Here is a 144,179-nt window from a genome sequence, read left to right on the forward strand (position 1 = left end):
CATCGCCTGACAACCAGCATTAGTGTGTTTACGTCCCTGTAACTTAGCGGTTCGGCAAAAGAGTATGACAGAATAAGTACTAGGCTTACAAAGAATAAGTTCTGGGGTCGATTTCTTCAACTAAACTCTTTAAGGTGGTGCTCCAGTATGGCAGTATGGCTTTAAGGTGGTGCTCCAGCGGATGTTAACTTAACATCTGCTAGGCAGCTGTATGTATGTATGTATGTACGTATGTATGTATGTATTATGTATGTATGTATGAATGCATGCATTTGTGTATGTATATATTTATGTATGTATGTGTATGTATGTATGTATGTATATATATGTATGTATGTATCTATGTATCAATGTATACCCCTTTGTTTTTGAAACAAGCAAAAGAATAAAAGAGTATGTATATATATATATATATATATATATATATATATATATATATATACAATTCACAGGCAAAAAACACAGCCACTAACAATTCAACAATTCAACAATGAGGTTCAATAATTAGGTTCACTATTACGGGAGACATTCAACAACTAATTAACAATGCGACTCACGTCTAACAGGGATCACAAATGATTAAACCAACAAAAAAAAAACTGTGTTAACTCCTTTCTTTATTTGAGCACTCAGGCTTATACACAGAGGGGGACAGCTCAAGGACAGACAGAACAACACAGTGGCTATATAAAACACAGAACGAATGAATGAAGGGTGAATTATAATAATGGAGGTGAAATGGCTGCATGCTCCCCAGTCGCAAGCAGTACTTTTATATCATTTTTCTTTTTTCTTTTCTTCCCCTTTTTGTATCAGTTTTATAGTCATTAAAATTCCAAACATTTACTTTTTTTTTCACCATTTTATGTGAGGTATTAGGTCCTCATAATCTATCACTGGCGGCAACTCATCGAACGCCATGCGCACTCCTGCTGGATCTATCTTATTTCCAAACAATACTCTCAGTCTTGCACTCTCATTTTGTTAATTATAATTGCCTTGGTGTTCTCTGGATAATATTCCGTTGTTAGCTTCACTCTTACTACCGACTTCATTTTGGTTATTCGTTTTGATCTCCGTGGTTTTCGAATATGTCACCATATACCATTTCTTTTTGGTTCTTTTTTGTTACTTGTTCCTGCATTTCCCCTTGATTTTCTACGTTGACTTCACTTGTTGATGTTCGATCTCCTGCTGTGTCCCTTCCTGTTTATTTTCCTTCCTTTTCTTTCGTGGACTATTTGGCGTTGAGTCCACGTTTTCCTTCCTTTTCTTTTTCCTATTTACCACTGTATATTCCTCCTCCACCTTCTCTAGACACTTCTCACTCACTGAGGTCGCGATTTCGGCATTTTGCTCCACCTCGTCACCCTGTTGCTGTTTCTGTTCACTTTTCTCGTCATTCTAGGGACAACTTACTCTCATGTGTCCCCTTCTCACACTGGTAACAGGTTGGATGTATTCCCTCCGCCTCTGCTCTTAATCTCACTTTCTCCGGCAGTATCACCTCCTCCTCTATTTTGTGCAAGTCCTGCCAACTGACCTGGACCGCCACCTCGAGGCATTATCCCCATCAGTTTACCTCTTTCGTTCTTGTTTCTTTTAAAACTTTCGCCTCCTCCTCCATATTATACATAATGGCTGTCACCAGCCACGTTTCCTCAATCTCCAGGAGTACTCTGCCAATGCTTACCCTAGCCACTCGTTTGCCACAGTAAATCAGCAGAAATACCGACTCTGGTGTCCTTAGCGCCACTGTGGAGTGCTTTATCACGTCTTGTTCGATCGCGAATCTTCCCTCCACTGTGCCGTATATTTTCCCTCTGGCATAGAATGTTTTGAAGCTTTTTAACTCCTTTAAACACTCCTCTATGAATTCCATCTTAGCTATTTCAATTCTTTTCGTTGCCGTGGACAGCGTTCTATATACTACTGTCCACTTCTTCAGACTACTGTCAGATCTTGTGGTGCGGTTGAACTCAAACTGGTTCACTCCTTTTCGATCAGTCTGTTAAACTCATTTAGCTTCTTTCTCTCCATCTTCACCTCTCAAAGCTCTAATATGTCTGTAGTTAAACTTCTTCCAGTGGCTGAAGCATAGCTGCCAGCTGGGACTGGTTCGTTTTCCATCCTTTCTGTTTTTCACTACTTCACCCATTATTTGGGAATAAAACAATTATAAATTCACAGACAAAAAAAACAGCAACTAACAGTTCAATAATTCCACAATGAGGTTCAACAATTAGGTTCACCCTTACGGGAGCCCTTCAACAGTTAGTTATCAATGTGACTCACGTCTAACAGGGATCAAAAATGATGAAACAGAACATGAAAAAGTGCTGTGAACTCAGAAAAAAAACGGTGTTAACTCCTTTCTTTATTAAGCACTCAGGCTTATATAAAGAGAGGACAGCACAAAGATAGACATAACACCACAGTGGAGACGAAAATCACAGAACGAACGAATGAAGGGTGAATTATAATAATGGAGGAGAAATGGCTGCATGCTCCCCACTATCAAGCAGTACCACTTTAAATATTTTAGTTAAACGATTTTACATCATTTATCTTTTTTCTCTTTTTCCCCTTTTTGTATCAGTTTTACAGTCCTTAAAATTCCAAACATTTACTTACTTTTTTTTCACCATTATATGTAAGGTATTAGGTCCTCATAATCTATCACTGGGGGCAAGTCATCGAACTCCACGCGCTCTCCTGCTGGGTCTATCTTATCTCCAAACAATTCTCTCAATCATGCACATCTCTCCTTGTTAATTACAAATGCTTTGGTGCTCTCTGGATAATATTCCGTTTTAAGCTTCACTCTTATAACCGACTTCATTTTGGTTATTCTCTTTTCAATATCCGTGTTTTTCGAATATGTCACCATATGCTCTTTCTTTTCTTTTTTTTTGTTACTTGTTCCTGCGTTTCCACTTAATTTCCCACATTCGCTCTCCTTGTTGACGTTTTTGGAATCTCCTGCAATGTCCTTTTCCTGTTTAGTTTCCTTCCTTTTCTTTAATGGACTCTTTGGCGGTGAGTCCACGTTCTCCTTCCTTTTCTTTTTCCTATTTAGTACAGTGTATTCCTTCTACACCTTCTCCGGACACTTCTCACTCACTGAGGTCGCCAATTCGGCATTTTGCCCCTACTCTTCACCCTGTTGCTACTATTCCTGTTCACCTTTCTCGTCATTCATGGAACAAATTTTTCTCCTGTGTCTCCTTACTTCCCCCTGGTAACAGGTTGGCGGTCTTGCCTCCACCACTGCTCTTAATCTCACTTCCTCCGGCAGTATCACCTCCTCCGCTATATTGTGTAAGTCTTGTAAACTGGCTTGGATTGCCACCTCGAGACCGTATCCCCAGCAGTTTACCTCTTTCGTTCTCGTTACTTTTAAAACTTTCGTTTCCTCCTCAATATTATACAGAATGGCTGCCACCAGTCACACCTCCTCAATCTCCTGGGTACTCTGCCAATGCTTACCCTGGCCACTCATTTGCCACAGTAAGTCGGCAGAAGTACTGACTCTGCTGTCCTTAGCGCCGCAGTGAATTACTTTATCGCTTCTTGTTCGCTAGCGAATCTTACCTCCACTGTGCCGTGTCTTTTCCCTCTGGTATAGAATGTTGTGTGGCTTTTCGCATCCTTCAAACACTCTTCTATGACTTCCACTGTACCTTTTTCTATGTTTTTCGTTGTCGTGGACAGAAATCTATATAACACTCTCCGCTTCGTTACGCACGCTGTCAAATTTTCCGGTGCTGTCACTTGAGACTGGTTCCATCCTTCTCGATAAGTCTCTTGAACTCCTTTAACTTCTTTTGCTCCATTTTCACCTCTCGAACCTTAACGATTAAACAATTTAACAATGAGGTTCAACAATTAGGCTCACCCTTATGGGGGACATTCAACAAATAATTACCAATGTGACTCATGTCTAACAGGGATCAACAATGATGAAACGAAACAGAAAAAAACGCTGTGAACTCGTACACAGAAGGGGACAGCACAAGGACAGATAGAACACCACAGTGGAGACGAAAAATACAGAACGAACGAATGAAGGGTGAATTATAATAATGGAGGTGAAATGGCTGCATGCTCCCCAGTCGCAAGCAGGACCATTTTAAATGTTTTAGCTGAACCCTTTTATATCATTTTTCGTTTTTCTTTTCTTCCCCTTTTTGTATCAGTTTTATAGTCATTAAAATTCCAAACATTTACTTTTTTTTTCACCATTTTATGTAAGGTATTAGGTCCTCATAATCTATCACTGGCGGCAAGTCATCGAACGCCACGCGCACTCCTGCTGGATCTATCTTATTTCCAAACAATACTCTCAGTCTTGCACTTTCATTTTGTTAATTATAATTGACTTGGTGTTCTCTGGATAATATTCCGTTGTTAGCTTAACTCTCATTACCGATTTCATTTTGATTATTGTCTTTTCAATTTCCGTGGTTTTTGAATATGTCAACATATGCCATTTCTTTTTGGTTCGTTTTTTGTTATTTGTTCCTGCATTTCCCCTTGATTTTCTACGTTGGCTTCCCTTGTTGATGTTGTTCAAATATCCTGCTGTGTCTCTTCCTGATTTTCCCTCCTTTTTTTAGTGGACTATTTGGCGTTGAGTCCACGTTTTTCTTCCTTTCTTTTTTCATATTTACCACCGTATATTCCTCCTCCACCTTCTCTGGACACTTCTCACTCACTGGGGTCACCACTCCGGCATTTTGCTCCTGCTCGTCACCTTGTTGCTACTGTTCCTTTCTCATCATTCTGGGGACAACTTGCTTTCATGTGTCCCCTTCTCCACACTGGTAACAGGTTGGATGTCTTCCCTCCACCTCTGCTCTTAATCTCACTTCCTCCTGCAGTATCACCTCCTCCTCTATCTTGTGCAAGTCCTGCAAACTGACCTGGACCGCCACCTCGAGGCATTATCCCCATCAGTTTACCTCTTTTGTTCTTGTTACTTTTAAAACTTTCGCTTCCTCCGCCATATTATATATAATGGCTGCCACCAGCCACGTCTTCTCAATCTCCGGGGATACTCTACGAATGCTTACCCTGGCCACTCGTTTGCCACAGTAAATCGGCAGAAGTACCGACTTTGGCGCTCTTATCGCCGCTGTGGTGTGATTTGTCATGTCTTGTTCGCTCGTGAACCCTACCTCCACTGTGCCGTACTTTTTTCCCTCTGGTATAGAATGCTGTGAGGCTTTTTACCTCCTTTAAACACTCCTCTATGACTTCCACCGTAGCTATTTCAATTCTTTTCGTTGCCGTGGACAGCGTTCTATATACTACTGTCGGCTTAGTCACACTAGCTGTCAGATCTTGTGGCGGGGTCGACCTCAAACTGGTTCCATCGTTTTTGATCAGTCTGTTAAACACCTTCAGCTTCTTTTTCTCTATCTTCACGTCTCGAACCTGTAACACGTCTGCAGTTAAACCTCTTCCATTGGCTGAAGCATAGCTACCGACTGGAACTGGTTCGCTTTCCATCCTTACTTTTCTTATTACTTTACCCATAAATGGGGAAGAAAACAGTTATAAAATCACAGCAAAAACAGTATGTAACAATTGAACAATTCGACAATGAGTTTAAGCAATTAGGTTCACTCTTATAGAAGACCTTCAACAAATAATCAACAATGCCACTCACGTCCAACAGGGATAAGAAATGATGAAACAGAACAAGAAAAAACGCTGTGAACTCAGAAAAAACGGTGTTAACTGCCAGAGTTCATACAGTTTCTTTATTTTATTGGAATGTGTAAGCCAATTTTCAGTTACGTAGGGGTGGTCAGGATCCTTCCACAACAAACACAAAAATAATTTCCTTTTTCAGACTATTGTTACTTTTTCTGTCTCTATTTTTTTCTTTACATTTCTCACTTCTTTAACAAAGGAATCTCATAGCCATACCCTTGCACACACATATCTTCTACCACATACCTCCATGTTCCTTATGTCTTCCTTTTCACTTCATACTCATGACTGCTGCCACTTCCTCACTTCCATTTTTTACTTGAATACAACACAATTACAACCAGCACATCAACCACCCACAAACAAATTACTCCATGCCACTTCATTTCCACACTTGCACACATACAGACACCTCACTACAAACAACATACACCTTCCCTATGGCTAGCTCAATACACCAACTCACCCCTATATGCATATACATACACTCATCCCTCCTCCCTTATTAACTACCCTCATAGAACCACATTCCCATCTTGCTCTTAACCCCCTCACCAGTTTCCCCAACCACTTTTTCTCATTCACTTTCTTCCTATATATTTTTTCTGATGAAGGACAAGAATCTGAAATCTCAAGACGTTTTCTATCCTTTTAAGTACTAAACTAATTGCCATCATAATCTTTCCTTAGTGGCAATGTAGCTTTCAGTCAATGCTGTAAAACACTTGCAATAATCTCTAAAGTGAAAATTTTAACTTTCCTGGTCAACCAAGTGGTTCTTAGTATAATATCAGTTTTAGGCTGAGCATCAAGGCTAAATTTTATATTAAGAGAATTAATTTTCTTATTAAATAATGCAATATCTTATTGTTACCACTTATTTGCAATATTTTATTAAAGTTTGTAATTAAAGTTTCATTTTAAATTACATGCAACTAAAGCAAGAAAGCTTTGTACTTCAACTCAATAAATTTCATAAATTATTTGTTTCATTGCCTGTTGATTTGCAACTCATCCAAATTGTTAATTAATGGTTGTTGATCAAACTGAGGCAAAGCAGTAATTTTTCAATTAAAACACATAAACTATGATTTAATAATTAAAATATGACTAGTAGAAATATATTGGGTTGGCAACTAAGTTCCCACCGTTTTTTTAAATTTTAATTTTTTAAAAGGTTTAATAAAAAAAATAACAACTAATTAAATAATAATGTATTCACCCTTGTTGTTTACAACTTCTTCCCAACGTTCAACAAGATTTTCAATATCTCGTTGGTAGAAATCACCCGATTTCGACTCGAAAAATTGATCCAACCAAGCTCTCAATTCTGCAATAGTAATGAACGAAACTTCATGCATAGCCTCTGAAAGAGATCGAAAGAGGTGGAAATTTGTTGATGCCAAATCAGGAGAGTATGGCAGGTGTGGCAGCACTTCCCAGCCATGCGTTTGAATGGCTTCCTTGGTCATATTGGCGATATGAGGGCGGGCATTGTCATGCAGCAGAAGAACTCCATGCTATCGATTAGGTCTTTTCTCTTGAATAGCCGTGTTGAGTTGTTCCATCTGTTGAACATAGAGTTCCACATTGACCGTTTGGTTCCATTCAAGCAATTTGTAATGGATAATCCCTTCCCAGTCCCATCATACACACATCATTTTACGCGGATGAAGATCTTGTTTCATGTGCGGTGTCGCTTGTTTACTGGGGCGGTGTCGCTTGTTTACTGGGGCTAAGCCATTCCTTACACTGCTTCATATTGATGTATGGGCACCATTTTTCATCACCAGTTACGATTCAGTAAAGAAATGGTTGCTTGTGTCCACAAGTTGAGTGGTGACAAGCAAGCAAACCAGCGGAGATTGTGGCTCATTGATTTTTGTTGTTGTCACTTAAAGCATGCGGAACCCATGCTCCATACTTGTGAACCTTTCCCATCGAGTGAAGATGCTTCTCTATAGCAGTATGGGAGCATTCCCTTTTCTCTGTCAGTTCCCTTGTTGTTTGTCAAGAATTTTCGTGCAAAAGTTGGTTTCATTGCTCTTCATCAAACTCAACTGGACAGCCAGAACTAGGTGTGTCTTTGAGGTCAAAATTTCCATTTCTGAACTTGGCATACCAATCACGAGCGGTTCTTTCAGCTATGGTACCCTCTCCATACACAGCACAAATGTCACGAGCAGCTTTTGCAGTCTTAGAACCTTGATTAAAAAGCAAAAAGAAGGAGGTGTCGAAAATGCTCATTTTTCTTAACTTGACATTCCATTTTAATGATCTGAAAATAAACAAAAATTAATTAAAATTAACTAGAAAAAGAAAAAAATAGATTCCAAAATGATTCCAAAATAGAATTCTCGAAAAAATTAGATTCCAAAATTTAAAAACACAATAAATTCCAAAATTTAAAAAAACGGCAGGAACTTAGTTGCCAATCCAATATATTTATTTTCATAATATACAACAGAAATGATAAGGAATAAATTAATAAATGCTAATAATACTTATTTGTAGATGTTTTAAAAGTATATTTTTTTGCTTTCACATTTTCACAGTAGAATTGATATTGGATACTTTTGGATAACTTTTGAATATTCGTTTATCCTGTTAGATTTATAATTTTTTAAGGATAAAATATTAAATCACTATAATTATTTATATATAATAAAAATCAGGATTAACACCAACAACACAAATCCCCAAACCCAGTAAAGCCCCAAGAATTTGTATTTTGCATAACTTGTTTTACTTTTTGTGTAGTGTCACGGCCAATGTTTTGTGCATTTTAAAATGAAAATACATAATTACCTATTACATCAATATTAACAATGCATCCTCACATGTAGTTGGAAAATATGAACAGGATAAGTGAAACTTCAAAGGTTCAGAGCTCTTTTTATCCAACATTCAAATCAAAATCCCATTGAAATAGTAAGTGGGTTTGTAGGATTTGGAGATTTTTATGAGATATTTTTCCCAAACGCCTTCTAAAAATGCTTTTACTAGAACAACCAAATAGTAAAAGTGAAAGCTATTATTTTGGCTTGTATTCAATTCTGGAAGGCATTCTTGTATTGCTTACCATATTCAATCATGGTATCCACAGAAAGCTAGGGTAAAAACATAGGAAAGGAGAAAGGCTTATGATGGAAACAGTAGAGTACATAAGAACTTTCAACTAGCACAGCATAAATTGCAGAAGAGTGTAGAAAGTGATATTAAGATTGATGTGATGTCTTAATAAGGAATCATAAGTAAGAATGAGAAATGGTGAAATATATTTAAAAGAAAATTCAACAACTTTTTTTTAAGCAAAGAAGACTTTCTGAAACTCAACCCAGCAAATTTGCAACATCCATTTGGAAATTCTTGGGTATCATGTAACTACTGGCCCATTACAATCCCATCATGATAATGTTCACCATCTATTATTTAGCCAATGATGCCCATGAATTTGCTGTTCAATAATATTCTTTAATTTCTGTTGATTTTTGAAATAGAACACTTAATGGAGATTCACAAGCATTTTGGGATGTCTATTAAAGATTGTTGTGAACTTAATAATAATGATGCTGCCAACATGTCTGGCAAATACAATAGTACCCAATCAAATGTGCAGTTATTCTCCATGAGCCAGTCATTCTCTAAACTTCCATGGAATAGATTCTATAGTGTGTTGCAGAGTCAGTTACAGCTTTTGAGTAAGTGCAAACAGTTTACATTTTGTTTTTTTCCAAACCCCAGCATTAGCCTATTCTTCAACAGGAGCATGTAAGTGAATCCATCAACACTTTATCAGATACTTGCAGGACTGACTGACTGTCAAGCATGAAATTATCTGCTAGTATCATGTTGGAATATGATGTAGAGGTTTGATTAAATGGATGTTGAATAATTAGTTAGGCTGATTTTGGCTGCCAAGTCCACTTGAAGATTTCAAGGAAATCATTTATTTATACATAACCATTACAATGATTATTACATTATTTATACATAACCATTATTACATTATAATAGTTATTTGCCAGGGGTTGTATAGCTTTGATCATCAGTAGTAAATTGTGTATATATGTTGGCTAAGAATCTTTATGTGTGGCAGAAGGTGAGAATTGAGAATGCCCTGTGTTAGTGCTTGGAGAAGTGAGAATATTGTACTCAATGTAGATAAAGTAATGCTTTTTAACCTAAGGTCGAGTAGCTGACCAAGAATCCTGTTTGCCTGTTTTCTCCAGGACATCTCAACCTTTTATCTTGTCCCTCTGCCCACAACAGCTTGGCATTAATCTTAATCTATAGCATGGCCGTAAATTTTGATAGGAAACCCTGGAAAATTTCATCAATTGTATGATTGCAGCTGAAATACTAATGATCAAAATCCAGGGCATCTCACCTGATATTCTGTGGTCTATTTTTCATGACTAAGCTGATGCAGATTCAAATATAAGCTCTGCTACAATGACTTGCAATAAAACACTTCTTTCTCTGAAACTCACACTAAAAGTCTTTAACAAAGTCAGTGACATAATTATATACATGTCATCCTTCAGCAAAAATTAGATCATCCAGAAATGAGATGCAACAGTGAGTGTATCTGCTGTTTTAGGTGGGATGGAAGGTTTGAGGGGGTACCCAAAAGAAAGCAGAATTTTGCAATATTATTTTATTCACTTACTTTTACATGTTTACATTTTTATTGCCTTCAAAGTACTCTCCATTTGAAGCAATGCATTGGTCCAGATGAATTTTCCACTCCTGGAACTCTTGCAAAGTGATGCCTTCAAATGCCTCCATCATTTTTTTTTCTTCACCTCTTCCACATTTGCAAAACGTTTTCCTTTAAGGACTTTTTTCATTCAGAGGAACAAAAAACAAGTCACAGGGAACGGAATTTGGTGAATAGGGAGGGTGGTAAGTGAGGTTGTGTCATTTTTGGTCAAAAACTGTCTCACACTCAAGGTAGTGTGTGCAGACACATTGTCATGATGAAACCACCACTCTCCTCTTTACAACAGACCAGGGTGTTTTCATCTCACTGCATCTCACAAATGCTTCAACCAGGAGGAACAAATTCTGTATGGACAATTCCATTTGCATCAATGAAATAAATCAGCATTGTCTTCACATTGGACTTCACTCAACACACTTTTGAAGGGCTTCTATTGACTTGATTGCTGTTTCATTTCCAGGTCGTAGCTGTAGCACCAGCTTTCATCAGCAGTGATGACCTTCAAAAAAAGGTCTGGATCAACTTCCAAATGTTCTTTCAGTTCATGACATGCATTTAATCATGACTGCTTTGATCTTCCATGAGCACAAATTTTACTGCAACTCTTTCCATTAGCAATTCCTTACTTAAAATTTGTTGGCAGGAGCTCCAGGACACACCAGTCATATCAACAAGTTCATCAATTATTCAGCGATAATCTTCTAAGATCAGTTCATGATGTTTTCATTCATTTGGGAGGGCAATGGTTAATGGAGGCTGGTCTTCAAACAAAAAGTGACCATTCCTAGTGTGAAAACCACTCATAAACTTGTGTTTTGCTCATGGCAGTTTCCTTGTAAGCTGTTTGAAGCATGACAACTGTTTTGGCTACCAATTTCCCCAGCAGAAAGCAGAACTTCACAGAAACATATTGTTCCTCCATTTCAGCCATCGCAAAAATCAACAAAGAGGGGAGAAGCACTGCAAAACAATGATGCACCATGTGGCAGTATGACTTTATTTGACAATACTGATCAGGAAACTGATGCATGATAGTCACATCAAGAGGCTTCTAGCAGCAGAAGTTTTAACTGCAACTGGCCTGCTCTACAGAGAATGTTTCCAGTTACTTTTGGGTACCCTCTCAAATATATATATAAACACACATAAACACATATATATTAAAATTTACACACACAAACATCTGTCTATCTCTCAACCTAACTATCCATCTTTATAATTTCACACAGGTTACCTGAACCAAAAGGTTTTCTAGTCGTAACTAGACATCATGAGAGAGTTGATTAATATATGCCATTCTGAGTCATCTCATATGAGAATTCCCTTGGCTCAGAATCCACAAAAGGAGCTCACTCACCAATTCAGCTTTGCTTCAATAGCAGTGGCCAGCATATCTTACCCTCCACTCTCAAATGATTGATGATATGTTGGAGACATTTTCATAAAGCTCTTCTTTTGCTGGATGTGGTTTCCATGATTTTGTGAGAACAGCATGCAACATATGTGCATAGATCCCATTAAGCTTGCTTTTTATCTTTTTTGTCAGAGTCCTCACTGATGAACTGTAAAGAACTTATTCTGCTATGGCTCTGAAGAATTCCTTTTCAAGTAGTCAGGCAGTGTATACTTCCAAATCATTCTTAATTTGCTCAGTGCACTTCATGATTTTGCTATGCAGATTGATACATCTTTTTCAGTGGATGAGATCACTTCCAGATAAATAAAATATTCAACTTTCTTCTACTCAACATTTGATCTGGTCACTCAGCTTAAAGCAATGCTTTACCAGTGAATGAGGGGGGTTCAAATTTAGAGTCACCCTTGAACAATCTTGGAAGATCTATACAGAATATGGTCACAAGTTTTATTTGAGGTGACCCTGAATGCTGAGTAAAAGAAAATTGAACTTCCATCTCCCAGAGAAGAACATCTAAGAAAATCTTTGTGATAGCTCTGTTGAACCTGAATCTAATTCAAATGAAACACCTTAATTGCCATTGATTCTGTGATTGCTGGAACATCAATGTTGTTTGATGTTTCAAGCACAGTACATTGTTCTATGTTCTGTAGCATGACAGAAACAGATCTTCAAAGCATGACAGAAAAGAATCTCTATCTTGTATATTTAAAATTATTGGACAAATACCCAGATGATCTCCCAGAATCCATCCAAGAGGAAGTAAGGGATCTTATATTATCACCATCATCATTAAACATCCATTTTCCATCCTGTCATGGATTGGATAGTTCTACAAGAAATGGAAAGTCAGAAAACTGCACAAATCCCTGCTGTCTGGTTTGGCAGGGTTTCTACAACTAGATGCCCCTCCTAATGCCAACCACTTTACAGAGCATACTGGCACCCACAGCTTTTTACATGGCACCGGCAGCAGTGAGGTCACCAAGTAACTTATAAGACAAGACTCCCTCAACTGAAGGAGGAAAGGTAGTATTGAATGACAGAAAAAGGAGTCTTGCATTAGAGAGAAAATGTAGCTGCCTCAGGTCAAGAGAGAGGGGAGAGGGGAGGGTGAGAGAGAGAAGATAGTGTTGACAGTGAACAGGCTGGGGATTGGAGAGGGTGAGTGGGTGAATTCACAAGATTGCTAAAGAAGAGTCGCAGTTGAAGTAATGAGTTGGCACAGGTAGAGGGAGAGGATATTGGGAGGATGTGTTGTGGGGAAAAGATTCAACAGGGACATATTATGCTGGTAGGTACATGAAGAAGAGTGGGAGGAATGCAGCAACTGATGAGCATGAGTAGTGGGAAGGGAGGGAGCATTGGGAAGATGAGTTGCAAAGAAGGTTTGTGTGAAAGGGGGGGGGGGCATGGACATAAAGGACATGCCTTTATGGCCTCAATTTTACTTAGCTGCGTGGATCTTCTCCAGCACAGTAAATCACCAATTGCCTGAGTCCTTTGTCATCTCATCTGAGTTTTAACATCTGAAGATCATTCCTCACCACTTTTTTCTACGACTTCCTTGAGCTTTCTCTTCAAGAGGTACCCTCTCCATTCATATATTGGCACTTCTTATGCAGCTGTCCTCATCTACCTGCATACATCACCATACCAGCACAGTCTTCTTTCTTAATGTCTCTTACACCCAGTTCTTCTCTTAAACACATTTTATCATACCTGCACACTGACATTACACTTCCAGCAGAGCATACTGGAAACATTTCTTTCAAGCCTTCACATGTCTTCTACAGGCACAGCTCATGTTTCACTGCCATGCAGCACAGCTGTCCAAACACAGGCATCATACAATGTGCTTTTCACTCTGAGAGAGAGGCCTTTGTTACCAACAAAGGTAGTAGCTCTCTTAACTTTGCCTAGTCAGTTCTTATTCTAGTAACTATGCTTTCAGAGCATCCTCTTCCACTGCTAATTTAGTCACCTAGGTAATGGATGAAATGTACTACATCTAAGGATCTCTCAGACATTTGAGGAAGTCTACTTCCTGTACATTCTAAGTGTTTATTGAACCTACACACTTACCACACACAAAAACCACTCTATCTGTGAGCTTTCCTGTGATTCCACTGCATCTCTTATGTGTCTATAGCTTGCACTGGGTACACCATATGAAATTCTACCTACACCTTTTCTACATGTTGAGCAGGGCCATTTCCATAAAGGGATTAGTTATTTTTCTGCTTTCCAGCTTACTAATAATTTAATCTTCGCTAAATCAACTCTAAGGCCCTTTGGTTCCAGTCCTTGCTACCTGAAATTTCTTCACTGATTCTAGTAGAGATTCACCTATAACAAAGTCATCAGCATAGAGGAGCTCCCAAGGGCAACCAGTCTTAAATTCTTCTGTTAAGGCCTAGAGAACTATGATAAACAGGAGGGAGCTATACTCATTGCTATACTCATTGCCAATTTCTACCTTACTGACAGTATCCCAGTACGCTGCTTCAATGGTTTTCACCAGCCACTCACCTATCCCTAGCTTCTGCAGCAACCACAAGATGAAGGACTGAGGAACCATGTCAAAGGTTTTCTCCATATCAAAAAATGTCAAATACAGTTGTACGGGACTGTGTGATGTGAAATGACAAGAATGGGTCTTTTGTACTACATCACACAGCCCTTACAATAAAGAGAAACAAAATGGTACAAATAAGTGCCAGAGGGAAAAGTGACTCAACTGCATAGAATGGTTAAGAGAACATTCATTGATGTAGTAACATGTGTGTCCATGTGTGCATCATGTATACAGAATAATAGACAGGCCATCATGAGAACAAAGTGTATGTGTGTGTAGGCATAGATGTATGCACGTGTGTTAAGTACATTTAAGGATGGCACTAAGAAGACAGTGACAGAGTCTATAACCATCGAAGTGAGAAGTAAGCTCATAGGCACAAAAAAGATAATATCAGTTCATAGTCAGTCATGCACAATAGTTGAAATACTCTATCCAGAAGTCGCAGCCATGATGCTGAGTCAGTTACAGGTACATGTCATACGTGACGTCATGACTATGATGCTACTGCCTGGGTCACTTGATACAGGAGTTCATGCAGGTTGTATATTCACTGTTGATTCGTAGTGAAATAATTCAGACAGTGAACTGAGCTGTGTATATAGAGAGATGATGTTGACGACATTTGATGGTGGCGATGAAAGAGGTTGCCGTAATGCTGTTGCACGAAGTTGGTAAGTCTCAACGTAGCTGCTGTGGTAGTGGTGGTGTCATTTGGTGCTGTCGCCCTAAATGCCTGTGTCTTTGTGGTCAGTGGCTAGACCTAAAAAGGTCTGGAATCAAAGACCTCAGAATGAGGAAAAGCTGAGTTTTTATAAGGAACTGTAGATTCAAACAGGGTAGTAAACAGGCTGTCCTATGTAATCCTTTTTAAAGCCTCCGATTGGTTATACACGGCAAGTTGGTGTAATCAAGTAAAAGACAAATTGCGCCAATACCAACCAGAGTAGTGGATACAACAGGATACAAATAGTGGCCAAAGGCTAGTTGTTCCCTGCTACGTTCAAATGCACGTATATACAATAAATGGGAGAGAGGAATTTCACCTGAGTCTATGCTTCACAGTGGTTTCTTTTTTGCAGTGTATCAATATTTTCATAATTTTTTATAACTTATATTGCTTTCTCATACATATTCCAAAATGTTTCCTCGTGTTGCTGTTCAATGTTTTCCATTCATAATATACTGCAAACCATAAGTTACCATAAACCAATATACTGCAAACCTTAAACTGCTACTCCAATTTACTTCCCTGAAATAAGTTTTCGACAGAAGAGGTATACATTTGTATATTTGTGTTGTCAGTCAAGATCTTACATTTGCAACGAATTAGAGACCGTTGCGTTTATTGCATAAATACAAATAGCAATCTTACATAATTAACAGAAAAGAACAGAACTACATTATGTGTTCTTTTTTAAACACATTTGTGTGATTCGAGGGCGATTTGGTTACTATTTCTGGCAGGTCTTTCGGACTCCTTTATTGTCTCGTGTAACATATTTGTTTACTGTTGTTTATTAACTGCAGCTTAACAACAATAGGCAAAATTCGTTCGCTCGTTATTCTTGTAAAGCATTTATCATGCATCACCATAACATATGATTAGTTAATGAGAGGAACGATCTTTAACGGTTGCAAGTTTTCAGCCAGATATTTTCATTGTAAGATAAGCTAGTTGCTGAGTCATGACATACATCATCAGAGATGATATGAGGTGAGTCGATTGGGACTGTGAAAGAGCACATAAAGAAAGAATCGCCGCCTGTTAGCTTGGATGCATTGACTGCCACTGCCTGCCTGGACGTTGATAACTGCAAGCAGCCGGAAGAGGAGAAGTGTGAGTAAAAGTGGAAGGAAAAACAGTGTTTACAAGATATGTATATATTAAACACAAACATTGTACGTTTATTTCAAGACAATTCTTTTTTCATTTTCTTTTGTCGTTGTCATTCTCTTTCTCACTAGAATGAAAGAAAGATAAATAGATGAGGCGAGGAAGAAAAACAGGAATTCATAAGATATACACGGGAGGGAGTAGCGAGTGAGAGAGGGGGAGAGAGAGAGAGAGTGAAAAGAGAATAGAGCCGAAATATATTATTAGTTTAGTGAAATTGTTAACACGCGCACATTCATATATATTTATATATTAAAATATGCATATACGCTGAATTATAAACGAGAAAAATATTTTAATTAATGAGCGAGAACGTAGGAGGTGGGAAAAAATAAACAAATGCAACTCTTACCCATACAGAAAAAAATAATATATATGCATAAGACATTGCGCTAGAGAGTGAAAGTAAAATAATAGGGAAAAAAATCCGAGGGAAAGACGAACAGACAGAACCGTTGGAAAGAAAATATAGAAATTACAATCTCCGCGGGAAAGCTGGCCGAGGCAAAAAGCAAAAGGTAATTATAAAATAATCAATCGAAAGAGTGAAAATACAATGGATAGTAATTGTGTGTTCGTTGCATTTAGATTTGGAGTTAAACGACTTCAAATAAGAAAGGTTGATTTGTGTATTTAATTTCTTAGTACATTATCCATTGTAACTAAACTACCTTCTTTGTTATTACCGCCATCTCCTTGCCATAGTAGTCGTTGTCATAATTACATTTAGTGCGAACTAGAATTTAATGATTTAGACGAAACCACTGTAACTTCCGTTCATTTTCAAGTCTGGTGAGAGGCTGAGCCTTTCGGTCTTCTGCGTCTACCACCATCGTGTCTCTTTCTTTTTAACGTTTCTTAACACTTGTTTTATAAGGTAATATAATGATCGTGCTCCATTTCTTTATTATAAATGCGAATGTGTCTACTGTGCAAGCATTGATAGGGTTAAGAAGTTCGTTTCCTAAAGACGTTTTCGGGTTCAATCTCACCGCGTAGCACCGTGGGCAAGTGTTTTCTACTATAACTCCTGGCCGACCAAAGCCCTATGAGATATGGTTGACGGAATCCCATCGAATATACATGCATACACATATGCAAACATATATAGACGTGTGTGCACTAGCGTACATAGGGTCTGTGCCACCGGGGGCGGCCCTTCCGTTTGCCGCCCCCGGATCCCACAAAAAATCACACATTGCCTACTGCAGACCCAAAAGTGCTTCCCCTTTAAAAGCACCACCCCCATAAGCAACGCTAGTGTATATACACAAAAACACACACACACACACACATATATATGTATATATATATAATTAAATATATGTATATAACACACATATATGTATATAACACTTATATATATATATATATATATATATATATATATATGTATATATATATATATATGTATGTATATAACGTATATAATACGTATATATGTATATAACACATATATGTATAACGAATATATACTGTATATATATGTGTGTATATATATATATATATATATATATATCATCATCATTATCATCGTTTAACGTCCGCTTTCCATGCTAGCATGGGTTGGACGATTTGACTGAGGACTGGTGAACCAGATGGCTACACCAGGCTCCAATCTGATTTGGCAGTGTTTCTACAGCTGGATGCCCTTCCTAACGCCAACCACTCCGAGAGTGTAGTGGATGCTTTTACGTGCCACCGGCACAAAGGCCAGTCAGGCGGTACTGGCAACGGCCACACTCAAAATGGTATATTTTACGTGCCACCTGCACAGGAGTCAGTCCAGCGGCACTGGCAACGATCTCACTCAAATGTCTTTACACGTGCCAACGGCACAAGTGACAGGAAGGCTACACTGGGCTCAGGTGCCATCACGATTTTGCTTTCGCTTGTCCCAACAGGTCTTCGCAAGCCGAGTTTCGTGTCCAATGAAGGAGACAACGTTGGCATGGGTGCCAGTCGTCAAATTTAGTTCGATTTTGATTTCACTTGCCTCAACAGGTCTTCGCAAGCAGAGTTTAGTGTCCAATGAAGGAAAGGTATGCATAAGTGGGCTGGCTACACCCCTGGCAGAGGCCTTGGATTTAGGTCTCACTGGCTTGCCGAGTCTTCTTACGCACAGCATAATTCCAAAGGTCTCGGTCAGAAGTCATCACCTCGGTGAGGCCCAATGTTCGAAGGTCATGCCTCACCACCTCATCCCAGGTCTTCCTGGGCCTACCTCTTCCACAGGTTCCCTCAACTGCTAGGGTGTGGCACTTTTTCACACAGCTATCCTCATCTATTCTTGCCACGTCCATACCAGCGCAATCGTCTCTCTTGCACAACTGATGCTTCTTATGTTCAACTTTTCTCTCAAGATACTTACACTCTGTCGGGTATGCACACTGACATTACTCATCCATCAGAGCATACTGGCTTCATTCCTTGCGAGCCTACGCATGTCCTCAGCAGTCACGGCCCATGTTTGACTGCCATGTAGCATCGCTGTTCGTACACATGCGTCATACAGTCTGACTTTTACTCTGAGCGAGAGGCCCTTTGTCGCCAGCAGAGGTAAGAGCTCTCTGAACTTTGCCCAGGCTATTCTTATTCTAGCAGCTACACTTTCAGCGCACCCACCCCCACTACTAACTTGGTCACCCAGATAGTGGAAGCTATCAACTACCTCTAGTTTTTCTCCCTGGAATGAGACAGAAGTTGTTTTCTGCATATTTACAGTGTTTATTGCACCTGAACATCTGTCACATACAAAAACTAACTTCCTAGTTAACCTGCCTTTGATATTGCTGCACCTCTTATGTGTCCATAGAGTTTCTACCTACACCTTTTCTACAGATCGAGCAGGGCCATCTACCTGAAGGGGTTTGTGTTTTGTCTACCCTCCTACTTATTAGGACTTTGGTTTTAGCTAGGTTGACTCTAAGGCCCTTCGATTCTAGTCCCTGCTTCCACACCTGAAACTTTTCCTCTAGTTCTGATAGTGACTCATCAATTAGTGCAAGGTCATCAGCATAGAGGAGCTCCCAGGGGCATCTTGTCTTGAATTCCTCTGTTATAACCTGGAGGACTATGATAAATAGGAGGGGGCTGAGGACAGAACCTTGGTGGACCCCTACCTCTACCCGGAATTCATCACTGTACTCATTGCCAACCCTCACCTTACTGACAGCGTATCTGTACATGGCTCACGCAGCTCTCACTAACCATTCTTCTATCCCTAGTTTCCTCATTGACCACCAGATAAGGGATCGAGGGACCCTGTCAAAGGCTTTCTCCATGTCAACGAAAGCCAGGTACAGAGGCTAGGTATTTCTCCTGCAGCTGTGTTACCAGAAATACAGCATCAGTGGTTCGTTTCCCTGGCACGAACCCAAACTGCATCTCATCTAAACTGACCCGCTCCCTAATTAGTTGGGCTATGACCCTCTCCGTGACTTTCATTACCTGATCTAACAGCTTGATACCTCTGTAATTATTTGTATCTAAAGCGTCACCTTTACCTTTGTAGCAGTTGACTATGGTGCTGCTACACCAGTCATTGGGTATGACTCCTTCGTGTATCACCTGGTTAGCAATACGGGTGACTAGGCTATAGCCGACACTGCCAGATATTTTGAGCATCTCTGCAGTGATTCCTGATGGGCCGGGGGCTTTCCCTGTCTTCATACTCTTAATTGCTTTATCTACCATGGTACTGTCAACTCGGATAGCTGGTCCCTCTGTTGGGTTGACATTCAGCAGACTCTCTTTCTCCCATTCATTCTCTTTATTGAGCAATCATATATATATATATACACATATAATCAAAATAATTGAGATTCAGTTGAATTAGGTACTTAAGTTGAAGCACTAAGTCTGACCGGTATTATCCGCACAGCTCGAAGTAAGGTGAAAAAAATCAAAATAAGCAACAGTATATCAAGAAGTGATGCAGTACAACCGTTTCAAGTGGTTCCATTTAATTGAACAATGCAATCATTACATCAATTTAAATGCAGAGCTATCATCAGCTGCACAAATAAATAGAATTTTAATCAGTTGGACACATTAATATAATTTTTCTCAAACACTTTAACAGAGCAAGAAGATGGAAGAAAGCCATGTTTTCAGTATTGTAGCTAAGAATAGACTACACTTCCAAGAAAGGAATGAAACCCACTGGGGTCATAGCTTGTAAAGGATTGTGGTTTGTTTCTAATTTATTTGTCTTTTTATCAACTACTAAATCTAAGACTAGAGTACTGTGTCTATTTGGAATGAAGGGCAAGAGTGAGTTGACAGCTCATGGCTAGGTATGTTCATAAATATTGTCAAGATATTAAGAGTAGTAAATTGGGTATAGAGTAACTCTGAACACCTCTAACTGCCCTCACTACGCCCATACCTACTACCTCCTCTTTTTGGGTTACCTTTATCTCTTCCTTACCTCAAATTTTAATACCCTGTCTCTTTAAATGTAGGTTATATATATTTCTTATTATTTGCTATAAATTCTTATTATTTTGTTTTCTTACTTGCATATCCTTACCTATTAACTTCTTATCCCTTATAAGTTGTTACTGTTCTTAAATTGAGATTTTTCAGCTACTTTGGTCAATGCGAGATGGTTATACTATATAAACGTATAAATATTTGTATATGTGTATATATGCATACATGTGCATAAGCTGACAAAGTTTGGTTTATGGTCCTTGATTGTAATTAAGGCTTCTTTCTTTGCAAGTGTCTCTACCCTATCCTCTATACCTACTTTAACCACTATATCCTTGGCCTCATAGATAATGCTCTCATAAGCTTGAGGGGGCTGCCCTCCTGTATATTTGTGCAATGTTATTAAGTAGCTGTGTATATGTATCGTCACATACTCTATATAGATTTTTAGTCTTATTAGGGAATAGAAGGGTCCTGTCAGAAGGTCTAAGTCTATAGATGTCTGCTCTAAATTGTTATCTTTCTTGTTTGTAAATAGATACATTTTAGCAACTTAAGTCTATGCGAGATGGTTATACTATATCCATATAAATATTTGTGTATGTGTGCACATAGATAAATATGTGTATCTGTACACATCTTTATTTTTTCTGATTCTTGGCTTATAATTAATATATAGATAGCATGTTTATCTTTTCAGTATTTCATAAGTAAATGCCCTGAGCAGTCTTTATAGAAACCACCTAATAAGTAAATAATTAAGTACATGAATGAATATTAAACTGACTCTATGTAATCTTTCCTTTTTAATGTTTATAATTGATATATACACACATTTTACCTATTTTGGTTATGATATCATTTTTGAAAATCTTAAATTCTGTTTTTATACAACATAACAATATTATTTATATACAATCATCCATAGTACCCCATGATAAAATTTCCTCTGTATTAGCATCATAGGTTTTATTAGCATCTTGCCCCTTTAACTGGTAATTAACATCATGATTTAGGGTCTTCCCCTATCCAGCCTCCTTTTATAGACAGTTGCTTTATACCCAGTTTACTACTCCTAATGTCTTGACAATATCTATGACCATACCTAGCCATGAGCTGACAAAGTTTGGTTTATGGTCCTTGATTGTAATTAAGGCTTCTTTCTTTGCAAGTGTCTCTACCCTGTCCTCTATACCTACTTTAACCACTATATCCTTGGCCTCATAGATAATGCTCTCATAAGCTTGAGGGGGCTGCCCTCCTGTATATTTGTGCAATGTTATTAAGTAGCTGTGCATATGTATCGTCACATACTCTATATAGATTTTTAGTCTTATTAGGGAATAGAAGGGTCCTGTCAGAAGGTCTAAGTCTATAGATGTCTGCTCTAAACTTACATTGGAAAGCATTTGAGGACTTATGGAATTTCAGGTGGGGTATAAAGTTCAAAAGGTTATTCTCAAAGGCCTCCAGTTCCTTAAACCTAGATGAGAACTTTCTGGATTTCAGCCCAAAGTGTTCAGTCTCCATAGATGGTTTTGGCTGGCTGAAGAAAAAGGCCTTCCATCTCATTCACCTAACCAAGTTGATCATCTTTTCCAGCAGCAGCCATGTATAGAGTTCATTCAATGGAGTTGGGATATTCTTTGTTGAATATCCTAGGTCATACAATTCCATGGTAACAGATGTATAATATCTGTGGTGTGTCTTTGGTGGCTATGTAGAGCACACCGTCAGGAAACAGCTATATGGTGCAAAATGCAGACAACCTATTGCAGTATACTCTGTAGTGTGTGGGAATGTGTATGTGTAAGCCGTATGAGAGTCCATAAGTCAGGAAAAAATGCACTCGTGTATCTATAGGCAGAGTAGGTATATTTGAAGTGTACAGTATTATATAAATAAATGAAAAGTTTCTTTATTCCTTTGGAACACAAAATCTCAAAAGGGGAATCGTTGTACAAGAGTACAACAACCCCCGGTGAGAATGGACTGGACCACTACATATAAATAGTAGTGGTCTGAGTAAGTGAGGTAGTTTGTGCTAGTTTCACAATTGGAGTTCAACATTCACAGTTCAAGTTAGCATGGTGGATGGCTGATTCTTAAAAGATTGTTGCTATGTTACATGTGATTAATGCCGTTTGTTTTGATTATTTTGTTATTACACTGTTGCAGTGTATTTGTTTATTCATAAGGATATAATACAGGTACAGTAAATACTAGAAATATACAAAAGAGACTCCATCAAATGCCAGGGGGATATTTAGAAGTAGTTGATAGCTTTCATTATCTAGGTGACCAAGTCAGCAGTGGAAGTAGCTGCTAGAATAAGAATAGGTTTTGCAAAGTTCAGAGAGCTTCTACCTTTGTTGCGAATGAAGGCCCTCTCCCTCAGAGTGAAAAACAGATTGTATGATGCCTGTGTGTGGGCAACCATGCTACACTGAAACAGGGCTCTGATAGCAGAGGACATGCAAAGGTTTGAAAGAAATGAATCTAGTATGCTCCACTGGATGTGCACTGTCAGTGTGCATGTACGACTGAGTGTTAATGTCTTGAGAGAAAAATTGGGCATAAGTGGCATTAGATGCATTGTGCATTGGAATGGTCATATGATGCATATGGATGAGGACAGCTGTGTAAAGATGTGCCAATCTCTAACTGTGGGGGAAAACCTGTGGAAGAGGTAGATCTGGAAGACATAGGATGAGGTGGTGAAACATGATCTTCAAACATGGGGTCTCATGGGGGTGATGACAAGTGGTTATGACCTTTGGTGATTTGCTGTGCTTGAAAAGACTTGTCAAGCCAAGTGAAATCATAGTTATGGCCAGTGCCAGTGACATGTAAAAGGACCTGTGCCAGTGATACATAAAAAGTGTTTGCAATGCTCTTGGAGTGGTTGGTGTTAGGAAAGGCATCCAGCCTTAGATACCAAGCCAAATTCAGACTTGATCTTGGTGCAGCTCTCCAGCTTATCAGTTCCAGTCAAGCCATCTAACCCATGCCAGCATGGAAAGCAGACATTAAATGAGGATGATGATGATGTCAAGTGGTGGTGAATGACAAACACAAAGACACATACACATAGATATGCATATATATATGACTGGTTTCTTTCAGTTTCCAACTACCAAATGCACTCACAAGGAGTGGAGGCATGTGACTTAGCGGTTATGGTGTTGGACATGATCATAAGAAGGTGGCACATTGTGTTCTTTAGCAAAACATTTCATTTCACGTAGCTCCAGTTCACTCAGCTGGCAAAAATGAGTAATTCTGAGATTGACCAGCATCTTGTCCAGGTGGGGAATCTAAATGCCATGGAAACTGGGAAACTGGCCCTTATGAGTGGCCATGACTCAAGAAGGTAACTTTACCTTTTTTCTTTTTTACTCACAAAATTTTGTCAGCCTGAACCTTTAGTAGAAGCCACTTGCTCAAGATTCCATGAAATGAGACTGAACCTGGAACCATATGGATTGGGGAGCAAACTTCTTACCATGCTACAAAGGTCTCAAAATTTCCAGTCACTGGTAATCATATATAACATTATTTTGTTCTTTTTACTAATTGCCAACATTTTATGAAGCAAATCATTTCTTATGGTTGGGAAATAATTAGTCTGAAAGAAATTCATGGAATGTTGGTTTCCCCACAAGAGAAAAGAGACAAAGTTGTTCTTATTGTCTGCATACAGAATTACTGTTTCCCAGGGATTATGCCTTGTGAAGATGTCTTATAGTAGCCAATATTTTAGTTTTAATTACAAAATTCATTAAAGTTTTGCCTAAACACTATAAAAATTTATCAGCTGAATTTAGTGATCGTTTGTTAAACTGGAATATATTATTTCAATTTAATATCTATAATAGGAATGAGTTCCTTGAGAGTTAAACTGGCTAAAATGAATATTCAGAGAAACATATTTTAAAAAACCAAAACACAAAGACCATTCTAATATTTCAAAATTTAATTCTTTAGTTCTACAGCTGTTTCTACAGTTAAAATACAAATATCACCATCCATATAACCATTACATAATGTAATATAGTGAAATACATAAATAATTTGAATGAGATGAGTAAAGCAATTCATCAGGAAATAAAATTGAAGAATGAAAATCAAAACACCTTTGCTATTTCAAATATGATTCAGAGAAACATACACACGCATGCATGCACTTGCACACACACACACACACACACACACACACACACACACAGAAGCTTCTAAGCAGTTTCAGTTTACCAGTTTTACTCCTATGACATTCATCATCTGTAAGATCTCTATCAGTGACTTATGGTCAGAGCAGCAACTGGTGCACCAAGCCATTATTGAAGTCATCCAAGAGTACAAAACAAAGTTTAGTAAGGACTGAGTTGATTACTGAGAGGTATTTGATAATTTACCACAGTCTTAGTAGTATACTATCAAATAAAGTGTTCGCACTGATAAAGCAGTTCCAGTACTAAACCTCTCATCCTTTCCATCAAAGAGAGAAGATGGAGAAACTGTCAAAGGACAAAGATCTTGAAATTAAAATAAGAAGGATGTGGGACATGAAAATAATAACTTGAAATGTAAACATGATAAAAAAAAATGGGGGGAAAAAGACATACAAACTCTATCAAGGCTCACATAACACACAGGCCAAACAAATTTTGCTAGGTGCAGCCTTAATCCTATACAAGACACTTTCAATACATACCACAGTACAATTCAAACAATACGTTCACCATATACAACACAATCAACATTTAACAAAATAGTACATTCCACATACCTGATACTGTTATAGCTACAACTTAAGTTCTACACAGTTGCCACCCATTTGTACAACTCAAACCATACATCCTACACAATCTCTATCCAACATTAAAACACTTAAAACTGCTGACAATAACAATGATAGCAAGAAGGAGGTGGAGGAGTTTTTTTAATTATTGATTTGAGGTAAATTGCTTGTAAGTTCACCAACCATAAATACAGATGTTATTTATTTATATATTTTATTTTTCCAAGAAACATTTGTGAAATAAAACATTAAATAGAAAAGAAAATTCTTGTATAATTGTTGTCAAAACTATTGTTGCAGATTAAGGTAAACCGGCAGATGGCACTTTACCAAAGAATTTCTGATTACTGTCAGAGAAAATCAGATTGATTGGTCAATAAGGTTCTTTGCCATGTACCAGAAAATACTTAGAATGCCAAAGCTGAGGCAATTATAAACCAAGACACTTAAAGAGAGTGAGTAGGGGTGCAGAAAAAGAGAATGTGAGATATGTATAAAAGAGCCTTTCAGGGTATAACTGTTCCAATCTGTTATATTCTGTCTTCCACAAAGTTCATTGAAAGTAGCAAGCTCAGAGATGGAGTACTGCCAAAATCATATTAATTATGAATGGAATGAGCAATTTGTAACTGACTTGATAATATCTAACTTTTCTTTCTAAGCTTGCTTTTACTGGCAAAGCCACACTGCCAGAAGATATTGTCCTGCAGGAAGTGCCATTCTTTATCATATAGTTGCTTCTTTTCTTAGTTCATTCTGTTTGGCACTGAAATTCCCTTTATCCTTCCATTATTTCCTGACTCTTTATAACTGCTAATCTACATTTATTCCACTTGCATTATTTTTACTAACCTTTGTTGCTCAATCTCAGCAGATTCATCAAGGCTGCATTGCCCTTGTCTTTAACTTCATTCTTTAGCACACACTCTCTCACTTAGTTTATCCATGTATTACGTACACATACATAATAGTCTTACTGTCTTGTTCACCTTTCTTACAAAGAAATGTAGGACCCATATTTTCAACCATTTCCCCTTCTTATTAACCTATTTCTCTCACATTCAGTGACTCTTTCTCTTTCCCATTTTCTTCATTTCTTTCTTATGCAGGTACTCTCTCTCTTTCTCTCTCTCTCTCTCTTTCTCTCTCTCTCTCTCTCTCTCTCTTTCTCTCTCTCTCTCTCTCTCTCTGGAACAATTTCATATATTAGAGATACAAAGATACCTCCCTTCTTAACCCCTTCTTTTATCTTGCTTTTTCTCTCCCTTTATCTATCTATATTCATCTCCCTCTTTGTACAAAGAATATCTTGTTAATATCTCATGACCAAACTAATTTGATTATAGTACACAATAACAATAAAGATTTCTTTATTAGCCACAAGGGCTCAAGGAAAAACAAAGGCAATAACAAAATGACAAGGATATAAAACAGAATGAGAGGTTTGCATAGGTTGTGTAAAAATAAAGCACTAGCAAAAATAATAAATAATGAGCAAGTGCCTCTCTAATCCATTTTCTTAGACTTCAGTAGCATATTCAAAGTAGGCCCATTCTCTTACCTAATGTTCACTATTCTTAGCCACCTTTCAACAAATTTACTGGGAGGAAGCACCTCTCTTTCTACTTTTACTTTCCTTTCAGATTGAACCTTGAAAAAGTTAATGAGAGTCTAGCTGCAAAAAGAAGTTTGCAGTCTTTTTAGTTTCATTCACCACACAGTCTTTGTTATATGGACTGTTAGATATGTAATTCGTCTGACGTTCCGTGTGTCACTGTGGTTCGTCTGAGTTCATTGTTTCATTGTTGTCATCTTGTGTGACTGTCGTAGTAAAAGGTCATTGATATATATATGGCTGACATGACTTTTGTTTATTCATAACGAACATTGGGTGAGTGCGTTCTTTGTATGTAATTGAATAATAAATGTAATAATTAAATTTGTATAACTCGTTGTGTTATCTCTACGAGTCTTCCAAGGGAAATACAACAGAGTTTATTGGCGTCGCCGGTAGGACCGATAGGATACATGCTTACTTTACCGTAAGATTATTCATCGTAATAACAATGGCTGAAAAACAGACAGTAGAACTTATTAAATTGTTTAGGGAACAAATGGACAAGCAAATGCAACAACATAAGAGAGATATGGACGCTCTGTTAAAACTGTTTGGTGCTCTACAAGTTGAAGGCGATTCTAGTGGCTATTTTTCAGCTGCTTCAACAACAGTGTCGATTCCACCATTTACTGCATTTGATTCAGCGACAGAACTATGGCCTGATTACTGGTCAAGATTCCGTACATTTGTGGCTGCTAATGCTGTACCTGAAAAACGCATGGCACAAGTGTTCCTGACCAATCAGATTGCTACTGTTTACAAGCAACTTGCTAATCTGGCTACTCAACAAAATCCGCCTAAAGATATCAACAACTTGACAATGGACGAAATCGTTGACTTCATGAAAGAACAGTTCGACCCAAAACTTTTCATTGTGAGAGAGCGTTTCAAGTTTTGGAGTGATATGCAGCGGAAGCCAGGCGAAACTCTCCAGGAGCTGGCAGCACGTATACGCCAGGATGCAGCTACCTGTGATTTTCCAGCGATCACCAACCCACAGGATGAAGCTCTGAGACAGAGATTCATATGTTCAGTCAATAATGAAGCGGTTCTGAAGGCGCTTTTTAAGATAAAAGACACAGAACTAGATTTTGCCCGTGCTGTCCAAGTTGCCATCGAGACGGAAGACGCAGCAAAGGTTGCAAAAGAAACTGTTTACGGTTCCAAAACCAAGCAGGTGTACAAGGTCCAACAGAACAAGAATAAGAGTCCTCAAAAGAAACATCAGCAGTCTTATTCCATAAACCAGGAGAAATGCTACCGATGTGGAAAGGCCCACAAAGCGACAGACTGTCCTTTCAGAGAAACCAAATGTCATTTTTGTGACAAAAAGGGACATTTGCAAGCGGTGTGTAGGAAAAAACATCAGCAACGCAATGGCCATTCACAAACTCCCATGAAAAGAATCACAAAAGCTGAGCTGGTCAAGGCGATCCTAGGTGAAGTTTCCCGAGACACTCACAGTTTAATTGCGCCAGTAACAATCCAGAACAGACTGTTCACAATGGAATTGGACACTGCTACTACAGGCAATTTTGTTTCCTTGTCAGTCTGGAAACAACTTGGAAGACCAAAGCTGCAAGATGTCAAGCATCGCTATGAATCTGCCAGCAAGCACGACCTGCCTGTTCTAGGAACTTTCATGGGCCAAACCAAGGATCCAACAACTGGTATGCAGGATCTTATACCTTACATAGTCACCAAGATCTCTGATCTTAATTTGCTGGTTCGGAATGCTATCCAGACTCTGGGAATTTCCGTGGACACTGTTCTAGGTTTGAAAAGCATAGACAGCCAAGCCAAGAGGGAAGGTGCAGAAGGGATATACCCAAAGACCTCAAGTGAGCCCTATGTTTCCCTGCAGCAAGATTGTCACAACATGTGTGATGAATTTCCAGATCTTTTCAAGCAAGAATTGGGATGTCTCAAAAATTTTGAACTGGAAGTGAAGTTCAAATCGGACGCAACACCAGTCTTTCACAAGGCACGTCCGGTCCCATTTGCTCTTTGTGATGACCTAGCCAAAGGTTACGAAGAAGGCATCGCCAAGGGAATATGGAAGCCAGTTCAGTTCAACGAATACGGAACGCCAGTGGTACCGATTCGTAAAGCACACGCTTCAAGCAACCTGAAGCCCAAACTACGGATTTGTGGTGACTACTCTGTGGGAATTAATGACCAACTTGCTGATCACCGTCATCCAATGCCACTCCCTGCTGAACTGATGCAGAAACTCGGAGGTGGATTCAGATATACAAAGATAGACCTTGCTGATGCCTATAATCAGATCAAGCTGGCTCCAGAGAGTCAACGCAGACTCGCACTCAACACTCACCGTGGAGTACTCCTGCAACAACGACTCCCTTTCGGAATCAAGTCAGCACCTGGTTACTTTCAGGAGATCATGGAAAACCTGACCCATGATCTACCTGGAGTGGCAGTCTTCCAGGATGACATGCTCGTCAGTGGGAAAAATGCAAACAGTCACCTAAACAACCTAAAGTGTCTGCTCACAAGTCTAAGCGACAATGGACTCAGATGTCGCCGTGAAAAGTGCCAGTTTGTACTACCCAGTGTAGAATACCTTGGACACATTTTGTCGGCTGAAGGGATCACGAAGGGATCCAAGGTCGAAGCAGTCTTAAAGATGCCATCTCCAACGAACGAATCAAGCTTGAAATCTTTCCTAGGTTCAGTTCAGTTTTATGGAAAGTTTATCCCAAACCTAGCCAGTATAGCAGAGCCACTCTATTGCCTTACGTAAAAGTCAACTATTTGGAAGTGGGGAGATGAGGAACAGTCAGTTTTTGATCACTTGAAAGATGTACTTTCAACGAGTCAAGTTCTGATACACTTCGATCCAAACAAAACTTTGGGACTGGCTTGCGACGCATCAAATGTTGGTATTGGAGCAGTCCTGTTTCACCGCTATCCTGATGGAAGCGAGCGCCCAATAGCCAATATGTCCAAGACTCTCACTTCTGCACAGCGTAACTACAGTCAAATTCAAAAGGAAGCCCTAGCTATCATATTTGGCTTGCAGAAGTTTTACCAGTATTTGTACGGTCGTCAATTCATACTCGTGACTGACCACAAGCCACTGACATCACTATTCAGTCCGAGGAAAGGGACGCCACTTCTTGCTGCTAACAGACTAGCACGATGGGCCCTGTGACTGAACCAGTTTGACTACACCATTGAATAGCGGAAATCAGCAGATCATGGCAATGCTGATGCCCTCAGTCGCTTGCCATTCGGTGATGACAACGCTTTTGACAGAAAGGAAAATGGTGAAGACATAGACATGGTGTGTGCCATCAAAGCTCTTAGTATTCAAGTCCAACCTGTGGATGCTAATCTCCTCCGTCAAGAGTCAGGGAAAGATCCAGTGATATCAACAGTGATGCGCTACGTCCGTGAAGGCTGGCCACCAAAGAACATGGAGATCAATGACGAAGTCAACAAGTTCCGTAAGTTATCAAACTCACTTAGTATCTGCCATGGATGCCTTATACATGGATCTAGAGTTGTGATTCCACTAGCTTGCAGCCAAAAGTCCTCAATCTTCTGCATCCTGGACACTTTGGCATGGAACGCATGAAACAACTAGCAAGAACTGCTGTTTATTGGCCTGATATCGATGCTGCTATAGAGATAGCCAGTCGACGATGTGATTCGTGTAACGAACATCAAAGGCAGCCATCTAAGCCTCCAGTTCACCCATGGATGTTACCAGAAAAGCCGTGGAGTCGCTTACACCTGGACCATGCAATAAATTTTATGGGTAGAGATTGACTGGTGATCACAGATGCTTATTCCAAGTACCCATGCATTCATCCTACTTCCTCCACGTCCTCCAAAGCCACTTTAAATCTGCTTGAGGAAGACTTTGCACACTTCAGATTTCCTCACACATTGGTCACCGATAACGCACCAACTTTTACATCTGAGGAGTTCCAGAGCTGGTGCAAAGAACGCGGGATCACACACCTGACAGGGGCACCTTACCACCCAGCTACCAGCGGAGCAGCGGAACGTTTGGTGTAGACCTTCAAACAAGCTCTGAGGAAGTCTTCTCTTCCGCCGACACGAGCACTTTAAGAATTCTTGATGCAGTACCGGAGAACACCGACATCCTGTGGATTCTCTCCAAGTGAACTTTTGAATCACCGGCAGATACGAACAAGGATTGATTCTCTGCTGCCATCGCCAGCACACATTGCTCAAGGCAAACAGTCTAAGGAAGCAGATAAGTCTCAGGTGACTCCAAGCTCGGCTGATGTCGCTAAAGTTACCAGGCAGTACAAGGCCGGAGATCCTGTGTATGCACTATACTATGGACCTCGCCGAGACAAAGATCCCCAGTGGGTACCAGCAATCATTAAGAAGTCATTGGGTACTCGCTGCTTTAACATGAAGGTCATACCTCATGGCCCGATGTGGAGACGACACTGGGAACAACTGCGACTGCGGTACACAACTGAGGAAGACAATGAACGTGGTGATGCAGAAAACACTGTATTTCAATTTGCAACAGATCACCCGATGGAGATCTCGGAAACTGTGCCACTAACTCAAAGACAAACCAGACCCAAGACCATGTTACCCATTCCAGAGTATGGACCAGACAACCCAAGACGGTCCAAGAGAACCCGTAAAACCCAAGAGAGACTTTGCTGTTGATACTTCTTGTGTAGCATCAATTTCAGTGGGGAGGTGTTATATGGACTGTTAGATATGTAATTCGTCTGACGTTCCGTGTGTCATGTGGTTCGTCTGAGTTCATTGTTTCATTGTTGTTGTCTTGTGTGACTGTCGTAGTAAAAGGTCATTGATATATATATGGCGGACATGACTTTTGTTTATTCATAACGAACATTGGATGAGTGCGTTCTTTGTATGTAATTGTCCATAAATGTAATAATTAAATTTGTATAACTCGTTGTGTTATCTCTGCGAGTCTTCCGAGGGAAATACAACAGTCTTCTTCACCATAGCCCAACAGGGAAATTCTCTGCTCTTCCTGGCCACAGGTGATAATTGCTGCAATGAACTCAGATGATAGCCAGATCCACCCTCTTCAACAAAACTCCACAAGTTCATACAGAATGAGTTCATTATTCTGCATGCATCTTGGACAGGCCCAGCTGATAACACTTCCATGCTAGTAGAGTTTGTCCCAAACTGGCAATGATCCCTGATAGCATTACCAGGTTAGGGATTTCTGGAAATTAACTATAGTTCCTTGGCCAGAAGTTCTCTGGAACAGATCAGCCAATTGATTCTCATTGATGCCTTCAGTTTCCTCAAGAACATTATCACCCTTCCCTACCACTAGTCCTTTATAGAATACATTACCCAACAAGTGGAGAGCTATGAGCACTTGACATCATTTCAGATGCAAGGTATGTAGTCTTATCTCTGCTTGACACGGGACTGCAGCTCCATCAAAAGTACATGCTGAGGAAAAATGTACCGTACAAAACAAAAACGTACCTTACAAAATGTGACCACACCTGTGCACCATTTAGGAATATATCAGAGCCTTAATGCATAACTGTGTTTTAGCAGCTACATGCTGAGCCCTCTGTTAAGAGGATGGTGACAGTAGATGGACATTTTGACCAATGAAACATGCCACTTTTACAAGAAGCACAAGTGCAAACACTCTACTCTGGTCTAGTGAAAACTAGGACATGATATAACAATCAGGCAGTTATATATAATGAAGGCAACAGTGGTGTTTGCCTCTTATGCCCCACTTTACATTTCTGGATGAGATTAGTCATCTTGCTCATTACCTGGTCCTAGTTCCTGTCCACCTGGAGTTTTGTACTGAACCAGACCTCAAGCATTTTAACAGGACCATATGTTCAATGCCCCACAGTGCTGTGTGATGGTATGGACTAACCTCTCCTAGTGCTGAAGTGCAAGCCCAATGATTTATCCCATTTAACTTTTGCTCTGCACAGTCCTGTATTCTTTTAGAGTAGTGCTGGCCACCTTATTTTCATGGCATTCACCTCTATGATAATGACATCATCCACATCTCAGTTCAAGTGAGATGCCCTTTGACAACTCCAGTTTCCACAGTAGTGATTCAAGAGTTAATACATACAGAAGAGATAAAAGAGGACACCATTGACAGACTGAGGATGCTGACTAAAATAGTTCCAGAAGAGGAATATGTATTGTGACCACTGACCCAACACTACTGTGAATTAACATCATCCAACTTCTGGCAGTTGCTTTGAGGATAGCCACCAAGTAATGATGGTCAACCTTATCAAAGCTTTTAATTGACTCCAGTTGTTCAGAGTCCCACTGAAGCCAGGTTTACCACTTATACTCTCTATGATGTATTGCATGAGGTGAAAGTTGTTATGGAAAAATCTGGTTGGGATAGCACATGCCTGCACTTTCCCAACCATATTCTCAGCAAGCCTGAACCTCTTTGGCCAAATTCTTAACCTCAGCAAGCGTGAATCTCTTTGGCCAAAATCTTAAACTATGCTTTTAGCAAAATTATGGACCAAAAATGATGTATTACATGCCTTCTCCAACAGCACCCGTGCTCCTTAGCTTACAGAACTGAAAATTTTCCTGTTCTGTTGCCTGTCACAGTAAACATCTACCAAAACAGTGGTGAATAAGCCTGTCATGCATGCATAAACCTCATAGGGGCAGACTACCAAACCAGCAAACCAGGCAATTTATACTTTGTACAACCACTTATCACATCCTGTGTCTCAACTACTGTTATCAGCTTTTCATGGCCCTCTGTATCCTCCATTAAAAGTCTTGGCAGGCTGTCAAAGTGAGTACTAAAGTCCATCCCTGTCTCTGTCTCACCACTCACTCCAAATTTTTGAGCAAAGTGCCACTGGAAAAACTGTACGTATCCACTTGGAATCAAGTTGCATGACCTAGTTGTGCTTAGATGCCATGCTCTGTATTTTCCACCTGGACCTATCAAATGACTTTTGCTTTTTCATGTCTTAGAGTGTGTGCCTTAACTCTGACAATGCAACTTTCTTCTTTTGCATTGAAGAAATGGTCAAGAGCTATTCTCTCCACCAGTGCAACAGTCACAATGTCCTTCTTAATTGCCTCATCTAATTTATTAATTCTTATCTTCAACTTCTGCAACAATATTTTTTCTAAAACCTACTTCTTCTACCCTAATTGCCCTCTTCAGAATATCCCACCGCTATTTGTTGACTATTGTCCCTGTCAACTATTGATAAATTAAAATGCTAATGTGGTCTATATAGGATTTATGCACTATGACAATGCATTCAGTTTGCAGTAGTTGAGTACTTTTTTAAAAGTTCTGTCTCTAACTGTGTAGATCACAAATTTATGGACTGTATAGTTGAAATTGAAATTGTGTGCATCCTACACTCTCTGTGTCTACTAACCTAATAAATATCATATTTAGATAAGATCTAGATGATTTGCTGTAGTTATTCCACATCCTCTGGCTTATTCAGAAATCTATTTAGTACCTGTCAGACTGTTGGAAACATCTGAGCATGTTTGCAAGGCTTCTCCTGTCAGCTATCTCCACACAATCTACTTGTGCCTCTAAAATGTGGTTCCAGTTGCCTACTAATACTAAAGAATGGGATGTACCCAGGAACACTTCCTGACACCTTAAGAAATCCAACCTTCCTGCATTGATCAGAGCATATATAGCTACTAGGTTGAAAGCACTGCCTTCACTAATGGACTAATGGATTATTCACTTTTTTCAATGTCCCTTAAGGAGAAGGAATAGGAGATATATCTTATCCTCAAGCTGAAAAACAGGTCCTAATATTTGTAATAGAGTGGACTCAGCTAAATGTATTAAAGAATCAGCCACAGGACAATAGATTAAGTCTTTCAATCAAATAACAACTAATTAATAAAACACACACCAAAACAATAAAAAAAAAATACAGAAATAGTAGTACATCCCGCTTAAGAAATAACATGTATCATCATTATCATTACAACCATCATTGTCATATGTAGGATAAGCAAGATGGCCATGGTAGCATCAATGACTTTTCGGACATCAGGAAGAAGTAATGGCTTGTCTTGAAGTTTAAACAACAGCAAGTATAAACTTAGTAATTCAGATTTGAAAGTATCATGATCAAATCACTTAGAAGTGTAAGTAGGTAAACAAACCTTAAACTGATTTTTCACTTTGTTGCATTTTATTCTTTATTTTGTCAACTCCATTATTGTAACCCTTTTTTTGGTATTATACTTGTAAAGAAATTTGTTTTTCTAGTCATTATTTTTATTGTTTCTTCCTAAACATTTTTCACTTCTTTATACTTATTTGTTTTTCCTTTTTGTCTCTTTTCCTTTATTTATTTATTTATTTGGAGGAGGAACTTTAGTTTCAAACTTTCATCAGAGAATGTGGAAAATCAACAATAAAGTAAAGGGTTGATGTGGAGAAAATAAAGCTTATATAAATACATTTTTGTGTGTGCATGCGTGCGTGTGTCTACTGCTTGCTCTTGTGATCATTTCAGGGGAAATTTCTTTTTGCCTATGTCTGAAGTATGTTGTGTTTTCTAACACTATGCATCTTTAACACTTTAGCACTTAAACCAGCCATATCTATCCAAAATATTCTACCTTTTTTATGTTCAAATTGGCCAAATCCAGCTTCTCACACCTACCCTACAATGTCAGACCAAAATTTTAACTACCGTATCATTAGAATCTCAAAACTATAAGATAATGCATTATTAATTAAAAACAATGTGAATAAATAAGAATTACATTTAACAGAGTAATCTGATTGAATGGAGTTTTTCTTGGACAATGAACCGCAGCTTCTGGCATTTAAACAACACATGTACATTAACTTTGTGGTATTGATAATATTTACACTATAGAACTGCTTCTATTGCATAATCTGAATCTTTATATACATGCATGTATGTATGAGCAATAATATGTCTATGTATTTGTTATGCATTTTTTTTCTTTTACTATATTTTACCTCCTGTCAGGATTTTGTTCTGTTTAATAGGCAGACTATTTTTTTTTAATATATGCACTCACACTAGTGCCACATAAAAAGCCATCCATGTTGGTGCCAGTGCCACATGATAAGCACCCAGTACACTCTGTAAAATGGTTAGCAGTACTTCATTTTTGTAAGCCTGGTACTTATCATATCAGTCTCTTTTGCTAAGCCATTAAGTTACAGGGACATAAACACACCAACACTGGTTGTCTAATGTGGTGGGGGAAAACACTAACACAAAGACACATACACACATAGATATAAATAGATATATAGGTAAATTTATTTACATATATATATATATATATATATATATATATATATATCATTATCATCATCATCATCATCATTTAACGTCTGTTGCCCATGCTGACATGAGTTAGACAGTTTAACCAGGGCTGGTAAGCTGGAAAGCTGCACCAGACTCCAGTCTGATTTGGCATGGTTTGCTATGGCTGGGTGCCATTCCTAATGCCAACCACTCCAAGAGTTAAATGGGTGCTTTTACATGCCACCAGCATGGGTGCCATTTGCATGACACTGGTATCTGCTACGACTGTGATTTTACTTGGCTTGATGGGTCTTCTTCTCAAGCACAACATAATGCCAAAGGTCTCAGTCATTGCCTCCACGAGGCCCAACACTCGAAAGGAACTTGGCCACTTTGCCTCCGTGAGGTCCAATGCTCAAAAGGAACTCAGCCACTTTGCCTCCATGAGGCCCAATGCTCGAACGGTGCACTTTACGTGCCACCAGCATGGGTGCCAATTACTTGATTTACAGATTAGGACTAGGTATGAATTCCATACTGTACACAATGTAGACTATGAACATACAAGAGATGTTGTGGACTCACCAGCAGACTATCAGAAAATGTAAGCTTCATATGTGGTAGGAGCACTAGAGCAGGTCATACAAGCACATCGGAAATGGAGTCTCTTAAATGCTCAGATAGCTCACTACAAGCAGTCAATAGGTTTTGTTACCTAGGAAATATAATTAACAAGGGAGGTGATTGCTCTAAAAGTATAGCAGCTTGAGCAAGAACTGGTTAGAGAAAATTCAAGGAGCTGCTACCACTGCTAATAACAATGATCTTTTCCATAAGAGTGAAGGGCAGACTGTGTGATGCTTATTTTTAGAACTACAAAGCTAAACGGTAGTGAGACATGGGCCTTGAATGCAGAGAATCTGAGAAAACTAGAAAGAAATGAAATAAGCATGTTCTTGCAGGATGTGCAACATGAGTGTGCATGAAAGAATTAATACAAAAGTTCTGAATAAAAAACTGAATATTAGAGGAATCACTTGTTTGAGCAAGAAAGAAGACTGCACTGGTATGGATGCATAATGCATATGGATGAGGGCAGCTGTATAAAATAGTGCAAATTGCTAATTGTGTCTGGAACTTGCAGAAGAGGGAGATTCAGGAAGACATGGGATGAAGTGGTTAAGACTGACCTTAGGACCCTGAGTTTCACAAAGGACTGAGATCTCTGGTAATGAGGTCCTTAAAAAGATGCACCCTCATCATCAAAACTGTATTCTGGAAGTGCTTTGCATTGTACCTTTTACCCACATTACAGTGACTCGTCTTCCCTCCAATAATTAGACCTGCCTCTTCTCCCTACCCCTGACTCCTGCAGACTGCTAACTCTGTCATCTCTCTCTTGTGTCCTCCCCACCAATGACTATATCATCTTTACTACTCCTGCTGCTACCCATTCTGACAGTATGTCTCCCATCCTCATCCACCATCTCCTCATATTCCTTTCCATACAATCTTGCAAACACATTCTTCAACTCACCTTATGCCTTTGGGGTCATCTAGGCACCTCATCACCACTATCTCTTGCAACTCCTACTGTTCATTTTCTCTTACTCTTTCCTTCCCTTACTAGATGTGAGTAACCATACAGATCCTCTACAAGAACATGCAGTACACCCACACACACTCACCCACTGTCTTCTCATGGTTCAATCCCATGTCCATTAGCATAAATTTGACCACCACTTCTCACCCCATAAAGCTTCCATGAGTTGTATGGTGACCTCAGTGGTGAGGGTGGCATGAAAAAAGCACACAGTCTACTCTCTAAAGTGGTTGGCATTAGGAAGGGCATCCAGCCATTAAAACCAAGCCAAAACAAACGTTGGAGCATGATGCAGTTCTGTTGTTATGATTTACACATATCAAGGCTGGTCGACCAGGCCTATGACCAAGGACATTTCAGCTGACCATCCCAGCCATTAATATACCTACGACTACATTATCCAATGTATTTTTCCCTTTTCATAATGGAGATGTGATTTGGTTGACATGAAAATTTCTAGCATTTAAGTAATCATGTAGAGGTTCTCTTCTTGCCTCGTTTACTGCAGCTGTATCCGAGACACATGCTCATTATTTTAATGTGTGTCAGTCTTACTGGTGTATTTGTAGAGGGTCAGCAACTATTCAGAGCCAAAGTTATTTTCTGATCCTGAAAATAATATCTAATTTTGGGGATACAGTTTTAACAATAGCAAAATTCCAGTTGCTACCTATTACTAAACAGGTATTTGTATTTCTGTAAATTGATATTCCACAAACAATACTTTACATCTTACAAAATACATTTGACTGATATCCTGTGATAGGGTATTTAATTTTCTTTTTGTCTTTTAGCAAAAAGAAAATGAAATGCTTTCCACTGTGTTGGAATTTCTGTGCATTCTATTTCATTTCTTGTTCTCTATTTCTAGAGATTTTTCTTTTCTTGTTCTGTTTTTATTTCCTAGTAAAGTGCTTTCCAGATAACTCCATCTCAAAATTTCTTCTTATATTACTTCATTTGACAATCAATCATTTGCAACAATGACATGACCTTTAACTCTTTTGTAATCTATCATATCACAATCTTGCATTTTGTAAGCAATTCCCCAGAATAACAGCATCAATCAATACTGATCTCAGGTACATTAAACACTGGAGATCACACTGCAAATGAGGTATTGAACTTGGAAACAAGAATGTCTTGGGTTTATTTAAACTCTGAATCAGCTGCAATGCTCTTCAATAAAAATATTAGAATTAATAATGTTGTAACATTTTCCCTGATAATTTCATAAAATGAGAAGTGCAGGATTTAAAAAATTTTAAACATTTCCAAGATTCACCACTTTAAGGAGTTGATATAAATCCAGACTACAGAACACTTCCTTTTGTGTTTCTCATCACTTTAGTCATCATTCTATTTTGTGTGTTTTATTTCTTTGTTTTCTTCTGAATGTTTCTCTTTCTATGTTCACCTTGTGTTTTTCTCTGAGTTTCTTCCTCTTCTACTTTCTTCTTCTTTCTCCTCTGAGTTTCTTCCCCTTCCGCTTGTCATTCTTCTTCTCCCCCCCACCACCATCATCACCATCACTACCATCATCATCATCATCATTTATATTCCCTTGTTCCTTGTTTTGTTTTATCATCATATTTTTGGAAGAAAATGAAATGCATCTAGATCTGTAAAAAGTTTTACAAAATTTGGGTAAATTAAATTTATTCTGAAATTCCTGTCCAGTTTAAATGATCCTTAGTTGTGAATAATTTCTGTCAATCTAAATTTATAGTTAAGAGCTTTCACAGATCACAATTTGTTACCAATAAAAAAGACTTTTAATTAGATTTGAATCAAATGTACAATACAACAGCAATTAACAATCTGGTTCAAACATGCCATAACGTAAAGTATGAATATGTACATCATAGTTTTGATTCATACTGTTTTACATGCACATGATAATTTATTATTGATTATGTATCAACAAATAATTTGTTTACTGAATTCTATAAACAAAAAGCACCATTCTTCATTATATCATTAATCTAGAGGTTAGCTTTGACTGAGAAGTTACAACTAGACTGAAATATCAGTGTCTCAAAGTGCCCCTACATCAAGTGTGTTGTTAATACACATTAACTGAAAGAAGGTGTTCTCTGAAGGTTAAATACAACAGCAATAAATATATTCATGTCCAAATCTGTAATATATTATCATTTTGATTCTAACTGATTTATGGGCACATGATAATTTATTAGTTGTTATTTATATTATTGGTTTACTTATGGTAATGGTGGTAGTGCTAGTGTTAAAAGTGATCCTCTGATATCTGTTCTCGCACTAATACTGGTAGTAGTACTAACTTGTAGTACTGGTTGTAGTGGTAGTGGTAGGGAAATATTGCTACTAGTAATAATAGTGGTACTTGTAGTTACAGTCAGCCAACAGTTTATCATACTTTTAAAATAAAGATATCAAATCCAATTTGGACAATTTTGGTCGTCAATATTATCAAAATTTTAATGTTGAATTAAATATGTCTTGTATGATTTTTTTGCAAACAACTTGCAGATTCAAATGCCACCAGTTGAAAGCTCCTCATACTTGATTCTAGCAAGTTTGTGGGATCATCAGGAGAGAATGTATGCCATTTTGGGGCCTACCTCTCAACAGCATCATTGCACACCAGCTTTCTTCACTGAAACAAGACCCCACTTGCTAGATCAACTGGTTATCAGATTTAGCTCAATATTCTTCTAGCCATTGCTCATTGTTTCTTTTTAACCAAATCCAGTGGCTTCTCTTCTCCACTGTAGCTTGGATATCACTCATAGTGGTATTTGCTTGAAAATATCTACTCCTACTCTATGAAGGTCTCTCAGGTGTTTTGGCAAGATATTAAATAGCTATGGGCCCTTGAATTCCAAGTTATTGCAGTACATGGTCTCACTCTAAACAGGATGGTTGAGGCCTTTGGAATAGTACAGTGAATCCAGTTTGAGGGCTGGTATAGTTCTCAGTGCCAAAGTTTGGTGCCAACTCCTGCAGGATCTTCCATATGTATATCACTGCATATCTTTCCCATCTTCGCTCCAGAGAGTAGGGTTGTAGCTCTTTCAGACTCTGCCAGTAGCTCAGCTGTTCCATTCACACAATTTTCCTGGTGTAGCACCACTGAACTGCCCCAAGTTCCACTACCTAATTTGACACTGTGGGTTGACCGCAGTTGAAAGCAGTAGTCCAGATAGCTAAGGACGAATATCCTCCATAGAACCAGCATAGTTACCTTCGTTACCTGTTCAGAAAGTTCTCAGAATCCAGGTAGCCATTCCCCTGCACATGGCCACCATCTTGGTGATATGCATGTGAAACGAAGTGTTGTTGCTCATGTCAACCCCCATCTCACACTGTACTTGACTCTGATATTGCCACTTCTTTGGTTCTAAATATCTTTGTTGTGGCAAGATAGCAAGCACAAGCTCACTGATAGTGGGCTGCTTGGAATTTTCCTGCATTAAATCACGTTGTTTTCTTCAGCCTATTTGTATACATGGCATCTAGGTTTTTCTGTAAGAGATTAGCATTTAGAGGTACCCTGACTGCTTGTACTCCTTTTGTGTCATTGGCATAGCTAGTAAGTGCGGCTGTCTGTATAACCAATAGCATATCTGAAAGAGCCACCATAAACAGCAGCAGCCCCAAGACAGTTCTCTGAGATACTCCACTCACTGTTACTATCTCCATGGAGCGGGCCCCATTGCCTGCTACAGCTTGGTTTCTGTTTTTAATAAGTCAAGTAACCACTCTCCCAGTTTTCCAACTCTTCATAACTTTTGACATATCATTATATGATCAACCTTATCAAAGGTGTTTGTAAAATCAAGATATATCGTATCCATGTTTGAATGATTCTTTAGATGCTTCAATCCCAGTTGTAATGCTGCAGAAGCTGTTAGGTAGCTTTTTCCTGAGATAAAGCCATGTTAGTTGTCAGGGAGCAAGTCATTATCTTCTGGATACGTGATCAGCTTCCTCCTAACAATGCATTCCATGACTTTGCAGACATGTGAGGTTAGAGAGATAGGCCTATAATTTTCAGCATCTGCTCTACTACCTCCTTTTTCCTTTAACTTTCTGGGAAGTTACCCAGTTGCAAGGAAGCCTTGGAAGAGGATCTGTTGTGGCCTTGCTAGAGCCTCTTTGCATTTCTTTTTTGCCACATACAAAAACTATCTTCCCAGTTAGCGTCCCTTTGATATTGCTGCACCTCTTATGTATCCATAGCTTACACTGGGTACATTTTATGGAGTTTCTACCTATGCCTTTTCTACAGATTGAGCAGGGCCATCTACCTGAAGGGATTTGTTGTAGTTTGTCTACCTTCCTACTTATTAAGACTTTGGTTTTAACTAGGTTGACTCTAAGGCCCTTCGATTTTAATCCTTGCTTCCACACCTGAAACTTTGCCTCTAGTTCTGATAGTGACTCAGCAATTAGAGGACGGTCATCAGTATAGAGGAGCTCCCAGGGGCATCCTGTCTTGAATTCCTCTATTATTGCCTGGAGGACTATGATAAATAGGAGGGGGCTGAGGACTGAACCTTGGTGGACCCCTACCTCTACCTGGAATTCTTCACTGTACTCATTGCCAACCCTCACTTTACTGACAGCGTCCCTGTACATGGCTTGCACAGCTCTCACTAACCATTCATCTATCCCTAGTTTCCTCATTGAACACTAGATAAGGGATCAGGGGACCCTGTCAAAGGCTTTTTCCATGTCAACGAAAGCCAGGTACAGGGGTTTATCTTTAGCTAGGTATTTCTCCTGCAGCTGTCTTACCAGAAATATAGCATCAGTGGTGCTTTTCCCTGGCACGAACCCTAACTGCATCTCATCTAGACTGACTCTCTCCCTAATTAGTTGGGCTATGACCCTCTCCATGACCTTCATTAGCTGGTCCAACAGCTTGATACCTCTATAATTATTTGTATCTAATGCATCACTTTTACCTTTGTAGCAGTTGACTATGGTGCTGCTACACCAGTCATTAGGTATGACTCCTTCATGTATCACCTGGTTAACTATACAGGTGACTAGGCTATAGCTGACACTGCCAGATATTTTGAGCATCTCTGCAGTGATTCCTGATGGGTCGGGGGCTTTCCCTGTCTTCATACCCTTAATTGCTTTGTTTGTGTGTTGTGTCTACATATTATATATGGTCTTCTTTTATTTTCAGATTTTGATTACTCAAATAAAACATAATTCTAAATAGCAGAGATTTCCTTAAGCAAAGCCTTCATCTCTACTTTTGCTTGCCACCATCATGACATCAGTCAAAGTTGCCAGACATGATAACATTGGTTTCTTTGAAAACTTGGATGACAAATCTCACTTAAGTAAGAACAATCTCCCAGAATATAGTATTGGAACAGCATTCCAGAATAGAGATAACCACTCTAATCCATCAGGTAGGTTCAAGAGAACATCATTAAAAATATCCTGTTATTCATAATAAAAAAATGGTTTTAATATTTTCGTTTATATTTTACCTCCCACTGTCCACATACATTTCCCACACACCCGACACACATATACACCAACACTACCCCCAATAGCTTTTGTTTTGTTGATTTCCCTATCATTTTATCAAAAATTTCTAAACAAATAAAAAACATTATTTGCTGTACTGCCAGCTGTATGGCCCTACATAATCATGAAAGTTGTGGTCTCTCGGATACTATGGAGTAATATGATCTCAGTTATTCTACAAAACATATACTAACTTCCTAGTATATATAATATATATATATATATATATATATATAAGGAGAATTTGTTTGGGGATTTGATAATGCACCTGAATTTGAAAAATGTGTTGTTTTTAAATAGATTTATTCACATACATACCAAACTAGTTTCAACAATTTTTTTGTTTATGACTGGTACAATGTATATAAAATTTTAACAGAGTTTAAAATTACAAAGTAGAAATTGAACAAATATGTTTAAATGATCAAATATTCACATAAAATTCAGTGAGTTTCACAAGGATAGATAATATCAAAATAAAATTCAGCAAAGAATATAACAAATGTGCATTACTAAGAGTTCAGTCATATTGAGTTTTTATAGAATATGTGGACAAGAGTAAAAAAAAAGTTTTTGTCATCGTGCATGTAGTTCTTTTCTCCATCACATGCTAGGTTCTTTACTTTTAATAGAGTATTTTGGAAATCAGAGGATATCTTGTGTATATCATCATCTTCTTCGTTTAACGTCCACTTTCCATGCTAGCATGGGTTGGACGATTTGACTGAGGACTGGTGAAACCGGATGGCAACACCAGCCTCCAATCTGATTTGGCAGAGTTTCTACAGCTGGATGCCCTTCCTAATGCCAACTACTCAGAGAGTGTAGTGGGTGCTTTTACGTGTCACCCGCACGAAGGCCAGTCAGGCGGTACTGGCAACTGCCACGCTTAAAATGGTGCAATTTATGTGCCACCTGCACGAAAACCAGTCCAGGGGCACTGGCAACAATCTCGCTCGAAAATCCCACGAAATCCAGCCAGGCGGCACTGTCAACGGCCACGCCCAAAATGGTGCATTTCATGTGTCGCCCGCACATGAGCCAGTACAGGGGCACTGGGAACGATCTCGCTCGAAGAATTTCATGTGTCACCCGCACATGAGCCAGTCCGGGGGCACCGGCAACAATCTCGCTCAAGAATCCTATGACGGCCCCGCACAAGAGCCAGCCCAGGGACACTGGCAACGATCTCGCTCGAAAAATTTCATGTGTCGCCCGCACATGAGCCAGTCCAGGGGCACTGGCAATGGTCTCACTCAAAAAATTTCATGTGTCACCCGCACAAGAGCCAGTCCAGGGACACTGGCAATGATCTCGATCGAAAATCCCACGAATGCCAGCCAGACGGCACTGGCAACGGCCACGCCCAAAATGGTGCATTTCATGTGTCGCCCGCACATGAGCCAGTCCAGGGGCACTGGCAACGATCTCGCTCGAAAAATTTCATGTGTCACCCGCACATGAGGCAGTCCGGGGGCACCGGCAACAATCTCACTCGAGAATCCTACGAGGGCCCCGCATAAGAGCCAGTCCAGGGGCACTGACAATGATCTCGCTCAAAAACTTTCATGTGTCGCCCGCACAAGAGCCAGTCCAGGGGCACCGGCAACGATCTCGATCGAAAATCCCGATCAAAAATCCCACGAAGGCCAGCCAGGCGGCACTAGGTCTGACTTGGCTCGCCGGGTCTTCTCACACACAGCATATTTCCAAAGGTCTCGGTCAGAAGTCATCGCCTCGGTGTGGGCCAATGTTCATAGGTCATGCCTCACCACCTCATCCCAGGTCTTCCTGGGCCTACCTCTTCTGCAGGTTCCCTCAACTGCTAAGGTGTGGCACTTTTTCACACAGCTATCCTCATCCATTCTCGCTACATGACCATACCAGCGCAATCGTCTCTCTTGCACACCACAATTGATGCTTCGTAAGTTCAACTTTTCTCTCAAGGTACTGATACTCTGTCTAGTATGCACACTGACATTACACATCCATCGGAGCATACTGGCTTCATTCCTTGCAAGCCTACGCATGTCTGCAGCAGTCACGGCCCATGTTTCACTGCCATGAAGCATGGCTGTTCGTACACGTGCGTCATACAATCTGCCTTTTACTCTGAAAGAGAGACCCTTTGTCGCCAGCAGAGGTAAGAGCTCTCTGAACTTTGCCCAGGCTATTCTAATTCTAGCAGCTATGCTTTCGGCGCTAATTTGGTCACCAAGATAGCGGAAGCTATCAACCACTTCTAGTTTTTCTCCCTGGGATGTGGCAGAAGTTGTTTTCTGCACAATCACAGTATTTATAGCTCCTGAACATCTGCTACATACAAAAACTAACTTCTTAGTTAACCTTCCTTTGATATTGCTGCACCTCTTATGTGTCCATAGCTTGCACTGGGTGCATCTTATAGAGTTACTACCCACTCCTTTTCTACAGATCGAGCAGGGCCATCTACCCGAAGGGGTTTGTGTTTTGTCTGCCTTCCTACTTATTAGGACTTTGGTTTTAGCTAGGTTGACTCTAAGGCCCTTCGATTCTAGTCCTTGCTTCCACACCTGAAACTTCTCCTCTAGTTCTGATAGTGACTCAGCAATTAGTGCAAGGTCATCAGCATAGAGGAGCTCCCAGGGGCATCCTGTCTTGAATTCCTGTTATAGCCTGGTGGACTATGATAAATAGGAGGGGGCTGAGGACAGAACCTTGGTGGACCCCTACCTCTACCCGGAATTCATTACTGTACTCATTTCCAACCCTCACCTTACTGACAGCATCTCTGTACATGGCTCACACAGCTCTCACTAACCATTCTTCTATTCCTAGTTTCCTCATTGACCACCAGATAAGGGATCGGGGGACCCTGTCAAAGGCTTTCTCCATGTCAACGAAAGCCAGGTACAGAGGTTTATCCTTGGCTAGGTATTTCTCCTGAAGCTGTCTTACCAGAAATATAGCATCAGTGGTGCTTTTTCCTGGCACGAATCCAAACTGCATCTCATCTAAACTGATTCGCTCCCTAATTTGTTGGGCTATGACCCTCTCCGTGACTTTCATTACCTGATTTAACAGCTTGATGCCTCTGTAATTATATTTATCTAAAGCATCACCTTTACCTTTGTAGCAGTTGACTATGGTGCTGCTACACCAGTCATTGTGTATGACTCCTTCGTGTATCACCTGGTTCGTAATATGGTTGACTAGGCTATAGCCGACACTGCCAGATATTTTGAGCATCTCTGCAGTGATTCCTGGTGGGCCGGGGGCTTTCCCTGTCTTCATATTCTTAATTGCTTTATCTACCATGGTACTGTCAACTCGGATAGCTGGTCCCTCTGTTGGGTCGACATACGGCAGACTCTCTTTCTCCCATTCATTCTCCTTATTAAGCAATCTATCGTAGAGGCATCTCCAGACCTCTTTCTTTGCAGCCTCATTTAGTGCAAGCGTACCATCATCCATGCAGACACATTTCTCTCCTATGACGTCACTATTCTCTCTCCTACACTGTCTTGCAACACGAAATACCTCAAGTCTTTGGTCCTCACGGTGCAGAACATTGGCAAATCTTTTCTTATCTGCTTCCCTTCTGGCTAAATAAACCTGTCGCCTAGCTTCCCTTCTGGCATATTGGTACAATTCCCTGCTACCATCGTTCTTCCAGTCCTTCCAAGCCTGTTTCTTTTGTCTAATAGCCCTGTCTACCTCCTTATTCCACCACCACGTTATTTTCGGTCGAGAAGAGACTTTACCCCAGCCACAGATCTGGTCGGTGGCTCTCAGCAGGTTGTTCCGCAGAAATCTCCAATTGTCTTCCACGTTGTATGATGCTATATCCCCTTCTATTTCGTCAAAAGCTTCAAGTAACTTGTCTCTAAGTCTCTGTCCATTTGCAGGGTCTTTAAGCTTCCACACCCTTCTCCTCCAAGCCGGTCTACTTCTGGGCACCCATTTTGCCTTGATCCCGAAGTCGCTAACTACTAATCTATGTTGTGGGGTACATTCTTCGCCAGGGAAGGTTTTGGCATTTATAAGCCACCCTCTTTCCCTATTTCTGGCGAGGATGTAGTCGATTTGGCTAGAGTGTCTGCCAGATCGGTGGGTGACTAGGTGACTGGCAGGTTTCCTGAAGTTGGTATTGCAGACCATAAGATCGATTGCATCACAGAACTCTAGCAGTCTAGTTCCCTCCTCGTTGCGGGAACCGAAGCCATAACCTCCATGTATGCCATGGAAGCCTCCAGCACGACGTCCAACATGACCATTGAAGTCTCCAGCCACAAAGAGAAGGTCCCTGTCACTCGTCAACGAGGTAGTTTGCAAGAGGGTGTCATAGAAAATTGGTCTTTCAGCCCCTCCGGGAGCCCCGGTTGAGGGGCATAGGCTGAGATGACAGTAGCTAATCTATGATGAAGCACTAGTCTAATCTTAAGTACTCTGTCACATACTCTAACTACCTCAATTACCTTATCAATCCATTTCTCTGCTAGAAGTATTCCTACGCCCCCGGCCCCGTCAGTGTTCCGTCCAGAAAATCTTGTACCTGTGTTCTTTGCCTGTGAGGAACCTCGCAGAACCTCCTCTCCATCATACTTCCTGGATGCAGCACAGATCTATGCGTCGCCGTTCAAGCATCTCAACAATCTCATCATACCTACTTTTCAGTGTGCCGACGTTGAGAGTGCCAATCCTGACCCTGGGATGGGGGAAAGCAGTGTCGTGTACCTGAAAAGAAAGCTTGCATTTGGCAGAATTCATAAAACAAAACAATACTTACAACCTTCATATACTACCCAATCTTTATGCGCTATAAGGTCGATAAGAGGGGAGGGGAGTTATAAGGTCACTAGCAGTGTTCGCGGGAGACAGCTAAGGATGGAAGTTGATCTAAACTTCCGGTACTGGTGGAGGGGGTGGGAGGGCGGGCGTACCGACCGAGAGTTTCGTGGAGCTTCTTCTTGGGTTCTATCAGCATAGAAATTCCAATATGAATTGGGATGAAGATTGGAAGGTGGAGTGGGGGACACGTACGAGTCGAAGAGGAAGTGAGGGAAAGAAAGTAGTGATTCACAGAGAGAGAGGGGGAGAGAGAGCGAGCGAGAGAGAGGAACAGGAAGCAGTACATCAGACTGGTAAGGTTTCTTGGGTACTTAGAAACAAAGTTGAATGAGACACAGCAGTGTTTAAACCGTGAGATTAAATGCTTAAATCGGTAACAGAAATGAGAGTTAAATCGTAATTTTTAAAGGGAGGACAGACAAAATTTCAGGCAGGTTTGGGTTAAAGAGCATAACTTCAAGAAGGTGGGAGGGAAGGCGATAGCTTGGGTGAGGTAGAGGAAGGAGATACACAAATAGTCATGAATTTAAATCGGTAACAGAAATGAGAGTTAAATCGTAATTTTTAAAGGGAGGGATAACTTGGGTGAGGTAGAGGACAGAAATACATAAATAATCATGAATTTAAGACAGTACAGAGATATGGAAGTGAAGAAATGTATAGATAGAGAAACAGATGTGGGGAGCGCTACAAAAGGACCTAATTTTTGATTAATTATAATTTTGATGTCTTATTCTTTATGGTGGATGTTTTTGGTAAAAAACTTTATTTTGTTTTGGTATTAGTGTTTTGGTTGGTTGGTTCCCTGTACATAGGAACAAGTTTTGATCCGTAGTAGGTTTCATGACATCACTTTATTTACATAAAAAACCTGTTTTTATTCTGGTCAAGTTTGACGTTCTGCTTGGTTGACTTCCTTATAGGGATTTGGTCATTAGTTTTTGCTTAATGGTCATCAACCAATTCACTCAGTTGATTCTCTTAAGGAGTCAGTTTATTTTTTCTGAGGGAAGGATCACAGGATAGTTTAACTGACTTCTTGCATTTCTGTGACTGTTATACTAAAACTTATGGCTTTAAGTCCAACATAAAATTTATGTCTAGTTTTTCAAAAACTAGCATTGAATTTTTGGACAGAAAAGTTAAGTTTTCTGGAGGCAGAATATTGACAGAGTTATTTTGCAAGCCCACGTCATCCCACATTTACTTCCACCATCACTCCAATCATCCACATCATATAATTCGGTTAAATCTGAAATCCCAATATTTCAGGATAAAACAGATTGATACTGATATAGGTGATTACTGGAAACATGCAAATTCTTTTGTATATCATTATGTCAGACTCAGTTACAGTGAATTACGATTAAAGGAAATTGCAAATGACATAGCTAAGATTAGCAAGGAAAGTCAAACTATCGCACATAATTTTAGCAAACAAAGTAAAATATGTGACAGAATTCCTTTAGTGATTAACTGGCACCAAAATTTCACTAGCATTTCAAAAGTGTTACATGAAAGTTGCCAGCATGTTGCAGAAAAATATCCTTGTTTCAAACAAATATTCCCTCAGCCACCTATTGTAACACTTAGACAGAAGAAAAATATAAGAGAACTATCAACCTCTGTTTCTAACTTCAAGAAAACTAACATTAGAGTTTCTGCGTGCTGTATCTTGAAAATCATTATGCAATAACATGAGTCAAGTGACTTCCATCAGGAATCATAACAAAAATGGTATGATTTATACAGAGGGTGGGACATGTAGAGATTCTCATTTGGTGTATGCGGCAGAATGCACCAAACACAACTTGATTCATGTTGGTTGTATGACAGAACAATCAAACAAAAGATTCAACAGGCACAGGTATGACGTCAGACACAATAACAGTAGTTTGACAGAACTTGCTGAACATTTTACATCAAACAGCTGCAACTTTGAAAAAGACTTGAAAGTGCATATTCTCAGAAAATATTCTGAATCTACTACATTTTCAGTTCTCAAAATGCTTGAGAAGAAATATGTTTGAGTTCTTAACATCACGCCCAGGAGGAATGAACAAAATGATGGGAATTTCATCACATACAGAAAACTGTTTGATTGAATATTTTTCTTTTTCTTTTTGCCAGTTGTAAAATTGAAAATTGAAGACTGATGATGTCATTCTGTTAAAGTAGAAACGCAGGATCTCCTCGTTCAAACTTTTGAATTTCTATAATTTTGAATTTTTATGTATCACTTTTCATTTTGAACTCGACAAAGACAGACAAGCTGTCGAAATATCCTTCAAGCCAATAAGATATCTATTGCAATCGCATCACACTCTTCATATTGTGTATATACCTTTGTGTTGAGTCATGCCAATCCTTTTAAATTATTATTATTATTATTATTAACTATTTTACTGTGGTCTTTTTTGTTCTAGAATTCAGAAATTTTCCTGAACTTTAAATATAATTGCATAGATTAATAACTGGATGAATGTAATTGGGTGCAAATGCAGATTCTGGGATATCAATGTTGTAGCAGCATGTGCATCAGAAGCATTTAAATCAAATATTCTGTATAACTGACTATAGAAAAAAAAAATATGCAGATGTATTTATCTCCTTATTGTGAACTACTGTGAAGTACTTATTATCCACTGAAGCAGATCCCGGATTTACCAGTTGAATGAAATACATTGGGATTGCCTACTTCAAGTAATCCTAGGTGCTCCTTACTCCTCAATATGGTTACCTACAATATGAATTATAACTGAGTGCTTGAACAGGGCTCACCGACAGTATCGGTGTGAACTCACTCTCCCATGAACATCTAGACTCCTTCCTCTCTTCTGTCAAATCTTTCCATCCTGCCCTCCACTTCTCCTGCACTATCTCTGACACCTCTGTCTCCTTTCTTGATATTTCGGTCAGCATTCATCACTCCACTCTCACCACCTCCATCCACTACAAACACACAGACTCACATTCCTCAACTTCTCCTCCTCCCACCCTAAACACACCAAGCTTTCCATCCCCTATTCCCAATTCTTCCATCTACGCAGGCTCTGCAGTGACGACCATGACTTTGAGACTTCATCCTTCGTGGATATCCCCTCACCACTATCCACACCAGCCTTGCTAGAGCATGTTCCATGGACCGTGCATCTGTTCTCTCCCCTGCACCTGCCCCGCCGTCTCCCCTGACCTACCACCCCACCACCCTACTTCTCCAACACATTATTCTCTGAGCCTTCCAGCGACTCCAGTCCAACCCCTCCACTTCGCACATCTTCTCTAACTGACTCTTCCCCTCCTTCAAACGAGCCCACAACCTACAAGACCTCTTGGTCCACAGCTTCTTCCCTAACCCAACCTCCCAACCCAACTCGTTCCCCTGCTCCCACCCACACTGCCGCACTTGCCCTTACCTTTCCAACACCACCCTCCTCACCGGCACCCTGCATCGACCCTATCATATCACAGACTCCTTCACCTGCACTTCTACCAATGTCATCTACTGCATCTCCTGCTCTCTTTGTCCGTCTCTATACATTGGGCAAATGGGACGCCGCTTGGCTGACCGGTTCGTGGAACACCTCCAAGACATCCGACTCGGCAATGACACTCTGGTCTTGTGCCATTTCCGCTCTACTGATCACTCTTTGCAACACCTGTCTGTGTTCGGATTGTCCTTGCACAGGGGCCATCTGGACTCCCGTTTTCGCCATGAACAGGGATTAATCTTCTCTCTTTGCTCCTTTGCACCACATGGCCTCAACTCTCCTCCCCTCTTCGTCTAACTTTCCTCCCCTCTTCATCTAACCCTCCTCCCCTCTCCTCTCTCTCTCTCACACTTACTTCCTCCCACCCACCTCTCCTCTCTTGCTCTGACTCCTACTTCTCTCCACTTCTACTCTCTTTCTTCTCTTCACTCCTACCCACCTTCTCCCTTCTCCCTCTCCCTTCATCGTCACCCCTCCCTCTTAACCCCACCCCCACACAATCCAATCCCACCTTCCCTATCCATCCCATCCCACCCCACCTCATCCCTTACACCCTCTCCCTAAACCACACCTCTACCCCCACCCTCAGCCTAATCCACACCCTACCTTTGCTTTCCCCACTCTCGCCTCCCCCATATCCCAACAATACCACCACACCACATACCACCACACCATACACCTTCATACCACACAACACCACATCACATCACACGACCATGCACACACTAGTACTGACCACTTCCCAGCCCCACACCATCATCCACACACCTACACTTTTGGGATCACCACTACTTTATTATCTCTCCGTCTTCCTAGATCTCCTGTGGGACCCCTATGTCTGGCATTTGCCATGATAGATTATTAGCCACTATACATTCTTTATTTTCTGTCTTTGTTTCTTTTTGTGTTCCTTTCTGTGGAAGAGTGAAGGTTCAAAACATTAAAGACTTTTTCACTTCCCGAGTGTTAAACTAATACATCTGTTTGCTGTCTACACCACCTGTCTTTGTCTTTTGTTTTTTTTTGTGAATTCTCCCTCTCTGTGTGTATGTATATATATATATATATATATATATATATATATATATATATCAGCAATAATTATAACAATAGAGAATTTGGAAAATGGTATATCCTCAAAATTTATTTCCTTTTACAATGTCATACAGCATATTTTTATGGTTACGATGACCTATACATGTTTCCACGGCACAGAGTATAGGTGGTTGCATATGCACCAGACATACTTTTCTGTGAAACTTCATTCAGAGTCTTTCAACCTGCTTATCTTGAAGCAAGCTGAATTCAGCTGTTTATTGGTTAGGTTTCAGGTGAAAGTGAGAGAAGGTTGTTTTGAATCAGAAATCTAATCTGTTTGCAAACTTGGGTGGTTGACTTCAGTTTTCATTTTGAACTTGACAGTTGCTGGCCAAAGTCACTATTCTATCTAACCCTAACCAATAAACATCTAACTGAATTCAGTTCACTTTGAGCCAAGCTGGTTAAAAGACCCTGATTGAAGCTACACAGAAAATTATGCCTGGTTCTATATGCAATTGCCCATACACTGTGTAGTGGAAACACATATTGGTCATCATAACCATAAAAATATGCTGCATGACATTGTAAAATAAAAGGAAGTAAATCTTGAGGCTGTACCAGTCTCCATATTCTCTACCACTATAATTATTGTTCATATACACTTCAGATAATATTACTATCCAGTGAAGCAAACTTGGAATTACCCATCGGAGGAATTTATAGCGTGAGTGACTTCTTATAGTGATCATAAACTTTAAATACTAATTGATGTGGTTAGCCATAATCTGGAATGTAACTGAGAGCTACCACAGTATCCATTTGGATAATATCTCCCTAAACTCAAATGTATATATATATATACATATTTTCACACAAGTGAGCACATAAGTGCAAAACAAGGTGGGAAAAATAGTACCTGAATACCAAAGATAGAGTAATATGCTTTTATTAAAGCTGCAAAATCCTCATGAGACTGTTACTCAAAGTTTCACTTTTCTGTTTGTTGGACCGACAAATGGGAATGCAAAACTCTGAGTAAGTCTTGTGATAATTTTGCAACTTTAATAAAAGTATATATATATATATATATATATATATATATATATATATATATATATATATATATACTTTATTTAAAAGCAGCAGAAATATAACAAAAGACTGTTACTCTGAGTTTCACGTTCCCGTTCATCGGACAGTTTTTCTAACAAAACTGTCCGATGAACGGGAACGTGAAACTCAGAGTAACAGTCTTTTGTTATATTTCTGCTGCTTTTAAATAAAGCATATTACTCTACCTCTGGTATTTGAGTACACTTTTTTCCACCTTGTTGCACATTTCATGTGCTTACTCCGGTATATATATATATACACATTTAACAGTTATAACTAAGTATCCATTCACACTTACATTAATATTAGCAATCACACATGGAGATAAAATGCTATCAAAATTTTTAACTAATTTTGGCTCAGATCAATGTTTTTCTAACTCATTTATCAGATACTTGAACTACTTACCAGTAGTGCTAATTGTCTCTGATTGCACAATACTATCACACTGATATCAGAGAGAAAACAATGCACACACATGACAAGCACATTACTCAACATCATTGTCACAATTGCTCTTGAAATGTCAAGTGACTACCTCACACTATTCAGTTCATGTCATGTCCTCACAACCCACATGTAGGCAATTGGACTGATGAGAAAAAATGGAACTACTTTTAAGAAAATTATCCCCTGTCAAACATGAAAAGTATTGTAATTATATTCTGCCAAAGAAACCAAGTGAGATATGTTTCGATGAAACAATTAACATCTTATTAAAACTTATCTGTGAAAGAAGTTCCCTGTTCAATACTCATTGGCAGTGCATTTCAAAGTCATACTCAGTTTTAAAAAATTTGTCAAATGCCACAAGTCTCCTGCAGGGTGAGGAGAGTTGAGCCACCTGGGAGAGTTGTACCACCTTGTATAATGGGAGTAGGATAAGATATGTTTCGCCTGTGAATTTGTCTGCATTACCTAGTATAAGTTCTGGTACAATAATAATCGCCGCCATAATTATCCATGATTTCAAGAATGGAAATACAATGACATTTGCTAACAGAGTCTAAAAACAGTCAAATATGAAGCAAAACACAGGGAAAGGCAAGTTTCAACACTCTTCTTGAGTCAAACAATCACTTGGAGTCCAGGAGTCTAAAGTTCAAAGAAATATAGAATGTTAAGAACACAAGATGTCAAAGTCGATGTCAAAATCACTGCAGTTTCCACCCATCGAGATTACAGTGAAACTGAAAATGTGTGCAGCGGGATGTTCCAAGAATGGCTGGTGTTGGTAATTTCTTTGCGATGTCTGACTTTGACCAAAGTGCTTCATCCTTGGCGTCCACAACAAATGTAGCTTGGTCATTCATGCTCAACACCCAACAAAGAAAAACTTCTTCAAACTCATTACCTTCAAAGGCATCAACTCTTGCAATGTAGTGAAAGATTCTCGATTTTTTCCCTGAGACTTTGACTATGACAAAATCACCTTCGATGATACTCTGATCTTCTTCTCTAGAGTCATTAGTGTCATCATAAATTATTTCCATCTCAGACTCACTTTCACTCGACAATGTACTATCATCATATGGCATCATTTTGTTCTTGATTCTTTTGGTCCTTATGAACAGAGATTTCTTTGCTGCGGCAGAGTTTTTTGGCTTCATTCTTCCTTTCTCTGGCTACTGAGAATTTCTAAGTGGTCAGTCAGTATTTCAGTGCTACTTCTCTGCAAACACCTCAGACAAGCCTGTCTGACAGTACATCCATGCCTGTAGAGTTTATCCTGAATTCGTAACACTGCCAAGCCAAAGACATCTGGAAATTATCCGTAATAGTCCCCAGCTGAAAGTCATCCAGAACAGACTAGCCAGTTCATCTTCGTCAATGCCCAAAGTCTCTCCTAGGATGTCATTGCACTTCCCCACCACTAATCCTCTATATATAGCTAAAGTGGAACATCCATTATTCCTATCACCCAACTGATAGAGCACCTGACAACATTCTAGGTACCTGGCGCCCAGTCTTGGTCTATCCTTCACCCAGGACTGTAACTCATCAAAGAGATGAGTTACAGAAAAACATGCTGCACAAACAGAGCCCACACATGTTCATCTTCTAGAGATCATTGCAGGTGGCACACCCTGAGCATGTATCTGCACATTAAAAGCCATGGCATACCTAAGCCACCACTCAGAGAGAGCTGGCAGCAGACTGCTGTCTGACCACTGAAACATGCCCCTTCCACTAGAAAATGAACAAGAGATGCTCCACCTTGATCAAGCAATAACTGGGGCTAGGCACAACTGTCAGATGATAAATGATGATGGAAGCAATGTAGGCATTCACCACTGCCTACAAGGACAGCTTCCTCTCAGTCCATTTCTGGGTATAACTGGCCATCCTTTTCATCACTTCATCCCAGTTCTTATCCCTGGAGGTTAGGACTGAACCAGACCCCAAGCATGGAGGTTGGGACCAAACCAGACACTGAGCAGTTTAACTGACCCATCAGTCTAGTGTCCAACAATGCCATCTGATGGCATCAACCTGCCTCTCCAGGTGCCCAGTCACAAGCCCACCAACTTCTTGGCATTGGTTTTGGCCCCTGCAAGAGGTGTCCAACGCTATGATAGTGACATCATCCATGTATGCCAACACTGCTCTACCATGTTCCAATTCAAAAGGGATGCCCCTCAATTGTTCCAACTACTATAGCAGTGGGTTGAGAGCCAGCACATACAGAAGAGGTGACAATGGGCAGCCCTGACGGACCAAGCATGTCATGCTAAACAGTTCCGATAGATGGCCATTTAATTTGATCACCAAGCAGATGCTGCTGTACATTGCAGCAATCCAGCCTCTGCAAACAGGTCTGAAATTGGCCTCTTTAAGAATGACTTCCAAGTAACAATGGTCAATTCTACCAAATAAATTTGATTGATCCAAATTTATCAGGGCTCCACCAAAGCCAGCTTTAGTCCCAGCCCACTCTGTGATGTATTGCATAAGGTGGAGGTTGTCATGGATAGACCTGTTGGGGATTGCACACATTTGTGCTTCCCCTACTAAACTACCAATGACAAGCACCAACCTTTTCACTAAAACCTTGGCCAAAATCTAAAATACTGTCTTTAGCAGAATTATTGGTCAAAAATTCCCTTGTGCATCTCCACTATCGGCATCCTTCTTCAACAGTGTCACCACATACCAACTAACAGCTCTAGGAATTCTCCCATTCTGCTGCCAGTTGCAGTAGATGTCTGCCAAGAGGCCACCAAGCAAATCTGGCATGAATACATAGAATTCATGGGGCAAACCATCTAAACCTGGCGATTTGCAACTTATACAAACACTCATCACCTCTTGTATTTCAGTGGCTATTATTGGCTTTTCGCAGAACCTTGCAGCAGGCCAAGAGCTGTGGCAGGCCATCCAAGTATGAACTAAAGTCTGCTACCGTTGTTGACCCATCACCCTCCTCAAACAGTTGCGCAAAGTGCTACTGAAAAGCCACACATATCTGCTCAGAACCATGTATCATGTGCCAGTCCCAATCTATCAAAGACCCAATTGTAGTTTTGTTGCCATATTGCATCTCCACCATTCAGGCCCATCAGACAGCTTTAGTTCCCTCATGATTTAGCACATGGGCCTTAGCTCTGACAATGCATCTTTCGTGTTTCACCTCAAAGTAATGGTCAAGAGCCATTCTTGCCACTAACACATCAGTCACAATGCCTTTACTACTCAGCTCTTCTAGTTTGCTAACTAGTTCTCCCTCTAATCTATTTCTAACTATTTGCTAAATGCTGTCGATTCTGCTCTAATCGCCCTCTTCAGGGCTATCCATCACCAATTGTTGATGATTGCCCCCACCAACTGCCGCTTAACCAGTTCACTAATCCGGTCCCTGTAGTCTTTGCATGCCAGAAAGGACGTATTCAGTTTTCAGTTACCAGGTTCCTGTCTATGAGTCCTATCTAAATCGACTGTGCAGATCACAAATTTGTGGTCTATATAGCTGGCCAATTTGAATTGAGGACACCCTATGCTGTCCCTATCCACTGACCTAACAAATACTTTTCTAGATGCTATCTGGATGACCTATTGTGGTTGCTCCATGTCCTCACTGGCACATCAGGGAAGTTTCTGAGCAGGTTCTCAAGGCTTTTACACCCACTTCTTCTATGTACAAGACCCACACAGTCCTGCTGCACATCTAAAATACTATTCCAGTCCACCACTAGTACTAAAGTGTGAGACGTTCCCAAGAATGTTTCTAGACACCTGAAGAAATCTGACCTTCCAGCCCTTGCCAGGGCATACATGGCCACCAATATAAAGGTACCACCTTCACTGCCATTCACATCTAGGACCACCAACCTACTATCCAGGTCGAAGATGACTGCCCTTACTTTGAGACCTAAGGATTTTCAGAATAACACTGCTACACTGCTGCCTAACAGACTACAGGATGAGGATACCACACAGTCTTCAAAAATGGATGCTAGAGCAAGTTTCCCAGAAATTCTTGTCTCACTAATTACTGTCAGATCTAAATTAAGGGGCCTGAGATCGTTGAGCAGGTGACCCTGCTTCTAAGCCAAACCCAGGCCCTGAACATTTACACAGCCTACTTTAAGGTTATGTACCTTGGTTTTCAGGGATGACTGTTGGCATAGTCTTCTTTTTTGTCAAGTGGGGAAGGGTTTTTTCTAGAAAGTTTTTTTTTTTTAGGTACTTACTAAACCACCCAGTGTCCTGGGGGAATTTTTGTTTCAAATCGAGATACGTATCCGTATCCGTATCTGTTTGGATTAACATCCTGTCTGATGGAGTTTTCAGGAGACATTCTGCGAAACCTTCTCCAGTTGTTACAATGTTTTTATTAATTACTTCCTCAATCAATTCAATGTTGCTCTTCTGAACACCAATGGAGTTGATGAAGGAAGTATGTACCCAAAAGTGTGACTCTTGGTCATTTTATTTTCTGGGTGTTTCTTTTTGTTTACATGTGTTTTGTGGTTGTGAATGTGTTTGCAAAATTGGGTTCTGTTGTGATGAAGGTGTTGATGTTAGTGTCGACTTGTTTTTAATTTGTGTAGTGACAAATTTTGTTTTTCACCATCATGTCTTAGGGCCTTTAATTTGGGATGGTTTCTGTTTGCTTCAGATTCAGTTTTTCTCTTATCCTCAACAAAGGCCTTTTGGTGTGATGTCAATGTCTTTGCTTTTGTTAGGCCTGAGTTGGAGGAAGGTGGTATATGTAAGGTAGTAGCTTTGTCCACACCTTGAGGAGTTGGTAGTAACAGTGGAGAGCTTCTTGCTTTCTCCACCGCAGGGCAAAAGGCTTTGAGGTGGTTCATATTTCCACACACAAAACACTTCATTTTTTCTTTTCTTTTCTATATAATTGGGCATCTGTTTGCATTCCCCAAAACAGAAAAACTCGGGAATATGATTTATTTCCTCAGGAGAAACTAGTATTTGGAATTCCATAAGAATTCCAGTCCTATTGAGTTGTGGGGTGAATTTCACCTCCACAATCTCCCCACACTCCTCCAGAATGGCTAAAACTCTCACTGGATCATGGTGAATCAGCAGGTTCTTGACTCAGGGAATTTTTTCTTCCTCACTGAGGCACATAACACCTGGTATCGTAATGTCACTTTTGTATTGCAGTGCTTTATTTTTCAAATCTGGAACTGAATGGACAGTTCATTGGCTCACTGTTCTCAAAAGGGATATAGCTTCGTTGTGATTCTTTATGTCATTATTGCTGTTGCTGCTGTTGTTGTCGTTGTTGTTTTCCATACTGTTACCATTGATAACTGCATTGTTCTTTTTGCTGTTGTTGTTTTCAGTCTTGTTGTTCATGTTGCTGTTGTTGTTTTCAATCTTGCTCGTGTTGTTGCTAATATTGTTATTGATATAGTTGCTATTATTGTTGTTATTGCTGCTTGTGCTGTTGCCATTCACATTGTCGCTACTGCTGTTGTTGTCATCATCCTCGTTCTCACTGTCATTGCTGCTGTTTGTACTTTGGTACTTGTTACTGCCATCATAGCAACAAGAGGAAATTTTATTTCTCTTTAACAAGAAATCAATTTTAACTTCAGTTGCATTCTGTGTCACAACTGTGTCAACAGAATGCTGCTCTCTGTTGATTATTATGATTTTGTCGTAATCCAAAACTTTTAAAATTTGAAAAATAAATGAAATCTTGTCTCCACAAAAATGCAAAACCACTGTTACAGAGTTTATACCCCCAGAAAGGGGATGCATGTACCCAAAAATGTTACTATCGCAATCCAAACAATGCATTCAAGACAATTATTAAAAAATATTTGACTGAATAGGCTGCAACCAGCTGAAACACTTGATTAAACACTTATAAATCATGGAGCTCCAGCTTTGTATGTCTTCTCAGTATGGTGGCCATAATAATGGTAATAATAATAGTTTTTGACTTAGATAAAAAGGCCAGCTATTTTTAGGGGAAGGCGTTAGTCAGTACAGATGACTTAATTTCTTTTTTATTGTTATTTTATTTCATTGACCCTGAAAGGATGAAAGGTAAAATTGACCCTGGCAGAATTTGAACTCAGAATGTAAAGAGCTGGAACAAAATATCACAAAGCATTTTTCTGATGATGCTCTAATAATTCTGCCAGTTTGCCAATAATAATAATAATTTTACAGGAAACATCTATTACAAAAATAAAAATAACAGATTATTTCATAAATACTATTGAATTATAACAAATGGAACGGAAAAGAAAATGTGTTAATCGACATGGAAATTAAAATATTTTTTAAGCCAGTTTACATCATGTGCATATTCCCTTAGAATATGTTGCAGATTGCTGCAAACTGCAAAAGGTGATTGACAATGCAGTCAATGGAGCATGTTATCTGTATGAATAAAAATCAAAGTATGTGATAAAGAAGATAGATGTTTCACTTTTCAGTGATGTATAGGATTGTGAAAAAGCAGTATCGATGCTTGGTAGTATAAATAACATTTAACAAAGAACTTCCTGTCTGAAAATGACTTAAAAGTCATGGGCAAATGGACAGAAAGAAAATGTAAAAGACAAGCTATATAGAAATTGAAACAGCTTAGAACTCTGTGAAAAATTGCATTAGGGATGTGTGAGGTCATTGACCATAAAGATAATGATTTCTTTTGACATGGCATATGAAAAGTTTTGAATAAGACCCTTCATTTTATGGTGTCAAAAAACATGTCTGCTTGTGACCGCAGCTATAATTCTCTTACAGTATCTGTGATGGAGAGGAGGTTTTGGAATAGTTTCTGAATACTGCAAGAAAGAAGTAGGAGTTATGATATGCATGCTTCAAAGATTATAGTTATATTAGTGAAATTAGGTTGTTTCAAATATAAATGGAAACTGGTCCACTGAATCCAGAAACTATTGAATTAGTTGTTTTTAGTCTAAGTGCAGACTGGTGGTGTACAACTGCCTGTAACTATCCTGTCATTTTATTTCAGACATGTATGTGCATACATATATGAATTAACGCACACTTGCATGTTTGCATATACACATACACACAGACAGACACACATACATACATACATACATACATACATACATACATACATACATACATACATATGTACATACATACATACATATATACATACATACCTACATACGTATATACATACATACATACATACGTATGTACATACATACATACATATGTACATACATACGTACATACATACGTACATACATACATACATACATACATACATACATACATACATACATACATACATACATACATACATACATACATACATACATACATACATACATACATACATACATACATACATACATACATACATACATACATACATACATACATACATACATACATACATTCATTCATTCATTCATACATTGGCCTTGTTGAGGCACTCTCTTAAAGGATTCAATCGAACAATTCAATCCCAGTTCTTTTTTTTAAAGCTTGATTCTTATTTTATTGGTCTCTTTTTTTTTTAAGTCCCTTTTTCTGAGCTGTTAAATTACGGAGGATGTAAACAAACCAACACTGATTGTCAAGCAATGTAGGGTTAAACACACAGATATGCATATGCACACACTCATACACACAAACATACACAAGTGGCTTCCACATAGTTTCAGTCTATCAAATTCATTTACATGACATTGGTCAGCCTAGGGTTATTGTGGTAGATACTTAAAGCGCTTGCCCAAGGTGCTGTGCAGTGAGACTGACCCTAAAATCACATGACTGTAAAACAAAGCTTCTAAACCACATAGCCATGCCTGCACCTAATGTATAAAGCATTTAGTTAAACTCTAAATGTACAATTATATTTCAGCTGAAGATATTGTCTATAATGAAGCAGTGATGCGTGGTGCATTTGTGCAGTTTCTGCGACGATTAGCTGACCAAGTTGAAAATGGAATCATCCCTCTCTTTGATGCTATGACTTTCAGTCCATGCAATACAATATCTATTAATGAAGACGTTAGCCATAGCAGCAACACATTCAAAATGTCTCCACCAACACCACCACTACCACAATCACCATCACAACCATCTCTTGCACCCCTGCTGCCAACAACTCCTGAAGAAATCCAGATGCACTCAGGATGTCATTCGATGCTGCAACATCACCAGAAAAGAGACTCATTTCATCAACAACAAATACTGCAACAAAGAAAACTGCTTGAACAACAACATCAACAACATTGTGAACAACAACTACAACTCTCACATCATATGTCTGAAATGAATAATATCAATCTTGATGATGATAATGTGGATGCTGATACCAATAATAATGTTAATGATGATGATGATAGATACAATAATGATCTCATTGTCGAATCCTCCTTCTCATCTGATACTCTTAACAGTAATGGTCAGTTTAAGCAAGAAACCAATTTCCAACTTAGTAGTCAAGAACACATCTCTGATGGAGTCTTTCCAGAAGATTCCATCAAACATCAGGTAAGTTTGGCTCTTAAATGGTTTCCTTTTTATCACTATGCTCCCAAATAATATTCATCTCAATCTATATAAACTAATAATGAAAGCCCCCTTGGATTGGAATGTTTGCTACAGAACAAAATGAGATTGAATGTACATATATATTCAACCCAAAGTTATTTTTTTATCATAGTGTCCAAGAAATAATAGGAATAATCTTATTATTATTAAGAATAGACTTGGCTGATTTACTGCACAGGCATGGCTCTATAGAGTAAATTGAAAGTATCAACAACCAGAGCCTTATGTTGGCCAAAGGGAATTCTAGAGGAATGATGTTCTAAGATAACTAGATGTAGTCATTAGTACAATATCTGAAAGAGTGAACAAAGTATGAGTGACAAGAGAAGATGCACGAGTGAGTGGAGGTGGCATGAGGTTAACCAGTTTGAAGAGCAGAGGTCACCATAACAGCAGTAGAAAAAAACACACTTATATATATATATATATTAGGTATTAGGATTTACCTTATCTATCACTCACATCCACTCCGCTATGTGCAGGTAAGTTGACTTTTTTCATTTCGTCAGAGATTCTAACCCATCTTAATTTACTTTAATCTAACTTTTGGTATAACTCAATTAAATTGTAATTTATTGCCTGCTCCTTCTTTCCTCCCTTTTTCACTCTGTAAAAACTCACCTAAGTTGCTTATCTATCTTCATTACTGTTATGACTCCAATGTCATCCCAATGGATAGCTGCCTATCCCATTTTATCCTATCTACTTTATCATTAAAATTTGCTTATAGCCTGAGTCATTGTGTTCTGTGTTTTGAAAACCACCAGCATGGCTTTAATTCCCCAATTTTTCCATATGGGCCCACCCATTCCTTCCCCCACCACCTACACCAGAAGACACTCTTTTGTACAGGGAATCTCTTATGGCACCTCCCTTCCTCAGTTGTGGCATCCACATTACTGCAATACAAACGCACCAAACTCTGCACCAAAGAAAACAAAACTAAACATGACTATGCAGTACTTAGTTTTATTGTGTCATTAATTAACCAGCGAATTATTTTTATATAATTACCTACACTTATCCTGTCTATTTATGTAATTTACATACCTGTATCTCTATTAACATTGTTATGTATTAATGGTCATATGTGCCCCCCCCCACACACACACACACCAATGGAGGTGACAATAATTAACCAATTAGCCTATATATGTATTTACTTGTATCTGTACTAACACTGCTTTTACTAATATTGGTATAGCATCCATTTCCAGTGGAGTTAGCAAGTGTAACATGAATGATGATGGATTAAATGCGAGCACAAATGCTCATTACAACCTTCTTTTCAGATGCCAAAGCCGCAGTTCCCCCTCCCCATGTTACCACCTGCCTCCCCTTACATTTCCTCTGAGTTGGCACTGTCAATGTAGGTACATTGAATGGTAGGTCTGTTGAGATTGTTGAGGTGCTTGAACAGAGACGTGTTGACATGTGTTGCATCCAAGAAGTAAGGTAGAAGGTATTTTCAGCCACATTCCTCACAGGCAAAAGGCATAGGTATAAATTTTTCAAGGAAGGTAAAAATGATGGGGTAGGAGGTGTGGGTATACTTCTAGCAGAGAAATTGGTAAATAAGATGATTGAGGTTGTCAGAGTATGTGATAGAGTACTTGAGCTTAGACTAGTTTTGCAGAGTATCATGGCAACAAACATCTTTGCCTATGCCCTACAGCTGGGTCTGCTTTTATGATACTCTTTTATGATACTCTTTTATGATACTCTTTTGAAGGCTGCTTCAAAGACAAATGACAGTGACCTTATCTTCATAGCTGGTGATTTCAATGGACATGTTGGGCAGTACCTGGGTGTCATCCATGGGATGCATGAGGGCTATGGAATTGGTTCCCGAAATGAAGAGAGAACATAATTACTGGAGTTCTGTGTTGTGAATGACCTAATGACCAGCAACACCAACTTCAGAAAACCAGCCAGTCACCTGGTAACCTATAATTCTGGTGACCATGCTAACCAGATTGACTACATTCTCACCAGAAAACAGGATTCATGGCTGCTCACAAATGCAGAGTCCTTCCCTGGTGAAGAATATGCCCCTCAGCATAGGTTACAGGCAGAAAGGATTCCAAAAAGCAAGCCAGTTTGGAAAAGAATGATCTGGAAGTTTATGGATCCTTTGAATAGTCAGAGATTTAGAGACATCCTAACTGAAGCATTTAAGGAGGAGGAGATGGAGGAGTTACAGACTTATAACATAGAATATAACTGGAAGTTCCTACAAGACAACTTACTGAGAGCTATAGACCAAATTTGTGGTTGGTGCAAAGTCTCAACCTGACCTAGGATGACATGGTGGTGGAACAGTGTAGTTGACGGCCACTAGAGCAAAGAAACAGACTTGGAAGGACTAGAAGGGTGGTGGTAGCAAGGAGCTTTATCAGGCAGCTAGAAGGGAAGCTAGGAGGCAGGTATATTTAGCAAGGGTTGAAGCACAAAGGAAGAAGTTTGCCAATGTTCTGCAGTGTGAGGACCAGTGGCTTGAAGTGTTTCAGTTTGCAAGGCAGTGCACCTGGAAAAATTGTAATATTGTTGGAAAGGAGTGTGCTTCCATGGATGATGGCTCACTTGCAGTTAATGATTCTGCAAAGAAAGAGGGAGGCTTTGACGTGCCACTATGGAAGGTTGCTAAATGTAGAGAGCCCATAGGAGAAGGAGAGTCTACCTAAGGTGGATCTAACAGAGGGACTGGAAATTCAAAGAGACAGTAGCATGGTAGATAAATCCATAAAGGATATGAAGGCCAGAAAAGCTCTGGCCCATCAGGAATCACCACTGAGATGCTTAAAATATCTGATGTTGTGGGTTATGGTATAGTCACCTATATAGTTAATCAGGTAACTACACTATAGTCAACTACTACAAAGATAAAGGTGATGCCTTAGACAGAAATAATTACTGAGTTATCAAACTCTTGAATCAGTTGATGAAAGTTACGGAGAGAGTCATAGCCCAACTAATTAGGGAGAGAGTTGGTCTAGATCAGATGTAGTTTGGTTTTGTGCCAGGGAGAAGCATCACTGATGCATGTAAGGCAGCTGCAGGAGAAATACTTACCCAAAAATAAACCTCTGTACTTAGCTTTTGTTGACATGTTGAAGGCCTTTGACAGGGTCCCCTGCTCCTTTATCTGGTGGTCAATGCAGAAACTAGGGATAGATGAGTGATTGGTGAGAGCTGTACAAGCCATGCACAAAGATACTGTCAGTAAGGTGAAGGTTGGGAATAATGAGTATAGCAATGAATTCAGTGTACAGGTAGTTCACCAATGATTGGTCCTCAGCCCCCTCTTGTTCATCATAGCCCTCCTGGCAGTAACAGAGGAATTTAAGTCAGGCTGCCCCTAGGAGCTCCTCTGTGCTGATGATCTTGTTCTTATCACTGAATCACTGTCAGAACTGGAGATTAAATTTCAGATGTGGAAGCAAAGTCTGGAATCAAAGAGTTAATTTAGCAAAAACCAGTCTTAGTAAGTAGGAAAGCAGATAAATTATAAATCCCTTCAGGTAGATGACCCTGCTCAATTTGTAGAAAAGGCATAAGTAGAAACTCTATAAGGTGTACTCAGTGTAAGTTGTGGAAACATAAAGGGTGCAGCAGTATCAGAGGAAGGTTAACAGGGAAAATAGTTTTTGTGTGTGGCAGATGTACAGGTACAAAAAATACTAGAAATGTACAAAAAATAGACTCCATCAAATGTCAGTGGGGTCACCTAGAAGTAGTTGACAGCTTTTGTTATTTAGGGGACCAAGTCGGCAGTGGAGGTGGATGCTCCGAGAGCATAATTGCTAGAATAAGAATAGGCTGGGCAAAGTTCAGAGAGCTTCTACCTTTGTTGGTAACAGAATGAAAGGCAGATTATATGATCCCTATATGAGAACAACCATGTTACATGGTAGTGAAACATGGATTTGACTACAGAGGACATGTGAAGGTTTGAAAGAAATGAATTTAGTGTGCTTTGCTGGATGTTCAATATCAGTGTACACATACAACAGAGTGTAAGCATCTTGAGAGAAAAATTGGCCGTAAGAGGCATCAGATGTGATGTGCAAGAGAGATGACTAAACTGGTGTGGATATGTGATGTGTATGGACGAGGATCTCTAACTGTAGAGGAAACCTGTGTGAGAGGGAGACATGGAACATGGTGGTGAAGCATGATCTTCAAATGATAGGTCTTATGCAGGCAATAACAAGTGATTGAGACCTTTGGTGATATACTGTGATTGAGAAGACTCATCAAGCTATGTGAAATCATAGTCATGGCCAATGCTGTAAAAGCACCCATCACACTCTTGGAGTGGTTGACATTAGGAGGGGTATGCAGCTGTAGAAACCATACTGATCAGACTGGAACCAGGTACAGCTTATCATTTCCAGTCAAACCTTCTAACCCATGCCAGCAGGGAAAGCACTCACTAAATGAGGAAGATGGTATATTACATAAGAGTATATTCAAAAAAGACCAAGCATTGTCTTTGTATATAGTTTTTTTATTCTTTCTATAACAGCTGTCATATGGGAATATTGTTTTTTAAGGGTTTGGACTGGTTGTGTAAACCCCAGTATTTTGTATAGCATTTATTTTACAACTTTTTAAGATAGAATAGCAGAATCAGCCTGGGTAGCTTTTGAACACAGAACAAAAAGCAGAATGTATTTTGTCCAATGCACTAGAGAATGCTTAAGGATGAGAGAGGGAGGAAAAACAGTTTCCTGCAAAATGACCTGTGTGGTTATGGCTACTCACATCTAATATGGAAAAGAAAATGTGGGGAATCATTGGTTGGAGCTGCAAGGTGTAGGAGGGTGTCAAGGTGCCAAAGTACCCCTATAAGGCAAAAGGTGAGTGTAAGTGGGTCTACTAACAGTATAGCCCGGCTTTGTCCGGGATTAAGTTAGGATTATTAAGCTAATCAAGTTCTTTATTTCAAACCAAACTAAGTAACATCGACGTCAAATTTGGGCAGAATCAGTGTCACAATGGGAGCGCATGGCTTGGGAGTTTGATCGACACCCCCATCATCTAAGACCTCTTTGCTGATGGGTTGGGAACCCTTCCAGCAAGGAAAATAAAATGCCCAAAAGGGCTCCCGATTCTCTGTGCCAGAAGCAGTTATGTTCAGATCACAACTAAGTTTAAGCATATATATATATATATATATATATATATATATATATATATATATGGGCAACACACACACATACACACACATACGTACACCAATTGCATACATATTTTTTGTACGCATACATGTTCGTATGTGGTGGGGGGCAGTGCCCATATATCAACAAACACTTTTTTCCTCGATAGGAAAAAAAAACAACAAAAGTCTTAACAAAAACTTACTCGTCACTAGAAAGGGACTTAACTCCTGTTTGTAAACAATTGTGATTTCCCCAACTTGAAAATTGTTAAATGTTTTGGTTGAAAATTTATTTTTACTGCTATTCGCTGGTGCCTTTGGGAAAAATAAGTTGACGAAAATACAGCTAGGGTCATGACGAATGTCCTCCTAAAATTGGAGTGACATGCGTGCTAATTTGTGGACATGCATAAATTACATTCACGTACATACACACACACATCCTGCCTTTTATATATACAGATACATGGAAGGTTATATGGGTATGTGAGATTATATAAGTGGTGAGGGGCGGCAGACTATCAATAGTTAGAGATGATAGAAGGATGCAAAAGAAGGAAGAGCAGCAGGAGTAGTGAAGATAATACAGCTACTGATTGTGTGTGTGTGTGTGCGCGCGCGCGCTTGTACCCCACCACTGTTCAACAACTGGTGCTTTTGTTTGTTTATGTCTTCATAATTTAGTAGTTTTGCAAAAGAAACTGATAGAATAAGTATCAAGCTTAAAAGAAAATAAGTACTGGGGTTGATTCATTCAATTAAAACCCTCCAAGGTGGTGCATCAGCATGGCTAAAATCCAATGACAAAACAAGTAAAAGGTAAATGATACATATATATATATATATATATAGACCTACACGTGTACATGCACATATACATGTGCATGTATAATTCTGTATGCCTTATGGTAGTTGCCCATATATATATATATGCATATATATATATATATATATATATATATATATATATATATACACACACACACACACACACACATGTACACACGCATGCATGCACACACACACATATGCACACACTTCCCACATCCTCCCAAGTCTTTTCTTGTCTTCTTCTGATGGTTCCATTCATTTTAAGTATAGTCCACTTCTTCATGAAGATGCTCCACCTCAATGTGCATCACCTATCTATTCCAATATAGTCTTCTCTCTTGCATTCAGTTTTCTCTCAGTTCATTTGTGTTTCATCATTCAGGTACACTAATATTGTATGCAGTTCTTGGTTGCTTTATTTCTTCTCTTCTCATGCATTCTCCACTTACTTGTTTTATTTCTGTCTAGTTTTTAAAAGTCTCCCACATTCAAGGCCTACATCTTAAAACTGTGCAACATCAGTCTTTATACACAAGCACCAAACTATTTGCACTTCACTCTGAGAGAAAACTCCTTTGTTGCCAGCAGAGGTAATGGCTTACTGAACTTTTTCAAACCACTTCTTATTCTGTCTTCTATACTTTCAGTGTTCCTCCCACCCTTGCTAGTTAGGTCCTGTAGGAAAAAGAAACTAGCAATTACTTCTAGAGAGCTCCCCTAAGCCTTGGAAGGAGTCTATTTCACATGTGCTCTTAGTACATATTGTTCCTGTGAACCTTCCTATATGAATGTTACCTTCTCTGTTAGCCTCTGTGACCCCACTACACTTCTTGGGGGTAAACCCTTCTTCTCCTATGTGTTATTCTCATTTAATAGCTTCTTATAGACCTTCTATACCTGTTTCTTTACATCATTTGTAAGTGCAAGAGTGACATTATCATCCTGTATGCATTTCTCCTCAACAACATCTAAAGTTTCTCTCACACACCACCTTATAATTCAGAATATCTCATGCTTCTGATTCATCAGGCCTTGAACATTGGCAAATGTTTTACTCTCAGCTTTTCCTATTCCTAGATATTAATGACATTGATGTTGCTGTTGGTATTTTATGCTTTATAAATATTGATTTCAACAAACAATAGCCAAATTTACATAATGATTCAAACATTATGTAATCTTGTTAATTCATGTCATCAATGTCAGCATTCCCATCTACCTGTGTGTATATACAGGGTGCATTCCAGAAGTTTTCAGACATTTTCAGGTGGGACATTTATTAATTTCAAAGAAGTACAAAACTCTAGTCTCCTTTAAAGTGGGATACTCTGCACTTGTAATGCACTTGTAGTGCTCTAGCCACTTTGTGAATGCACCATGGAAGCCTGCCAAAGGGAAAGTATCTTTGTTGCAGCCTCCTTTATTTTCAAAATAACTGCCCTTTAGGTTTTCCTTCAGTTTGGGGAAAAACCTAAAGTTACAGGTAGCAAGATCTGGAGCACCCTGGGAACAGATTTTGCACGTGTTCAGATCTTCATGAATAAGTGTGTGTATAGTTGCCACTCCAACTCCAAACAGTATGTTTATTGTCTTTATAGACACACAATGGTCTTTATCCAAAACATTGTGAACTTTCTCAGTCAGCTCTGATGTTCTAATGTCTCTCTCCTTCCCTCACATTTCATCATTTCTCACCTTTTTGCCATCCTTGAACCACTTGCACCAGCAAAAGCGTTCACCCATAATCATTCTGGAGCATTTCATAAGTTTCTGTAGTGTCTTTGCGAAGCTGAATATGAAACTTTGTTGCACAGTGAGCTTCCAAACATCTCAGTTGCATTCTGCAAACTAGTCAGCTGTGACAAGCATATTTAGTAGGGTGTGTTCAAAGTGCTATCTCTTTCAATCTAGAATAGCAAAAGTTAGGAGGTCAGTTTATTAGATGCATAGTAAGGATAGACTAAAATTACAAAATCAAGGACAGTTGTACCTGCCTCTCCTAAAAAAGTCTCAGAACTTCTGGAAGGCACCTTGTATACCCTAAATATGCTTGTATCAACAATTTTTCCATAGGGTTCCTGATTATAGCAGAGCCAGATCAGCAACATCTTCAGGAGGTACCAGATTATAGCACTACCAAGAACTATGAAATACATGGTATTGCATTACAGGTGCGTCCACCAGCCTGAAAACTATCTGCTCAAGCATGAACAGTGCCTGCAATGTTTTACTGGATTGCATGTGTTATACCTTTTTCTGTGGATACACTGTGCATCTCATACAACTGCTGACTGAGGAAGACTATCTACTTGTAAGAATAATTGAACCTACATAATATTTTTTAATAATCTACTATTGTTATTTTGTGTACAAAGCAATGTATACAACTACGAGCAATGGCACATGTGAGCAGAGAGGCTTCGGCCAATATACATGTATGTATCTGTACATATGCATGTGTGTGTGTGTGTGTGTGTGTGTGTGTTGTAATGTTGTAAGAGTGAAGTGTGTATGGATGGACGATGCTACATTTGCACTGCATGATTCTGAAAAGCAAAAAGCATGGAAATGTCACTATAGAAAGCTACTACATGGGGAGAATGTATGAGAAGGGAAGAATTTTCTTAATGTGAACCTGATGGAGGTTGTCAGCAGTATGTGAGATAAAGCAATTAAGGATATGAAGACAGGGAAGGTTCCTGCTCCATCAGGAATTATTGGTAAAATAGTTGGAGTAGGCTATGGCCTAGTCATCCATATAGTTAATCAGATTGTACAGGAAGGTAACATATCCAATAACTGGTGTTGCTACTAGGATAAATAAAATGCCTTTGAGAGAAGTAACTACAGAGGTGTCAAACTGTTGTCCTCATCCATACACATCACAGGACCACACCACTCAGTCTTCTCACTTACACTCCATATCTAATTTTTCTTATACTTAATTTTTTTCTCAATATATTAGTACTTATACAAACATATTCATACAAATATATGTGTATGCATGTATATGTATGTTTGCACGCATGCATATATCTGACAGGCTCCTGCACAATTTCCAAGTTAAATTTGTTTCTTAAGACATTGGTTGACTCAGGGCTACAACAGCAATCACTTATTAAAGTTGTCAAATCTGGAATCTTTGTAAAGCACCTTATAAATAATATTATTTTCTTTCTTTCCTATTTTTCACCCTCCTCTATAGATGGTTCCATTACTCAGTGTTGTTGAAACCAGTGGATCTGATACCTACCCAGACATTGTTGTTGATAATCTACAATTACAAGTTCTCATGGACCGAATAGTCAATGCCAAGAGGCCAATTTCACCTGTTAGCATGCACTATTTCAGTCTTTCAGTTTTGCAAGGAGCAATTAATTTGGTCTTTTCCAAATGGGAACTAAAACATTCTTCGGGTCTTGGTCTAAGACGCACAAAGGCAGAAAGTGGATGTCCTCTCGATCGTAGAAAAGTCGATGCTATTGAAAGTAAGTAATGTTTGGTAACTTTTCAATACTGTCATTGATTTTTAGATCAAACTTGATACTAATTTAGCTGACCAAAATCTTTTCCTTTCTTCTCAAAGACGTTTTAATTAAGACCACTGCAAGACTTTGTCATGAATCTAATACCACAATATCCAGAATAGTCTTAGGTGACTTACTTATGATTGTATAGGTTATGTAAAGTAAATTTGGCTATTATTTCTAGGTAGACATTGCTGATTCATCAGTTGTATAGTAAAAGGTGGTTGGGATTAGGTGCTAGTGATAATGATGTTGAAGTTTCTTGTAGTGATGATTGTACTAGTGGTTGAACAGAATGATAGTGATGTTGTGATGTTGTTGTTGATTACCCCAGTTGATGTTGTTGATTATTCTCTATGATAAAAACCATCCTAGCTATCACTATCCAATCCATTTTTTTTAAGTAGTGTCCATCTAGGGCCTCTTTTGCTTTGGCTGTTATTTCTAGCAAATTGTGAAAAAAAAAATGTAAAGGTTTCTTTGTAGTGGTAGTGATGGTAATAATGGTGATGCTAGTGGTGAAAGTAATGTAGGAACAGTAGAAGTAATGGTGATAGTGAGATGGAGGTGTTGTCAATTTTGCCCAGGTCAGTCTTAATCTAGTAGATCTATAAGCTTTCCAGCTATGACTATCTCATCTATTTTTCTCTTTTTTATATATAGTGTATCCAAACTGGTAAACTATGATTTGATGCAAATTTCACTGCTCTTTCTGATAATAGTGAGATTTGTTAGAGATAAAGATTGAAGCTGTGGTGATCGAAGCGGTTATAATGGGAGTTGTTGTTGCTTAGGCCCTAGTCATCCTTGGTCAGAAATTGTTTTTGTATATCTAAGACTACATTATCCAATGTGTCCTTCATTTTTTTAAGATGGCATGGGAGTGTAATTTGAGGGAGATTTGGATGTTCTTTCTAGCAAGTCAAGCAACTATGTAGAAGTTCATCTTTTGCTTTGTAAAGTTAGTAGAGATACTGAGGAATGGGTTGTAATGGCCAAGGTTGTGGTGGTTGTGATGATAATGGTGAAAGAAATGGTAATTTGGTCTTACCTTTTAGTGATTATATGTTGTTATTTAATTTTTAAAACATGTTTTTTGTAATTAATGGTGTAATGTTCTTTTCTTATTATCCTTTCATTAATTTGCAGCATTTTATTTATCCCTGTGTAATGAGTACCAACTGACAAAAGTATCCAAGGCCATATTTCATAAAGCTTTCACAATAAAAATCAGCAATGCCAAACGTGATCATCGAAAATCATAAACACTGGAACTTAATGGATATTTTAAATGGGGAGCAAAAATATAATCATCAAGCATGGAATCATTTTAGAAACTTTCCAGTTAGCTGTTATTGCTATATACAAAATGTTTGACCTGTATAGCTTACAAGCATTTCTAAGCTGAAACGTGTTATTAAAATGTAATTTTCATAATCATTGCCATCGTTACTAACATTTGGTTATTATTGTTGTCTTTCTCATCAGCATTATCTAAATAAATTTTCCAGGGAATTTGGTACATCATTAAGAATTCAATATTACATTGGTTTTTGTTTCCAGTTCATGAATCTGATGTTTTTTTTAATTTAATATGCATCCAGTCTAGGGCAATGAGTTGGTGTGAATTGTGCAGGAATTGCATTCTACATCAATCATTTGGAAGAAGATCTGATACTGCAACAAAAGAAAGCTTCGTAAGCTCTGCAATCTTGCTTTCATCTTAGTAAGCACTGTTTTGAGTAGCAAGTATTGGCAAAAACTTGAAATAAACAGTCTTTATTAATAATAAATATTATTTTCACTCAACAATCTGTATCGAGTTGTTCATTCAGTGCCTGTTTAGTGTTACTAATTTCACAAACAAGCAATTATAAGATATACAAATGTATGTATGTATGTAATGTATGTATGTATGTATGTATTGTATTGTATTGTATCTTTTTCTTTTACTTGTTTCAGTCATTAAACTGTGGCCATGCTGGGGCACTGCCTTGAATTTTTAGTCAAATGAATCAATCCACTAATATTTTAAGCTTGGTACTTATTCTATCAGTCTCTTTTGCAAACCACTATGTTATGCAAACACACCAACCTAGTTGTCAAGCAGTGGTGGAGGGGGGAACAAACACAGACAGAAAGACACACACACATAGATATACATCATCATCATCATCATTATTTAATGTCCATTGTCCATGCTGTCATGGGTTAGATGGGTTAGATGGTTTGACCACTCACAAGGTCTTGGTCGGCCTGAGGCTATAGTAGGTGCTACACTGGGACTAAACCCAGAACCATGTGGTTGGAAACCAAGCTTCTTACCACATAGCCACAACTGCACCTATATGTGTGCTTATATGTATATAACACACACACACACACACACACATATATATATATATACACAACACACGCATGCACACACACACACACACACACACACACACACACACACACATATAGAGTAAAATCTATTCACTAACATAAAGTGACAGTCCTGATTAGGACAATGTTACTACCTTTTTTAGCCCCAGGAAAACATCTTTTCCAGCTGGCTACTGACGCACAGCTGTGTCTTTATACCTCGAACAAGGGAGCTAATATCCCCACTCAGCCTTAAACAGTACCTGTGGACCATGGTTTCTGGGTTATTTCTCTTCATGGTCTGCAGGTACCATTTAAGGTTGAGTGGGGACATTAGCTCCCTTGTTCGAGATATAAGGACACAGTTGTGCATCAGTAGCCAGCTGGTAAAGATGTTTCCCTGGTGCTAAAAAAAGGTAGTAACATTAGTAAAACTAATTGCTTTCCTCTTTACGAGATCAGTGACTGTGTGTCACTTTAAAAGTATATACTTCAAACAAGGCCTAGTGCTGTCATCTCTAACCAACGGTCTTCCTGTGCTGATGAAGAGAAATAACTCAGAAACCATGGTCTACAGGTACCTTTTAAGGTTGAATGGAGACATTAGCTCCCTTGTTTGAGGTATAAGGACGCAGTTGTGTGTTGGTAGCCAGCTGGAACGGATGTTTCCTGGGGCTAAAAAAGGTAGTAATATCGTCCTAACCAGGACTGCCACTTTATGTCGGCAAATGGATTTTACTCTGTAGTACTGTTACTACTTACTTCTTGTTCAGAGATTTAAAACTAATTGCTTTCCTCTATATATATATATATATATATATATATATATATATATATATATATACATATATATATATATATATGTATATATATTAAAATAAAAAAATAAATGCACCCTTTTAAAGCTTAGCCAAGCTCATGGGCCTAGTTTCCTGTTTTCAATGGTGTATGTGTTCCCCAGCTGGACGGGACACCAGTCCATCACAGCATTACTCATTTTTGCCAGCTGAGTGGACTGGAGCAATGTGAAATTAAGGGTTTTGCTCAAGAACACAACGCGTCGCACATTCCAGGAATCGAAACCACATTCTTACAATCCTGATGCTGACACCCTAACCACTAAGCCACGCACCTCCACATGTATATATATTAACACTATTTTTATAATAAGGATTACTACAAAATTGCATAGCATTATCTTTAATTCTTTAATTTATATACTGCCTTACATAGACCAACACGTTTCAATTGCACCATTTAGTAACCGTTGCAATTGCAGTCTTTACTTGATATCCTTCGATTTGGCCATTTAAATATTTTCTTTTATCTACTCTGCATTGTATAATGTAGAGCTGTCTGTTAAGTTAGACACAAACAATCTCTATTTCAAGTTTTTTTAGTCCATTATTTCAAAACCTTCTACTGTTTAAATGATAATTATTCATTTATACTTGGCAAATGTGAATTTCCTCATGTGCAAGCATCTCAGCGTTTGTACCTGTCTAAAATTTATTACATTACCTTTGAATGTGAATATCCGGTAAAATTCTTCTAAACACAAGTCACATCTATTGGTTCCAGGTCTGTATGGTTTTGCAATACAAATTAATTCCCATTTAATAGCATAATCTTTGTTACTGTCCTTAAAAGACCAGATTAATTTGCTAAGACTCATTTGGAACCTTTTATTTTTGTCTTTAAATGAACTCAAATGATTTTCCAGTCTCCTCTTGGAAATTAATGATGTCCAACTGACGTAAAAGAATTCCTTACCCTCAGATGTAACTTTACATTTTTAGTCTAACACTTGTTTTCCACATAACAGTATTCCAATTTAGAACAATTGCAAAGACAATCTTTTATATTTCTCTCAGATTTAATTCTAATTTGATAATTCATTGTAGAATTAAATTCATTTCCACCTTGTTCTTTATTACTACTTACTCATTTAGATAATGTTATCTAGCTGAACTTCTATTCAATTTGACGTTATTAACTATGTTAAATTGGTTTGTTCCCCTTTCCACAACATTTAAATTCCTAGTGTTCCCTTCATTTGAGTTTTTTTTTTTAATTCTGTTTGACATTATTAAGATTAATATTTACTACGCTATTTCTGTTTATTACTCTTTTACTTGTTTCAGTCATTTGTCTGTGGCCATGCTGGAGCACCACCTTTAGTTGAGAAAATCGACTGCAGGACTTATTCTTTTTAAATGTAGTACTTATTCTATTGGTCTGTTTTGCCGAACCGCTAAGTTACGGGGACGTAAACACACCAGCATCAGTTGCCAAGCGATGTTGTAGGGACAAACACAGACACACAAACATATACACACACATACATATATATATATGCATATATACAATGGGCTTCTTTCAGTTTCTGTCCACCAAATCCACTCACATAGAGCATAGGCTTTGGTCGGCCTGAAGCTATAGTAGAAGACACTTGCCCAAGGTGCCACACAGTGGGACTGAACCCGGAACCATGTGGTTTGTAAGCAAGCTACTTACCACACAGCCACTGTTACGCCTATTATAATTGCTTCTTTGAAATATTGATGTTATTTTAACTTTATGTGCTGCTATAATTTGTGCAATGTCTCTGCTGAGACAAAAGGCTAATCTAAACTTATGTCTGTTTAAAATTTTGTAATATTTGTGATTGCTTGGAGAATATTTTTGAATTGCTGTATTAAACAATTTAGAAAAATTGTAATTTACCAAATAGAATGATAAACCATAAAGTATTTTTCAAGTTAAGATCATAATCTTGATGTTTATACCCATTTTTAGAAGGAGTATGTATTCTCTGATTTCAGTTCATTTTAAAGTTAGCATTTATTTTATTTTTATCTTGAAATCTTTTAGTTCATTTAATATTAAAAGAATTTGAGATTTTATTAAAGAATACTACATCCTCATTTCTGTTAGCAGTATGAGAATTTTTAAACCGGTTATCAACAATCTTATTAATTTTTTCCTTTTGTTTGAATTATAATTGTTCATTTACTCTTTTACTCATTTGACTGTGGCCATGCTGGAGCACCACCTTTAGTTGAGCAAATCGACCCCAGGACTTATTCTTTGTAAGCCTAGTACTTATTCTATCGGTCTCTTTTGCCGAACTGCTAAATTACGGGGACATAAACACACCAACATCGGTTGTCAAGAGATGTTGGGGGAACAAACACACACACACTTACATACATATATATGTACATATATACGACGAGCTTCTTTCAGTTTCCGTCTACCAAATCCACTCACAAGGCTTTGGTCGGCCCGAGGCTATAGTAGAAGACACTTACCCAAGGAGCCATGCAGTGGGACTGAACCCAGAACCATGTGGTTCATAAGCAAGCTACTTACCACACAGCCACTCCTAAGTATTTGTTTATTTTCTCTATTAAAATCACATACTCTTGTTGTTTTATCAGCTTCTGTATTTAATTTTAAATCCCCATTATTACATTTCTTATAAGTAGATTTGTTTATAGTACTAGATTTTAGATCTGCATTATTAAAATTACTATTTAAATCAGATTCGTTATTTGACTTATTAAACTTAATTTTATCCTTATATCCTGCTTTCCTAACTGCCAAGTTATAGTAGTCTTCATTAAGTTTGAAAATGTTGTCATTGGTTGATAATTTAGTTAAAAAACTATGCAGTCTCTCCTTAGTATTCTGAATTTCTTATGCTCTATGTAAATTTATTTGTCTATACACAAACACACACATTAAACAAGTCTGCTTAGTTTCAATTGATCGAAATGTAAACTCTGTAATGTCAAATTTGACCTGGAGATCTCTACCAAGGGTACTCAAAATGCAAACTTATATTATTGTATTATGTTTTGTAATTTAAATTGGGTGCAAAGTGAAATAATTGTAGTCAATATTAATATAAGTTAATAAATTAATTTATATCCATTGAATTTCTCCATTTTCAAGCTTAATCCTTGCTTCCACACCTGAAACTTTTCCTCTAGTTCTGAAAGTGACTTAGCAATTAGAGCAAGGTCGTCATCAGCATAGAGGAGCTCCCAGGGTCATCCTGTCTTGAATTCCTCTGTTATTGCCTGGAGGACTACGATAAATAGGAGGGGGCTGAGGACTGAACTTTGGTGGATCCCTACCTCTACCTGGAATTCTTCACTGTACTCGTTGCCAACCCTCACTTTACTGACAGCGTCCCTGTACATGGCTTGCACAGCTCTCACTAACCATTCATCTATCCCTAGTTTCCTCATTAACCAATAGATAAGGGATCGAGGGACCCTGTCAAAAGCTTTCTCTAAGTCAATAAAAGCCAAGTACAGAGGTTTATTTTTGGCTATATATTTCTCCTGCAGTTGCCTTACCAGAAATATAGCATCAGTGGTGCTTCTGCCTGGCAGAAAACCAAACTGCATCTCATCTAGGTTAACTTTCTTCCTAATTAGTTGAGCTATGACCCTCTCTGTAACTTTCATCACCTGGTCCAATAATTTGATACCCCTGTAGATATTTCTATCTAAAACATCACCTTTACCTTTGTAGCAGTTGACTATGGTGCTGCTACACCAGTCATTGGGTATGACTCTTTCATGTATCACCTGGTGACTAGTAGTTATTCCTGATGGGCCAGGGGCTTTCCCTATCTTCATACCCTTAATTGCTTTATCTACAAAGGTACTGTCAATTTGGATAGCTGGTTCCTCTGTTGGGTCGACATTCGGCAAACTCTCTTTCTCCCATTCATTCTCTTTATTGAGCAACCTTTCATAGTGGCATCTCCAAACCTCTCTGTTTGCAACCTCGTTTAGTGCAAGTGAACCATCCTCCATGCGGACACATTTGTCTCCTACTATTCTCTCTCACACACTGTCTTGCAACACGAAATACCTCAAGTCTTTGGTCCTCATGGTGCAGAACATTGGCAAATTTTTTCTTATCTGCTTCCCCTCTGGCTAAATAAACGTGTCACTTAGCTTCCCTTCTGGCAGTCTGATACAATTCCCTGCTACCACCGTTCTTCCAGTCCTTCCAAGCTTGTTTCTTTTGTCTAATAGCCATGTCAACAACATTGTTGCCCCATCATGTTTCTTTGGGTCGAGAGGGGACTTTGCACCATCCACAGATCTTGTCTGTGGTCCTCAGCAGGTTGTCCTGTAGAAACCTCCAGTTGTCTTCCGCATCATGTGATGTTATATACCTCTCTATTTCGTCAAAGGCTTCAAGTAATATGTCTCTAAATCTCTGTCCATTCACAGGATCTTTAAGTTTCCAGACCCTTCTCCTCCATGCTGGTCGTCTTCTGGGTATCCATTTAGCCCTGATCCTGAAGTCACTAACTACTAGTCTATGTTGTGGGGTACATTCTTCGCCTGGGAAGGTTTTGGCATTTATAAGCAGCCATCTTTCCCTTTTTCTGGCAAGGATGTAGTCAATTTGGCTCGTGTGTCTGCCAGTACAGTAGGTGACAAGGTGACTGGCAGGTTTCCTGAAGTTAGTATTGCAAACCATAAGATCATTTGCATCGCAGAACTCCAGCACCCTGGTTCTCTCATTGCGGGAACCAAAACTATAGCCTCCAGGTTCGCCATGGAAGCTCCTGCATATTGTCCAAAAGAGAAGGTCCCTGTCATTCTTCAACGAGGTAGTTTGCAAGAGGGTGTCGTAAAATCGGTCTTTCTGTCCATCAGGCAGCCCTGGCTGAGGGGCATAGGCCGAAATAATGGTTGCTAACCCATGATGTATCACTAATCTAATCCTAAGTATTCTATCGCACACTTTGAATATCTCAATTACCTTATCAACTTATTTCTTTGCAAGAAGTATACCCACACCCTCGACCCTATCAGTGTTCCCTGCCCAGAAAATCTTGTACCTGTGTTTTTTGCCTGTGAGGAACCTAGCGGAACCTCTCCACCTTATTTCTTGCAGGCAGCACAAATCTACATGTCTCCGTTTAAGCATCTCAACAATCTCACCAGACCTATAAGTGACGATGTGACAAACTTGAATAAATGAATAGGTGACGAATAACGAATATGCATGAACCTAAGTTTATCTTAAGACAACAGCAAGGAAGACGAAACTATGTTTACATGGTAATGAAATAGATAGAATAATGAAAAGAACTAATAAGGGGTTTATGATCTGCGCAGAAATAGAGGAGTAGATGTACGAGGTTGATATACACACACATATATATATATATATATATATATCATTGTACTTGGGGATGGTCATATTGCCAGTTTAGCCAATAAAAACACACGCACTGTATATTTGGTGTTTATTTTCTTCAGCTTTATATTACATTATATACGTGACGAAAGAACTCTGGCCGAAATAGGATTAATGTAATATAACGTAATATAAAGCTGAAGAAAATTAACACCAAATATACAGTGCGTGTGTTTTTATTGGCTAAACTGGCAATATGACCATCCCCAAGTACAACAACATCTGTTTCAACACACAATTTCACATCAAAAATCTTGCAAAACAAATATATATATATATATATAAAGACTACTCATGTTTATCTGCATCACTATCCTCATATATAACGTGTATCATAATAATTGAAATATGTATTATAATCGCATGTATTATACAAACCAGTAAATAGTTTATACACTATCTGCATATACTTTAGACTAGTGATTTCAATTTTGTGATGGAAATCTCATGAGTACGCAGCATTCTTAAGCCATAACTACAGGTAGATACTGTATCTGCTACTGGTCACTTCTGGAGCAATTTCGTTGTGTATTGTGTTTTTAACACTGTACATCTTTAAAGGATTTCTCTTTAGCTTAAAACCACTACTTCCACATACATAAACATAAAACTACATACTTATCCACATCTCAAGTATGTGGTATTGATAACATTTACATTATAGAGCTGCTTCTGTTACATAATCTGTATTTACACACACACACACACACACACACACACACACACACACACACACACACACACACACACACACACACACACACACACACACACAGGGTGGAATGAAATGAGTAATTTCTGATTTCTTGTTATTTTCTCCACACCTGTTTGAAACCATTACATTGCAAGTATTGCATAGTTACTTCTTAAGTTGAGAATTTGAAACATTGTCAGATGACAGATACTTTCTTTTTGAAGAAATTTTTCCTCAACTTTGATCCAACTGTAATTGGGGTTCTAATGAAATATCTGGATAATTTTTGGTGCTTAACAATCAATATTCTTTTCTCTGTTGGGTTCCAAATCAATTTTTTCCTCACACCAATGTCTAATTTGATAACTTTCAGTTTTCAAAGAATGATGTCTAAACTGGAGTAAAATGTGTAATGACTAATTTCAATTATTTCTTCTTTTTAACTGCATAGTGAAGAGTGCCACTCAAACAGATTGTGAAGAAGCTATAAAGAATATTTCTTGTTCAGTTTTTAGATTTAGTCAAGTTTTGTCAATTTCACATTATGATCCAAGATCCTCTTTCAATTTGACCTAGATATTTAAAATTTTTGTTGCATTTCTGATCTTCCTGAGTATGAGTCTTTTCTCAAATGTAACTCTGGAGAAGTGAAGAAACAAATTTGCTATATCTTGTCTTACTCATTTTGCCACCACAAGATTTGTTTCTTATATACTCAAAGATAACAGAGATAATTTTCTGAAATAGTGTTCAGATTATGTTATAGTGTTGTGTTCGTTTGCTTAGCTGATATAGTTTTTGTAAAGTGGGGGGGGGGCTCTGAGAGGGGACTCAGTGAGTAGCGTCCCTATCTTCCTCAGGGAGTAGCATCCCTGCCTTCCTGAACTAGTTTTCCACCACATTTCTTAAAAATCGTGGTAGAGGCCTTGGTCTTGGGACTACTCATGTCTAGAAACTGAGACTGGGGGTAAGCAAGGGCATGCTCCCTGAAGAAAATCCAGCTCCAAAAAAGCCTCATGATAGCAAAGGAGAATGGGCACCAGCCAGCCCAAACATTGGGGTGGGCGCACCTGCCTACCTCAGTTACTATGGCATTGAGGTAGATCTGGCCACCCCTGTTAATGAGGACAATACCCAGATTTAAAATGCTAGATGATGATGAACTTTTGTAAAAAATAAACTTTTACTTATTTCATTTTTGGATTTGGTTTTCAAGATTCTTTATGTGAGTTCATGTGTTGAAGCATATTATGTTGTGTCTGAGGAGAGTCATTTTCTTTTTGTGCCTTATAATTTAACACACTCACCAGTAGAATTTCCCCTTATTCCTTATCTTTATTTTCCTAAAATTTTTGTTGCGTCTTGCAACCTTTGAAATAGTCTTGACTGTCCATTATTTACACTGCGTTCCTTTTTGTTTGTTTGTGTGCATGTGTGTGGGTCTGTGTGTGTGTGCCTATGCATGCATGCATGCATGTATGTATGTATGCCTGTGTGTGTATGTATATATGTGTGTGTATGCATATGTATATATGTATGTATGTGTGTGCTTTTGTATGTATGTATTCTGCATATTCATGTGCTTGCATGTCTGTGTTAGTGTATTTTTTATGTTTGTGTGTGTGTGTGTGTGTGTGTGCGTGCGTGTATTTGTATATGTATGCACCTCTGTCTCCTTGTGTGTGTGTGTTTTGCAACTATGTACCATGTTTGTATGTATGGATGTACATTTCCATATGTATCGACACGTGTCTCCATATGTGTCTTTGTGTGAAGTAAAGTGTGTGTGTGTGTGTGTGTATATATGCTCATGTGTTTCAGTCTCCATTTGCATATATGTGCATGTCTGTTCATATAACCTATGTACTTATCCGTCTGTACGTTGATCTGTTTATTTTCATATCCATATACTTACATACATGTGCATATACACATATATACATACACCCCCACACACATACATACATCTATCTACATAACAGCCCACTAACTATTCTACTCTACCTGTGTAAACTGTGGGTATGGGGGTATGATATCTACTATGTGTATTTCCTATTTAGTATTGGGGAAGTTTCATTTATAAGGATGTACTCCCGTATTTATATGAATGTTGGGTCTTTTGGGTGCTTGGATAAGATGCGGATATCAAGCTGACCCAAGTTGCCTCCACGGTGGTCTTTGGCATGTTGATAGAGTATGAAGGACTGTTTTTTATCGTCATATTGTCTCAGATGTTCATTTAGTCATTCCACAATGCTCCTAGATGTCTCCCCTATGTATGTCCATACATACAAACATGGTACATAGTTGCAAAACACACACACACACATACATAAGAAATACACAAACACAGACATGCAAGTACATGAATATGCAGAATACATACATACAGATGCACACACATACATATATACATATGCATACACACACACACACACACACACACACACATACATACATACATACATACATGCATGCATGCATAGGCACACACACACACACACACACACACACACATGCACACAAACAAACAAAAAGGAACGCAATGTAACGGACAGTCAAGACTATTGAAAAGATTGCAAGAGGCAACAAAAATTTTAGGAAAATAAAAATAAGGAATAAGGGAAAATTCTACTGGTGAGTGTGTTAAATTATAAGGCACAAAAAGAAAATGACTCTCCTCAGACACAACAGAATAAACTTTTTCTAAAAGTAACAAATGCAGTAAATTTTACTCATTATTCACCTCACTTATATATGCACTCATACATATAAAGATATCAATGGTGATAAACATGATTAGTCTTGATATATATATATATATACACACATACATATAAACACACACACACACATATATATACACATACATATAAATACACATAGATATATACAAATACATATAGCTTTATTCTGAAAATAAATACATATGTACAAGCATGCATATGTGTGTGTGTGTTAGGGCTACCATTTGTTTCATGTTAAAAAGATATCTTAATATCTTACCAGTTTTTCAAGCCAATCACATGGAGGGATTGTGTTCATCTCCATTTTGGATGAAAACATGGAAGTTCTTGGGGAATTCACAATAAAGACGTGTGAAGAAATCAAGGGGCGCTACTCTTGGATGATACCTTTTGAGTGATTAGCTCCCTTGAGTTTGATTTTTGAGAGTAAACTGTGCTGGATGAGGAATTTGTTTGCATTATATTTCATTATATTCTGGGTATGTGTAATGTTTGTGTGTTAAAGAAGTCCATCACAGAGGCATGTATCTTTTATGTGTGGAGTTCGTGTGTTGTATATATTCAAAATCAAGATCAAAACCATTGATCCCAATGGAGTAGCAAAAAGATATATCAGAATGATGGATAACATGTTCAAGGAAAGACACACACAAATTCTGGCATTATTCAGGGACAAAAATAAAAGACATGTGATATCCTTATCCAGATAACATGGAACATTGTTGCTAAAGCCAGAAAATACAGGAGATGAGGCACTGAAAAGCTAAATATCTTATTACTGAAAAGCTAAATATCATCCAATCAAAAGATAACATTTTAAACATCAGGGACGAAACCTTCTCTCTTTGCATACACAAGCAAAATTTTACCCCACAGCATTTCAAAGAGGAACCACCACCCACTTCGCTGATCCCACCAGGATAGCTTCTTTCCCTGAATGTGAACACGTGTGTGTGTATAAAGAGAGAGAGAGAGAATACATTTACATAGAGCTATGTAAAAGCACCCAGTACACTCTGTAAAATGGTTAGCATTAGGAAGGGCATCCAGCCATAGAAACTATGTTTCTTCAGGAGTGGTTACCATTCGAACAAAACACGAAAAAACACATACATAACTATCATTAAATCCTTAGAATCTCGTTAGATTTCATCTTTGTTATTATAGGGGAGATAACTCCTTAATTTTCTATTTTTATTGCTCTCCTGTGGATTTCCACTAGATTAATTAATTATTTTGTTTATTTCTCTTTACTATACTATATTACCCGTTCCTTTACCCTTATACATATGCATACGTACACTTTACCCGTATACTTATCCATATATACATACACACACACATATATATACATATATGTATACACATATACATACACATATATATATATATATATATATATATATATACACACATACAGACATACATACAAATACAACACACATACATACACATATATACATGTACATATACATATACACATATACACACATATATATATATATACACACCCACTTACACACACACACATATCTATATATATATATATATGCATATCTTTCATATATATACACACACACTTATATGCACTCATCCATATATGCATAATTGCACATACACAAACATACATGAGACATCATGTTGTACTTCATCACATCTTAAGATCATTTATACCAACGAAATGTACTTCTTATGATATGCGTACATTTCAGAGCATTATTCTTTACTTTATTAATCAATTTATCCTTAGAGAAGAGTATGTGGTATAGTTCCACCGTACAGAGCGAACAATACTTTCTTCCTCTCTCATATGGCATTGATCTAGCTATTATAGACCATTCTAATGAATACTGCTTATTACTTTCCTTAAGACCCCCGATGTATTTGCTAAGACTAGTGCTAGCCATTTTCTTCCTATCTCTAAAGCATGAGAAATGGTTAGAAATTCTACGGCATACCTGTCCTGAAGTGCACCCCAAGTATGTCATGGTACCTGTTTGAGTCTTTACTTTGCATTGATATATTATATTTTTGACTTTCACATTAGGTCCTTCAAATTTTATTCTCCTAGGGTTTACCTCTTTTACTGTGATTATGTTCTTACACCTATTATTAATAAATGAACCTCCATTATTATTATTATTATTATTATTATTATTATTATTACCATTATCACCATTATTATTATTATTACCATCATTGTTATCATTCTCATTATTATTATTATTATTATTATTATTATTATTATTATTACTGCCATTTATATTATTATTCAAATTCTCATTCCTACCAGTTTCTCTAGACTTAAGTATTTTAATGTTATGTGCTGCTATTATCTGTGCTATGTTCCTAGTATTTGAAAATCCAAATCTGATTATATGTGTGTTTATAATCTTACCATAGTGTGAGCTCCTTGGGAAGTGTCTACCTATCACTTCTCTAAACTTAGCTATCAGATTACTCTTGATATTCCTCCCAAATGGAATTATGAGCCAGATTTTATTATCCTTATTATTATCCTCATGGTTATTAATATTGTTTTTAAAGAATTTTAAGTTACCTATGTTGTTTTATGAGGGTACTTTGGTTTATTTAGTTTATTTACTTTGTGTTTATTCCTATTATTATTATTATTATAATTATTATTATTATTATTATTATTATTATTATTATTATTATTATTGTTGTCAGTTGTTTCAATTCCTTTGCTACCATTTTCAATATAGGAGACCCTTTCTTTATATCCTGCCTTATTTAGTGCTGCATTACAGAAATTAGCTTCATTATTATTTCAATAATGCAGCACTAAAGATGCAGGATATAAAGAAAGGGTCTCCTATATTGAAAATGGTAGCAAAGGAATTGAAACAACTGACAACAAAATGTACGCATATCATATGAAGTACAACATGATGTCTCATGTATGTTTGTATATGTGCAATTATGCATATATGGATGAGTGCATATAAGTGTGTGTGTATATATGAAAGATATGCATATATATATATGCATATATATATATATATATATATATATATATATATATATATATATATATGTGTGTGTGTGTGTGTGTATGTATATATATATATATATGTGTATATGTGTATATGTATATGTATGTATATGTACATGTATATATATGTGTATGTATGTGTATGTATGTGTGTGTGTATATATATATATATATATATATGTATGTATATGTGTATACATATATGTATGTATATGTGTGTGTGTATGTATATATGGATAAGTATACGGGTAAAGTGTATGTATGCATATGTATACGGGTAAAGGAACGGGTAATATAGTATAGTAAAGAGAAATAAACAAAATAATTAATTGATCTAGTGGAAATCCACAGGAGAGCAATAAAAATAGAAAATTAAGGAGTTATCTCCCCTATAATAACAAAGATGAAATCTAACGAGATTCTAAGGATTTAATGATAGTTATGTATGTGTTTTTTCGTGTTTTGTTCAAATGGTAACCACTCCTGAAGAAGTGCCAAATGTCTAAATCCAATGGACCAGTCACTGGATAAGTTTGGCACAGAAATGTTAACATAGAGTGGTGAATAAATCGATATATCGAGTTTGAAGTCTCTGTCTCTTTTGAATATGAAAATTTAAAAGTTAAAAACCTTATAATATATCATCATCATCATCATCATCGTTTAACGTCCGCTTTCCATGCTAGCATGGGTTGGACGATTTGACTGAGGACTGGTGCAACCGGATGGCTACACCAGGCTCCAATCTAATTTGGCAGAGTTTCTACAGCTGGATGTCCTTCCTAACGCCAACCACTCATATATATATGCGCAGGAATGGCTGTGTGGTAAGTAGCTTGCTTACCAGCCACATGATTCCAGGTTCAGTCCCACTGCATGGCACCTTGGGCAAGTGTCTTCTATTATTGCTTAGGGCCGAGCAAAGCCTTGTGAGTGGATTTTGTAGACGGAAACTGAAAGCCCGTCGTGTGTATATATAGATATATATATATATATATATATATATATATATATATATATATATATATATATATATATATGTGTGTGTGTGTGTGTTTGTCCCCCACCATCACTTGACATAAGATGGTGGCGTGTCTACATCCCCATAACTTAGCGGTTCAGCAAAATAGACCGATAGAGTAAGTACTAGGCTTACAAAGAATAAGTCCTGAGGTCAATTTGTTCGACTAAAGGTGGTGCTCCAGCATGGCCACAGTCACATGACTGGAACAAACAAAAGAATATATATATATATATATATATATATATATATATATATATAGACATAAAGATCCAAGGATCACAGTATAAGAAGAAAGTTAGCTTCAAGCAGTCTCTAGTAAATATAAAAAACAACTTTCAGGAACAATAGTGGTTTGTTGAGAAGGAAGGTTGTGGATTTTTCGTATCGAAGTGCAATAAACTGAAAATAGTTCTTTTTATATTTCTGTGCAAATAATAGCAGCTCACAGTGAAAAAAATAACCTTGAAGATTAAAAAAAAATGTTGTGATCGCAGTGGGAAAATAAATATTGAGAATAACAATAATGATCTGAACCAGGGGTTTTCAAACTGTGGTCCGCGGACCACAGGGGGTCCACAAGGACAAGACAGGGGGTCCGTGGACAGCAAATACTTTTTATGGGCAATTTGATTTTATATATGTTTTTTAATCGAAATCTTTTAATTGACAATAAACCTATTTGTTAAATACTGTTGAATAAATAAATGTAAAAATATATGTTATTTTAAGCAAATATTTATGTAAGGTAAAGCCTGAAATATAAAGGGGTCCGCAAGTCAAAAAGTTTGAAAACCCCTGATCTAAACAATGTCAAACTGAATAAGAAAACTTGTATAGAAAGAAACGCTGCAAACATAACCATCATGAAACAGCAAACAACCCTGTTTAATAAAATAAATGACATTGAATCCAATAAGAATTCCTCAAGAAAGAGAAGTAATATAACATTATATGAAAATGTAAATAATAATAAAGAATTTAGGAAAAACAAATTTGGTTTTGCCTCTAACAATCAAATTAATATGAAATCTAAGCAAAATATACAAAATAATCTCTGCAATTGTTCTAATCAAAATTCATGTTCTGTCGATAATAAATGCAAAACAAAAAATGTGGCATTTAAGATGTAAAGTTACATCAGAGGGAACTAATTAACTAAATTAAGTACTAGTGAAACACTGGGGTCAATGTAATCAACTAGTCTCCTCCCCACAAAATTTCAAGGCCTTGTGCCTTCAGTAGAAAGGATTATGATTATTATTATTATAGTTAGCAGCATTTCGTTGGTCTTTACATTCCGAGTTCAAATTCCACCAAGGCCAACTTTACCTTCCATCCTTTCGAGGTTAATAAACTAAGTACCGGTTGTGTATTGGGGTCGATGTAATCGACAGTCCCCTCCCACAAATTTCAGGCCTTGTGCCTATCTATAGTAGAAAGGATTGCTATTATTATTATTATTATTATATATCTGTATATAATATATATATATATATATATATATATATGTGTGTGTGTGTGTGTGTATCCTCCTCTCTTCCTTATGTTTCCTCTTTTTCATGCACTATGCTTATACTTATCTCTCTCTCCCTATTCCTGTCCTCACTACCCTGTTCACTGTATCTTAGCTATCCTGTTTTCCCCCACCAGTCACTGCATTCCCCACACTCTTTGCATTCATGTGAAATCATTACTCCCTAATCATACTCCTTTAGGAATACTCTATCATCCCATTTATATTCTGATCCTCATACCTTGAGAGTATGCCCTTGCACACCACACCATCTCTCTCTCTCTCTCTGTCTCTCTCTCTCTCTCTCTCTCTCTCTCTCTCTCTCTCTCTCTCTCTCTCTCTTGCATTCTCATCCTTTCTCTCTCTTCCACTCACTTTCTCATTCTTGATTACTTTCACTCTCTCTTTCTCTCTCTCTTTCTTTTGCTTTATCACTGGATAACCATGTGTCTCCTCTATAGCAATACGCCTGTTTCTATCTCATTCTTGATCTCTCTCCCTCTCTCTCCTTCTCTTTTCCACTGACTGGGTAACTATGTATCTCCTTTACAGCAAGACATCACAAGGCCACCTCCTCCCATACCCCCTCTCAAAGGATCTTTCTTTTGCAACTTACTTGGTGACCCTGCCAAAGCTGGGGCATGCAGTCCTCACTGTAAAGTGGTTGATGTTTGGAGGGACGTCCAGCTGTAAAAACCATGCCAGTGCTGGGGCCACATAAAAAACATTCAGTCCATGTCAAAACAGACAGTGAAGCTAGGTGCAGCCCTCTGCCTAGCCAGCCCCTGTCAAACCATCTAACCTATGCCAGCTTGGAAAGCAGACATTTGACGATGATGATGATGATGATATACCACTTTATTCAGTGACTCACCCAGCTCAGGGAAACACTGACCATACACCAAGAGGAATCAGCAAAGCTTGTTCTTCAGCCAATGTCATGGAATTTGTCAGCTCCTTCATCACCATCATTGACAGCTCCACAGTCACCAACAATAGAGATCTGATCCTGGAGATCAACTGCAGATGTGGTCTGGCCACTGGAGTCATGTACTGCTCTATCTCCTGGAAGATGAAGCTCCACATCTACAATGTGTCGATCCTTTCCAGTTTCCTCTATGAAGGAGATGTCACTATCATGTATTCAACAAAGAGCTGCATGCACACACACACATCAGTCACAGCCTCCTGCCTCATAGCCAACCACCACATGTGCTGTTACGAATATATCCTCCCACTAGATCATCCTACCAGGGCCTTATACTTGTTCAATGCAGCAGCTGCAGGTTGGAAGAGGCCCTGCACCAGATGGCTGGACAGGATTAAGGAAGATCTCCAGAGTCTCAACGTCATCTTGAAGGACATAAAGGGGCTGGCATGGGACAGCCAGCAATAGGGAGCACTGGTGGTCTTGGTTGGCTCTACGCATGATGATACTTCTGAGACCACTAACCTTGGGTGTCCCCAGCCCCATCAAACAAGAGCATGAAGCAAGCATATATATATATATATATATATATATATATATATATATATATATATATGCTTGTAAATATGTGTTTATCTTCTGAATATGATTAGTTTTATGTATTTCTATATATTTCTATATATATCTGTGTATATGTATTTATCGATTATTTCACACTGAGGTTAGGAATGGGTCTTTTATGAAATATTTACCGTATTTTTAAAGTAATTTTCACTTTAAAATATTTTTTTAATATGCCAAAAAAAAATTTCTGTAATGGTATTCACTAGAAAATAATTTTTTTAAAATGTTAAAATATTGTCTGTTTAAAGAAAGCAAATCGACCCCATGACTTATTCTTTGTAAGCCTAGTACTTAGTCTATTGGATCTCTTTTGCTGAAATACTAAGCTACAGAGGATGTAAACACACCAGCATCAAGCGATGTTGGAGGGACAAGCACAGACACACAAACATATACACATACATACATACATACATATATATATATATATATATATACGACAGGCTTCTTTCAGTTTCCATCTACCAAATCCACTCACAAGGTTTTAGTCAGCCCGAGGCTATAGAAGAAGACACTTACCCAAGGTGCCATGCAGTAGGACTGAACCTGGAACCATGTAACTGGTAAGCAAGCTACTTATCACACAGCCACTCCTAGTTGATATTTAAAAAAATTTTATATTACTTTTATTTTTTGATAGGATATTGTATTCTGTTTTCACTTTATGTAAACTGTCAAATTTAGCCCAAACACTTTGTATATTCTATCTTGTAACTGAGTTTAATGCAAGAAGCTGAAAGCAAATAAATAATGGGAATAGGTATATATAGGCTTTAACTATTACTAAATCTTAAAAATAGGGTGGGTGTAGTTCTGGTTATCAATTCCATGAGAGAAGAGCAAGATGATACAAGATAAAGAAATGAGCTGCTGAGTACATTAGCACTGTATTAGTTAATTCCCTAACAGTTGGGTTTATTGTTTGGGATTAAAATATGTTAAGTGATCAACAATTTGTTAAGTCTACCACTTAGGCTATTCAAAGCCAGAGATTACCTATGGATTATAGAGTGAACTGCAAACATGCTAGGTATAACCTTTTCAATAAATTGATGAAGTAGTGATGACAACCTATCATTGATAGTGTCCCATCAATTGCTCAAACATGAAATATTGACTCCTCTTTTATATTTGTTTCTAGTTGTCATATTAATAATAGTTCTTGAACCAAACATTAATATTTAATGAAGAAATCGAAATCGAACCAAATTTGATGACTGGCACCCATGCCAACCTTCCTTCATTGGACACTAAACTCTGCTTGCAAACACCTGTTGGGGCAAGTGAAATTGAAATTGAACCAAATTCAATGACTGGCACCCATGCCAGTGGAGTGCTAACAGCACCATCCAAGCTGGATCACTGCCAGAGCAGCTTTCTGGCTTCTGTGCTGGTGGCACGTTGAAACCACCATTTGAGCGTGACCATTACCAGCGTCACCTTACTGGCACTTGTGCCGGTGGCATGTGAACAAAACATTTGAGCGAGGTCATTGCCAGTGCTGCTGGACTGACTCCTGTGCAGGTGGCATGTAAAAAACTCCACTTGAGCGTGACCGTTGCCAGTACCACCAGACTGGCCCTTGTGCTGATGGCATGTAAAAGCACCCACTACACTCTCAGAGTGGTTGGCATTAGGAAGGGCATCCAGCTGTAGAAACTCTGCCAGATCAGATTGGAGCCTGGTGCAGCCATCTGGTTCGCTAGTCCTCAGTCAAATCGTCCAACCCATGCTAGCATGGAAAGCAGACGTTAAATGATGATGATGATGATGAAGCAAACATAAGCAAGAAATATACTTTTATTGCTTGGCAGAGAGGACTTATCTGACTGTAAAGTAAGTTTGGTTATTCAAAGTATGTTTTACAATACACCTTCAATGTTATATAGTATTTCACATCTTGAAACACATGTAATACACATTTTTAGAGAAAAAATTTCACACTTCCTCATCATCATTTTAATTTTCATGATTAAAATCCAGAAAGAAAAAAAAAACCCCTAAGAAATTCCAATTTATGCATGATAGCTTTTCCAAATTTTTTTTCTGAAAAAGTACAGATTATAAATGTTTCAAGATGTGAAATACTACATGACGAAAAATAAAAAAAAGAAAGTGGTGCCTTGTATTCTGAAAGTACCATGAAGGGATAGACATTTAAAACAGCATGGATGAAAATGTTTTAAAGCAAGTTCTCCTATGAGAGTTTTGAAATAGGGGGTACTAAACAATGTGCCCCCCTCCCCCCCAAAAAAAATCCTTCAAAAATTCTGATTTATGCGAGACAGCTATTCTGAAAATCTAAAAAAATTATAAATTCATAATGATAAAGTTTCTAAAATATAAATTTGAAAAAATATGGTAAACTAGAAAAAAAAAAAAATGGATGGGTTAAATGGTGAGCTTCAGTTAGAATTCCTCTATGATAATGCGTACTTCTTATGATACTCCACCAATTCTAAAAAAATTATCATTATAGTAATTTATATTTATAATAACTGTTATTTTAACCAATGTATGAATATGCTAGGTCAGACCTATTATTTAAAACAAATGTACAGGGATAAATTCTGAAGTGTGTCTGACACTGAAAATTTTTAAATTTATAAAATTATTAGAAACCAATTTAAGTGAGATCACTACTATTACATTCATAAAAATGTGTTAAAATAATAGTACAGCTCTATTTAGAACAAAATTTAAAATACCAAATTAGAGATGACATGAGGAATTTTTTTACCTTTACTTTAAAACTACATGTTCAAGATAATAGCTGTGCAAAGTCAAAATCGTAGTTGTCAAAAAGAAAAAAATGATTTGTTAAGTGAATCTTTGTGTGTGTGTGTGTGTGTGTGTGTGTGTTTATATATATATATATATATATATATATATATATATGTATCCAAACAGAGGGAGTGGAATAGGTAAAATCCAGACTGTTTATGTTTCCTAGCTAGCAGATCCTCTGATGTAACAATTACTCAACAAGGGATACTCAGCTACCTGCTCGTCAGGCTGAAGATACCCTAATTATATGAAGGTTACATTGCTGTTAAGACATCCTAAGTTAACTCCCTGAAAATATAATTTTAAAATGATATCTTTTTAGTTTTCAAATTATAGCTTCAGCAAAATAACTTGGGATTCCTTGACAACAATGTCCCCTTCGTATAATTAAGGTACCTTCAACCTGATGTGTTGCTAGCTGAGTACCTCTCATTGAGGAATTATTACATCTGAGATTCTGCTAGCTAGGAAACATATATCGCCTGAATTTTACCAGCTCCACTTCCTCAATCTGGATTTTTATTCACATGTGATGAGCCCACATAGCTTAGTCGGTAGAGCATCAGACTTTTATGTGCAGTCGATGATGGAATCTGAGGGTTGCGGGTTCAAGTCTCTCTGTGGGCAATAACAGTTTTCATAGCTGTGACAGATACTAGAGTCACACAACTGGCAGCCTTGCTGGTGACACATAGAAGCACCCATTACACTCTCAGAGTGGTTGGCATTAGGAAGAGTATCCAACCGGAGAAACCATGCCCCATTAGACTGAAGTCTGTGTAGCCTCTCAGTTTACTAGCCCAGGTCAAACCATCTAACCCATGCCAACATGGACAACAGACATTAAATGATGATGATGACTCAAGCTACTAACCATGAACTATAAAAAAACTTTTTCAGTTTATTTAACTTTGATATGGGAAAAAGCCTACAACCTTTACCAATAAATTATTATTGTTCCTGAACGTTGTTTTTTGTACATACCATGGATTGCTTGAAGCTAATAAACTTCATATACTTAGATCCTTGGAGCTTATAATTACACATATATATATATATATATATATACATATATATATATATGCACACACACATATATACATACATGTACACAAATGTTTATGGGTGTAAATGTATACATTTATAAATAATATATATATTTCACCGTTTTGTTCTATATATATAAACAAAGTGCATGTATGTGTATGTACGTATGTAAGGAATGTGCTTGCTCCATGCATGCTGTACCAGGTGGCTGTCTCCAGTAAGTATTCCTAGGGATCTGCTCAGGGTACCACTTACCACCTTCTTTGATGCCAATGCCATAGACATATATACATATATAAAGTTCAAATTTATAGAAAAACAATGACAAAGGTGTAGGAACAACATATGTATACACACACACATACATATGATACAAATAAGAAAATGATATTTTTTTCAAACGTAGAGTTGCCATTAGAATAGAAGAACTACTGGGTAAACTACCATAAGAAGGTGGAAAAATTTGTCAACAACCAACCATGGGACTTGAATCCACATTCCTCAAATACTCTGGCTGAGTGGTTTACCATTAAGCAGTAACACCACATTCAAAAATCTTCTTATTTGTATTGTACAATACACATTTTGATGCTTCTAATAAAAAAACAAATATTTGTTTGTTTACATTTATACACACATGGTTATTCTATAAAGCTAAAAGTATTTAGTGTTTATATTTGGTGGTAATTTTGTCAGTGGGAAGTTTAACTTAATATGGTAAAGCACTCAACTGGAGTCTTCGAGGGATATAGGTTTGAGTCCCATGGCTGGTTGCTAACAAAGTTTTCCACCTCATAAAGGTAATTTACCCAGTATTTCTGCTGTTCTAACAGCAACTCTGCATTCAAAAAAATATCATCTTATTTGTATTGTACAATAAGAAAACAAATATTTGTTTGTTTACATTTATACACATACACACATATATATACAGTCAAATACAATGTTGACTGCTTCCATTACAGTCTGCATATTGTGATGAACTACATCTGATGGTTCTCCGAGACCCCAGAAACAGCTGTTAAACTTACAACACTTCACTTCCTCCCCTTTAATTTTCTATCATTCATACTCTGTGTAAGTTTGATCTATTAATATAAATATATATTTATACTTAAATATTCATCGTCTGAAAGTCTTGCTTTCTCTTGTTTTGCATGTATACATATTTTATATACTAAACACAAGGTCTTATATTTAATTTGTTTATCCACATAATTGACTCTCTCTCTCTCTCTCTCTCTCTATATATATATATATATATATATATATATATATATATATATATATATGGCCATCCAGCAACAACTGTCTCCAGTCGAGTTTGACCAGTTCACCATTAATTAAACAATATCTATTTCCAGCACAACACAGCATTAATCCAAGATACTCTCCTATATATATATATATATATATATATATATATATATGCATATATATATATATATTATCTATATTATTATTTGATTGAATGCCACACATCTATTTCCAAGTAAGTTTATCTTAATCTTTTTGATGTGACTTGGTTCTCTCCTCCTATCGTTTTCTCTCATTCTTTTTTCTCCCCTTCACCGTTTTCTATCTGTCTCTCTCTCTCCTCTCTTTCTGCTTTACTCTCTCTCTCATTGCTCACACATGACCATCGTCCATCTTTCTTTTCCCCATGATCATCTTTCTTTTCTTTCAGGGCTGTCTTAGAGGATATATCCAGCCTCTTGGATTTGGTCATTCAGCCATTTATTGATACCTGCGTGCCATTGGAAAAGTCAGCAAATTGGGTCAATGGGTTCCTCACAAACTTTCTGAGTCTAATTGCATGCAGAGAGTGAATGTGTGCTCTGCTTTGCTGTCATGTCTCACAAATGAATCTTTTTGGGCTAAATAGTGATTGGTGATGAGAAATGGGTTCTCTATAAAAATGTCAAGTGCTAAAGACAGTAGGTAGGGAAAGGAGAAACACCAGCACCCTAGGCTAAAGAAGGTTTTCACTCATATAAGGTTTGTTATCTGTTTGGTGGGATATGAAAGGTTTAGTCCACTTTGAACTTTTAAACACAAACCAAACAATAACAAAGGAGATCTACTACAAGCAGTTTGAGTGGCTGAAGTCAGCTCTAGAAGAAAAATAACTACCTTTGGTTTCAAGATGAAAGGTGTTCTTCCATCAGGATAATGTTTGGCCACATACAATAAGGATAACATTCCAAAGGCTGGAGCAGTTTGAATGGGAAACGATACTTCACCCACTCTATTCACTGGACATTACTCCATCTGATTATCATTTATTCTGTAGTCTTCAAAATTATTTGGACGGAAAATAGACGAATTCTGTAGATAAGGTCAGAACAGTACTGGAGGAGCATTTTTCATCACGGACAAGTGAATTTTGAAAAATAAAAGAAGTATAAAAAAACCACATTATTTATCGGATGACCCAATATATATACAGAGATTTAACATATATATATATATATATATATATATATATACACACACACATACTAGACTACCGGTGACCCAATGGTAGTCTGGTGAACATTTCCAGCAATGGAGTTTTGTTTTGTGATTTTTTTTTTCCTTTTCTAGCTTATTTTGAATGCTTTCAACAAATGTAATATCGAAATCATGCATAAATGGCTCCTTTCCCCAGAAAAGGAAAGATTTAGTTGCTATTTCTTGCATGCCCCGCTACCATGTAACAGGTATTTTGGGTCCTTTATCGCAAATAGCTGTTACATGGTAGCAGGGCATGCTAGAAATAGCAGCCAAATCTTTGGAGGTGAGATACGTTGAATGCACTTGAAAAAACCTATGGAAAAAATTATTTCACACTGAGGTTAGGAATGGGTCTTTTATGAAATATTTACCGTATTTTTTAAGTAATTTTCACTTTAAAATATTTTTTAAATATGCCAAAAAAAAATTTCTGTAATGGTATATTTGTAATGGTATGGTCGATTTGCTTGACTAAAGGCAGTGCTCCAGTCAAATGACTGAAACAAGTAAAAGAATATATTATGGCTGGGAAATAACAGTTTACTCAAAGATAGCTAATAAATATAGTAGATCACTAGCCACTACACATTCTTTATTTTCTCTCCTTGTTTCTTTCTGTGTTCTTTTCTGTGGAAGAGCGTAGGCTCAAAAAGTTAAAGACTTTTTCACTTCCCGAGCATTAAACTAATACATCTGTTTGTTGTCTACGCCACCTATCTTCGTCTTTTGTTTTTTTATGAATTCTCCCCTAATAAATGTAGTAGGCTGGTAAGGAGTGAATTCACCATTGGTGAAATAAGAATGTAAACACATTTTTTCTATAGTATGGAAAAATCAAAGGAGAGTATCTTGGATTAATGCTGTGTTGTGCTGGAAATAGATATTGTTTAATTAATGGTGAACTGGTCAAACTCGACTGGAGACAGTTGTTGCTGGATGGCCATATGTGTGGCTGCAGGATTCGGTGCCTTGCCATACCTCAGGAAAGTGTGGTTTTGGAGAATTTCTATGACTTTACCAGCCCCAATTTCTGGCCTCCTAATTCACTCAGTTGTAATCCCATTGATTATTACGTGTGGGGTGCCGTTGAGAAAGACACCAACTTTGAAACAAGTGAATAACAACTTATTGAGTTTGATAAATTATGTAACTTAGTAATTCATCAAATTTTGCCAGTAGAATCTGTTTTAATTTCATCAGTTATGGAACAAAATGCTGGTGAAATTACTGGTTTCATTCCTTTAAACAACTTGTTAGTGTCATGGAACATTGATGAAATAGCTGAAGATATAAAAAAGCAAATTGCACACAAAACAATTTTCCTTACAACTTGTTGAATCTACCCTGAGATATAATATAGCTATTTTATTGGCATATGTTCAATTTTTGAATGATAATAGACTCAGAAAGGAAATGTTTTTTGCCAAAAGTTTTAAAACAGACACGAAAGGCAAAACAATTTTCAAAGAAGTTACCACTTACTTTGAAATAAACAATATTCCACTCAAAGATCACTTGTCCTAATAATTGTGTTCCATCCATGACAAGCAGACACAGAGGTTTCATTGCATATTTTAAAGAAATGCTGTGCCTGAAGTATTTTGCATACATTGTGTGATACACCAGCAACACTTAATTACAAAAGAATTTAGTGGGAATCTGCACGATGCTCTTAATATTGTAATAAAAGTTGTTAACCATATTAAATCAAATTCTTTGCATCACTGCATCTTCCATGAATTCTGTAATCAAAATAAAGAAAAGTTTGGATGCCTTATAATTCATACAAAGGTGAGATTGTTATTTAAAGGTAATTGTCAATATCATTTTGTTGCACTTTGGCACACTATTATCTCATTTCTGGTTAACAACCATCTCAGCCAACAAATGGCTGTTGTAAAATGATATACTTTACTTATCAGACATATTTGATAGAATCAATTTACTTAATAAACAGCTTCAAGAGGAAAACTGTGATCTCATATCCTCCAAAGGAGCTATTCCTTTCTAGGAAAAATACAGTTCTACAAAATGAATATTGTACATCATGCATTACTATAATTACCCAGTTTAGAATCAGTTTGCAATGATGACCTTGTATTGCATTCTGAGCATTTAAAAATGTTGCACAATAATATGTAAACTCAGTTTAGTGACCTACTCAAGCTAAATATACTGTTTGAAGTTAATGTTACTTATGCAGATATTTGTTTGTAGGAGAACCTGATAGAATTACAGTGATGAAATACTTCAAGCAACTTTAAAAAATGCAAAACAATATATAAAAAAGTCATGACACTGCTAAAATATATCCACTACACAGGGAGAAAAGCACAGTTGTACTTTACTGTTTTTCCTTCATCACACCTTGTTGAATGTGGTTTCTCTCGAAGGTTTCAAACCAATTCAACATGTACAAAGAGGTGGGTGCTACTCTTCCACCCCTTATATAATTGATATTTATGATATAGGCACAGGTTCTGTGGTAAGAAGTTTGCTTCCCGACCACATATTTCTAGGTTCAATCCCACTGCATGACATCTTGAGCAAAAGTCTACAGCCCCAGGACTGAACAAAGCCTTGTGAGCAGATCTGGTGGATAAAAACTGAATGAAGCCTATCAAGTACATATGTATGTATGTGTGCATGTATGTATGTTTGTATGTATGTACACATGTATTATGTATGTATCTTTGTGTTTGTTCCCCCCCCACCACCACCACCACCACCGCTTGACAACCGGAGTTGAATTATTTACGTCCCCATAACTTAGCAGTTCAGCAAAATAGCCCAGTAGAATAAGAACTGGGGCTGATTTGTTCAAGTAAAGCTCTGCAAGACAGTGCCCCAGTATGGTCACAATCCAATGACTGAAACAAGTAAAAGATACGATAGATAAAATTATGTAGTTGTTAGTTAATGAAAGTCCCCCTCAGATATTTTATTCAATAAAATAGATATTGTGGTTTTACAGCATTGCTCTAAGTCCGGAAAATTTCTTGTTATTCCTTATGCTCCACGCATCAAACTTGGGGAGGGGGATGATGACTGAAAAGGGTAGACAATTGCCATGTTTAATGAAATTAAGATGGTTACCGACTTTTTAACTTGCCCGACACCATGGAAAGCTTGTTTACAGATTACTAAAAGAAAGTACCAAAAAAAACTCCAGTTTTTGGTGTGCATGGAGTAGAAGAAAATTGGTTCAAGAGAAAGGTTGAAATTAGTGCCTCGTTCCCCCCCCCCCGTTTTTTTTTGTTTGTTTTTTTCCTGTTGTAATTCATTTGCACTTTCAAAGTGTAGAGTCATCTCCCTGGAATTTTATTATTGCCAGTTATTTCCCTTAGATACTACGCTGATTAGATTTCTTGAATTTTTTCATTGGTTTGTATATTGCTGTTACTCAGACGTACTTGGTCAACAACGTTGCTTCATGTATTAAAAAAGACAACCGGATCACGATTGGAGGGTGATAAATTTCAAGTTTATCAAATTTGTACCGAAAAAATGTATCTTTTAATGAAGTTGCACAACATTCTTATTTTTGTACTGACGTCTCCCTCATACTATTGAAAATAGTAACGATACAGTAGATAATGTAATCCTAGATACCGATAAAAGTTTGAATGGTCACGACTGGAATACCTTCTATTATATTCTTGTTTAGTCATTGTTAACTACAACAACATATTCTTCCCTGTTTTATTTCATCAGTATTAATTGCGTTACTGAATACTAGATCTTTGGATTCAGTAGCACTATATAATATTGTATAGTAAAATCACATTTTGATTACCTTTCATAATATACGTTGTATAAAGATAATTTTGTCAAACACAAAACAGATAAATGAGTGAACTTGCAATTCGGCACGTGGAGAAGCATGCCAACACGGTCGAAAAGAATCGTGGATCGCTGGACGGGATAGTTAAACTGTTCGACGTCTGGTTTGAGCTGGACCTCCAGGTGGATGGGAACTGGGACAAGGTTACGAGCAGGACGGGTAGGAGCGCTTCACACAAAGATGGACTGAGAGGAAACTGTCCTTCAAATATTGAGCTGATTTGGCGAACGCCTGTGTAGTAACGCCGTGCGCATGCGTAGAATTAAACAACCAAACTTTCCCGCTTTAATCTTTCTCTTTTACGGTCGGCCGACCATGAGCATGGACGTGTGCTAAAGCTGTCTCTACATCTTTCGGACTTACACTCGACAGCTCGCTCACAACTACAGAACAACGTCCCAACAACTATGCTCATACACACAGAAGCTGTAACAACAAGAACTAATGATGTACATATTTACCACCTGAATAAATGTTGTTTAAGTTGTTTAGTCTGGAGTTCAGCGTTCCGTTTATATTCATAATTTTATAGTAGAAAGTCAGGTATACAATCTAAATATGTATAACCCACTTTCTACTAAACTGGTGACCCCCGACGAAGAAAAAACGCAGCATGGACTTTGGACTACCAACTTATAACTGGTGAACCTCGACTAAAGAACAAATACGGCCATGGAGACTGAACTACGGATTACCAACATCTCCAACCATAGTCAACACGACTAAACAAGAGCGGTTTTTATTCTCGCCTCTGTTAGAGTGGATTTTTTTCCACTCACGAAAAACAGACAAGAATTACAGCCTGCTTTTTATGTTCTTATATGTCGCATTCACACTCTCACATTACACATACATCTTTTATACTACACAATAACTCTTGTTATTCATTTCGCACGGTCGTTCTTTCATCTTGGGTTAAGAAAATTTTTCTTCGAGGTTTTCGCTAATGGTCGTACAAAGATTTGTCTGTCGATCGTTCTGTAAAAGCGTACCTTTTCAAACACTCATCACCAAACAGTCTTTTCGCCACCAGCGTCGTGCGCCAACCAAGATTACCACCGTGACGACAACAATTACTACTATCAATTACAAGCTTTCCCCCCGACGTCGCCAAGTTTCAACTGAATCATTACCACTGTCAACATCATTACCACCACACATACAGAACACAGCTATAGCAGTTCCTGCGCCGACGTCTTCATCAATGTACTCTATCTCGGTGTTTTGGGATTTTTCACAGTCTATACTACAGACACTTTCACTTGTTCTGTGTTTTTTCTCACACACACACTTGTGCACTCATACATTTTCTTTCCTTTCAGGGAAAACAGACACTCAGACTTTTACATCGCGTGATTCCAGTTTCCTGGACAGTTGTCATCACGGTTGTTTTGTCATTGTCATTTCATTTATACGTTGCATGCATGTATTTCACAAGTGTACATTTCATTTCTTTGAATTTTCTTTGTGTGTGTTTGTACCACATCTTGTGGGTGGTTTTCAGTGGCCATCCTGCCTCAGGCGTTCTAACAGATTTCATTTATCGTGCGTTTCCGCACTGGCAAGGGAGCTCTGTAGTAACGCCGTGCGCATGCGTAGTCTTACGCATGCGTAGAATTAAACAACCAAACTTTCCCGCTTTAATCTTTCTCTTTTACGGTCGGCCGACCATGAGCATGGACGTGTGCTAAAGCTGTCTCTACATCTTTCGGACTTACACTCGACAGCTCGCTCACAACTACAGAACAACGTCCCAACAACTATGCTCATACACACAGAAGCTGTAACAACAAGAACTAATGATGTACATATTTACCACCTGAATAAATGTTGTTTAAGTTGTTTAGTCTGGAGTTCAGCGTTCCGTTATATTGTTTAATTTTATAGTAGAAACAGGTATACAATCCAAAGATGTATAACCCACTTTCTACTAAACCTGTATCACATCCGTGATTTGCCGCTTGACCGTTGTGCCTTGCTTCAAACTCTGATCAGATTAGAGATTCTGCTCCTTAGCTTCTGTGGACGGGACGCTTCCTACTGGTCAGGCGATCCATTTGTTGCCAGCGTCCTCTGGAAGGCATGCACGGCAAACTGTGGTTACCCAGATGCTGACACGCGCTTATTATACATTTATGCATCCCGTTCTAGGTTGAGAAAAAAAACAAAACTGGGTACCTCACTCCTGGAATGTCGTCGAATGCTCACTCCTCTCTTCCACACAAGCATTATGGATGGCGAAAGTTCCATGTTAGCATTATAAAAAGTGCTAGTGGCAGGAAAGACACGAAGTCATCTGGGAAATTCTAGGCGTCGACGTAAATAACTGGCTGGTCTGTTTCAGAGTACTTTCGGACCGGGACCTTTCATGGTTAACTTCCAGAAATCGTTACTTAGGTAGTGCCTGCAACCTAGGGGGTCTACCGGTTCAAAATAGAAGTACCGTCAGGTGCAGCTGATTGAGAAGCGCACAGAAGGACGAAATCGTATTGCACACACACACGTACAGTATCCGGGCATCGTTAGCATGTAGAATTATGTCGAACAGCTACAGGGCGGCCTCTAGATATCGGCTGAGTTCACCTTGAAGATTGCCCTAATGCTCACCCCCGCTGCACTTCTTAAATAAAGCAGTTTTCATCAGTCAGGTGAAAGAGGTTGTGCGGTTGACATGTGTCAAAGAAGTGAGGCCTTACTCATCGGTCAAGCCATCACCGCCTTTTCTGTCCAAGTTGAACGTCGAAAAACAAGTAAGGGTACAGACGGAAATGCCCCCCCCCCACTTCTCTCTCTCTCTCTCTCTCTCCCTCTCTCTCTCTCCCCTCTCTCCCCCCTCTCTCTTTCGTCGAAAGGTAAGTAACTGCTGCGAAAGCAGTTAGATGAAGTGGATTAATTCTAAGCTTGTATCTGTGGTTTGGAAAATAACAGTTGGACAATGAGCTCATGTTCTTGATAGTGTGATCGTGAATGTGTAGTATACTTTCATGGCCTTAGACGGAGGCTTTTTTGTATCTCCGTTTATTACCCGTCTCCTGATTTTATCATAAATCCCCACAAAAATCTGAACTTGACCTTGTAATATCCCTTTCATCATCATCATTATCATCAATAACAATAACAATAACAGCAATAATAATAATAATTTCTTTTATTTGCCACCAGGGTAACGAATGAGGGGAACAATACAAAGACAGACATAAAGTATTGGGGTTTGCATAGAAAGAGATGATATATAAAAAAAAATGTGGAAAGTATACACAGTGTACAAGAAAACAGAAAGGAAGTATACATAGTATACAACGATTTTTAAAAAGTCACAGAGATGTAGTTCTCTTAATACAGAACCTCTAGGGATGATCAATGAACCACATCATCCAAGATCTTGTATATTAAGAGAAAATGCCTTCTCCAATTACTGTTCTCCAACTCACAAGTCTATACTTAGAGCAGAGCCAATCACTCATGCCATTTTTGTCACTTTCACACACCTTTCAATAAATTCAGTCGAGGACAGCTCCTCCCTCTCTAACTCACTTTCTTTTTCCAGCGAAACCTGAAAAGTCGATGTGAGTTTTACCAAAGAGGAAAGTGCCTGTACTCATGCCTTTCACCCACGTCCATCAGATAACCTCTTTCGCAATTGTCACCAGACAAAGGAAAAGGGCCTTACCTGACCAATCAAAGGAAGGTGCGGAGTAATTATCATTATGGACTCAACTGACAGATGGATCTGCCCCACGCGCGACAGCAGCAGATGTTCGACAATAGAGGGATTGTTGCAGATGATGCAAACTCAGCGCAACCTCGGACATTGAACGAGTGCGCGCAGAACAGTTTCGTCGTTTTGCGTGCATCTTGGGCAAGCCAGTCTGACAGCACACCCGTGCCTGTAGAGTTTATCTCGAACCGGTAATGCTCCTAGGTAGTATGGCTGACTTCAGCAGTCGCGCGCTGTTCCGCTGCTGCCTCCGCCGTTGCTCGGTTTCTGTTTCGATTCGTTTTCTTCGAGCGGAAAGTTCTCCGCCAGTTTGTTTTCATCGGCGCCCAGAGTCTCCCCCGAGAAAGTCGACACACTTCGCTCACCATTAATCCTCTATATATTGCTAGAATGGGACGTCCACCGATCTCATTATCCGACTGATGGAGGGCTGTCAGTGCCAGGTGCCTAGTCTCGTCTTTCCTTCACCTAATATTGTAGCTCTGTCAAATTATGGTGCACAAAAAAAAAACGAGTATCACACGAACGGTGCTCAAAAATCTAGGAACCGTTGCAGCTGACACAACCTGAGCACATGTTTGCGCATCAGAAGCTACAGAACGCTTAAGCCGCCACACGGAGTGTACTAAAAGCAGAATGACTGCATGACGATTGGAACTCGTCGTTTCCACAGAGAAATGAATAACAGAATTTCCCAACTGGTCAAGTGGTTTCCGGGGCAAAGCACGATGGTCAAGTGATAAATAATAACGGAGGTGATGTTGGCATTCTCTACCACTGCCCGACCTTTCAGAGACAGGTTCCTTTTCTCCCATTTCTGGCCACCCTGTTTGTAACTTCGTCCCAGTTCTTATCAGCCTGGAGGTCGGTGTTATATATTCTTTTGTTCTTTGTGGGATAATAAACAACTCACTGAAGGCATCGTTATGTTTCTACGTGTTTACTTTATTTGACATGTTTACAAACCGTGTCTATAGCGGAGTGATACACGCTGTGCGTATCTGCCTTAAACACAGTTCACACTGCTTAGTAGATGCGCTTAACAAAATAGTACTACTAGTGAAGATGTATTCATATATACGTATACCTACGCATGCACATAGATGTGAATATATAACAGTCGGGACCAAACCAACCTCAGAGCAGTTTAACTGGTCTGCTAGTCCAGCGTCCAACGATGCATGGACCTGCCTCTGCAGGCGCTCAGCCACAAGCCTACAGGTATGTCGGCGTTGATTTTGACCCATGATACGGACTCGCATTCCTTCAGAATGGTGCCGACCCGTCTCCGTTTCGAAGGTGCCCGACATCGAAATGAAGACGTCGTTTGCACATGCTGACATTGCCTTCGCCAAGTCCCAGTTCGAATAGGATACCTCTCAACTGTTCCTATTTCCGCGGTAATGGCCCCAGAAACAACACTGACGGACATAGCGTGCTATGCGAAACGGTTTAGATTGATCCAAACTGATCAACACTCCATCGAAACCAGCTTTCGTCCCAGCCTTCTCTATGATGTATCACATAAGGTAGCGGTTGTCGTGGAATACGGCTACTCGGGATCGCGCTTTCCCAAACAGACTACCGACGACAAGCGCCAACCTTTTCACTAAAACCTTGGCTAAAATCCAGAACTCTGTGTTCAGCTATAGGCCGAAAATTTTCTAGCACGTTAACATTGTCGGCGTCATTCCTCAACAGTGTTACCACACTCCGGCTAACAGAACTAGGAATTCTCCCTTTCTACTGCCAGTTACAATAGATGTCTGCCAAGAGGCCGCCAAACAAATCTGACATGAACTTGTAGACCATCCTAAGCGGGTGATTTGCGACTTGTGCAATCACTTATCGTCTCCCGTACTTCAGCGTTCGTTATCGGCTTTTCGCAGAATCTCGCGTACGCTGCCAAGAGCCGCGGCAGGACGTTTAGTACGAATTAAAGTCCGCTATCGTCACCGACCCACCTCCCTCCTCAAACAGACGCGCGAAGTGCTGCTGAAAAGCCGCACACATTTGCTCGAAACCGAGTAGCACGCGTCCGTCCCGATGCATCAAAGACCTGCTTTCGGTTTTTTTGCCACGTCGTGTCTCCACCGTTCAGACCCATCGGAGAGATTTAGTTCTTTCGTATTTGAGCGTACGGGTCTTAACTATGACAATGCAGTCAACATTTTCAGCCTCGAAGAAATAGCCAAGGGTCATTCTCGCTGCTAGCACGTCGGTCACGTTGCCTTTACTAATCGCCTCTTCTAGGTTGCTAATTAGTTCTCCCTCTAATCTATTTTTCTCTGACGCTATCGATTCTGTTCTAATCACCCTCTTCGGGCGACCCACCACCGGTTGTTGACGTTTGCACCCGTCAACCGTCGCTTATCTAGTTCTCTAATCTGGTCCCTGTAATCTTTGAAAACCAGTAAGGGTGCAAGTAGCTTCCAGTAACCTGGTCCCTGTCTACGAATCCTATCTAACTCGACTGAGCAGATCACAAATTTGTGGTCTGTATAGCTGTCCAGTTTGAACTGTAGACCTCCTACACGAAACCTTCCACTAAACTAACAAATACACTATCTAGATACTGTATGGATGACCCATTGTGGTCGTTCTATTTCTACACTGGTACATTAGGGGTATCCAGTTGATACCTGTCAGACACCTTGAAGTTTCTGAACAGGTTTACGAGGCTTTAGCTCCACCTTCTGCTATTTACCAGCCACACGCAGTCATTAAGTGCGTTCAAAATATAATGCAGTGCGCCGCCACCACCACCAATACTAAAATGCGAGACGTTGCCAGTAACGTTTCTAGACGCCTAAAGAAATCTGGCTTTCTAATATTTAAATTCCTAAACTCTTCTTTCCAAACTAATAACCCCCTTTCTCTGCCCCATCACTTAGACTACATTACTACAGTTGACACTCCTTAGAGCTTTGCCTCTCTCTCTCCATCAGCCCCATTCCTTCTATCTTTCTACACTCTAATACCTTTCTCTCTCTATCACCCTTATCTCCCCATTCTTACTTTCTTATTATATCCACTGACCACTATCTGGTACACTTTCCATTATCTATATTTTTGCATTCCTTTTTCCTTTCTTTTCTTTATTCCTCTTATCATTTTTCTTCTTCCTTTTTATTCTATTTCTCTTCCTTTTTTTATTTTAATTTTTCTCTTTTTTTCTCTTTCTTTATTCCTCTCTTCTTGTTTTTAATTTGACCTTACTAATACATTCCCTACTTTTAGGTCACTTTTAATTGAGCCCTTGATTCAATAACACTGTGCATAAACTTTGTATTTGGAATGACCAATTTTAAAGACTGTTGGATTTTACTAATAGGGTATTGGAATATTAATGGATTTACAAATACAATGACCAATTTTAAAGACTATTGGATTTTACTCACAAGGTATTGGAATCTTATATGTATACCATTCTGCCTATACAACGGATTTACAAATACAATATCCCTGTATATCTCACATCTATTTTCGTTCCGCCAATTCACCCTCTATTTCCTATCTTATCTAAATTAACTATTGCTTAACCATCCTCTCACACCGTCTCCGATGAAGGGATATAATAAATATCCTGGAAACAGCTGTAAGACCTATTTACAAATGTTCTCAAATCTACACAGCTTTGGTTTTTTTTATCTCATTACGAAAAACAAATCCATAAATTGACATGACGTTTTAATCATCGATTAACTTTTTATGCTATCTCGTTCGAAATAGCAATTTTTCTACATACTGGGGGAAGAGAAAGCAGAATCGACAGTGCAAAAGAAAGAAAGAAAAAGGAAGCGGTAGTAAAAGATAATTTCTTTGTATGACTGTATAAAAGTATTATAGTATACGTATTTCTTATGCAGATAGCTTGTAATACGTATAGTAAGATCTAGATTGGACCTAAAATCCCCAGTTAACAGTTCGATACCACGCGTTGATCACGCTCATGTAATACAACCTGTCTTGATCATCAACCAATCGATTTGCAGTAATATCATGCTATACCCTGAACACGACCCACAATGTCTTTGAAGTACTCACGGTTTTTTCTAGTTATTTAAGTAGAGATACAAGAAGTCAGAGGTGGTTTAAATTTCATTGGAGTCACATCTGCATTCTCAACAGGAAAGCACATGGCAGAATATACAAGTCTTAATGAAGCACTTAGTCTTTGCAGCGCCTACTTTCCTGTGCTGATTTCCAGCTAGAAATGAAAGGAATTCTTTATGATCACAAACCAACACTCTCCAACAGCACGAATCTTAGCCATTACTATACCCGATTCTAACCTCCTACATTATCTACCAACAGTCTTTAGTTTATATTCGATTGTCCTCTGGTTCAATAAATATTATAATTAAAATATATTATATTTGCATCTGTTCATCCTGTACGCATAACACACAGCCCAGTTAACATCCCACAATAATAAAATGCCCATGATAATCAAACCAGGGAGAACGTTGTTGACATGCAAAAGCCAACTTATATTACATTACTGTAAAAACATTCTGCTTATTTCTCTTTTGATACACTGATTTTGCAGTGAATTGCCTCTTAACAATAGAGTGAGAATCATTTCACAAATATGTTATCAAATTTAGAAGAGGATAATATTTCATTGTGGATTATACAGTAGGGTTGTTAACTGACATCATTTATTTTTCAACACGTAAAGGCAGTTTTCCAGCATGGACTTGAACAGGATACCGAAAAAAACATGATACTTATTCAACTCTTGTTTTTTTTTTTGTTTTTTTTTTTGTTTTTTTTTTCGTGAATGTTTTGCGCATTAAATATATTTATACGCACGTAATTACTACTTATCGTGAGAAGAGAGAACTTGGCAGGCAGAAACGGCACAGCACTGCACAAATTCCTTTGTTACATATAGTTACTTCAGATTCCGCCAATATCAGATTTGCTTTTGCCTTCCAAGTGGAAAAAATATAGTGCTAGTCAATTTCTGGGTTTTATATTCTTCATCCACAAGATTAGTCGCCTCCTGTCTATGACAGAAACCATTATTTTGCGGATGGGATTTCAGAATTATTCACTTTATAATATCGGCATAAAGTCACAAAAGTCGATTGAATCTGTTGCAGTAAATTTCTGGCTCTTCATTCTGAAGAAGAAATTCACGTGTCTTTCATACCTGCTCTAAAATAGTTTTGAGATTATAATAATCAGATAAATCATACTGATCTGGAACCTCTGAGTAATTTATTTGTATAGATGCTTTTACAATGATGCTTTTACAGGTTGTCTAAAGCACCTTGCAAGTAAAGTCTTCACATTTGTTGTAAGCTCAAAGTATCTCTAGAACTGTTGTGTGATACTCCGTCGGTTACGACAACGAGGATTCCAGTCGATCCGATCAATAAAACAGCCTGCTCGTGAAATTAACGTGCAAATGGCTGAGCAATCCACAGATATGTGTACCCTTAATATAGTTCTCAGGGAGATTCAGCGTGACACAGAATGTGACAAGACCCGCCCTTTGGATTACAGGTACAACTCATTTTTGCCGGCTGAGTGGACTGGAGCAACGTGAAATAAAGTGACTTGCTCAAGGACACAGCACGCCACCGGGAATCGAACTCAACATTACGATCGTGAGCCGATTACCTCAACCACTAAAAACAACCTTTATTTCTTAATATCCGATCCGCGGTGTGCTGCACATCGGTCCGTCTTCCAATGACATATCACTTTTTCTATAAGGCGAAGCTGATAGCTCCTATCTCAATCCTTCTCCGTTTCGAGAGAATGGGACATTGAAACTTGTCTCATACGGCCATTCTCATAGCACGACACAACCGATTCGGAAAGAAAGAAAGAAAGACAGAAAGAAAGAAAGAAAGAGGGATTGGGAAAGAGGGAAAGCTCGACTTCAATATTTTGATTGGTACTGCATCCGAAATGATGAAAGGAGTGTGGTGTGGTGTATGCGTGCGAGTAGATGTAATCGCCTTACCTCAGTTTTCCTTTCGTCGACTGCGAGACTGTCTTGCGGTATCCAATCTTTGAAGCTCGCCCCGACCCAAAGAACACCAGGAATAGCAGCTGCTTCTCCCAAACCTAGACCGTCGCTTGGCACGTCTTGTCCTGACCACGACCCCGTTCGAAAAGGGCACGAATCCCGATCGAGGCTCCCTCTGCCCTTTTTCCTCTTCCGGTCAACTCGCCCTTCCGGTCAGCCTCCCCAGTCACTGACGTCATACCACAAGGAGCAATATTGACCTGGCCGACTTTCAACCTTTCAGGATCAATAAAATCAGTACCAGGTGAGCACTGGAGTCGATGTAATTGACATATCCCCTCCCTAGAAATTTTTCAAGTCAATATATGCAAATGTATTACAAATGTATGATGTTACCATTTGGCAGTATTTAGATGTGCCACTCAAATTCATTTAGATCTAACCTTCTCTGAGTAGACGTTAACATTCAACTTTCTATAGTAATTAAACTTGGTACTGACATCGATTTAATCAATTACACATTCTCTCAAAACGTATGACACTGTGATGAGTTAATAAATCAAAGATATAACATACCTTAAACTTATTAATATTTTAACGTTAGTACCATATCATGGCCTTCAATCGGTCTTAATTTCCGGTTGAACCTACGTCACTTCATTTAATTTGGGAAGCTTATAGCTTTTGGACAGATAAAAACAAAAACAAAAAACTCAAGAGAAGCCCTTCTTCAAAAAGTGTGCCTTGTTATAAAGGGCGTACTTTGAGACACTAATAATCAAGCAATTATCGTTTCATATGTCCACATTTTTATGTTAAATATATGTGGAAAGAAAGAGTCTATGGTTTCTATTCGACATTGGTGATATATTGTAATCATGGCCAAGATACCTTCTAACTGTAAGCAGAATATTTGGTAAACACCAAACAAGACCTGCTACAGTGTGCTGCTAAAGCAGAAGGATTTAAACAAAAATGGACTTGAGAGTGCTAATCAATTCCGATTACGAATAGCCAACGAGAGAGAAGAAACTCTACTCTGCATGGAATTACAGGGTCAGATCCACCGTGAAACTAACAATTTAAAAGATCAGGAAGCATCATGGAGGTGGCTCAGCAAGGGTGACTTTAAAAGAAGACTGAAAGCCTAATCATCACTGCCCAGGATCAGACATTGAATACCAACTCAGTGAAAAGGGATATATACCACACAATTGTAACGAACCCTTGCAGAATGTGTGAGAAGAGGGTCGAAAGCGTGACTCACATTGTTAGTGTTTGTGAAAGTCTTGCGCAGAGAGTGTACAAGCACAGACTCAAGGTAGCCCAAAACCTTCACTGGCTACTATGCCGGAAGTATGAATACGAGGTAACGGGTGCTTGGTACCAACATACACCGGAAAAGGTAATGGGCGAAAAGGGGAAGGCAAAAATCCTCTGGGACTTTGACTTTCAGACAGACAATGTGTTAGAGAACTGAAGGCCGGATATAATAACATTTAGGAGGGACAAACAAGAATGCCTATAATCGACGTGACAGTGCCAGAAGATCAACATATCATGAAAGAAAGAAAAAAGATTAATAAATATGGAAATCTGAGAATTGAGGTCACCAAAATGCGACAGCTACGAGAGTTAAGCATAAATGTTGTCCCTATTGTAATCAGAGTATTGGGTTCAATACCACTCAAACGTAAGAAACATCTGGAATATATATAACATACAGAAAATTGCACTACTAGGCACTGCACACATCCTACGCAAAACACTTTCAATACAGTAACCATAAGAGCATCACAGCAAACCACAGCACATACCCAAGGCACACAGAGCTGCGCTCGGTAGTGAAATGAAAGCACGTTATAAAAATAAAACTACTGAATAATAATAATAATAATAATAATAATAATAATAATAATAATAATAATAATAATAATAATAACCACAAAAGTACCGAAAATTATCAGAATACAAAAGTTTTATGGCTTGTGAAAAGGAACTGAACAAATTCACTAAAAAATTGTTTTGTTATCGTCAACAACCATGAACACTAGGGAACAGCCCACATACTCAGAAGGGTGGTCCCCGTTAAATAGAAACACTACATAACTTTGGAACCCAAAGATCATTGATTAGATTCCTGCTCTTTAGGGAAACAGCGATTACCCAAATTAAAAGAAAAAGAAATATTTCTACTCAGTTAAAGAACTTCCAGTCATAGAATTTCAAAATATTTTGTTTTCTTGTATGATAACTAGGTTGTTGCTGTTATCCTGCTGTTATCCAATCCTGATCAAGTGGGCATTTGGTCAAAAGAATTCTCCTTCTGTTTTCAGGATTCTGAATTTTGTATTACAATATTCAATGTAGTCTTAGACAATTTTGACACGAGAGTGTGATCTGAGAGAAATTAGGCAGCTATTTCAGGCTAGAAGTAACAACGTAGAAGATGCCTTATTAACTGTAAAACATCTGGTTGATACTAGCAGTTGAATTTAAGTTACGTTCACAGTGATGTTACTTATATTTACTGAGAAACACAAGAAGTGATACAGTATTTTTCTAAAAGGAAATGCACTTAAAAGACTTTTACTGAAGTAGCACTTTAGTGAGTTCTGCAACTCATTCCTAGAGGATATATATTTCCTTTGCTGGAACCCAATTAATGAATCATCATACCATTAAAACCAAAATGACAAATTCTCAATACACAGAAACATACCCACACACAGAGAAACATGCATAAATAAAGACGCTTACGTGTGTTTGTGCGGGATGGGCTGCATCGACCTGCAAATTACTCACATATTTGTATAATCGCGCCTTGCCAAACATAAGCTTCTATTGTGTATATATATATATATATATATATATATATATATATATATATATATATATATATATATATATATATATATATATATATATATATATTTCTATATATATATATATATATATATATATTTCTATATATATAACAATTGCAGCGTGGAAGGTGTTTATAAGCCATTTAAAATAACACACAAAAACCGTTAGATTCACTTCAACATCTAAATTTAATTTGTCAAAATATCTTCGTCGCTTTGAGACCGCGACCTGTTCACTGACAAAATTCTGTGCTGGCTGCACAGAATTCTGTACAGCACAGAATTTTGTCAGTGAACAGGTCGCGGTCTCAAAGCGACGAAAATATTTTGACAAATTAAATTTAAATGTTGAAGTGAATCTAACGGTTTTTGTGTGTTATTTTAAATGGCTTATAAACACCTTCCACGCTGCAATTGTTTTCGTTCCAGCACACGATCTCAGATCAGGTCACTTGCTATGCAAGTACATCTCCGCAATATATATATATATATATATATATATATATATATATATATAAAATCAAAATAAGCAACAAGGATATCCAGAGGTAATGCAGTACGATCGTTTCATGCAACTCTATTTACTTGAACAATGCAATCATTACATCAATTTAAAATGCAGAGCAATCCTCATCTGCACAAAGACATAGAATTTAATTAAATTAGAACAGATGGACACATTAGTATAATTATACCTAAAATCTCCAAGAAGTTAAGGAGACAGACAAAGAACATGTTGCCTCTACTACAGCATAGAAGTTACTAAATTATCAAGAAGACTCTGCCTGTCACTGATTTTATTTGTTTTTATGGGGTCAGTTTTAATTTATAGACTAGTTTATCAAATCATTGTATATTTAAGGCTGAGAGAATAAAGGGCAGTATCTGTTAGAGGTAGAGCTGAGAGAGGAGACAGAAATCATAGTTGGTATAGTTCTAAAATTCAAGATTTATTAGAAGCAATATCATGAGGTTTGGTAAATGAAAACTTAAAACAAGATGTTAGCTGACAACTAAGGGGGCCGCCCACTAGCAGACCATTGATAATGAAACAGGGGAAGTCTTATCATGTAGTACTATAGTTAAATGTTTTAAACAATGTGAATAAATTATCAAATCACCCCTACTAATGTATTAAAATCGGGAGTTAAAAGTATTTCTAGGAGGATTACTAAATTATCATCAAACATTGATATTTTTAATTTCAATTCATACCACTACAATGCTGCTTTGTCTAAGGTGGGATATGACCATGAAATTACTTTTCTTGATCCTGTAAGTTCAGCACCTTTTAATAGAGGAAAAATTGATAGTTTGAGTAATAGAAAGTCTACTAACTTACTTAGTTGTGAAAAAATACCAAATGATAACCCATCCTACAAACCTAACATTTAAATAATAATAATAGAGTATGCTTCGATAGGAGACAGGATACTAAAATGAGTAAGAAGCTTAGGTTAGATAAAAAAGGTGACGATGAAAAAGAAATGGTTACTCCTCCAAATAAGGAATCCACTAGAAATATATACAAAACTATTAATCATGGCACGATTCTAGGGAGCAGGGATAGTACAAATATATCCCGCCCTTACTTACACAAAAATTTTAAAGGTAAGAATCTCGTTTGGTTCAATATCCCATACAACTGTGCATTATCCATAAACATATATAGAAAATTTATGGCTATTTTAGAAAAAAACTTCCCTTCTTCCTATAGATATAATAGAATTTTTTCCCGTAAGACGGTTAGAATCTCATACTCTACTCTCCCCAATATAGGTACCATCATAGCTAGATTTAATAGAAAAAATATGAAATTAGCCAGAATTGTTGATAATAATAATAATAATAATAATAATAATAATAATAATAATAATATGATACAACACACACAAATGAAAGAGAAAATAAAGAAAGAATACTATAGACGAGTTAGATCAATACTGAAAACAGAGCTCAATGCTAAAACCAAGATATTAACACTTTAGCCGTCCTAGTTATAAGTTACAGCTATAATATCCTTAACTGGACACTAAATGAACTAACCAAAATAGACAGGAAAACAAGAAAAATAATGACAGGATTTAGGATGCACCACCCAAAATCTGACATAGAACGTATAAAAGGTGATAGAGGCCTTATACAACTGGAAAACTATTATAAAATAACCACCATAGGACTGCAGAAGAAGAAGAAGAAGAAAACACTGTTTTCTGCAGCTGTACTAAACTGGGTTTTATGCTTGTTTCCTCTATCCATCTGTTCAGATTTTTAGGGATAGTTTCCAATGCACTCATTACTACTGGGATACATTTTACCCACACTTTCCATAATCTCTGTAAATCAATAGCTAGGTCCTGGTATTTTGCTATTCTTTCGATACTCTCATATTGATTTTTTCATCATCCTAGCTTTCTACATAGCTCCCAATGGATTGCGCTTCCCAGATTATCATGTCTTTTCTTGTATTCTTTGTGCCAAAATGCTACACTCACTTGCTATATGTGTAACAGTTTACTCTTTTGATTTGCATAATCTACATTGGGAATCTACTTGGTTTTTGTCTATCTTGGCTTTTATCCAATTAGTCTTTAATTCTTGATCTTGTGCAACTACTAACAAACTTTCTGTCTCCCTCATCAGCTTTCATTTCTGCAAGCATAACCATGTCTCACTACTACTATTTGTTGCAACTATCTTTGGGAATCTACCATACAACACCTTCTCCTGCCATTCAGATAATTTCTGTTCCTTTTTCTGGTTTTTAACTTCGTTTGGCTTTTTGGTTTCCCTGTTTCGCTGTGACTCTTGCAGCTTTTAATAAACTTTCTTTACTATTACCTATATAGGAATCTATATCTAATATAGCTAACTCCACACAGTCTTCTACGGATATTAACCCTCTTCCACCTTCCTTTCTAGGTAGGCATAATCATGTTACTCCTGATCTTGGGAAGAGTCCACCATTCATATAGAATTCCTTCTTAGCTCTGTCTAGCTTTGCTAATTCAGTTTCTGTCCAGTCTACAAAATCTGATGAGTATCTAGGTAATGATGCTGCCCAAGTATTTACAGCCTTCATTAAATTCGGACCATTCAGCTCTGACTTCATTAGGTTCTTCACCCTTTTGATGTACTCATTCTCAATTTTCGTTTTCATATCTGTAGTTAGTATTCTGTCAGATTCTAATACTCCTAGATACTTATAACTCTCTCCTCCTTTCAATGATTTTAATGTCTGGCCAACTGATAATTGGATACCTTCACTGTTGACTACCTGTCCCCTTTTCATGACTAATATTACACACTTATCTATGCCAAATTCCATACCTATATCTTTGCTAAAGATTCTTTTAGTCTGTATTAAGGAGTCTATCTCTTTCATTCTTACTAAAAAGCTTCAGATGATCCATGTAGAGCAAATGGTTAATTTTTCCATTACTATTTCTAAACCCTGCCTTTGCCTACCTTAATATTAAACTGAGGGGGATCAAACATAAGACAAATAGTAAAGAGGACAACGAGTCCCCTTGGAAAATACCTCTTTTGATATTAACTTTCCCTAAGAGTGTGTCACCTGAGTGGAGATCTACTTTCCATTTCTTCATGCTAATTAATTCTCTTATGTTTTCTGCTATACTGAATATATTCAAACATTCACTTATCCATGAGTGTGGCACCATGTCATAGGTTTTCCTATAATCTATCCATGTTATTGTTAGATTTTTTTTCTCGATTTTACATTATTTAGAACTATTTTGTCTATATATAATAGATCAAGCGTTCCTCTAGCCTTCTTCATGCAACCTTTCTGTTCTGGTAGTAAATCCTGGTTGTCAAAGTGCATTCCTGTTAACAGTTTTCACACTAATGGTAAGCAAGTGATTGGTCTATAATTGCTAGCTGTATTACTCTTACTTATATCTTTCATAATGAGCATTGTCCGCCCTCTAGTCATCCAATCTGGTATTATTCCTCCATTAAAGCAATCTCGAAGTTGTTCCCTCAGCTTCTCATGTAAACTACTGAATTTCTTTAGCCTGAACCCTTCTAATTCGGCATTTTTCCTAACACTTTACTCATTAATGCACTAGTTAATCTTAGATTTGGCTACTTCTCGTTCACTATTTCTTCCTTCACTTTCTTTAACCATACTGGTCTCCATTGTGATTGACTGACATATCCTAAATATTACTCCAGAACTTTCTAGCTTCGTCTACATTGGGTTTCTAATGTTCAGTACTTCATTCTCCACTATTTATTTGGTTATAAAATTTCCTCTGGTCTGTCTCAAGTAATCTATTCCGTTGATACTGATTTATTCTTTTCTGATGTCTGGATAGCTTGCCTGCTACTGCTATGATACGCTGTTTCAGCTCTTCTATTACTGTCCCAAATCCTTTCTCTTTGACTAAGTATCTTTTCTCGAGGGAAGATTTGCATCTTGTGTTTCCTAACTTGTTTGTATTCCAGACTTCTATTCTACTCAGATCTTCTCTTAAAGTCTTCACGTTATTTTATAGTCTCCTGTACCACATTTGTTCTTTTTAAAATCTTTCCCTGTGAGATATTTAATCTCCTGATGACTAGTACCTCTCCTGCATAGATCAATAAGTTGGTGTCTCCTATATTTTTAGTATCTATCCTGCTGATAACAGAATCTACTTTCCTAGTCATATCTAGCAGCTTCCTTCTGTTGGTACCTTTTAATGCTGGCAATCTTTTTCTTACTTCTTTACTCATTGCTTCTTATGTGAAAGAGAAAAAGAGGAAGACAGAAAAATTTTTTTTTAATACACAAAGAAAATAAAGGGTTACTAGAAGCTGAACACGTCGTTACCGGCGTGCCAAGCTTACAGAGACCGGATTAGTGTATTAGTTATTAGTTATTAGTGTATTAGGGCGTTGACGGGGGCAATCGTCAACAACAACAGGTGATTTGCTCTTGAAAGGACAATTAGAGTAGAATCCATCAGGTTTAGTAAGGCTTTAGCGGTAGAAAGAAATAGAATAGAGGGAGGTTTAGTTAGAAAGTTAGATGAGGCACTTAGGAAATGCATCACAACCGACGTGTTGGCGGCGCGGTTGGCCCTCGACCAATTTTTCGAAGCCAAACACGAAGGCTGTGTTGTCAGAGCTAAGGCACGTTTACTAAGCGGGGAGAGAACGAAAGCCGCTCGATGGGCCCGAGTGGCGGAGGTAAAACGGCAACAAAGCCACAATTCGGTTTTTGGTAGACCAGAACGGGCGTGAGATGTTTGCACCGAAGCAGATATGTGCGGCCTTTCAGCAGCAATTTACTCGACTGTTCGAGACGAGTGGTAGGACGGATAACAGGGCAGACTTCGGTGTCTACCTGGACAGCCTGCCGCGACTCTTGGCGGGCAAGGCGGAGTGCTGCAAAATACCGATAACAGCCGTGGAAATACAGGAAGCGATGAAGAGCTGCACGAGAGGTAGATCACCGGGTTTGGATCACCTGGTTGTCAAAGTGCATTCCTGTTAACAGTTTTCACACTAATGGTAAGCAAGTGATTGGTCTATAATTGCTAGCTGTATTACTCTTACTTATATCTTTCATAATGAGCTTTATATTTTAATGCCAGACTTGTTTGGAGGCTTCTTTGGAGGCCTACCGGAACTGGCAGCAGAATGGGAGAATTCCCACTTTCGTCTGTCGCGGAGCGGTGGCACTGCTGAGAAAGGATCCAAACAAGGGGGTCATTATAGAGAATTTTAGGCCTATCACTCTGCTTAATGCCAAGGTGTTAGCCAACAGGTTGGCGCTTGTCGTGGACAAGCTGGTTGGCGAGGCGCAAATATGCACCATCCCAACCAGAACTAGTCACCTCATGCGCTACAGCATAGAGAGAGTGGTTAACGAAGCTGGCATGGGTGGAGCTCTGATAAATTTAGATCAGTTTAAAGCCTTCGATAGGGTTGACCATCTATACTTTGCAGTTGTTCTCATGGCAGCCGGTTTCGGTCCGGTTTTCCGCGGTTGGATCGCTGTTTTGTACCGCAGCATCTGTTCGGTTGTTCGGATGAATGGTCGCCTGTCAGAACCATTCAGTATCTTGCGCTCGGTCCGGTAAGAGTGCCCTCTCTCCTCCCTTCTCGATGTACTGACTCTTGAGCCACTACTACGAAAGCTGGAGACATTGAGGGTGTCCCTTGTGATCTAGGACGTGGTAGAAGCATGTCTGTTTATGCCGACCATGTCACCGTCATAGTGTCGAGTCACAGGCACATAGACCTGATTGACGACACACTAAAAGAATATGAAGCGGTGACAGGAGCAAAAATTAACGCAGAAAAGTCAGTGAGCTTCCAAGTCGGCACCTGGTGAAGCAAGTCCATGCCGTCCAACAGTGTCGTGGGGCGCTGGACAGACGGTCCGATTAAATCGCTTATGGTCTGGTTCGGTCCAGACCGCTAGGTGGAGAAAAAACTGGGACGAGGTGACAAGCAGGTTGGCCAATTTCACTCAGAAATGAGCCGAGAGGAAGCTGTCCTTGAAAGATCGAGCCGAGGTGGCGAATGCATACATCGCATCTATCATCTATTACCGCTTGACCGTCGTCCCTTTACTCTTCCGCTTTCTGTGGAGCATTCGCATTCCGCTGGCAGGGTGCTCCAGCTGCTGAATGGGGCCTGGGCATACCGTGGTTGCTGATGCAGAGACATGCGCTCAGGCTGCGGCATTTCCAGCGTTTCCTTGACGGTGAGCAGGTGTGGTCGCCGTTTGTTAGACTCGCTCTTCCACAGCTCGTCTCTTTGACTGAGCTGCAATCCTGGATTAGGCGTAGACCAAGGAGGGGCACTTGGAACCTCGAGTGCCGTCAAGCGCTCACAGTCCTCCGCCAGGTGGGCTATGCGTTCGGTGGTAGTTCCACTCTAGCGTTCTACAGAGGGTTAGTGGAGGAAAAGTGCGACGACGTTCCCGGGGAAACTCTGGGCGTCGTCGAGGATCAACTTACTGGTCTGTTCCGGAGGACTTTCGGGCCGGGGCCTATGGACTGCCCGTTCGGGATAAACTTTACAGGCATGGAAGTGCTGTCAGCTGAGCCTGCTCGAGGTGCACGCAGAGCAACGAAACTGTTCTGCACGCACTCGTCCAGTGCCCAAGCATTACTGACTTGTGGGTTTATGTCGAATATCTGTTGTCGCGGGTGGGACAGATCCGGCTATCAGTTGAATCCAACGTGAAGATTGCCCCGCCGCCCTCCTTTGGCCGGGAGGGGCAGGCAATTTTTATGTGTCTGGTGGCTGAAGCAAAAGAAGTAGTGTGGTGACAGATACTTTCCTCTCTGGCCAAGCCCTCATAAACTTTTTCATGGTGGAGAAGGAAGTGTTGTTTTCTAGCAAATTTGTTGAAAGGTGGGTGAATGTCGGGAAAATGGTCAGTGTGAAAGGACCCATTTTGAGCATGCGCCTTTTTTTACTCTTTTACTCTTTTACTTGTTTCCGTCATTTGACTGTGGCCATGCTGGAGCACCGCCTTTAGTCGAGCAAATCGACCCCAGGACTTATTCTTTGGAAGCCTAGTACTTATTCTATCGATCTCTTTTGCCGAACCGTTAAGTTACGGGGACGTAAACACACCAGCATCGGTTGTCAAGAGATGTTGGGGGGACAAACACAGACACGCAAACATATACACATACATACATACATACATACATACATACATAAATAAATAAATATATATATATATATATATATACGATAGGCTTCTTTCAGTTTCCGTCTACCAAATCCACTCACAAGGCTTTGGTCGGCCCGAGGCTATAGTAGAAGACACTTGCCCAAGGTGCCACGCAGTGGGACTGAACTCGGAACCATGTGGTTGGTAAGCAAGCTACTTACCACACAGCCACTCTTACGCCTGTGAAAAATAAAAGGGCTCTTGCCCTGTTGGTGAGGCACCTGTGGGTTTTACCACGAGTAGCCTTAATGCGCCCCACCACCACCACCACCACCACCGGTGAAAGCAGTAATTAATGTAAGTAGCCGACATCTTGAAAGCTCTGAAGAAGCAGTCTGAACAAAGGTCTCAACTTTGCGACGACAACCATCAAGCGCGTTCCATGCTTGGACATAATAGAGATAGCCATAAAGATACCAAAAGCTCAGGGAGATGAACTAAGGTCTTAAATATAGAACTGTATTCTTTAATTTTGTTTGTTATTTTATTTACACGTTTTAAAACCCTTTGTACCGTCCTGTTTTGTCATTTTATGTTGTTTTTATGTAAGCCCTTGTGGCCAATAAAAGAATGAATTATTATTATTATTATTATTATTATTATTATTATTATTATTATTATTATTATTATTAAGGCAGCGAGCTAGCAGAATCGTTTGCACGTTCTGAGTTCAAATTCCGCTGAGGTCGACTTTGCCTTTCGTCCTTTCGAGGTCGATTAAATAAGTACCAGTTATGCACTGGTGTCAGAGCCGGCACTAGGATAACTGATGCCCTAGGCGAAACAAACTTTTGGCGTCCCCTTCCCTCCACAGCGTGGTGGGATGGCAAGCGAAGCGAGCCCAACAAGCTGGGGATTTCCCCAAGAAAGTTTATAGAAATATGAATAAACATAGGAGCAATTTGAAGTCACTTGTAAAGGAAAACTTTCAAATTTATTCCTTAAAAATTAATGAAAAAATATATAATAACTAATAGACATGATGTATTAAAAATTTAATATTTTACTAATTGGATGCGAGCAAATACGGTAAACAGCAGTTCACGAAGCCCTTGTTTGTATTCTCCTTTGATTTCATTTAACTCAAAGGTGTTGTTTATTTATTATTGGTTGTTAAAATATTTAAATACTGTTGCTTTTTTTAACTCTTGGTACCTAAAAGTTGATATTTTGCAAGCTTTCTGTCTTTTATAAGCTCTTGGAGTGAAAATTTTCTACAAATTTCATGTTCTTTGGAAATCGTAGTCCGGTGAGCCTTTCTTGGGCCATTGAAGTCTTTATTGTCTTTATTAATTTAAGTTTTGAAAAGCCACGCTCCCGTTTGCGACACTTACTGGAAGGGTTAGCCTGATTCTGAGAGCGATGTTCAAATTTTGAAAGCTTTTTCATTGTTGCTGCTCGCAAAGTAGCTCAAGCACTTTCAGAGGACCATAGGAATTTTCAATTCTTCTTGATATGACATTCAGTTCATTAGACAAATCTTCAGCATCAATATCCTTTGACTCTCCAATCTATAGGGCAGACTCAAGTTTTATGCAAAATTCCATTACTTGATGTGAAGTTTTATATTGAAAAGATTTTATATCATACATAAAGCTGAAGATGGAATTTGCTTGTTTCAGTTATTCAAAGCGTTCTGAAACTGAGTTGTGACGTATCCAGTATTGCAAAAAGAAATTTTTTTGTAACTTTGTTTACTATCCTGGATAGGTTCATTTTTCCCTTCATATGAGAATTGTTGTTTCTTTCTTCTAATGCGCACTGGCTTTGCTTCAAATTCTGCACACATACCAAATTCATCAGCTACATCACGAGCATCAAGTACTTCTTCAAATATTTTATCAGTCCTGCAATCAATAATATACTTTTTGGTGTTTATTCAAGCTCTTTAAGTGCAGAGTATATGGTTAAATCTTTTGACTGCAGTTTTTTGTTAGTAATGTTAATTTCAAAAAGAATATTATACCAAAGAATTAATGAAGTCACAAAACTGAACTTGGAAATCTCGTTGGCAAGTGCTTGAGCATTTACACGTGAAGAAGTGCCACTTGAACCTGTGAGCAATTTCAATTAATGCATCATAAACTCTGTCAAGCTCATAACGAAGGGTGTTAAAGGCATAAATTCTACTCTCCCATCTTGTTTCATTTAATGGCTTCACAGTTAATGATGTCACATGAAATTTCAGAGCTTCCCATCGACATGTTGAGGAAGAAAAGTAGATATAAGTACGGTGTACCAGATCAAAAAAACTTTGTTGCATCTAAACAGCACCTGGCAGTATCATTGACCAATAAATTCAAACTATGAGTACTACATGGAACCAAATATGCCCTCGAGTTATTATTCAGTAATCTTCTCTGCACTCCATTATCTTTACCTTTCATGTTGCTTCTATTATCATATCCTTGGCCACGAAAATTTTCAACTGATAAAGATACTTCATGAAGTTTTTCTAGAATGGAGTCAGTGATGAAAGCACCAGTAGCTTCCTTTAGTGAAATAAATCCCCAAAAGTGTTCCCTAATGGTCATTTCAGATTTTTCTGTGTGTGTAACCTGCCATTTCTTCATCGTTGTTACCCAGATCAACAACGCAAATGATCATTGTCATTTGTTCTACATGGCTTACATCAGTTGCGCAATCGAAAATAATGGAGAAATATTTTGCAGCCTAGACAGCTTCTATTATTCTCATTTTGAATACCTTTAGCAAGATAATACACAAATGTCTCATGATTCCTAACTTTACGCAGATGCTCTTTCATAATTGGATCAAACTCTGCCACAAATTTTAAGAAGTTCTCATTATTTGAATTGTATAACTTTTCACTACTTCCACGAAAAAGGGCAAATTTTGTTCACCAAAACCTCTTACTAAAGAAATCACTCTTATTAGTATTAGGTGCCAGTATTCTTCTTTTTGCTTCAGCTCTCGTAATTTTGCTTTATCAATTGTTTTTTGTGTTTTCGATCGTATTTCAAGTTCTTTCCATCTTTGAAAGTTTTCTAAATAACCATTACTTTTTCATGTGAGGAGAGGACTGCTGCAAGATTTTTCCAATCATCTGAACCATTTTCTGCAAGTGTAAGTGTAACTTAAATCTTTATCAAACTTTACTTATTAATTGCTGATGATTTGATAAGTGAATTTTTTTATTATAAGTAGTAGTAATACCTGTCGTTGATCGCGTAATTACTTTTACACTTTCTCGGGAGCCACATTCAAAGTGTTATTATATATATAGATTTACACCTCCTGAATGTGTGTATTTCATAAGAAAAAAAACAAACATGTATTAATTGAAGTAGAAAGAAGATCAATTTCATACACGAACTTCTGTTTGTTTATTATATGACAATAATAAGGTTGTATGTCTTATTTTATATATCAATATAAAATTATATAATACACAAGGCTTTCGTCGGCACGGAGCTGTAATGAAAGAGAATTTCCCAACGTGCCGCACAGTGGGACTGAACCCAAGGTGACATGGTTGGAAAGCAAGCTTCTCAACCACACATCCATACTTATAAAGGAGAGATACATTGTGGATAATATACTCCTTGATACAATATGCTTTGCAAAAAGATGGGATGTTTATGGCGAGACGACCTTTGATTTTAATATTTACTCGTGCAATGCAACAACTAACAACGCTACACCATACAGGGTGTTCCAGAATTAACTATCTGTTTCAATGAAATTGAGAAAATGTTTTAAAAACTGATAGAATTTTATGTTTATTACCAAAACAAATTTATAAATCTTACGTCAAACTTTCATTGAAATTTTTCAACATGCCTGTATCCCTGCATAGTTCAAATATCTCCTTAGCGTTGTGAAACACATTTTGAAGCATTTCAGGATTTAGCTCCTGCACTGCTAACTGAATGTGTTCTTTAAGGTCAGCTACACAATTTCTCCATCTTGAGGATGAAGGTAAATGATTGCTGCCAAATTGAGAAAAAAGCTGTCATGGACAAATAAGAGAGTCTGACAGGAATGAAAATAAAATTATAAACAAAATTCAAAATTTATACCTTTTTAACACATATTAAAAATGATAAACATAAATAAAAGGGAAATCTTTTTTTTTTAATGCATCCGATTTCACTCAAATCATCATTAATTCTGGAACACCCTACCTTTACTCGTCCGACTAAACGGGGGAGGAAACACTGGGGGTACTAATTGCAGGTGGCGAGTGTAGCTTCCGGAAGTGGTCATGCGGTCAAACTCAAATGGATGTGAGTCACAACAGCAGTTTTTTTTTTTTTTTGTGTGAAAATTTTGCAATATATAGTTCAGACATGGCTGACATAGAAAGCAGACATGCTGCTCGGCCATGCTGCGTTGCGCAGGACTGAAAACGTGAAACATCAATAGAGTACTTTTGGAGAATGGATGAATAGGTTTGTTGTGCCTTTGCCCAGCCGCATACACACGTTCAAGGCCCGGTGGTGCGCGGGATGGTAACATGAAGCATCAACAGAGCGCCAACAAAAATTTTAATGTTCTTCTCATTTCGTATGCTAAATTGAACAAAAAAGTTTTCATGAAATATTATACGCTACTTACAATGCATAATTAGTGTCCATATTTTATCATCAGAAAATGGCCTAAAACAAAGATAAAGCCCAGTGCAGTATATTCAAATCTGATTAATCTGCATTTTGGCAGGTGGAGGCCCATAGTCGGCGTCGGAAATTTTTCTTAGTCAACAGCAATTCGAGGTGCCTGATTAATGTTTGCTACAAATTTGGAGGAAAGCGACTGGATACTCTTCAAGTTACAGGCCTTAATGCTGCGAAAATGCTTTAAAAAGGTGGTTTATCTGCCCCTGGCCCGCATTAGGCAAGAAGTTGAAAATGTTTTTGGCCTATGACACTCCGTGTAGCCTATGTAATTCATGTGTAAAATTTCATTAAAATCAGTTGGGTGGATCTCGAGTTATAATGACATGACAAACACACAGCCAGACACAGATCTTGTATTTTTTGTTATATCACATGTTCAGATGGCGTGCCTCCGCCAATAACGTACCTCTACTCAACTACCGAACACTCACTTCCGACGACTCGACTCAACAGAACTCGACTCTAGACCACTGACGGCTCCGGCTTACTCTACTCGACGCTTATTTCTTTATTTGGCACCACGGCCACAACATAGAGGTGGGGCACTACAAGGACAGACACAACACCACAATGGGAACATAGAACACAAACGAATGAGAATGAAATATTATATAAAAATGAAGAAATGAAATGGCTGCATGGGCCCCATTTCTATGCAGTACCATTTGAACGTTTATTTTGCACAATTTACAATCGTTCTATTTTCGTTATTGTCTTTTTCTTAATTATCTTTTTTTCTCACTTTTTTTTTAAAAAAAAGAAGCACTTTTACTTTTTTTTACTTTTTTTTTTCTTTTCAACAAAACAATTTTACTTACTCTCCCCCCCCCCCTTTTCAATACCTCATAAAAGCTCCAAATCTTTTAGCTCTATTACTGGTGGCAGTTCGTCGAACTCCACCAACACTTCAGGCGGGTCAATCTTGTCTCCGCACATGTCTCTCAGTCTCTTGTATGTGTCTTTGTCGACCACAATGGCCTTCACATTTTCGGAATACATATCCGTGGGTAACCTCATTCTTATGATATGCTTAAATTTAAAATTTTTTCTTCCCGTTTCTTTGATTTTCGTATATCTTACGAAATTCCATTTATTTTTTCCTCTTCTTGGTTTTCGCTTTTCTTCTTCCACTTCTGGTACCTTTTCCTTTTCTATCTCCACTCTGAACAGTCTCTCCATTTCACCCTCGAACAGTTGCACTTCTGAATCTTTTTCCTTCGCTGGAATAACCGGCGTCGTCAACACTGTTTCCTCCTTCTGTAACTCCTTCTCGAACACTTTCTCAATTTCTTTTTCACTTTCTTTCTCCACCACCCTTTTGTCTTCTTTCCTTCTGGTCGCAGCTTTCATTTCCACCTCTTCTTTTTTCTTTTTCTGGTTCTCTGGTGGAGGGCTCGCTCTTCCACTTCTCTTTCTTTTTTTCACCACCGTGAATTCCTCCTCCGTTGTTTTTTCTTCCATCTCCACCTGTACTACCTGGTCTGTACTACCTGTTCTCTCTGTGGGCACCGCGCCTTCATGTTGCCTTTTTCCCCACATGTAAAACATATAGGCAGCCTTCCCTCCACCACCACTCTCAATCTCAAGTCGTCAGGCAGCACTATCTCCTCAACAATTCCATTTAAGTCTCCTCTATTGTTGCTTGGATGGTCAGCTCAATCCCGTATCCCCAGTAATTTATTGTGTCCATGTGGCCTTCAGTATCTTGGCCTCATCCTTCATGTTAAACATTATGGCTGTCATCAGCCATGTTTCTTTTAGTTCTGGGAGTTCTTTGCCAACTGTCACTCTGGCCACACATTTGCCACAGTACAAAGGCAAAAGCACCCACTCCTCCTATTTTATTGCCTCCATGGAGTGCTTAATTGCCTCTTCCTCTGTCGCAAAGCGTACCTCCACGGTGGCGTATTTCCTACCTCTTGTTATGAATGTCGTTAGTTTTTAATACTTTTTAGACACTGTTCGGTTTCCTCCACTGTCGCTATATCTATCTTCCTCGTTGCTATTTTCATCGTCTTGAATATTACAGTTCTTTTTGTTACTTTGTTTGTCAATTCTGCAGGCGGCGTTAACTTCAACTTATCTCCATCTTTCTCCAGCAACCTCTCACATTCCTTCATTTTTCTTGGTTCTACCTTAATTTCATTTATTTCCAACGTTTCAGTTTCTATTCCTTTTCCAGTTGCGGCCGCATAACTGTGGCCACCCGCTGGCGTTTTCTCCATTTTTCCCCCAATGGGAAGAAAAAAAATAACAATTCCCAATAACAATATCAACAATTCGAACAGTAATAATCAACAAACAAATATTTAACGCTCTGACTTACAACAAAAATACTCTGTTATCAACAACTCAAACCACCTGTAAATCTGTGCGACGCTTCTTTTTCTTTATTATAGGCTTAGAGTCTAAAAAAGAGGGGACATCACAAGGACAGACAACACAAAACGTGGAGTACATAAAACGTATCGTATAAAAAATGAATATAATGAATAAAAGAATGAAAAAATGAAATGGCTTACCCGCTGCCCAAAGCGAGCAGTTCCATTTTACTGTTCTAACAAATCAAAATTCCATCAGTCTTTTATATACCCCGCATGTAATCCATCAAGTCATGAAACTCGACAATATTCGGTAGTGAATCGTATTGAAAGTACAGTCCAGTTGTCCTTATTTTTGTTCCAAACAATTCAATCAATTTCATGACTCTCTCTCTCTCTCTCTCCCTCTCTCTCTCTCTCTCTCTCTCTCTCTCTCTCTCTCTCTCTCTCTCTCTCGCTCTCTCTCTCTCTCTCTCTCTCTCTCTCTCTCGCTCTCTCTCTCTCAGCACTGCTCTTTCCTCCTCCATCTCCACCTGCACCACCCGGTCCGCACTCTCCCGCCTCTCTGTTTGTTCTCTTTGCAGGCACCTTACCCTCATGTTGCCCCTCTCCCCACATGCAAAACATCTAGGCGGCTTGCCCCCACCATCACTCTCAATCTCAAGCCGTCGGGCAGCACCATCTCCTCAACAATTCGATTCAAGTCTTCTGTTGTTGCCTGGATAGTGAGCTCAGTCCCGCATCCCCAGTGGTTGACTCTTTATGTCCTTGTGGCCTTCAGCATCCTGGCCTCATCCTTCATGCTGAACACTATGGCTGTCATCAGCCATACTTCTCTCAGTTCTGGGAGCACCTTGCCCACCCGTACCCCAGCCACGCGTCTGCCACAGTACGAAAGCAAAAGCACCCACTCCTCCGATCCTACTGCTTCCGTTGAGTGCTTAATTGCCCCTTCTTCCGTCGCAAAGTGCACCTCCACGGTGGCGTACCTCCTTCCTCCTGCTATAAATGTCGTTAGTTTTTTTATGCCTTTCAAACACTCTTCAATTTCCTCCACTGTCGCAATCTCCATTCCTCTCGTTGCTACTTTCATCGTCTTGAATACAACTGTTCTCCTTGTTATATTGCTCGTCAATGCCGCAGGCGGCGCTAATTTCAACGTATCTCCATCTTTCTCCAGCAACCTCTCACATTCCCTCATTTTCCTTGGCTCCACCCTAATTTCATTTATTTCCAACGTTTCCTCTCCCATTCCTTTTCCAGTTGCGGCCGCACAACTGTGGCTACCCTCTGGCGCTTTCTCCATCTTTTCCCCCAATGAGAAGAAAAAAATAACAATTCACAAAAGCAATATCAACAATTCGAACAGTAATAATCAAACAAATATTCAACGCTCCGACCTACGACAAAAACATTCCGTTATCAACAACTCAAACCACCTGCAAATCTTCGCGACGCTTCTACGACTAGCTATCACGTCCACTAATTATACGTATTGGACTAGCCTACTTATCGTCTGGGAGCGTCCACACAATAGTTTTACAATATAGATAACAAAATTATCACTTTATAATTATAAATTTCTTAAACTCTCTCTCCTGAGTCAGCGCCTCCCAAGACATCCCCAGATTTTGTTGCCCCCAGATGTTGCCGCCCAAAGCAAAATAACACTAGAAGATCTGGTCTTGTCACACCTACAATCTCCCTGCCTGCACACATACAAATCCTTCAAACAACACAGAACACATACATACACCTAAAAACCCAATTCCCACAGGAAATCGGAGATTTTCAAGGGAATATCACCAAGAGAATTCTTGGTGATTTGCTGCTGGAAACACCCCAAGCCAACAGAAGGGTTGGACAATAAAACCATATAAATTTTCCTTTTCTTTTTCTGGTAGTGTATGAATAATATTCTTAAGGTCAATATATACTCACTCACGACCACTTCCAGGCTTTCATACTAACTCAGTTTTTAGATTGGTCACATCCTAAGCTACATTTTCATTAAAATAAAAAGCTACTGGGGTCAATTGTACTGAAAACAGTGGTAATGCCTAAAAGCAAATTCAAAACCTAAACATTTTGTTTTTGTTCAGCTCATATGATAGAATTCATCAAGACGATATCGTGGTGCTAATCGTTTCAAAAGATATTCAAAATGAAAAGAAATTATAGAAGCTAAATGTGCCAAAAGTTCGTAAGACAATTTTGACGACGAGCTGGCCGAGTCGTTGACACGCACAGTGAAAGATTCGCGGCATTTCGTCTGTCTCTATATTCTGAGTTCAAATTCCGCCTTTTATCTTTTCGGTACTCGATAAAATGAGTATCAGCTGAACACTGAGATCGCTGTAATCAACTTCTCTCCCCTCCAGATTTTATGGCCTTCTGCCAAAATTAGAAACCAATATTGCAAAATGTTTGATTCAATTCAATGTTTAGGTATCTTGTAAAGATCTACCTCATATTCATAGAATACACTATATTGTAATAAATATCATTCACACACGGCAGTGTGAGAATAATATTCTTAAAGTCAACATTTACTCACTCGCAACCACTTCTAGGCTCTTGTTACTAATTCGGTTTTTTTTACCTAATTTGATAATGTTTATACATTTTTAGATTGGTCACCTCCTATGCTACATTTTGAGCTACAAAATTTGAAATTTCGTTCAGTAGGGAAAAAAGTCGCGATTTCAAATATGTGAGGTCAAAAACGGGAGAATAACGCCTGAAATCAACTTCAGGGATATACACGCGATGCTGCATACATACTTTCGCAAATACACATGCACACTCTCTCACACACACTCATACACACAAACAAACAATGCATACACACACACATACACATAAGTAACCTTTAAAGCGCCTATGAAGGAAAACAAAGGTGAGTGTGAAGAATACGTAGCTTTAAGGAGAGAGGGTGAAAGTTGACAACAGTTGATGACAAGTGGACTCTTTTCTGCTGTCCATGGTAAATAAACACTCACACACAGGCACACATACATACATACATACATACATACATACATACATACATACATACATACATACATACATGCATACATACATACATACATACATACATACATATTGCAGAAAAATGTTACTGAGGTTTAAAGTTTAATTATTTTCACCTAATCAAAAAACAGGATTTATAAGTTGGCACTATCTGCATGATAGCTGTCAATCACAAAATGAAAGCAAAATCGTTATACGAGGAGGAAGTTTTATTAAACAAATGAAAGCAAAGCATTACCACAATCAAAGTTGTAAGAAAGTCTGAACTTTTAATAAGTTTTTTATTTGCTTTTAAACTTTAATTCAATATTAAGAATAGCAGAATTTAGATAATTATTTCTTAGGGTAAATTGACAAAGTTTTTGCTTTCAGATAGTATGCTTGGATTTTCAGAATAGCAGGATACAGATTTTTTTTATTTTCAGGCAAGTTGACAAGAACGGTAGCTGAATTGCCGGCTTTATTTTTATTTTGCATGAATTGCGACAAATAAACGAACTTTGCCCTAACAGGGCTAGTTTTGCATTTTTTTAAATTTTGTATTAGCCATGGCTTTACTACTCATATGATCAGATTCTCTATAGTAGATATATTCTCATACCTCTTCTTGTTAGCTCTTCTTACTATATATATATATATATATAGCTCATTTATTTCTTGATTTTATAATAAAATTAGTATTACATTAATATTCGCTATTATATAGAAAATTATTTTCATAATGAATTTTGCACTTTCTCTTTTGGCGCGTTCATATCATGCACTTTGTTTCAATATAAAAAAAATTATATACAGTGAAGATATAGGATCTAATGATTTTTACAATTATATTTACATTTCTCATTATCCTAAAATATTATTAATTTTAAAGGAAATAAATATACAGGCAGGTTTCATTTAATTCAAATATTTTTTAATAAAAGAATATTTATTAGTTTTATTGCATTGCCTGGAAAAAAGTGGATTACAATGAAAAATACGGGCGCAAGCATGTTAATATTCTTGGAAAAGTACAGGACAAGAATTCTACGCCCGCATTTTTCATCGAAATTATTATATGTTTGGCTTTTGATTTGTATTTGCACAAGTTGACTCCAAGTCTCACTTAGAGACCTCAAGAAACAACAAGCTATAAGTTCAAGTTAATGTTATGACTAGGGTACCATATATTTGGTTTTGCACAGAGTATTGTTCTAGAGAATGTCTGTCAAAACATAAGTAAGTTAGAAGTTTGTTTTAAAGGTCATTTGGTTATAAGATGATAGTCTGATGTTAAGATAACAGTAAAAAGTGTTTGCTGTTATGTACATTTAAAATTATTTTGACACTGTTTACGGATTTAAATATTTGGGGGATTACATAGATATTTTCCGTAGGATATGGGCAGTTCCCATGAGCGCTATTTTTTGAATTTCTTCCATTTTTGGATTTCCTGGTATCTGAGCTAGGTAGCAATCAGTCCCTTTTGCTATCAGTTCTAGAGCACCTATGACAAGAGGTATTGTTTTAGTCTTGAGGTACTACATTTTGCCAATTTCTCTTTCAAAATATTTATACTTGTTCAGTTTTTGGCAGGTATTAATATATACATTTATGTCGATTAGGACAGTCATTGATGAGGAGGCATGATCTTTGTCTGAAATCCTTCAATATAATGTCTGGCCTATTTGCATCTATCTTTCTGTCAGTTTGAATGGTGAAGTTCCAAAAGAGTAAGATGCGATCATTTTCAAGCAGTGACAGTGGTTTGTGCTTCCACCAGTTTTTATCATGTAGCAGGTCCAAGTCTTTGTAAATTACCAAGGGAATATACTGTGCTTCTCTATCATACCTGTTGTGATACTCTATAGCTGCAAGAAGGCTGCACACGGAGACATGATCGACGGTTTCGTTTTGTTTTTTTACATACACGACATGTTGGGTTACTGCCGTTCTTTAAGATGTTAGCCTCGTAGCTTCTTGTAGACAGGCATTGATCTATAATTCTATTCTAATATCAGCACCAACACGGTGGACTGTGTTCGCTAAATAACTTACTTGTGTTGCATATTTACCATACAGTTTCAAATCATCAATGAAGAGGAGGTAGTTGATTGTTTGGGATTTTCCCAGGCTCATTTTCCTAAGTACAAAGGCCAAAGGGATCATGCAGAGAACAAAAAGCAACAGAGATAAGCTATCACCCTGGAAAATCTCTCTTTTGATGCCCTGGGTGCCCAAGCTTTTCCCGTAAGATGTAAGTTCAGCTTTCCGCCCCACCATACTTCTCTTCAGGAAACAAGTTACATTCCTCGCTATTCCAAACAGATCTAAGCACTCGATGATCCCCGAATGTGGAATCATATCATAAGCTTCCCAATAGTCAATCCAATTATTATTATTATTATTATTATTATTATTATTATTATTATTATTATTATTATCATTATTATTATTATTATTATTATTATTATTATATTTATCCTACATTATATCGACAGAGCTAAGTACAAACCCATAAAACTGCTATTGCGAGATGTTATCATTAGGCTGTAGCCGGCATAATAAAATAGGAGTTTTTATAAGCACACTCAAAAACGTTTCCCGTCAACGAACTTAAAGAATATATATATATATATATATATATAAAGAATACAAAAAATGGGACGAGAATGCAACAGGCGACAACATAACATCCAGACAAAAAAAAAAACAAAGACGGGTCATTCGGAGTTTTCTTTCGTCAGTCAAGTTCCAGATCACCTTTGCAGTTTCGGCTGGTTATACTCGAGAATGATACAATCTGGCCAGCCCCAAGGCAAATCTAAGCTAAGAGCACTAGATTTCTTGGAAGAAAACAGCGAATGTATACGAAAACAAGGACGGTAAAAAACGGAGAAATAGTACACAAATACAAAGGCAAACAACAGGACATTAACAACAGGTGTCTTTCGACTAAGGAAGAATTAAATTAAGCTGGCGTCTGTGGAAGGGAAGCCTTACGGCAGGGATATAAGAGATGACAGGCATGGGAAGGAATATAGATGCTGCACGGATAGTAGTCGAATCAAGAAAGAAAGGTCAGGCTTGGCAGCACACCGGTCACGTGGAAAGAGAGGAGAGAGGTAGAGGCAGAGGAATAGAAGAATTAGAGAATCGTAAGTAATATATATATATATATATATATATATATATATATATATATATATATATTATATATATATATATATATATATATATATATATATATATATATATATCTTTATATATATACATATATATACGTGCATAATATATATATATGTATATATATATATATGTATGTATATATATATATATGTATGTATATATATATATATATATATATATATATATATATATATATATATATATATATATATAAATATACATATACATATACATATATATATATATATATATATATATATATATATATATATATATATATATATATATATATATATATATATATATATATATATATATATATATATATATGAATATGTATATGTATATGTATATGTATATGTATATGGGTAGAGACTTGCATCATGTGTACATATGTGTAGATGTGTGCGTGTGTATATACATACACACAAACACTCACATACACACACGCGTACACAGCTCCGGATGACTTGAAATTTCGTGGGCTCGTAGTATGTGCCAATTCAGAAGAATGACGGCTTTGAGACAAATTGAAAAATACTTCCATCTGTTAGGCTCAAGTCACATGATGTGAGTGCAGACAACGACACCAGTTCATATCTCTGTTCTTAGGCCCGCGTTGGCAGCGAGCTGTCTTCACTTTGGTGACATCAGTTTATTGTATATGGCATCACACATTGTGGGGCAGGGTTTTGTTGCGGGCTTAGTAGCTGAGTTGTTGCTCAGTCGTTGTTCGATATAATTGACTATACTTCCGAAATCTTTGGTTATTTGTCATTATAATCAACTGGACCTGCCTCCAAAATCTACAGCTAGTAACACTGCTAGGTATCACAACTATAGCATAATCTGTTAAGCACTATAGAGTAAGTGACATACCAAGTCCATAAAGCAATTTTTGGATTGCGGTTGAAACCATTTCCTATTACTTAATATGTGGAGCTCATACATTTTAGAAATACTGGAATAACAAATTAATCTAATCAACTTTGTCACTGTACTGATTTTTTAAAAATATTTGTTATTGTTATTTAGCCACAGATTGACCCAACCTCAATGGATATATGAACAGAAGTAGTCCTTCCTCTATTTTTAGGATCCTGAGCATTATACTACAATATTCAATGAAATGTTAGATGTCAATTTTAAAACGGTAGATTGGGGTCTTCTGGCTAAGACAATTAACCACAGAGAGTATCACTTGTTGACAACGGCTAGTATTTAGATGATAATAGTTGTTGAATTTAAGTTACGTTCAAAGTGATGTTACTCATATTTACTGAGATACTCAAAAAGTGATACAGTATTTTTCTAAAAGGAAAAACACTTAAAAACAAGAAATTATTTTATTTTACTGAAGTACCACTTCAGTGAGTTCTGTAACTCATTCCCTAGAGGGCATATATTTCCTTTTCTGGAACCCAATTAATGAATCACACCATCAAAACCAAAATGACAAATTCTCAACACACATACACATGCATACACATACACACATACACACATGCACATACACACATAGGTGTGTGAGTGTATATGTGTGAATGCATGTATGTGTGTTTGTGCGCATGCGCGCGCGTGTGTGCGTGTGCGTGTGTGCAAATTTAAAGTTATTATTTTGAAGGAAGTTCAAGAATAACAACAGAATACATAAATGTATATGAAATTTATAAAATTCCTTTTGACTGATATTTATAGTTTCGCCTGGCGGCTTATTCAGCTTAGCTCATTGATCTCATAGTTTACATACATACATACATACATACATACATACATTTTACCTTACACTCCTATTTTTAATTTGTCTTTTATTTTTTAAATAATGAATCTGCATAGCATGAGAAGCTAATCCCTTTGAGTAGTTTCTTTGTATATTTAAAATTTCATATGCTAACATAATCCCATTGGTGCATATCGCCTGATAAACCTCTAATGGAATATTACCTGGCGACGTAGTAATATTTTATAAACCCGTTACTACAAAATTTTATACAATCTTGCATGTATAAATTGTATGATGCAATATATTAATAAACGCTTACTTTTGAAATACGTGTGGTTAAGCCACATTATCTATTTGTTTTAACTTTATTACACACACAAATGCACACACACACACATACATATATATATAATTTTATTCTTTCATTCGTTTCAGCCGTGTAGCTGCGGTCATGTTGGAGCACCACCGTGGTTTTGCTGATTTCCTCCTACTGGGGTGGGGATTCACATCACCATTCCTGTATGTGCCTTTGCTCCAGCTGTTGGTCCATTTGGTGTTTGAAGGAGTTTGATGCCGCTGCCCTCATCTGTACCTCATGTCCAGCCGTTGTGGAGAGGATGCCTAGTTTCTTTTTGAAGACATTTACATCCACATTATGTAGATTTCTTAAATTTTGTGGCAGGGCATTGAAGAGCAGTGGACCTTTGAACGCTAGGCTATTGCAGTACTTGGTCTTGAATTTAGATTGAGTGGGTGGTACCTTTGGTACAATACAATGGCATCCAGTTCTGGCATTTGTATAACACCCAATGCCAAAATTTGGTACCAGCCCTCCTAGAGTTTCCCATATGTAGATTATTACATATCTGTGGCGCCTTCGCTCCAGGGAGTAAAGTCGTAGTTTTTTCAGCCTCTCCCTGTTGCTCATCCGCCTCTGTTTCAATCTTTTTAGTATAGTGGCATTGGACTGCTTCAAGCTTCACTGTTAATTTGGCATTATGCGGTGACCATAGCTGAGAGCAGTAGTTCATGCAGCCGAGAACAAAGGTCATCCACAGGATCAACATAACCTCTTGGTTTATTGTTTTGAAGGACCTTATTATCCATCTTGTCAGTTGTCTGCACTTTGCTGCCATCTTGGTAATGTGCATATGGAATGATGCATCATTGCACATGCTGATCCCCAAGTCTTTCACTGCTGTAACTCTGGGATTGCAGTGCCTTCGGGTTCTGTTAGACAGGCTGCTGTGCATTCGTGAGTTGATAGTGAGTTGATAATGCATTCGTAAGTTGATAGTGCAGTACTTGAAATTTTCCAGCATTAAGCTGCATGTTGTTTAATTCAGCCCACTTGTGTATAGCATTCATGTCCCGCTACAAGCTTACGATTTTGTATCATCGGCGTAGCTAGTGACGGTGGTTGTCCGAGTGACCATGGGCATGTCTAAGAGGGCTATTATAAACAGTAGTGCTCCAGTTTCCTGGAGGATGCCACTTAGAATTTGAGCTTCCTCAGAAAGGGCACCATCGGCTGCAACTGCCTCATTTCTGTCATTAAGGAAGTCCTGCAGCTACTCTCCCAGTAATCTAGGGTCTTGCAGCTATGATATATCATGCCATTATCTGCCTTGCCAAATATATTCGTTGTTATTATGCTAAACTGTCGTATGTTCAAATTTGGCCATATGCATTTTTTTCAATAATTATTTTTGCTTGCAATAGCCGGTTCTTTTGGTCAAATTATCGTATCTCCAGCTGCTTCAGATACCAAGATATCAAAAATTGTCAAATTTTTAGTTCAACGGTTTTGCTATGGAATGGTGAAACTATTTTTTCATATATATGTATATATATATATATATATATATATATATATATATATATATATATATATATGAATGCTTATATTGGGGCATATAAGCCACCGACGGAAAAGTAGGTTTTCCGTACGCATGGGACTCGAACCCACAGCTCTATATAATCCCGATAAATATGCTGCCATTACACCAATGAGCCTACTCACTTCCTCCCGTTAGATTTAAGAACTATAATTTCATAGTTTTGTTTTTTTAAACAAAAAAAGCATGTGCGTTTTCTGCCCCAATATTAGACTAATTTTTTTAGTCTATACACGGTAATCGCTTATAAACTATTATTCTTACTATTTGCAGAATTGTCACTGGTCACCACTTCTCAAATCATCACAGATATTTGTGTGTGTGTGTGTGTGTGTATATATATATATATATATATATATATATAAATATAAAAGAAATGGAGTTAAACGCAGGCGTTATTCAAATCATTTACACTTCCAACATATGTTTCGAAAAAAGAATTGAGATAATTCCGGATGGAATAAAATGATGTAAAACAATGCAATCATCTCGTCAGTGGGGAAAAAGGAACACAACACATCAATAAAGTTATTTTAACCACACGCGGTAATCACATTCGGTTAAAATGGCTTATTGATGTGTTTTGTTCCTATTTTTCCCCTGACAAGATGATTGCATTGTTTTACCTCATCTTATTCCCTCCGGAATAATCTCAATGCTTTTTTCGAAAAATATGTTAGAAGTATAAATGATTTGGATAACACCTGCATTTGACTCCATTTCTTAATTTATCCATGTTATATAAAAACATTTCACTTAACCCTGGAATTTCTACCTTTATAAGTAGCTGTAATATCCTTGGCACTTATGTGAATTTTTGGTACCCTGGTAACTATTTATTTATTTTTTCCTTGTTATTTGTACACATTGAAAAAATATACATACATACATACATACATACATACATACATATATATATATATATATATATATATATATATATATATATATATATATATATATACATATGCATTGAGTCACAAGAAATCAGCAGAATCAAATAATATAAGCAGTAGGAAAAAGCAACGGTCGGCCCGAGGCTATAGTAGAAGACACTTGCCCAAGTTGCCACGCAGTAGTACTGAACCCAGAACCATGTGGTTGGTAAGCAAGCTACTTATCACACAGCCACTCCTGCACCTATATGTATGTATATTAGGGTTATGACTCCTTGATTTTTTGAGAAGTAAACAATTTCATGTATCAATTTCATATAAGTAGGAAAAAATAACCTTTATTTTAAGTTTTTTTAAAAATCGTTTCACCCAACTGAAGAAATCTAACACCACTATTGACCCAAATCATGTAAAATTTTAGTGAGGACACAATGCCCACTCAAGTTTTTACCAAACTTGGTGTGCTGACTTAATGCAATGCAGAAGCAGTATATCTCATATTTCAACTTTCAATTTTTAGTAGTTTAGGAGTTACAGAGTTTTTAATTTGTTACCAATTATGCCCTACTTTAGGAAATATCCTCCTCCTCTCCTTTTTATTTCTGTGACGCTAAAATCTTTGACTATATTAACTGTTTTTCAGAATAGTAAGCTTATCCAACTAGAGTATCTGAAAGAATGTCTCATAAGAAGAATGCTTGTGTCACTCAAAGAAACAAAAAATCTGGACGAAGAATCTCGTGCAATTTCAAGGCTCACATAGGAAAAGAAGACCTGTTCTCCTACAAGAACATTTTTTGGAAAACAACTGCAGGATACCAATGAAACTTCAAATTGTCAGTCGCTACCTGTTCCTTGGAGGTACCATCAAAGAAAGGAAAGAAAGAACAAAGGAAATTTCGAAAGTAACTTTTATCAATTCAAAATGTACAAGTAGAAAAAGTGCTGAATACCTACGATAAATGTGTAAAACAAGGAAAACACGATTCATTGAAAGGAATTTTTGACATCACAAAGGAAAACGTTGAATGGCTGTGCAGAGAGGATAGAAGGTTATATTATCTTCAAATTGAAAGCAAGGGACAGGTTGGGTATGGAACTGGAAAGGTACCAGTTCCAAAACTATCCATCCATCAAAAAGAAGAAAAGTGTCCTTAATGCCAACTTCAACCAGAGCAACTCCAGTGACATCAGCAACGTCTGAAGCAGAGACTGAAAGTGAATATCAAGAGTCAAAAATATCAGATGAAGAATACTCACAAACAAGGGGGAAGTATAACAAAACTGGAACTGCAACCAAGTTCGTAATATCTTCCAAGCTATCAACCCAAAAAGCAGCAACAGTTTGTTAACAATTATCTCAAGATGGAATCAATGTCGAGACTCCTTCCCAATCTGATATTTACAGATCGACTATCAAAGAAACTGTTAAACTAAGAAAGAAAATAAAGAAAACACCACATTTAGAAAACTGGTAATTGCATTTTGATGGTAAACATATTGATGACCAAGAATACCAAGTGCTAGTTTTAAAGAAAAATTAAGTTAGAAGCACTCCAATTTTCAAAGAGAAAAGCTGATACTGTTGTGATAGGAATAACAGCTGTTTTAGATGAATACAATTTATGGAACTGTGTAAAGATAATTGTCGCTGATACAACAATTGTGAACACTGGGAAAAGAAATGGCATTGTCATTCAGTTGCAAAGACTGTTTGCTCAAAAGGGTTTGAAAGAACCGCAATTTATTGGTTGTCAGTATCACATCCTTGATAGAGTTCTTCGTGTTGTAATGGATAACGAACTTGGAGAAAAAAGTCATTTCCCAATATTGAATATATATTCATCCCAGAACTTCTAAGTAATTACGAGAAACTCCAGGTTAATTTCAACAATGGTGAAGAAAAGATTATTGAATCAGCAGAATGGCGAGATGACATGAAATTTCTATTTCATTTGACCAGAGTTTTTCGTTTCTTTGAAAAAACCGGCAAATTTTCTATTGTAAAGTTTCAAAAAATACCCAACTTGAGTAATGCAAGATGGAATTCTCGAGCAATACTAGCTCTTTTGGCATTTATTCTTCTACCAGGAAAAAGAGTTTTGCTTCTCAATGTTTGTCGATTCATCTCTTACAGCTGGGCAGATTTTTGGTTTACTGACAAGATGTTCAATGCACATGATTATCAGAAGTTATGTGGTATCCTGCAAGTTCATGAAAAAGCATTAAACTCTGTAAAAACTTTTGGAGTTGAGAACCATCAAACCTGGAAATTCCCAGAACAAATCAGAGTGCAGAAAGGGCAATCAAGTGTTTCAAGATCTTTATGATGTTTGTAAAAAGGAGAAACTTCAGCTTCGATTGATTTTATCTAACAAAGCATATTAATTCTTTGTTATGTTTAAAAATTTGCTAACATTCAGCACCCTTTCTCTTATACAGTTATTTAAAATTGGAATTAAACCTATAAAGTTTAAAATATGTATTGTTTTAAATTTTGTATGTTATCGAATGGTAGCCTTAATTCACAAATAAAGAAATTATATATCCCCCAATGCGGTATTGAGCACTCGTTTCATCGTTCTACATTTACATACATGCATACACACACACACACACACACACACATATATATATATATATATATATATATATATATATATATATATATATATATATATATATATATATATATATATACATATATATATATATATATATATATATATATATATATATATATATATATATATATATGTAGAACCTTTCTGTATATGTGTGTGCGCGTGCGTCTACATAATATATGTATCCATTTACTTTTCTCTATGTCTGTGTGTGTGTGTGTGTCTGTCTGTGTGTTTGTGTGTGTATGGAATAAAGTTGAAACAAAAGATAATTTGGGTTTAATCAAATGTATTTCAGAAGTAAACATTTATTTATATATTGCATCATACAATTTATACATGCAGGCAGGTAGGTAGGCAGGTAGACTGACAGACAGGCTGGCAGACAGACAGACAGACAGACAGACAGACAGACAGACAGACAGACAGATAGATAGATAGATAGATAGATAGATAGATAGATAGATAGATAGATAGATAGATAGACATGTTTTACAAAGAAAAGTTTGAGTGACTTTCGACTTTCTTCCAGTCCACAAGACTGTGGTTTACTTTAGTTCTTTTCCTACTCTTCTTAAACTTCCGTGTACCAATGCGTCCAATGGACCCATTTCAGTTTTTTTCTGTTGCTTTTTCCTACTGTTTATATTATTTGATTCTGTTGATTTCTTGTAACTCTTATTTTTTCTTGACTCTCATTTATTTGTCAAATGGGAAATTTTTTGCATGTTTATAAAAGCTAGAAAATTTTACTTTATACATTAATTACCGCATGGGTCCATTGGACCCTCGCATTAAATTCAGTCACTACTCTTGTCATTCTAAACAGAATAAAAGCAGTATCAAATATTATTTTCCTAGATATTTATCAGATATAAAATAGATGAAATTGTATTCAATTTATTTGCTGAATTTTAAGATAAAATAGGAAAAATTATGAAAATATTCCTGTAAATTAGTGTGGTATTGCATGACCTTCAATCTGGTAGGTCATAGGGTGATGCAAAATTGCTATGTGATGACGCTATTCTTACAATACATTGTAACATCTTTCAGGAGAGTATAAATATGTGGGAGAGCAATATCTGCCTTTAGTCAGCTATCAAGTTTCATGTAGTTCAGTTGTGCTTTCCAATATGGTTAAACGTGAAAACTTGGGTGAAGACCAAATATCAAAAAGGTTATCGGAATTAGATGAAGAATGGGAAGAAGATAGTGATTCCTTCTATTGCTCTGAAGATGGTGGTGAAAGTGATTATGTGCTGGATAGTTTAGGTTCTGTGTCATCAGGTGGTGAAGATACTCAAAAACAATTATCTGCAAGCCACCCAATTATGAATGAGCAATATGTTTCTAGAGACAGACAAGAAATTCGGCATTCTAATCCTCTTCCTCAAGCAGCAGTAAGAACTTCATCTTGCAATATTGTGTGCCAAGAATGTGGACCATCCCGTTTTGCTAAAAAGTTTTGCAATAGCATTGAAACATGTTTTACTATTTTTATGCGTCATGGACAAATGATGAAGATCAGGTTGTTTACAAAAATAAATGGAAGGAAATTCATCACACTGGAAAAGTCCCCGTAAAAGGGAGAGAGACAAA

At 38.0% G+C, this 144,179-nt stretch overlaps 1 protein-coding gene and 1 long non-coding RNA gene across 7 annotated transcripts; one reads left to right on the forward strand and one right to left on the reverse strand.

Moving 5' to 3' along the window:
* Nucleotides 1-14,612: 14,612 nt before the first annotated feature.
* LOC128247806 (uncharacterized) lies at nt 14,613-17,149 on the reverse strand. Its single transcript, XR_016241900.1, has 2 exons — nt 17,011-17,149; nt 14,613-16,256 (listed from the first exon to the last, which is right to left on the reverse strand). It is a non-coding gene; the product is annotated as an uncharacterized LOC128247806 (long non-coding RNA).
* LOC106872171 (uncharacterized) lies at nt 15,095-74,477 on the forward strand. 6 transcript variants are annotated; one of them, XM_089352337.1, is made up of 5 exons: nt 15,095-15,116; nt 43,289-43,520; nt 62,449-63,083; nt 72,344-72,626; nt 73,815-74,477. In XM_089352337.1, the coding sequence occupies exons 2-5, from the start codon at nt 43,376-43,378 to the stop codon at nt 73,928-73,930; spliced, it is 1,179 nt and encodes a 392-aa protein (XP_089208463.1). In that variant the 5' UTR covers nt 15,095-15,116; nt 43,289-43,375; the 3' UTR covers nt 73,931-74,477. The 6 variants fall into 6 exon arrangements, with proteins under 6 accessions (XP_089208463.1, XP_052823727.1, XP_014774545.1 ...); XM_052967767.2 differs by lacking the exon at nt 15,095-15,116 and adding an exon at nt 16,208-16,344; XM_014919059.3 differs by lacking the exon at nt 15,095-15,116 and adding an exon at nt 16,307-16,857.
* The last annotated feature ends 69,702 nt before the right edge of the window (nt 74,478-144,179 follow it).

This window comes from Octopus bimaculoides, chromosome 5 (assembly GCF_046866305.1).
Source record: "Octopus bimaculoides isolate indiv1 chromosome 5, ASM4686630v1, whole genome shotgun sequence".
Classification (NCBI taxonomy): domain Eukaryota; kingdom Metazoa; phylum Mollusca; class Cephalopoda; order Octopoda; family Octopodidae; genus Octopus; species Octopus bimaculoides.

Bases quoted from the DNA above. Each gene is read 5' to 3' on its own strand.
- LOC106872171 (XM_089352337.1), top strand. From the start codon at position 43,376: ATGACATCAGTCAAAGTTGCCAGACATGATAACATTGGTTTCTTTGAA. The intron at 43,521-62,448 runs GTAGGTTCAAGA...ATTATATTTCAG, and splicing joins TAACCACTCTAATCCATCAG to CTGAAGATATTGTCTATAAT. The intron at 63,084-72,343 runs GTAAGTTTGGCT...CCTCCTCTATAG, and splicing joins AAGATTCCATCAAACATCAG to ATGGTTCCATTACTCAGTGT.